Raw genomic sequence first — 144,179 nt, forward strand, 5'->3', positions numbered from 1 at the left:
AGAGTACGGTTTTCTGAACATCAAAGCGCTTTAAGGAAGGCAGCTTCCCCACGAAATCCGAATGAAATCACCCAGACAAACGCACAAACACAGGCATCCAACCGGGAGGGGGAATCAGAGGGTGGAGAGGAAAAGCCAAAGAGAAGAAGCCGATCTCTGTGAAAGGGAGGCAGCCAGCTCCAGAGAAGAGAATTGAGAAAATCGATAGGCACATACCTATACAACAGCAGTTAAGGTTCCCCATCGTGGGGACTGTTAGTCCTGTTCACCCAACCGCCAGGGGCTCGGCTCACAGAGTGACAGTTGAAATGGAACATTGGATGCGTGTCATCAGGTCACCGTGGCGATGGCTCATGACAGAACTCTGAGGGTGTCATGGAGGAAGGGGGTGGGGGAAGGGTCGATGGATGATGGGCAATTAAGGCACTTGTTGTGGTCAGCTCTGAGTGGTGGAGAGAAGTGATGAGTCCCTGAGTTGTACTGCAGAATGCAATACTGCGCTGTACGTTAACTACCTGCATTTTTGGACATTAGAAAAAGGATACTCCTGAGGGCACCTAGGAGACTGAAATGTTCATTTTCCTATCTGCTACTCTGGAAAACTCCTATTTATACGAGATTGTTTCACAAAGTCTCTCCAGGAGTTCTTGGGTGGCTCAGTGGGTTAAGTATTGGCCATCGGCTCAGGTCCTGCTCTTGGAGTCCGGGATCAATCCTAGCATCAGGCTCCCTGCTCATATGGCTCATATGTATAGACGAGAATGAGTTAGGAGTAGGTTAACTAAGTTTCTTAGGCATTAATGCTCCAATCAAGGTGTTGCTTGGGACTCCTTATCTAAGGCTTGGTTGGGTTCCCATCTGTACATATGTGGCAGAATTTATTTCTGGACAGCCGTAGGAGTCACAGTAGCTTGTTTCTTCTTTGAGGTCAGAAGAAGGGTCTCTGATATCTTACATTCCTTAAAAGACTCACATGTGGGACGCCTGGGTGGCTCAGTTGGTTAAGTGTCTGCCTTTGGCTCAGGTCATAATCCCGGGGTCCTGAGATCAAGTCCCATGTTGGGCTCCTTGCCCCTCACCCTGCTCGTGTGCTCATGCGCTCTCTCTCTCTCTCTCTCTCTCTCAAATAAATAAATAAAATATTTAAGATAAATTAATAAAAGACTCACACGATTAGGTCAGGCCCACCCAAGTAAATCTTCCTTTTAGACCAAAGTCAACTGATTAAAGGATCTCATTTATACTTGCAAAATCTGTTTTGCCGTAGAATGTATCACAATCACAGGGACTTAAGTCTCTTCCATTTAAGAGGAGTTTATGTCACGTTGTTGGATCCATTGGAGGTCATCATCTTAGATTCTGCCTATATAATTAGTGTGAGTTTATCCATTCTGTTTTCCAAGGTAGTTTTGGTTATTCTTGGCCATTCAAGTTTCTATGTAAGTCTGAGAGTAAAGTTATCAGTTTCCACAAAAATATCTGCTAAGATTTTAATTCTGATTGTCTTGAATCTATAGGCCAATTTGTGGAGAAATGAGATATTTTTGTAATATTAAGTTGTCCAAGCCATGAATATAGTGTATTCATTTACTTAGGTATTCTTTGTTCTTTGTTTTCTCAATAATACCTTATACATTTCTGGAAAATAGTCTTGTTTTTCCTAGTAACCAATTTTTAGTGTATGACATGAACATTGATTAGCTGTTTGTTTTGATAACCTGGGAATGATATGTCTCTGTTTCTTCTTGCTATATTTCCCACAGTGGTCATTTTATAAATGGGTGGTATAAAAGCTATGAACTGTATAAGACCGTCAGTTCAGTTATGGGAAGAAAATACTTGGGTATCTCCCTAGATTTATTGTAATCCATAAAAAAAAGAATGAAGAAATCTAGTATACAGCAAAATGTATATACACACTAATGTGCTGTAATTAGGTAACACGATAAATACAGCTACATTGGCAATCGTTACAGTATATAAGCCTATCAGAGTTATACAATGTAACATGCCAAATATATTCATCTGAAAAAATAAAGGTGACTTAGGAAAAATAAATAATGGAATTTAATATATTAATTGACATTGTAAGTTTACTGTTTAAAAAAAGGGTTTCCTTAAAAAAGAAAAGAAAGAAAGAAAAGGGTTTCCTAGATGGAACAGTAACCAAACATTTTGGGCACCCCGTCCTGCAGGAGTTATGTTCAGAATTATTAAATAGCATTTTCCCTGAAGACGACTGTAGCTCTTTATGTGAACATAGTCCCAGCAGTCCTTTCCTGTGTGTTCACTGACTCCTTTAACTACATTTTAAAAAGATTTTTATTCCTTTGACAGAGAGAGAGAACACATACACACAGGGGGAGAGCGAAAAGCAGACTCCCCACTGAGCAGGGAGCCTGACAAGGGGCTCGATCCCAGGACCCTGAAATCATGACTGGAGCCAAAGGCAAACAGTTAACTCCATATTTTAGAAGTGTGCATGGTTATGCTCTTGGCCCAGGTTCATAAATGATACTCTGTTATCAGTGAAATTTACCCTAATAGCAGGAATAGAACTTTTCTCCCCTCTGTAATCTCACTCTACTTTGCACCTGTTTTACTGTAGTAGGATTTCATGCTACATGGCAATTGGATGCTTCATGCTTGTGTCTGTCAGATTATATGCTCCTTGAGAACAGTGACATGGTTTTATTGGTTTTCAGATTCTCAAGGTAGCAGAGTTCTTTATGGCATGTAGGCACATGATGGGACGCCGGTAACTTATCACACTGGTGAGGAAAGTCTGCCGTGCTTTCTCCTCCAACCAAGTACAAAGGTAGGCACGCCAGAACACATTTTCTAATTGTGAATAGTGAACTCCGTAACAGTTCTTCGACAGCTTTTCCATGTCTTCCCATTGTGATTACTTAAATTTGAACACAAATGTGCTGTTTCAGGGATCCTTATCATTTGGGGATGTGACTGTGGGCTTTACCCAGGAGGAGTGGCAGCATCTGGACCCTGCTCAGAGGACCCTGTACAGGGAGGTGATGCTGGAAAACTATAGCCACCTTGTCTCAGTGGGTAAGGATTGTTTCCCATGCAGACTCCTAGTATGCACTTTCATTCTTGGTTTGACACCTGTAGAAGCTTTGTTGAGTTTAATGATATTTAAGTTTGAGATTTCAAGTATTAAGCAGAAGGATTGTTGAATCACTGTAAAGAATGAAGTGTTGTAATTGGCCCCTGAAGCTTCGTCTTCTGTCTTCTTCAAGGGCCCTGAAGCCCTTGAACTTTGCTGAATTCCCATGTTATTTCCCAATTACAGGGTGTTGCATCCCTAAACCAGAAGTGATCCTGAAGTTGGAGCAAGGAGAGCAGCCATGGATGCTAGAGGAAGAGTCCCCAAGTCAGAGCTACCCAGGTGAGATAGTATTTATTAAACAGATGGACACTAGGTGACATGGTGTGAATTGTTTTTATTCTCAGGTACTTGCTTATATGTTCATTTTCACATTTAACAAATACTGAGTACCTGCTGTGCCTCACTCAAGTTTTAGGTGCTGAAACACATGATCAAACTGAATTTGTTCTTGACCTCATGGAGCTTACATTCTGATAGGGAAAGAAAAGAAATAAAAACACATACACATACTATACACATAATATGTCATAACATACATAATACGTACACACATACACATACTATATACATAGTATGTCAACAAAATTGCAAGGAAGTTGTAAATTGAAATAATGAAATATAATACTTGAGAAAAGGAAGGCATTCAGGAAGGCATTTGGATGATATCAGCTTGAATGAAATGATTATAAAATGCACAGGTTTACATGGGAATAAGCATTTGGTTGTATGAGCAGAGGTGATATAGGGAAGACACCAGGTTGGAGATACTTACTAGGAAATTATCAACTTATGGTAGTATTTACAGTTTTTATAAAATTAGTATTTGAAGCTAAGGGATCATGTAACCACCTCTCCTCAGAAGGTAGAATGAACAAATTTGAGAGGTCTGAATGATAGCTGTCCCCTGGGACACTAATGTTTAGAAGTCATGAAAATGAGAGGACTCAGCGAAGAAGAGAGAAGGAACAGTCGGGAGATAAGGTGGAAACAGAGCATGGTGTCCTGTAGCTGAGTTAAGATGGTTTTCAAAGGCAAAATGAACTTCTTGAAGAAAAATGTATCAAGTCAGCGTTTTCTGCCTTTGTCTGCAAATCATCCAGAAGCACTAAGGGAAGTGAGTAAGACAAGCCTCATTCTATGACACTAGTGGATATCTGAAATCCCAAATCAGTGCAAGTGTACCTGCAGCAGAGCTGATGATGGATCAAGGAACCTGTGTGTTTTAGCAGGTGAGTAGAAAACAAAAGCATTTCTGATGCGCATGGGGTCTGGCAGTGCGCTTTTCATGAACAGAGCACATCCACACCTAAACTCCATGAACAACGGTGCTATGAACTAGATAGCTGAGCTCCCTTGGAGACAGTTTCGTTCTGCAAAGGAGACGTACTGAAGTGTAGAAGCACAAACCACACTTTTCAGCAGCCCTGTTTCCATGATGGTGCAAGAGAGACTGTACACGAGGGAAAACCACCTCATAGACACTAAATGTGCAGAAATAATCTTACATGCCATCTTAGCGGGTACTCCTCTGACATAGAATTTGATGCAAAAACTTACTTGGCAACGGTTGATCGGGATTTGCAGACCTTCTACAAAAGTGAGGGAAGCAAGGGGGACGGTAAGGCTGGTTAGGAGGAGGGGAAGGCTCAGGGGGGTGATTACCTCGTTGACTGTAGCTTTGTAATTAGCACATCTGATTGCTCAGACTAGCAGGATATGTTCCGAGTCTCAGTGTGAACCGCTGTGTGCCAGAGCAGCTGGTCAGAAAGGTGGAAGGGGAAAGGATGTTCTCTTTTGTCTTGTTCCTCTCTCTCAGATGAAACTGTTCTGTAGAGCTTTAACTACCTTTCTTTCCTGGATTGCATCAGACAGTTGGCCTAGGCAGATGCTGGGGAAGTCGGAGCCTCCATGGGCCCAGTTCGGCCTCTGGGCTTGTTTCTGTGAAATGAGCCCAACACTTGGTTTTCCTCAATTTGGAGCTGCAGCAGTGCCAGCCCCAGTGAACTGGCTCTGTGATGAGCAAGAGAGCAAGCTGTTCTGGAGGCTACTCCAACGAGGAAGGAAGGCACATCCTGGTTGATCTGTAAACTGAGACCAACACATGTGCTGACCACTTGTTCATAATGAGTTACCCCTCTAGCCTAAGTGATGACTCTGTTTTGTCTCTCAAGTAAACCTTTTGCAGTTTGGTCTTCCTTGAAAAGCTCTCATCCTTTTAGCCCAAGTAATGGAAAAGGAACCAGCACAAATGCATGCAAAACGATTATAAGAAAAAAGGGGTGAAAAGTATTGGGAAGAAAGCTAGTTGGTGATAGAATTGTCATCTGATCAAAGTAGTCCTAAAGTAGGTAAATTATGTGACCAAATATTAAATCCTGAGTTTCCAAAGGGTGTACTAATTGGATTAATTATCTCTGTGATACAGGTATTTAAGAAGGATATTAATAAGGGAATAGCAAACACATGGCAAGGTGTCAAACTGAGAAAGGAGAACAGAAAATATAATTACAGTAAAGAAAGCAAATTGGAAGAACCCCAAGGATGAATACATACTGGCAAAAATCTGTTCAGGGCCTGCCCGGGTGGCTCAGTCATTAAGTGTCTGCCTTCGGCTCACGTCATGATACCAGGGTCCTGGGATGATCATCGCTAGCTTCATTTTAATGCTCTTATTTGGAGCAAGTTCTTAGGTGAACTACCATCTTGCTAATTTTTTAAATTGAAATACTTCTTTTTATGAGATGACTACAGATTCCAGTGCACTTTTAAGAAACGATATATGCAAGTCCTGAGAACAGTTCACCCAGTTTTCACTAATGGTAACATTTTGCAAAACTGTTGTATAAATATCATATCCAGAAAAATATATATATATCATATCCAGGATATTGACATTGATAAAATTTTGGGGCCTAAGAAAGATCTCTCCAGTTTTTCTTCTCTTCATTTGTTTGCATACATTTAGTACAGTACAACTTTGTCACTTGTGTAGGTTTTGCGTATCTGCCCCATAGTCAAAATACTCTATAGTTCCATTATCATAAGGACCTCTACTGTTGGCCCTTTTATAACCACAGCCTCTTCACTCCTGTGCGCTCTGCCACTGTCAGTTCAAATGTTACATAGATTTGTATGTATGTCATTTTGGGATTAGTTTCTTTCCCTCGACATAACACATTGAATATTCATCTAAGTTATTGTATCAATGGTTCATTCCTTTTAGTTGTCCATTAGTGTTCCATTTTATTTATTTATTACAGAGTTTATTTTTAAGAGTCATGTATTAAAACAGAGAGATAATTTTAACCTTATTAGCTAAATGATGTCTTGAGCAAATGTATTAATTCGTGTACTTAGAACAAAAGTATTGAGGAAGAAACAAACTCTTCTCTTTTTTAAACAAAATTACTTGTTAGAGTAACATTTTTAAAATGAGATAAAATTCTTTCAATAAGCATAAGGAAATTTTGATCTAGGTATGCTATATACCTTTTTGGTACTAATGAAAATGAAGTAATGGTAAAAATACTTTGTAAATGTGTGCATCTATGTTTTTTGAAAACTGAAGAAGCATTCTGACATCTGGATAGTTTTCCTGGGCTATTTGTAGGAAATTTATGGAAAATAAGAATCAGCACACCAAAAAGTCTGATGCATTTTCGCATATCTAGTTTCTGTTCACTATGATCAGGATTATAGATAATACTGTAAAATAGACTCAGGTGCTGGTTATTAAGGCTATTTGGATTCTTTTTAATACTGAAAAGGTCACACAGATTGTGATTACTGTGTAGTGTCCAAGAACTAAGGTTTGCCATCTGTTACTCAAATACAGGAAAAAGTTAAGATAATCTAGTGATATGAGTGGTTTTGACATTTCTGTTTTTTGGAATCATCTATTAATTACAGTCTTTAAAGACTAATACCAAATTTTAAGCTTTTGCAAAAATAAAGCTTAGAGGTTATGCCAGTGTTTATATTTTTTTTTATAAAATGTGAAGATATTGGTTGAGAACTAAAGCTTATGTAATGGAAGTCTGGCTTTTAGTCATTTAGTTTTACAAGATTATTTGGATATTTAAGTGGGAACACCATGTTTTTATCTTGTGATATTAAGTTATATGAGATTTTGATAGTTTTTAGCTGTAATTTTCCTAAAAGTTGATATATAGGAATTCATTATTATGGAACTTCATCAGGGAACTGATTTAATATGTATTCCTTAAATATTTGCTTTAAATATTTTTCAGGTCCTCTGCTTTCTTGTACAACTCAGTTCTTGTCTTTCTGCTGTGAAGTGATTTTTCCCATTTAAAATTTTGCTTTTTCAAGCTACAATATATAAGTTGTTTCTGTAACATAATTCCTTTTCACACCCTCCCTCCCCCACCCCAAGAACTGGTGTTGCCAGGTTGGATAGATGTCTTTAAAATTGAATATTGGGGGACGCCTGGGTGGCTGAGTTGGTTGGACAGCTGCCTTTGGTTCGGGTCATGATCCCAGCGTCCTGGGATCGAGTCCCACATCAGGCTCCTTGCTCGGCAGGGAGCCTGCTTCTCCCTCTGCCTCTGCCTGCCACTCTGTCTGCCTGTGCTCGCTCGCGCTCCCTCTCTCTCTCTCTGATAAATAAATAAAATCTTTAAAAAAAATTAAAAAAAATTGAATATTGGGCTTAATAGGGTCTGATTAGTTTTAATCTACTTTATTTATTGATATTTTTACTGAGAAGTTTGTTATGCCAAATGATTAATATGATCAGGCATACTATTTCAGTGTAGATAGGATCTAACTTTGTGTTTAGGGCCTCTATTTTTTGTGTAAGAATCATCTTGCCAATTTAAAACTCATGTCTGATGAAAGTAGATTATTTGACAAGCATCACTTTATAGAATTTGTTTGGGTCTGAGTGGTAGGTCATGAAGAGAATGGTGCCCTTTTGGATAAACAGATAATATGTGTGTAAATTCTGTCTCTTATATTAAGTGAGGGAGCATGTATGTAGGTGAGATTTTTATCCAAATATTCAGTCTTTACCTGTTTTGTTTGCCTAATAGTATTTAAAGGGTGTGAGGTGTTATGAGCTCCTTTCCCTTGTTTTCATTTCCGTCCCTCCCGTCTAACTGTTGGTATTTGTTTTTCTGTATGTTGACCTTTTAATGTTTTTCAACAGTTTTTTGGTTGACAGAGTTATCTCCCTTTTTATCTTTCATGTTTCAGCTTAATAATTTTCGAGGTTTTTCTGTATATTCTCCTTTGCATATGAAGATTCCACAACTAATTGATTAGTAATTGTGCTTTTTTCCCCCAATGTGATAATTGGATTTATACTAAAATGATACTTGCTTTAGGAACAAGCATTTATGGGTAGCTGACTAAAACTAAAAGTACTGCCTTTTCAAACCAAGCAATGTAGACTTGCTCTCATATTTTTTAGTATATTTAAATCTGCATATTACTAAAATTTAAAATATGAATTTTGGCTAGTATTTTAGTATATGTAATTTCAGAGTTTTTTTTTTATGATCCACTTATTCAAGTGATTATAAAGTTGATATAATGATAAAAATATCCTCAAGTGAGAATATAAATCATGTTTTTCAGTATTAGAACCAAGGCAGTTTTCATAAAATCAGTAATATGATTCTTATTAATGTAGTAATAAATGCCAATATCTGTGCCTTAATATTTTAAAGTAGACCTGTATTTCTAGTTTATATTAGTATAAACCCTTCCAGGATTAAAATACAGCAGTTAGGCAAAACTATTTTTGCCACATGGGGGAAAAAAAAAAAGCAAGTCATTTCTAGATGATGTCCTGGCTTAGATATAAAATAAAGAGATTTGGGTCTGTTATATTAAAGCCAAATATAAAATGAAGCAGCCTAGCACACACTTGTTTGGAGCTTTCTTCCATTAAAATGGTTCAAATTAGCAGTGGTTTCATTGAAAGGTAAATTTGATAGAAGTAAATTTAGAAATTTTACAGTTTTAGCTTAATTAGTAGGAAACTGAAACCCCACTTGCTGGCGATACGTTTTGTATTGAGCTTTTTTCCTTCGTATTATGTATGTGTAGTAGTTTCGAACATTAGGAAATTTGTGCACGGCTGCATCTAAAAGATCAATAGAGTTGGAAATGTTGGAATCTGTTGTGTTTTTTTTTTTTAATGTAGTTTACTAGTATTGAGTAAATTTGCACTAAATATTATTAGGCCTTTGTTCTCAAACTATTGATACATCCCTTATCATCTTTTTTGTCTTACCTGTTGGAATGTCTTTCTTTCTGTGAAAGTTAGTGACCTTAAATAGCAGCCCAAACCTAGTGTTTTAGATAGTTATCTCTGGTAAATTAAAGGATGAAAAGCATGGCTTTTATAATGAAATGAACTACAGAAGTACCATAAACCTAACACTGAATATAAAGATTAGAGTGTAAAAGATACACTTTTATGTACTTTACAATAATGCTGGATTGATGTCATAATTTTAAGTTTTTTAGTTTTTCATATACTTTATTATGATTTTGCTGTAGGAAATTAGGTTAGCATTTGGCTTATAGTTCAGGTATATAATGCTGACAAGTATATCTAATGCATATTGGACTGATGATCTTTCTGAAAGTTGTTCTGTAAGTTAAAACCATATTTTATTTGATTTGTCATTGGTAGTCAATCTTGGATGTTTGTTAGTGGGAGCAGAACCATGGCAGGGAGGGGGCGGGGTTTACGTGTGTGTATTTTAACAGCAGCAGAGTTCTGAAACAGGAAATCTGCCTTATCATATTCATCCAGAGAGCTAGGAAGGAGGTAATTGTTTCTTATGCTCATTAAAACCAGTTAGTTGGGCAACTTAAATTTTAGAGGTTCACAGATGTAGGTTTGAACAGTTGTAGATACATTATTTCATAACAGCTCTGAAGAAAAATTGATTAAATTTATTGAGAGGAATAATCCCTTAGCTAATACACACAAAAATTGTACTTTGGGTTTTGGAGCATTGCTAGCATTATCAGTGACTTGATTAGATATTTTTCTGTGGTTCTGGTTTGCTTACATTTAAATAAAGTTCAGAGGGCCTTGATTGTTCCTTTAAAAAGTATTTGTTTAAAACTGTAATCTTCAATTTAAACAATAGAAGAAGTTGATTCTGTGTCAGGTATTTGTCACTGGAAATTATCATTCCCTCTTTGTTAATGTGTTTATGCTCATAATTACATTCTTAGGTATTCACAGCTTAATTTTTATCTGTCAGTGGGTATTTGTCATTTTTAAAGCTATATAGGTAGCATTTCATTGGGCTAAATATCAGGCATTGCTTACTGTGCTGTGTTAGGATTATTTCCAATTTTTCCCTTTAAAAACAGCATATTGTGACTATCTTTGCATAGTTTACATTGTTTTCTTAGTGCACATTGTTAGAGTGGGGTTTCTGGAATAAAAGGTAAAACAGTTTCATAGTTCTTTGTTACAGATTGCAGATTTTGTGCCAAATGAACCAATTTATGGTATTGCTACTAAGTAGAAGAATTACTAGCAATTCTTGATGTTACCTTTGAAGAATGTGGTATTTTCCTTCAGAAAGTAAGATCTAAGCCTGGCTCAGTTGGTAGAGCATGGGACCCTTAAACTCCGGTTTGTGAGTTCAAGCCCTGTGCTGGGCATGGAGCCTGCTTAAAACAAACGAAACTACAACAGCAACAAAAAGAACTCCACATAGTGACATCTAAACTTCTTTTCAAAGCAAAAATGTGTATAAACTCTTCAGTCAAGGCAAGTTGGTATAATGTAACAATTTTAGAGGAAGTTGTGAGGTCCTAATTGTTTGGAGGAATAGAAAGCTCCAGTAGAGCTCATAAATTACTTGGCAGTCAGTTTTCCTTTCTGGTTTGCCATTGTGGGCAGCTAATTTAGAAGTGTTAAAAGGAACCTAAAATTTATGTTAAAGTGGATTTAAGTGAATATATTGGAATTCTTTTCTTTTATAATTTGTTTATAAAAACATCATATTGAGTTGCCTTGTAATGAGACATTGAAACTAAAATTAAATAACAGGATATTTCTAGTCCATGCAACCTCAAATCATAACAGCTACTTATTACAATTCTAATAGCCCTTTACAGTTTATAGTTTTAAAGATATTTCCAGATACCGCATTTGATCCTTGAAACAACCAATAAAGAAATTACATTAGGTGTTAGGATCATCATTTTGCAGACAAAAGAAACAAAAATATTTGAGGCCCAGAGACTTAGTAACTTACCTGCAGTCATAGGCTTTTAAGTTGCAAAGCTGAGAATGGAACTTTGGTCTTCTATTTATTAAATGACACTATGCACAATGAATCATGGAACACTACATCAAAAACTAATGGTTTACTGTATGGTGACTAACATAACATAATAAAAATAAATAAACAAACGACATTATGCATGAAGTATTTTAATGCAGGCTTGGCACCTTGGGAATATTTAAACAAATGTTCCTGTGTCCTGTGCTGTTTCTGACCACTATGCTTTATTCTTAAAAATCCCCAATTTTTTTGGACCAATATTTTTAATATTTTTGTAGTTTTCTGTATTTTTTTGAGAAATATTTTTAGTATTTCTGTAGTTTAGGCTTTGGTGCTTACGCACCCTTTTCACTTTATAAAATCAGATTTTAGGCAGCATTAATTTGCTCTGCACAGGAATATTTATATGCTTTATATGTTAGGACAAATTGTTCTCAAATAATGCAATTAGCACTTTATCAACTGGAAAAATCAGCATTTCCTTTTTCTGCTTTCCTACCAATATGAATCTTCAATTTAGAAACCAGATACAAACATTTTACACATTTAATAGAGAAAAAGAATACCTAGTGAGAAATAAAAAAATCTTGCATTAAATGAGACTCCCGTATAAGTCTATGAGTGGCAGTTGTTTAAAGCATAATTTGATTAGTGAAGTTGCTAATATGGATATAACTGTGACATACATGGAAACTCTTTGTTAATTTTAAACTTGTTAAAATTTGTTAGAAAAAAAATGCAGTCCTGATGTAGATTATGAATCAGTGGCTGAATTTTTTTCCCCTCACCTGATCCTTAAGCATCTGTTGGTCGATAGCCCTGACAGAAAGCAGGGGAAAAGCTCCAGAAATTCCTGGAAAATAGAATTAAATGGTGCAGTCTTGGTATTTACTAACTAGCTTTCGATTCTTCTTGTCTCTTCTTGTTAGTCTGACTTTATTCCTTCATTCCTGCTGCCGATTCAGCTCAACGTCAGTTCCTCTTGTGAGCTAGGCAACTTCAGGTTTGCTCTTACTGCTTTTTGATCACTACCTCTGTAATCCACATGTCACTTTCTATTTGCCATCTGCGTTCCATGTATGTTACCGCTTCCAGTTAACTAGAATTTTTAAAATAACTTATATGTGATCTGTGGAAGTAATTTTTCTTAAAATAATTGTGGCAGACAAAAAGATGTTACTGGTTTGAATACTAGTACTGTATACTGGTATTTTAGTTTATAACTTGTTTGGGGATAAGTATATCTATATATTATGTTGAGTAGTACTACAAAGAAACTTCAGAAGTGCTTTATTTTTAATAATTGTACTTAAAATAAGACTGTCTATATTCAGGGACACATAAAATAAGGCTTACGGAGCTATTTTTGGTTATTCTCTATTTGAAAATTCTAGTTAAATTTGTAGTGCAAATGACATTAATTTGGGTACAAGTAAAATTTTGAGACAAGGTCAATATGAAATCTCAGCTCACATGTTTTTTTCTAAAGGCATTTTGTTAATTTGGTGTAACTTAGAATATCCTTTTAGTGTTTTAAGTCAGGATTGGATGTTAAGAACAACCAGTAAAAATTGAGTTAGCTCATATACTAGCTGCATCATTTTATAGTGTGTCAGTTCTGTTATTGGTGAAATTGACTTCTGTGGACAGGCTTTAGAACTTAATTATCATTTATTATTTTCTTTCTTGCAGTCAGCATTCTATGTTTGAGAGGGGATTGTTGCAGCACTTGAATCAAGACTCTCCAACATGATATATATGATTATCAAAACTCATCAATGAATCACTTAAGATCTTGTATTTTATTGTATGTAAATTATACCTGAATTAAAACAAAACAAACTGAGCATGTTTGCTTAGAGGTGGGGTGAAAGGTCATGTACTGAACGTCGTATGTCTGTGTCTGCAGACCTGCCATAGCAATGGTAGCTGTCCCTCTGAGGCCCGACAGAAATTCCTTCTACCTCTCTGCTTACTTCATGTAGCCACTGATAACAAGGGGAAAGCAGTCTTTTGTTTTGTTCCCTTTGTTAAATTTGGGAATATTTTACATTTGTTCTGAAGTTAAATACTTAAAAGGCAAATTGCTATAGTCAAGATTTCAAAGAGTTAAGGTTTCTATTAGACTTTGATGCTCTTAAGAAGGATTAGGTTATTCAGTAAAGAGTGTCATTGGAAAAAAAATATATCCAAATCGTTACAGTAAGCCCTAATGGTATAGGTCTGTCCCATTTGTTTAACTGATAGACAGCTATCACTATGTTCTAGTTGTTTTCCATAGGTTAATGCATTTAATCCTTATCACAACCCTATGTTATAAGTACTTTGTTTTTTTTAATGAAGGTAACACTTTCTTTTCTGTTTAATTTTTAATCCAAACTTTTATTTAAATTCCAGTTAGTTAGTATACAGTTAATTACATGCAGCTAATTTCTACACCTGGTTAATTTCTATACCTGAAATTAATATTATACTGTATGTTAACTAACTGGAATTTAAATAAAAGCTTGAATAAAAATTAAGCAGAGAAGAAAAGAAAATGTTACCTCCTACCAGTCCCATTTTACACAGGGAACTGAAGATGGGTAACTTGCAAAAGATGACTTAGTAAGTGACGCTAGAGTTCAAATCCAGGCAGCTTGGCTCTTGGAGCATATGTTCTTTTTTTTTTTTTTTTAAAGATTTTATTTATTTATTTGACAGAGATCACAAGTAGGCATAGAGGCAGGCAGAGAGAGAGAGAGGAGGAAGCAGGCTCCCTGCTGAGCAGAGTGCCCATACGGGCTCTATCCCAGGATCCTGAGATCATGACCTGAGACGAAGGCAGCGGCTTAACCCACTGAGCCACCCAGGTGCCCGGAGCATATGTTCTTGACCATGTTGCCACATTGCCTGCGAGTAGATCACTACATGGCAAAAATATTTGGCTTCCTGTAGTGATCTAGTTAGTATAATTCTTTATGCGCAGCATTTATAAGTAATAAGATGAGAATTTCATATGAAACACTCTCATTATTTGAAAGTATATCCGGTAATTGCAAGTTAACACTATTCCGTATTAGAAATATATATATATATAGTTTTCTCAGTTATTTTTATTTGGTTTAAATTGTCCAAAAAAAGTATGTCAGAAATTTTAACATTAGGAAGCAAAAAAGTCAAATTGGACATGCATTGGTATAATTCTTGTCATAAGAAATATGTGTCTTATAATTCATTACTCAGTTTTGGAAATTCCAGTGATTCTGTATTGTCTTTTAAAAGTTTTTCAGCTTTAACATTTGATTAGTAAATTCACTTTCATTTGAACCTGCTTCCTTTGAAGCTTTTATATTTTTGTTACTGATTTGGAAATATAAGGAACTCTTAATCTTTTATGAGGCAGCATGGTATAAAAAGCTGGGTTTGTACCTAACTGGTTTGAATCATAACTCAGTACTTACTGGCTGTGGAACTCAATGCAAATTACCCAGTCTTTTTGACCCTCAATTTTGTCATTCATGAAATGGAAATAATACCTTGTAGGGTTGCTAGGATTAAATGGGAATGTATTTCCTGTAGTGTGGCACATGTTCTCTGCATCTTTCTAACTTATGATGTAGGTTAAAGTCTTGGGTAAAATCTCAAACTGTGAATAAGAAAGGTGAGGATCTGTGAAAAATGAAACCTTCAGAAGACTGGATGTTTAGATTCTATGTAAAGGAAGCATTGGATTGTTGCTCTGTCAGAGACCCCCACGCCGATTCTGGCCTTTGACTCCTTATATGTCTGGTTAAATTGAACTCCCTCTCACAGGGAGTTCAAACTAAATGCAGTCTTCTGTCCTGCCTTCTCCATACAGCTCTGTGTGTTAGCCACACTGGCCTGCTTGCTGCTTCCTAATGTTGTATGTTCTGTTCCCTGCCTGAAGTGTTCTGATTGCTTGTTTGTTCTTCTGTCTACTGATGTCTGACTGACTTCTTAAGGATTTTCTAACATATCACCTATTTTGTAAAGCTTTAATTAGAATTAGCCCCTCTCTCTTTATCTCTTAAAATATTTCGGTCTTATATTTAGTAGAATATAAGTCATGTGGCACCGCTGCATGTCTGTGTGTCTATTTGTCTTTCCTGACAGAGTAGGGACTTTTCCAGTGCAGTAGTCTTTGCTTACTTAGCCTCTGCTCTCATTGCCCCTTGCACGGAATGTTCAATGTGTGTTTGAATAATTAAGTGAATGAAAGGGGGCCAACTGAGTTTACTTTAATGAGTATATAACATTCCTATTTATGTATAATTAGAGACAAATGGTTTTGTTTAAATAAGGTAACCAAGTCCTTTTCAACTTTAACTCCTTTATTAGTATTCATAGTGTAAGGATACATTGGAGTTTAGTCCTGGTTAAAATGACTGCATTTCAAGGGGCATTGTATTATTGTGCTTTTCTATAAGGCTGAAAATCATACAGTGTCTTTACTGAAATTTAGCATTCAGTTGGAAAGTTCATTAGGAGCAGTAATTACTATTACTTTGAATTAGAAATACTTTGCTGTTGCATTGCTCAGAATAATTCAACTTAAATTTTTTACTTATATCTATTTATAATTTTTTATGTAGGAATTCTGGATTGGTGGAAGCTGCCACTGCTTTGGGTCCCTACTGCTGCCTCATTTGTCTTCTGAGTGTTATTTTCTATATGTTGGTGCTCCCAAGACAGGGTTACAAAGTAAAGATTATTCACTTTCAGGAATTACTACTGCTGTAGGCTTGATTTGAGCCTCCAGTCTCTCTCTCTCTTTTTTTCTTTCTCATGAACGGACATAATACCCAAAATATTTTGATAATTGAACATAGTTCTTTGAATGAGCTATGTTTTTAGGTGGAACTACTTTCTTAGGTGAGAATAATAGATGACAGCTATTATTTGTAATGTGTGATAATCCTAGTAGTTTTGGAGTCCCCATAGTAGAAGAACACTTTGAGATTGGGGGTGAATTTATATATTCTTAAAGTGACAAAATTGCCACATAGTAAATGCTACTTAAATCTTTTTTCATTACATATTTGTGTGTATGTATGTGTATATACATATATATATTGATAGAAATTCATCATTTTTTAAAAACTAAATACAGAGCTGAATTTAAGTCATGTGGAACAAAACAATATTTTGTCATGATACTTGGTAAATAGACCTGGAGGTAATTATAAAGCAAACAGTTTTTAAAAATCTGTTGCAGAAATAGTGCAGGCATTGTATCAACAACAGAAAATAAAAAACAAAAATGAGAAAAATATATATTCCCACCTCCTAGAGATGATTACTTTTAGTACCTTAGTTTGTAATCTTTTTGTCTACATATGTCTATCTGGGTATATATGCATTCTTATTCGATTATGGCATAATGCTGTGTATTCTCTTTTGAAACCTTTTTTTTTTAGTCAGTAATGTTTGCTTTTCCATTTCAGTCATTTTTTTATCCCATATAATGCCCAGATCATTTTCAAATTTCTCTGGTTGGCTCAAAAATGTTCTTTATGGCTTGTTCGTCTAAAACAATAGCATTGTACCTATGAACTTGGCTCTTAGAATCCTTAAGTCTTTTTTTTTTTTTTATTTTAAAAAATGTTTTGGAAGATTTTTATTCATTTAATTGACAGAGAAAGGCACAGTGAGAGAGGGAACACAGCAGGTGGAGTGGGAGAGGGAGAAGCAGGCTTCCTGCTGAGCCTGATGTTTGCCTCGATCCTAGGACCCTGGGACCATGACCCGAGTGGAAGGCAGAGGCTTAACGACTGAGCCACCCAGGCACCCCAACCCTTAAGTCTTTTAAAAACAAGAGATACCCATTCCTCCCCTCCTTGCCTTTTAAAAAGACATTTGAGCAGAGACTAAGTCATATGTTTCAGACCTTTTGAATTTGTCCAGTTTATTCTCATGTCCTTTAGCTTGTTTCTCTATCTCTTGTATTTAATGTAAATTAAAATTTATATCTAAATACTTGGTTGAGTCTCAGGTTGAAGATACCTTGGATATCATAGGTGATGCTGTGTCCTTCATATTGTATCACACAGAAAGTTACAGGATCTCTGCTTAACTTCCTTGGTGATGCCCAGATTTACTACTGAAATTGGGTGGTGGCAGTCTTTTCTGCCCGCTGTTCAGTTACATTGGTCTCCTTACATCAGAAGGTATTTTGGGTGGTGTTGCTTTGGCTCTCTTAAGAAAAAAAATTTCAGTTCTTCATCATCCACTAACCTGTTGGTTTAGAACCAGTTGTTGATCCTTGCCTAAATCAATAAATTTATTAGGGTTTGCAAAATATGACTTTTAAAGTTCTATTCTTTTGTGTTTATTAACACAATGTTTTTCTGTAAAGTAGATCTTTACTGTATGAAATGGTGGTATTTGGTTGTCGTGAAATACAGCACCTTCAGGAAAAGTAGCATAAATACTTAATCTCCCTCTTTTTCTACTTTCAGAGTAGAGAAAGAACTGTTCTAACAGCCACTTCAAAAGGTGATAAATGAAAAATAGTTTGTTCTTTTTTTCCTTTGAGATTCTTTATCTAGACTCAAGTGTTTTAATTTTATTTAGGGTGTTTTAATTTACTACCATTTAAATTGTTTCTTTGATACTCAGTTTGTTAGAGCTTTAGGTCCTGGGATGTCCTTCATTTTAGCTCCTATATCTGTCTGATAGAGATCATTATCTCTTGAGTACCTTCCTTGTCTCCTGGCACAGAAAAATATCCCAGACTCATCTTGTACCTTCCTGCCACAGACCTGGCATCCATTATAGTTCCAAGTTTAGTGCCTTTTAATATATTAAATACTAGAGATGCAGTCTGGGTCCATCTAGGGATTGTTTGCTGCTAAGATTGATATGCTTTTAGGCCATTTCAGTGAAAAGACCTAGAGAACATAGATTTTTATAAACATGAGTTCATATTGATATTTCCAATTAAGGTTTTTACTTGATTTCTTGATTTTATACCTATAATCATAAATCTTAAAATCATTAGTAAAATTTCATTTTTTTGTACAATATAAAGAAGAAAGCTTGAGGATATCAATACTGATAATAGTAAAAACAAACTTGCAGAAAAAGTTTAAAATTTCTTTGTAGTTCTTTTTTTTTTAAGATTTTATTGATTTGAAAGAAAATGGGCATGAGAGAGAATATGAGCACAGGGAGAAGAGAAGCAGACTCCTCTGCTAAGCAAGGAGCCCTGTGTGGGGCTCGATTCCAGGACCCTGAGATAGATGTGTAACCAGCTGAGCCACCCAGGAGCCCTTCTTTTTAGTTCTTTTTGTTCTTACAGTGTTTCCTACCAAGAAGTACAGTAAACTTGCAGTAGCCAAATAACTCCTGTGAAATAAACTCTATCTCCTGGTTACCAATTTGATATTTAATTGGATTTGTTTGTTGCTGGTTTTAGTGTATGTTTTTCCCCTTTGCCACCCCTTCTCTATGAAGCAAACATGTTTATTGGTCTCTCAGTTATCATTTGTGTGTGTGCAAATGCACATGTGTGCTGAGAAGTTCAGATTCAGGCAAATTGTGTGTAAATCTTACTCATTTTATCCAAAAAGAAAATATTTTTTGTACAGAAGGTAGCATATTGTATATGCTATTGTGTGAGGTCTTTTTTCTTTTAATGAAAGGTTTTTATTTTTATTTTATTTTTTAAATTTTATTTATTTGAGAGAGAGAGAGATGGAGACAGATAGTGAAAGAGCATGAGCAGGGCAGAGGGAGAGGGACAAACAGAGTCCTGGTTGAGCAGAGAGCCTGATGTAGGGCTCTACCCCAGGATGCTGGGATCATGACCTGAACCACAGGCAGATGCTTAACCGACTGAGCCACCCAGGCAACCCTGTTTGTTTGTTTGTTTGTTTTTTCCCCTTAAAATATTTTTAGGTCTGTCCAATCAGTGTGTGGTAAAACTATGGATAAAACCTTTAAAAAAATAATTTTAAAAAGCTTTTAGTAACTTGATAATTATTTTCAATTGAAAATAATACCAAAATTAACTCAATAATGTGAAAGCAGCCAAAAGTGATGAAAAAAGATCTACAAAAAGGCACTGGATTTGGTGAATTTTGGATTGTACTTGAAGATCAAATGGGGTCCAGGAGTAGGTAGGTGGAGAACTTCAGGGAGGGTGTTGAAGGGAGGCTTGGGGCAGATCAGCTTGGCTGTTTTGGAAGGTCCATCTCAGAAAAATCACGAGATTAGAGAAAGGAATAATGGTACTCGGGAAGAAATGAGGTCTGCCACTATTGACAAATGCATAGAAATGTAGATTGGTTGGTATTTTTTGTTTTGTTTTGTTTTTTTAGTTTGATGCAGATTCTTTTGGAGCACAAAAGTTTGTTTTTATGCTGACTACAGTATTTAACATAAGTAAATAGAATGGCATGCTAAATGTTGATTACCTTGATGGTGAATGAGGAAAACTTTCTACCTTAGTTCAGTATTACTAAGTCACAAATACCAAGGACTTGGAAGAGATCATTGTGGTTGGCTCAACCTAATCTTGTGGAGTAGGAAATTGAAGCCTGGAAAGATGAAGTCATGTCCAGGTTATACAACGGGATGGCGGCATAAGCCAGGTCTTAAATCTGGCTTCCTAATTCTTTTTTTTTTTTTTTTTTTTTTTTTTTTATAATTTTTTATTTTTTATAAACATATATTTTTTATATACATATATTTTTATCCCCAGGTCTGTGAATCACCAGGTTTACACACTTCACAGCACTCACCAAATCACATACCCTCCCCAATGTCCATAATCCCACCCCCTTCTCCCCAACCCCCTCCCCCCGGCAACCCTCAGTTTGTTTTGTGAGATTAAGAGTCACTTATGGTTTGTCTCCCTCCCAATCCCATCTTGTTTCATTTATTCTTCTACCCACTTAAGCCTCCATGTTGCATCACCACTTCCTCATATCAGGGAGATCATATGATAGTTGTCTTTCTCTGCTTGACTTATTTCGCTAAGCATGATACGCTCTAGTTCCATCCATGTTGTTGCAAATGGCAAGATTTCATTTCTTTTGATGGCTGCATAGTATTCCATTGTGTATATATACCACATCTTCTTGATCCATTCATCTGTTGATGGACATCTAGGTTCTTTCCATAGTTTGGCTATTGTGGACATTGCTGCTATAAACATTCGGGTGCATGTGTCCCTTTGGATCACTACATTTGTATCTTTAGGGTAAATACCCAATAGTGCAATTGCTGGGTCATAGGGCAGTTCTATTTTCAACATTTTGAGGAACCTCCATGCTGTTTTCCAGAGTGGCTGCACCAGCTTGCATTCCCACCAACAGTGTAGGAGGGTTCCCCTTTCTCCGCATCCTCGCCAGCATCTGTCATTTCCTGACTTGTTGATTTTTGGCTTCCTAATTCTTAATTGTATCTACTTTTCTCTATGCTGTGGTGCCTTTTGTAACAATGAAAAATGAGAAGTTGTGTAGCTTTTTTTGTTTTTATTTTGATACTTGGTTTTTGTCCCAAGGTAACTTCAGTTCTGATTTATAGTCTATGGTTTTTGTTTTCATGTATGTGGGCCTAAATAGTGTAAATGTGGAAGTTCCTTTTTTCCTTAATTTTTATGTACTTACTTTTAATGTACTAGGTAAAGAGATTTGAAAATTATTTTGCCATATAATTATTTTGAGAATTTTTTGGGGAATTAATTTTATGTACCTGTGTTTCTTAATTACACATGATGGTTTAGAGATAAATACATTTGACATCCTTTTACTAGCATAGGTATAGTGATTTTTATAATCCGCTAATGTTTTACAACAAGTACATGTAGTTTGCATTGTTGTATATTTCAGAAGTTTCCTTAACTTAAGTACTCAGATATTTATCCCAACATTATTGCTATGGGGTTTCCCGCAGAAAGACTTGAAGGCGTATACAGGAACAATATTGATGATGTAGTAAGGTAAGAACTCTTAATTTTCTGTTGCAAATATTGATGTATTCATGCTATATTTTCATTTAGAGAAGATTTCTAAGTCTTAGAAAATGATGTGCTTTGTGATGTGAACTCTTTTTATTATGTTGGTGCTCTATAACTGCTTTTTGTTTGTTTAATGGACCTCAATGGGATACAGTTCATTTGATAAGAACTAACCTTTGACATGGTTAGGTGTATGTAATAGGATTTCCTGGATTCCTTTTAAGGCTTCTTACCAATTTAAGTCCTGGATTCAGTTACACTATGGTTTTTGTCTTTTATTTCACAATGGGGGATTAGATTTAATCCTTGAGTGTATTCACTCACTTAAATTTATTCATTCTAAGGTAGAGATAACTGATACCATGTATTTTTTACATAGAACAGTTTATAATGGAACATAAGTATACTAAACATTTGAAGAAGTAATTTGGTACAGAGGATCTGGACAGGAATTGCTGGGCAAACCAAGGCCTGACTTTGTCTCTTGCATGATTTTTTAAGTGTAATTATTATCCAGCTTGAAACCGTATTTCTCAAGACTGATTTAAATAATTTTAACACATGTATAACCTAAGAGTATGTGATCTATTTTATGAGAGAAGGAATTTGTTTCTGTTGTAGTCTTAATATATTTTCTCATTTCAAAGCAAAAATATATATGTATGAAACATCAGAAAATTTAATGGCTTTTAAAGTTTAAAATTTTGCATTATTTTTTTTTAATTTTTTTTAAAGATTTATTTATTTATTTATTTGACAGAGATAGATCACAAGTAGACAGAGAGGCAGGCAGAGAGAGAGGAAGGGAAGCAGGCTCCCTGCCAAGCAGAGAGCCCGATGTGGGGCTCGATCCCAGGACCCTGAGATCATGACCTGAGCCGAAGGCAGCGGCCCAACCCACTGAGCCACCCAGGCGCCCCTAAAATTTTGGATTATTTTGTTTATCTTCTTAGAGAAATCTCTTTCTTGGAGACTTTCAATTTAAATATTTGATTAGAATTAATGTTATCTTGAATGGGAGAGCACTTTGTAAAGCATTATGCAAATGTAGAATCCTTATATAATTGAGTATATGAATTGTCTGTGTCCTTATTATGAGCTAGCCATAAGTTGTTTTGTTAAGTGGTTAATTTTTAACAATTTGCTTTGAACCAATGTATATATTTACATTTTGCAGTATTGAGTTGTGTCCAGTTGGACTGTTGTTGTGTTTAAATTGTTCAGAATTTTAAAATCAGTATCAGTATCTACAAAATGTACAGAAAAACCAGACTACTTTTTCGTAGTTTTATTACAGTTAGAGGTACATGGGGCTGTCAGAAGTACTGTTTAAGAATTTGAAAATAGGGAAATAAATGTGTCTTCTCATGGTTGGGCAGGACACAGTTGGAAGGATGCATAATATCAGATCCACGAGAGCAATAGCCTGATATGGCTTAGTCAGTGATAATACACATCTACAGAAACACAGTGGGTGATGGAAAACAGAATGACGGGTGTAAATTTTGCATCGAGAGAGATGGAGAATCTGGAAAATGAGCAGTGCATCTCCTGAAGTGCAGGAGTGTTTATTAAGCCCCCTGAGGACCTAGATGAAATACCTTGCAGGTTGATCTCTTTTATATTACTACTATATAATTCTGTATTCAACCAAGTACTACTTAACCAGATCAGATTAGTACTCATGTGGAAAAAGAGTATGAATACTATGGATAGAGGACAAATTTTTGGGTCACTGTAAGGGCCTCCTTGTGGTGGGTTTACCTGGGGTGCTTGCTCCCTTTGCTCTCTTCTATGAATAAGTCACTGAAGCTGATTGATCATCTTTAAGTTACTGATAAAGTTCGGTTTCTGGATCAGCACATTTCATTTTCAGACCTTAGACTGATACTCTCACCAAGAAAATACTGTGCTACCAGTGCTTTGATCTTTCATCTTCCAACTTTGCAACTCCTGCCTTTAAGCCACTGAAATAAGATTCACAAATTTAATTTGTGAAATAATAACCAAAGTTGAAGTTTATTCTATCCACTTTAATGTATCTATTTTATCTAGCTTTTGTCTTTTTCAAATCTGTTATTCCTTAAAAAGATTTATGTGTTGGTTTGTTATTTAGCCAGTAGTTGCTTTAGCCAAATGTCACCCTTTGGCAAGGGTGGTAGCCTGTAAATGACGAAGAATGATCTGCTGAGTAGAATAGCTATGGCGTGCATGCCTGGCTTGTCTTGCCCTCCTGCTCCCCTCCAGTTTTGTGACTGGGGATATATATGACTATTGAGGCTTTCGTTGGCTTCATTTGCTCACTCCACTCCACTTCTTTTATGAGAAAAAGGAGGAACAGTCACCAGGAAGGTAGCTGTAGCTTTTCCCCTATGAAGTAAAATAATTTCCAAGAAGAGGATTAACTTCTCTAAGGGATTGGCTATCTCTAATACCTAAATGATTCATTTCCTTGATTGGTTCCCACAATATGGGAAATAGTAGTAATAAGCAGTAGTGATTTCTTTTTGGTTCAAAGATGATAAAGTGATAATGAAAAGCGTGTCTTTTTATCTTCTTACAAGTTTTCTCATAAATGTATTTCCATTTGGAATTTCCTTTGCCCTATCTATTTGAATTTTTACTTCTCTAAATCCATGTTTTTTTCTATGATTTTCCCCCAAACAAGAAATATTGTTCCAGGTTCAGGTTTTGTTGGTGTTGTACATCTTTGCTCTGAGTAAAAGAAACTGAAATTGCAAATGCCTTTATGCTTAAATTATGCAGTATTAAACTGTTTTGGGATATGGATTGTTATGGCAACGTGAAATTTTATACTTAAGGTACTCAAGTAACAAATATTTAACTTCTCCTTTTGAGGTTACCTCCTAGGGTTAGGAATTAATGTAAAAAAATAGAAAGTGGGGGAGAAGTGAACCAAGTTGGAATTTTTTACTATCTTAACTGCAAATGTTAGGCTTAATAATAAGAATTGACATGTCAGGACAAGGACATTTCAACAAAGGAAGATGAAGAGCTAACTCTTCCCAGATTGTTTTTTCTTCTTTTCCTCTTATTCCTACCTTCTCTTCCCCTCCTTTATTGCAATTAAGCTCTTGCTCTGACCAGCTGGTAATTTGAAACAATGTTTTATTCAGATAATTGATTATTCTTGAGTATGTGTGGCAATCTTATCCCCCTGGGCTAATATTGAAATTACCCTAATTTATATGTTATCTAGTATAAATCTAAGCAGCCTTTAACAAAATGATGCATTATGTGTTTAACCGACATAGCTTAAGAACTGTTCTGTACTTAATAAATCAGCCAAATGTAGGTTTAATAGAGGTGAACTGGCTTTCTTACTGCAGAACCTTTAATACACTACTATGCCTTGCAAATCTCCCAAGAATGAAATTCGAATATGCTGCTTTCCTTTTCCTTTTTCTTCCCCCCATTCTCCCTTCTCTCATTTCTTTTGTACTGTGTTAAAATAACATCTTTCTAAAACAGTGTTTCTTGGAGCACAATTTGGGAAGTGTTGAAAATGAAAAAAGATGCATCTAACAATATTTCCTCCTAGTCTGAAATCAGTAGGAAGTAATTTACTTCCCCTTTTATTGGAAAGATTTTAGATGCGGTTAGATTCCCATATTTGTCATAAGAGAAGGCTTAGAGCTGAGCATTCTGATACATAGTGATTAAAAAAAAAAGACTTTATCCATTGTCTTCTATACTATCAGCTTTTTTGTTCATGTGTGTGTGTGTGTGTGTGTGTGTGTGTGTGTGTGTATTTGTATATATATATATCCTCCAACTTTCCTGTTTTATACATTCTTCCCAAAGAAATTTAAAATAATCTTCTCTTAATTATATGTCGATCTCTCAATCAGCCTTTTATTTATGTATTAATGTCCGATAAAAAAGGAATTGTTTGTCTTCCCAACAATATCATTATTGGCTGTTCAGTTCCAAGAATTAAAAAGAGAGCATATAGAGGAAAGTGTCACACTAATTTAGAGGAAAGAGTATTGTTTCCATTCTCCATTTCAACAACTTTTGACTTCTCTTTTATACTGCCTTTCTTTTTCCTGCTTCCTTTTTTCTCTTTATTGTGGCAAAAATTATATAACATAAGATCAATCATTTTAAAGTGAACAATTCACTAACATTTAGTACCTTTCCAGTATTTTGTAACCACCACCTCTCTCAAGTCCCCAAACATTTTTAATACCCCAAAAAGAGAAGCCTATACCCATTGGCTGCCTCCCACTTCTTTTGTTAGTTTTATTTCCTTACAAATAGCAGATCCATGATAGATTTGACAGTGTTTATAGTATCTGCATCAATCTAGCTTTTAGGATTTTAATAATAGGTAACACTTATTTTTCATTATTTTTGTTGTATAAGCTGTTTACATGTGTCATTTTATTAAAAATCTCTACAATTAACCTGTCCCCATTTCATATATGGTTTAAAAGAAGTTAATTTCCCCAAGTGCCATAGTGGGTAAGTAGTGAGCTGAGGGTCGAGTCTAGTCTGTGAGATTCCAAAGCTGATTGTCTCAGTAGCCATATCTATCAGAGGATGAAATGTCTTACCACATACATATGTACACCAGAATATGCCTATATAGGCATATTCCAGAAAATTTATTTAGGATTTGAGTTTCCAGGTTGAAAAAAAAGCTATAAAGTGCCAAGCACAACGAATGAAAACAGGCCAATACCAGGCAGTTATTACAAAATTTCTTTAAGAATATCAGAAATAATGAGAATGTCTCAAAAGCTTTTGGGATCATTTAGGAGGGATTAGGAATATATATGTCATCTAACTTCTCATAATCTAAGAATCTAATTTAAAGATGGAAGATGGAGGACTAGCGCTTTACAAGTTCTGCATTCAGCCTAGAGTTCTGTATCCAGCCAAACCATTAGTCAAGTGCAAAAGGAGGAAGGAAAGACCTTCAAGAAGAAGAAAAAAAATATATCCACCATGCAACATTTCTTAGGAAATTCCTAGACCATGTGCCCTAACAAAATAAGAGAATAAACCATCAAAATAAAGAAAGGGGCTTTAAAATTTCGTTTTAAATTTTTCTTTTTCTTTTCTTTTTTTTTTTTTTTTAAGAGAGGGGTCAGTGAGGGGGCAGAGGGGAGAGGAAGAGTCTTAAGCCGGCTCCATGCCCAACCCAGAGACTAATGCGGTGCTCCATCTAACATCCCTGAGATCAGAACTTGAGCTGAAGAGTCAGATGTTTAACCAACTGAGCCACCCAGGTGCCACTAAACTTTACCATTTTAACCATTTCTGAGTGTATACTTCAGTGGCCTTAGGTACATTCATATTGTACAGCCTAAAACTTTTTTTTTCTCCTACCACACTGAAATGTTGTACGCATTAAATAGTAGCTCCCCCATTTTCTCTACTCTGAGCTCTTGGCAACCACTGTTCTACTTTCTGTGTCTGTGTATGTAACTATTCTGAGCACCTTATATAAGTGGAGTCATGCAATCTTTGCCTTTTTGTGACTGACTTAGCATAGCATGTGACTTTGTTTAGCATAATGTCTTCAAGTTGCACTCATGTTGTGGCCTATATTGGCCATGTTTTCTTCCCTTGTATGTATATAGCACATTCTGTTTATTCATCCATGGATGGACACTTGAGTTGCTTCTGCCTTTTGACTGTTGTAAATAATGCTGATATGAACATGGGTGTACCAGTATCTGCATCTTGCTGCTTTCAGTTCGTTTGGTTGTATACCCAGAAATGGAGTGGCTGGGTCAAATAGTGATTCTGTGTTTAATTTTTTGAGGAACTACCATATTGTTTCTCCCAGCAGCCGCATCATTTTTCATTCTCAGCAGCAAGAATAAATGTTCCAGTTTCACTACATCCTTGTCAACACTTGGTATTTTCTGAGCTTTTTTTTCCTCATTCTTTTTTTTTTTTTTTAAGATTTTATTTATTTATTTGACAGACAGAGATGACAAGTAGGCAGAGAGGCAGGCAGAGAGAGGAGGAAGCAGGTCCCCTGCAGAGCAGAGAGCCTGACATGAGGCTCGATCCCAGGACCCTGGGATCATGACCTGAGCCGAAGGCAGAGGCTTTAACCCACTGAACCACCCAGGCGCCCCACTTTTTTTTTTTTTTAATAGAGCCATCCTAATGGGTGTGAAGTGGTATCTGTAACTTGAAGAAATCACACATGTCAGCTACAGAAGCAGAGACCTGAGAAACTTCCTTCTCTCTATGAGCCTTGGTAACTGACCTCTCCTGCAAAGCCCCTTCCCCAAAAGCAAGAGGAAAAGGACGGGGCATAAAGCACCCTTATTTTATCTAGACTCTTTCTAAGATTTTTCCCATTCTTTTTACTTCTGGAGAATGATAGCTGATGATTGCTTCGTTTGCTGGGAACCAGCGCTCTAGGAAATTCGTGTTAGCCACTTGGCCACTCTCATGTACCCTGGCCCTCTGTTTTAAAAAATGAAAAAATGCCAAAAGAAGGTTTTAGAAACAGAGGTATTTAAAATGTGCACATTGGACACATCAGTACTTCTAGCGTACACACTTAGAATGACTGTAATTATCTTGAAGCAACTTACAAAGTCTAAATTTGAGGTCTATGGTCTCCCTTCTTGGAAGGCCTATTTAAGCATCTGGTTGATTCAGTCTTATATTTCTCATCACCTAATAGGAGGCCTTCCATCTCTTTCCTCTTCTGTTCCTCTTTTAAATTTGAGTCTAGACAATATAGCTCAAGTTCCAGAGGAACCAGAAAAATGACCAATGATTTTCAGTTTTGGGGACTCTAATATTGCGTATGATCTTTTTGCCACATGATCTTTTTTCTTTTCATTGAAGTATAGTCAACATATATGTTATATTAGTTTCAGGTTTATAATGTAGTGATTGGAAAAATCTAACAAGTATAACTGCCATTTTTCACCATAGAATACTCTGACTTATATTCCCTTTCATCACCATGACTTATTCATTCCATAACTAACCTGTATCTCCTGCTCCCCATCACCCATTTTTCCATTTTGTCCATAGCCATACCTGCTCCCTTTTGTATTTAAGGGTCTGTTTCTGCTTTTTGTTTGTGTTAAAATTTTTTTTTTCAGATTCTACATATAAGTGAAATCATATGGTATTTGTCTTTCTGTGACTGACTTACCTTGCTTAAGGTAATATTCTATATCCATCCATGTTGCAAATGCAAAATTTCATTCCTTTTTAATGGCTGAGGTATAGTCCATTGTTTGTGTATCAATCATCTCTTTATTCATCTGTCATTGGACACTTGGGATGCTTTCATAATTTGGACATTGTAAATAATGCTGCAGTAAACATAGGGGTATATGTATCATTTTGAATTAAAGTTTCTGTTTTCTTTGGTTATATATACTTATTAGTGGAATTACTGGATCATAAGGCAGTTCCACTTTTAATTTCCTGAGGAACCTTCGTACTGTTTTCCATAGTGGCTGCACCAATTCACATTCCCACTAACAGTACATAAGGGCTCCTTTTTTTCCACATTCTTAACCAATACTTGTTTCTTGTCTTTTGGACTCTAGACGTTTGGCAGTTGTAAGGTGGTAAGGTGGTAACCTCAGTGTGGTTTTAATTTGCACTTACATAATGATTAGTGATGTTGAACATCTTTTCATGGGCTTATTGCCCATTTGTTTATCTTTTTGGAGAAATGTTTAGCAGTTTGTGTTTTTGTTGTTGAGTTCTAGGAGTTCTTCATATATTCTGGATATTAATCCCTTATCAGATATGTGATTTGAAAATATTTTCTCCCATTCTCTTGCTTTGTTGATAGTGTTCTTGATGAACAAAAAGTTAAAAGTTTGATGCAGTACAGTACAATTTAACTATTTTTTGTTGTCTGCCTTTGGTGATGCATCCAGAAATCATTGCTAAACTGGAATTATGAAGCTTTTCTTCTGATTTCCTTTTAAGAGTTTTATAGTGTTTGGTCTTTTTTGCTTAGATCATTAATCCATTTTAAGTAATTTTTTACTATGTTTTAAGATAAGGGTCTAACTTAATGCTTTACATGTGGATATACACTTTTCCCAACACCATTTGTTGAAAAGACCATCCTTTCCCCTTTGAATGGTGTTTCCACACTTGTCAGAGAATTTTTGACCGTATATACAAGAGTTTATTTCTGGGTTCTCTATTCTAGTCATTTGGCATATATGTCTGTCTTCATGCCAGTACAACACTTTGTATCTTTATGGTAGATTTTGAAATCAGTAATTGTGAGTCTTACATCTTTGTTCCTCTGATTCAAGAGTCTTTTGGCCATGGAGGGTTTTTGAGAGTCCATATGAATTTTAATGGAATTTTCTAGTTCTGCAAAAAAAAAAAAAAAAAAAAAAATGTTTTGGGGATTTTTGAATGATATCAATCTGTACAGTTTTGTTGGATGATATTGAAATATTAACAGTATCAGATTGGGGTGTCTTTCCATTTTTTTAGGTCTTTAATTTTTTTTTTTCAACAGTGTTTTATAGTTTTCTCTGTATATCACCTCCTTAATTAAGTTCTTTCCTAGATTCTCTTTTTTGGTGTTTATCATGGACGGAATTTTCCTTTTTGGATTGTTCATTGTCAGTGTATAGAAGTACAGCTGATTTTTGCACATTAATTTTGTATGCTGCTGCTTTGCTTAGTTTGTTTATTCTGATGATTTTTTTTTTTTTTTTTTTGGTGTGGAATCTTTAAGGTACATGTAAAAACATATAGAACATGTCATCTACAAACAGAGTTAATTTTATTTCTTCCTTTTAAATATGGTTGCCTTTTTGGATAGAAGTAGCAAAACAGACTTCCTGTTTTGCTATTGACCTTAGAGGACAATTTTTGTCTTTTACCATTGCATGTCATGGTAGCTATAGGGTGTGGAGTTTTTCTTTTTAAATCGACTTTAGTTTTTGGAGCTATTTTACAATCACAGCTACATTCAATTAGAAGGCACAGAACTTTCCTGTATCCCCCCTGCCCTCACACATATATGGTCTCCTTCATTATCCTTGCCCTCTACCAGAGTGGTTTATTTGTTGTATTGATGAACCCGTACTGACATCATTATCATACAAAATCCATAATTTCCATTAGGCTTCACTCTTGGTGTTGTGTGTTGTATGAGCTTGGAAAAATTTTAATGACATGTATCCGCCATCATAGTAACACACCTAGTGGTTTCACTGCTCTAACAGTAGTCTGCAGTCTGCCTATTTGTCCCTTTCCTCCCAGCCCAGCCGCTGGCAACTGCTGATTTTTTTTTACTGTCTCCATTCTTCTGACTTTTCTATACTGTCATATAGGTGAAATCATCCAGTATGTAGCATACAAAAACTCTGGTACTATCCAATATGGCAATATATGAAAAACCCACAGCATGCAAAATGGTATGGCCACTTGGAAGACAGTTGGTAGTTTCTTAAAAAACTAAACATGCTCCATAAAATCAAGCAATTGTATCCCTTTGGGTAGTTACCCACAAGAGTTGCAAACTTATATTCACACAAGAATGGATGTCAAGTCTTTAATGCCTGGCTCCTAAATGAGGAAAAAGGGGGGAAATGAAGGGAAAAAATGGGCTCTGGATCTTTAAGTCCCCTGGAAGCCTTTTCCATCAGTGGGGATTTCAGCAGTGGTGGCCTGCTTCTGTGTGTGCAGGTGTATAATCAGAAGCAGCAGCCAATGATCAGAACACAGATCTCTGATATTTGGAGTACAAGGTCCCATAAGCTGGTGTAGGCTGTGCTAGGCATATGTGCATGGCTTCCTCTTGCTAGGTGAGGGGGTGGGCACTGGGGTGGGTAGCTGCTACCATAGTGAGAGTTGAAATTGACTGAAATTAACTGTGAACTGTGATTTACTGTCTAAGCCTTTCCCTAGAAGCTGCAAGCTTTTGAATAGACTCCAGGATTCCAAAATAGTTACACTAGTCAGATTATGCCAGTACAATTCTTGTTTAGGTGGGGAGATGGATTCCTGGTGACTCCTACTTTGCCATCTTCCCTCAACTAATTTCTTATTACAAGTTTTTTTTTATATCTTTTGGAATACGTGTTTATGTATTCCTTTGACAAAAATAATTTTAAAATGCACTTTGGCAGCTCATAGGAGTTCATAGGAATTGAGGAAAGAAAAGACTTCTAAAAACTAAAGACTGTATTCTCACAGCTGTCTTTAATGAATTCAGATTATTATATATTGAAATTATTTGAATTAAGTAAGGTACAGTGTGTCTTAGATTGTACTCATTCCACATTTTGAGAGTATTACCTCTCTGCTCTTACGTTTTTAGTCTACTTTCCAAGTTATCTGTAGTTAAATTTTCCCATTTCCCTTTGGAAAGTGCTGTTTTCTTGCTTTTTTCCGCTTTTCCATTGTATCAAATTTATAAGGCAGTGAGCCAATTGTGGGCATGAAATCCTTGGGACGAGAGAGGAGGAAGTGGGAGGGGCAGCCATGGTGAATGTTTTCCTAAGTAATATTCAAGCTCTTTGAGAGTACTTACCCTCCCCCCTTTTTAAAAATGCTGTGATAGTTTCTCTTAAATAGATTGTTTATCCTCCTGCCAGTCTCACTGTTGCGCAAAGTGCTAGATAAGAAATTGTATAGTTCACATTATTAAAGGGAGTACAAAAGTATTTTACCAACCCTTAGTCAAAAAAAAAAACAAACAAAAAAAACCCAAAACAAAAAAAACAAACAAAAGCCAAAAAACAGAACAGCTATAGGATAATAAATAAAAGAACAGAGTCAGAGTTCTGGGTTGCACATGACAGAAAGTAGCTCTAATTAAGCAGAAAAGAATTATTTGAAAAATATTAGATAGCTCATAGGTAGAGAATCAGGCTTAGAAATTTTGCAGAAGCAAAAGACCATGCCTTGCTTTGAGGGAAGCAAGGCATGGTCAAGAGGTTACAATAAGGCAGTCTCTGCTTAGGACATGGCTGCTTGAAAACTTGCTATCCCAGGTACTGCTGCCTTGACTGCATGTTGGTGACTGTGCTTATAAGCTTTCAGCACTTCTGGAGCTTTCTTTCAGTGATCTGACTCCTTTGCCCCTTGCTATCACCACCTAGGATTCAGTGTCCAGAGTAGGAGGACCTAATTGGTGTTAGACTTGCACCCATGATGAGGAAGATAAGGAAGGGAATATTTGCTTCTCACTTCTTGAAATTCTCTCCAAATTAGAATGGTTGTGGATGCTGAACAGCCTAAAGAGTACTAATACCTCCTATAAATTTCTCTTACTTCACACGTCCTATCCTCAGACTCTCTTCCCAAAGAAACCTACAATTAAAACTTTTAGGTATTCTTTAAGAAACTGTTTTCTTCTTACATCCACTTTTTAAGAGAAATAGTTGGGAACATAGTGCCTACTGTTCTGCATCTTGCTTTTTTTTTTTTTTTCATTTACCATACTTAGGAATGGAACTGATTTTGTTATTGGCTTTTATTCCATTTTATGATCGTTCCATAATAAACAGTCCCCTCCAATCCATATTAGGTTATTTCTTGTTTGTCACTATTGAAAACAGCACTCTAATAAACATTTTCTCACACATACCTTGGTGTCCTTTAACAGGTATTTACCGAAGGTAGATCCTTAGCAGTGGAGCAGTGGAGGTCTTCTCTTCTCCACAGTAGAATTTATTCTCACCAACATGCATGACAGCATCTTTCCCCCTTCAGTCTTGGCAAACAGTATTATCAAACTTAAACTTTTTGTAATTTTTTGGGTAATTTGAGTTTGATTGCATTTCTTTAATTGTGAGATTAAGCGACTTTGTGATCTTTATTAGTCATATTTTTTTTCTTTTGGTTTGTACATGTATACTGACTGACCCTATCTTCAGCATATTTAAATTTTTTTTTTCTTAATGATTTTTATGAACGCTTCAAAAATTAAGGAAGTTAGGGAGGAGGAGTCAAGATGGCGGAGAAGTAGCAGGCTGAGACTACTTCAGCAATCGGAGATCAGCTAGATAGCTTATCTAAAGATTGAAAACACCTGAAAATCCATCGGCAGATCGAAGAGAAGAAGAACAGCAATTCTGGAAACAGAAAAACAACCACTTTATGAAAGGTAGGACCGGCGGAGAAGTGAATCCAAAGCGACGGGAAGATAGACCCCGGGGGGAGGGGCCAGTTCCCGGCAAGCGGCGGAGCAACCGTGCACAAAATCAGGACTTTTACAAGTCTGTTCGCTGAGGGACATCGCTCCAGAGGCTACCCGGGGCAAAGCCCACACGGGGTCAGCGTGGCCTCAGGTCCCGCAGGGTCACAGAAGGATCGGGGGTGTCTGAATGTCGCAGAGCTTGCGGGTATTAGAACGGGAAAGCCGGCTACAGAGACAGAGCCGACAGTAAGCTCACAGCTCGGGGTGACCTTGAACCGGTCGCAGGCTCGGTGAGCTGGGAGCGCGGCCGGAGGTCAGGCAGACGGGAGTAACTGGGCGCGGTTCTCAGAGCGCGCACTGAGGAGTGCGGCCCTGGGCTCTCGGCTCCGCAGGGCCTGAGACCAGGAGGCCGCAATTTGCATTCCCGTCCTCCAGAACAAAAGCTCCTGAACGCAAACCCAAGCGGATTACTCACTCTGGCCCCAGGTAAGGGCGGTGTAATTCCGCCTGGGGCAAAGACACTCGAGAATCACTACAACAGGCCCCTCCCCCAGAAGATCAACAAGAAATCCAGCCAAGACCAAGTTCACCTACCAAGGAGTGCGGTTTCAATACAAAGGAGAGCAGCAGAATTCTAGAGGAGGATAAAGCAAAGCACGGAACTCATGGCTTTTTCCCTGTGATTTTTTTTAGTCATGCAGGTAATTTAATGTTTTTCTTTTTCATTTTTTGTTTTTTTTTTTCTTGCCTTCGGGTAAAATTTTTTTTTTAACTGTTACCTTTTTCTTTTTTAATGATTTTTTACTAGTTTATCTAATATATATATTTTTTCTTTTTTATATTTTTCTTAGGTGTTTTTTTTTTTAAATTCTTTTCTTTTTTTTTTTTCCTTCTTCCTTTTTGAACCTCTTTTTATCCCCTTTCTCCCCACTCACGATTTTGGATCTCTTCTAATTTGGTTAAAGCATATTTTCCTGGGGTTGTTGCCACCCTTTTCGTATTTTACTTGCCCCTTCATATACTCCTATCTGGACAAAATGACAAGACAGAAAAATTCAACACAAAAAAAAGAACAAGAGGCAGTACTGAAGGCTAGGGACCTAATCAATACAGACATTGGTAATATGTCAGATCTAGAGTTCAGAATGACAATTCTCAAGGTTCTAGCCGGGCTCAAAAAGGCATGGAAGATATTAGAGAAACCCTCTCGAGAGATATAAAAGCCCTTTCTGGAGAAATAAAAGAACTAAAATCTAACCAAGTTGAAATCAAAAAAGCTATTAATGAGGTGCAATCAAAAATGGAGGCTCTCACTGCTAGAGTAAATGAGACAGAAGAAGGAATTAGTGATATAGAAGACTAAATGACAGAGAATAAAGAAGCTGAGCAAAAGAGGGACAAACAGCTGCTAGACCATGAGGGGAGAATTCGAGAGATAAGTGACACCATAAGACGAAACAACATTAGAATAATTGGGATTCCAGAAGAAGAAGATAGAGAGAGGGGAGCAGAAGGTATACTAGAGAGAATTATTGGGGAGAATTTCCCCAATATGGCAAAGGGAACGAGCATCAAAATTCAGGAGGTTCAGAGAACGCCCCTCAAAATCAATAAGAATAGGCCCACACCCCGTCACCTAATAGTAAAATTTACAAGTCTCAGTGACAAAGAGAAAATCCTGAAAGCAGCCCGGGAAAAGAAGTCTGTAACATACAATGGTAAAAATATTAGATTGGCAGCTGACTTATCCACAGAGACTTCGCAGGCCAGAAAGAGCTGGCATGATATTTTCAGAGCACTAAATGAGAAAAACATGCAGCCCAGAATACTATATCCAGCTAGGCTATCATTGAAAATAGAAGGAGAGATTAAAAGCTTCCAGGACAAACAACAACTGAAAGAATTTGCAAACACCAAACCAGCTCTACAGGAAATCTTGAAAGGGGTCCTCTAAGCAAAGAGAGAGCCTACAAGTGGTAGATCAGAAAGGAACAGAGACCATATACAGTAACAGTCACCTTACAGGCAATACAATGGCCCTAAATTCATATCTCTCAATAGTTACCCTGGGCTAAATGCCCCTGTCAAAAGACACAGGGTATCAGAATGGATAAAAAAACAAAATCCATCTATATGTTGCCTCCACGAAACTCATTTTAAGCCCGAAGACACCTCCAGATTTAAAGTGAGGGGGTGGAAAAGAATTTACCATGCTAATGGACATCAGAAGAAAGCAGGGGTGGCAATCCTTATATCAGATCAATTAGATTTTAAGCCAAAGACTATAATAAGAGATGAGGAAGGACACTATATCATACTCAAAGGGTGTGTTCAACAAGAAGATTTAACAATTTTAAGTATCTATGCCCCCAACGTGGGAGCAGCCAACTATATAAGCCAATTAATAACAAAATCAAAGAAACACATCAACAATAATACAATAGTAGTAGGGGACTTTAACACTCCCCTCACTGAAATGGACAGATCATCCAAGCAAAAGATCAGCAAGGAAATAAAGGCCTTAAACGACACACTGGACCAGATGGACATCACAGATATATTCAGAAAATTTCATCCCAAAGCAACAGAATACACATTCTTCTCTAGTGCACATGGAACATTCTCCAGAAGAGATCACATCCTCGGTCCTAACTCAGGACTCAACCGGTATCAAAAGATTGGGATCATTCCCTGCATATTTTCAGACCACAATGCTGTAAAGCTAGAACTCAACCACAAAAGGAAGTTTGAAAAGAACCCAAATACATGGAGACTAAACAGCATCCTTCTAAAGAATGAATGGGTCAACCGGGAAATTAAAGAAGAATTGAAAAAATCATGGAAACAAATGATAATGAAAATACAACGGTTCAAAATCTGTGGGACACAACAAAGGCAGTCCTGAGAGGAAAATATATAGCGGTACAAGCCTTTCTCAAGGAACAAGAAAGGTCTCAGGTACACAACCTAAACCTACACCTAAAGGAGTTGGAGAAAGAACAAGAAAGAAACCCTAAGCCCAGCAGGAGAAGAGAAATCATAAAGATAAGAGCAGAAATCAATGAAATAGAAACCAAAAAAACAATAGAACAAATCAACGAAAGTAGGAGCTGGTTCTTTGAAAGAATTAATAAAATTGATAACCCCCTGGCCCGACTTAACAAAAAGAAAAGAGAAATGACCCAAATAAATAAAATCATAAATGAAAGAGGAGAGATCACATTAACACCAAAGAAATACAAACTATTATAAGAACATACTATGAGCAACTCTATGCCAATAAATTTGACAATCTGGAAGAAATGGATGCATTCCTAGAAACATTTAAACTACCACAACTGAACCAGGAAGAAATAGAAAGCCTGAACAGACCCATAACCAGTAAGGAGATTGAAACAGTCATTAAAAATCTCCAAACAAACAAAAGCCCAGGGCCAGACGGCTTCCCGGGGGAATTCTACCAAACATTTAAAGAAGAACTAATTCCTATTCTCCTAAAACTGTTCCAAAAAATAGAAATGGAAGGAAAACTTCCAAACTCATTTTATGAGGCCAGCATCACCTTGATCCCAAAACCAGACAAGGATCCCACCAAAAAAGAGAGCTATAGACCAATATCCTTGGTGAACACAGATGCGAAAATACTTAACAAAATACTAGCCAATAGGATTCAACAGTACATTAAAAAGATTATTCACCACGACCAAGTGGGATTTATTCCAGGGCTGCAAGGTTGGTTCAACATCCGCAAATCAATGTGATACAACACATCAATAAAAGTAAGAACAAGAACCATATGATACTCTCAATAGATGCTGAAAAAGCATTTGACAAAGTACAGCATCCCTTCCTGATCAAAACTCTTCAAAGTGTAGGGATAGAGGGCACATACCTCAATATCATCAAAGCCATCTATGAAAAACCCACCGCAAATATCATTCTCAATGGAGAAAAACTGAAAGCTTTTCAGCTAAGGTCAGGAACACGGCAGGGATGTCCATTACCACCACTGCTATTCAACATAGTACTAGAGGTCCTAGCCTCAGCAATCAGACAACAAAAGGAAATTAAAGGCATCCAAATCGGCAAAGAAGAAGTCAAATTATCACTCTTCGCAGATGATATGATACTATATGTGGAGAACCCAAAAGACTCCACTCCAAAACTGCTAGAACTTATACAGGAATTCAGTAAAGTGTCAGGATATAAAATCAATGCACAGAAATCAGTTGCATTTCTCTACACCAACAGCAAGACAGAAGAAAGGGAAATTAAGGAGTCAATCCCATTTACAATTGCACCCAAAACCATAAGATACCTAGGAATAAACCTAACCAACGAGACACAGAATCTATACTCAGAAAACTATAAAGTACTCATGAAAGAAATTGAGGAAGACACAAAGAAATGGAAAAATGTTCCATGCTCCTGGATTGGAAGAATAAATATTGTGAAAATGTCTATGCTACCTAAAGCAATCTACACATTTAATGCAATTCCTATCAAAGTACCATCCATCTTTTTCAAAGAAATGGAACAAATAATTCTAAAATTTATATGGGACCAGAAAAGACCTCGAATAGCTAAAGGGATATTGAAAAAGAAAGCCAACGTTGGTGGCATCACAATTCCGGATTTCAAGCTCTATTACAAAGCTGTCATCATCAAGACAGCATGGTACTGGCACAAAAACAGACCCATAGATCAATGGAACAGAATAGAGAGCCCAGAAATAGACTCTCAACTCTATGGTCAACTAATCTTCGACAAAGCAGGAAAGAATGTCCAATGGAAAAAAGACAGCCTCTTCAATAAATGGTGCTGGGAAAATTGGACAGCCACATGCAGAAAAATGAAATTGGACCATTTCCTTACACCACACACGAAAATAGACTCAAAATAGATGAAGGACCTCAATGTGCGAAAGGAATCCATTAAAATCCTTGAGGAGAACACAGGCCGCAACCTCTTCGACCTCAGCCGCAGCAACATCTTCCTTGTTACACCACCAAAGGCAAGGAAAGCAAGGGCAAAAATGAACTATTGGGATTTCATCAAGATCAAAAGCTTTTGCACAGCAAAGGAAACAGTTAACAAAATCAAAAGACAACTGACAGAATGGGAGAAGATATTTGCAAATGACATATCAGATAAAGGACTAGTGTCCAGAATCTATAAAGAACTTAGCAAACTCAACACCCAAAGAACAAATAATCCAATCAAGAAATGGGCAGAGGACATGAACAGACATTTCTGCAAAGAAGACATCCAGATGGCCAACAGACACATGAAAAAGTGCTCCATATCACTCGGCATCAGGGAAATACAAATCAAAACCACAATGCGATATCACCTCACACCAGTCAGAATGGCTAAAATCAACAAGTCAGGAAATGACAGATGCTGGCGAGGATGCGGAGAAAGGGGAACCCTCCTACACTGTTGGTGGGAATGCAAGCTGGTGCAACCTCTCTGGAAAACAGCATGGAGGTTCCTCAAAATGTTGAAAATAGAACTGCCCTATGACCCAGCAATTGCACTACTGGGTATTTACCCTAAAGATACAAACGTAGTGATCCAAAGGGGCACGTGCACCCGAATGTTTATAGCAGCAATGTCCACAATAGCCCAACTATGGAAAGAACCTAGATGTCCATCAACAGATGAATGGATCAAGAAGATGTGGTATATATACACAATGGAATACTATGCAGCCATCAAAAGAAATGAAATCTTGCCATTTGCGACAACTTGGATGGAACTAAAGCGTATCATGCTTAGCGAAGTAAGTCAAGCAGAGAAAGACAACTATCATATGATCTCCCTGATATGAGGAAGTGGTGATGCAACATGGGGGCTTAAGTGGGTACAAGAAGAATAAATGAAAGAAGATGGGATTGGGAGGGAGACAAACCATAAGTGACTCTTAATCTCACAAAACAAACAGAGGGTTGCTGGGGGGAGGGGTTTGGGAGAAGGGGGTGGGATTATGGACATTGGGGAGGTTATGTGCTTTGGTGAGTGCTGTGAAGTGTGTAAACCTGGTGATTCACAGACCTGTACCCCTGGGGATAAAAATATATGTTTATAAAAAATAAAAAATTATATATAAAAAAAAATTAAGGAAGTTAGTGGTATTCTTAAGACAATTTTATAATGCCCTGCCTTATTGGTCTTTTGAATTTTATGACTGCGAGATTCAGGTGAAGCTGTTACAGAGAGCTTGATGGATTATCTCTGTTTCAAATTATTGATTGCTAACTGTATGCTTTACTAATATGTCTAATCATGGAATGTCAAAGATTTTGTTAACAGTTTTTTGTTCAAGAATATTCTTTAAGAAATAACCTTGCTTAAATAGCAAATTGAAACCATTTTAATCCAGAAAAATGTCATGCATCCACCACTCTTGAGTTACTGAATCAGAGCAAACCTTCTCTTGGACAGAGACAATAGAAGTGAAAGGGAATTTAGTGGCTCCTAAGCCTAGCCTTGCCTTTTCTCTTTCTTTCTTTTCTTTCTTTCTTTCTTTCTTTCTTTCTTTCTTTCTTTCTGTCTTTCTTTCTGTCTTTCTTTCTGTCTTTCTTTCTTTCTTTCTTTCTTTCTTTCTGTTCTGCTTATCCTCTGGTGAAGTTACTATGACAGTCCAGGGTCTGATCCTCTACCTTCTGTGTAAGATGTAATCCTATCAGTATAGTGAATGGTACTTTCGTTCAGAAACAAATTCAAACTCATGTCATATGACTGATACAAAAATATCATAAAGACCATAACAGCAATATATTAATTTCCTTGAAAAGTCCAACTGACACAGGAATTATCCACATCTTTATGACAAGTTCAATATATTTCCATAAGGAGACCCACCAAAAATTGAAAGTATAGTGCTGCTGAATAAATGTGGAATCAAAGAAATAAGCTAGTTAAAGCAACTTCTAACAAATACATTTTGATGTCTCCATCTTTACAACAGGAATTGTCTTGCCAAAAATATCTGAGGTTCATTGGCTAAAGCCTGACCATGCTTTTTCCATGTTTCTTCTTCTTCTTCTTTTTTTTTTTTTTAGATTTTTATTTATTTATTTGATAGAGATCACAAGTAGGCAGAGAGGCAGGCAGAGAGAGAGGGGGAAGCAGGCTCCCTGCCGAGCAGTGAGCCCGATGTGGGGCTCGATCCCAGGACCCTGAGATCATGACCTGAGCTGAAGGCAGAGGCTTAAACCACTGAGCCACCCAGGCGCCCCAGCTTTTTCCATGTTTCAACAGCTAACTGATCAATCCACCCACCTGAAGGGCTTCATGTAGACTAAATCTATTCTAGACAATTAAATTCAAGCTTTATTGGAAAGCCTGAGTCATTCTCTTTCTTGAAAGTGAACTGGTATATCTGCTTGTCAATATACACTGCTACTAAAGTTTATATTATTAGAGCATTTGATCACTTTTAAATGCTTGGAGAATTGAAAAAAATTTATCTTACAAATATTTATTGAGTACCTCCTCTGTGACAACTACTACTGTATTTACAGAGTAGCACTGACAACACCAATCATAATAACAAATGCTCCTAGAAGTCTGGGAGAAACCCAGAAGCAAATCCTTTTTAAAGATATCCCATTCAGAAAAGACTACTACTCCAAAAATAGGTAAAAAAGAAAAATTCTTATCTGAAAAGAAAAAAAAATAACTACTTATTTGCTACATTTTTCTGTAGATAACTCATTATTTGGCACCCTATTTAGTTCTGCTGCATTCATGTTAAATTAAAATTTGCTCATACGGTGCCTGGGTGGCTCCGCAGGTTAAGCTATGCCTCTGCCTTCAGGCCAGGTCATGATCTCAGGGTCCTGGGATCGAGCCCTGCATCGGGCTCTCTGCTCAGCGGGGACCCTGCTTCCCCCTCTCTCTGACTGCTGCTCTGCCTGCTTGTGATCTCTCTCTCTCTCTCAAATAAATAAAAAAATAAATAAAATCTTTTTTAAAAATTAAAATTTGCTCTTAGAACTCTAATATACCTGCAGCTGCCATTGCTACTACTAAAACATGAAATTGGGTTGTTGTTTTTCTTTTTAATATGTAAGTCATCTCTGCCTTAATCCCATTAACACAGGCAAGCTCCAAACACTCTTTTCTCCTACTCATTTTTAGGTTGTCAAACTTAAGATCAGTTATACATCCAATACAAGTAAAGTATCCTGTTAAAAATGCAATCTTAACACTTGCCTGCACAGTACTGCCTTCTCCTCTATTACTTCAAGTTAAACACAAAAGCAAAACTAAGAGTTTTCTATTAAAGTCTGATCAAAGACAAGGATCCCCAGTAGGAAAGAAAATATATTCTCTCAAAAGAGGAATAGAACTAGAGGAAAAAGAAACAGCAGAGGAAGTGAGATATCAGTGAAAAAATTCAGAAAGCTATTACTATGAACTAAAAGCTGCCAAGAACTTCTCCAAAGAAGTTGTAACATTTTTCACTTTTACCAACATGGATTAGAGTTCCAATTGCTATATATCCTTGCCAACGCATTATTACCCCTTGAAGTTTTAGCTATCCCAGTAAAATTTGAAACAGGGCCTCGTTATCTTTTAATTTCCATTTCTCCAAAGATTTATTTTGGATATATTTTAATATATTTACTTATCATTTAAGCATTTTCTTTTGTAAAGTTTCTGTTCAAAATTTTTTTTGTCTTTTCTTTATGGGGTTGTCCTCTTGTGAATTTTTTAAAATCATCTTTATATTGCATTGAGTTCAAGTCCTTTGGATATATGCATTGTGAGTACTTCTTCCAAATTTCCTGTTTTTGTTTTTGTTTTTTAATTTTACTAATGGTGTCTTTCAAACAACAGAAGTTTTTAATGCTGATCAAGTCCAGCTTGTGAATTTTTTCTTACCCGGTTAACTACTTATGTACTAAGAAATCTCTGACTCGGGACGCCTGGGTGGCTCAGTTGGTTAAGCAGCTGCCTTCGGCTCAGGTCATGATCCCAGCGTCCTGGGATCGAGTCCCACATCAGGCTCCTTGCTCGGCGGGGAGCCTGCTTCTCCCTCTGCCTCTGCCTGCCATTCTGTCTGCCTGTGCTCGCTCTCTCCCCTCTCTCTGATAAATAAATAAAATCTTAAAAAAAAAAAAAAAAGAAAGAAATCTCTGAGAAAACCAAAGGTCACAAAGATTTTCTCCTCTGTTTTTATCTATTTGTTTTATAGTTTTACATGTTACTATTATACTTCTATCTACAATATCCATTTGTATGTAATATGAGATTGTTTTGTATTATCAGAAGTAATTGTCTTCATACTGATATTCAGTTGTTCCAACACCATTTGTTAATATGAGTATCCTGTCCCCAGTGAATTCTCTATCATCTTTTCTAACAACCTATGTCTGAGTTTTCCTGTAATCTCTCTTCTGTTCCATTAACCTAAATATATATACCTTTTTTTCTTTCAGTAATTATATCATATGACCCAGCAATTATTTTCATGGACATTTAACCAAAAGACATAAAAATATATGTCCACAAAAGTCTTGGCCATGAATGCTCACAGCAGCTTTGTTCATAATAGACCTAAATTTACAATAACCCAAATGCCCATCACACGTGAGTGGATAAATAAATTATATCGTAACCATATGGTGGAATACTATTCAGTAATGAAAAGAAAAAAGTCATTACTGATATAAGCAACAACCAAGGTAATTATGCAAAGACTAAGAAACCCAACCAAAAAAAGTACATACTATATAACTGCATTTATATAAAATAATAACACAGTCAAAACTTAACTACAGTGAAGAATTAGAAACTTCCCAGAATCAAGGCTGGGGGACTGACTATAGGGAGACATGAAGAAAACTTTTATGGCACTATAAATGTTCTAAATTGTGACTGTGGCGGTGTTTACATGGATGTATATACATGTCAAAACTCCCTGAACTGTACACTTAAAGTGAATATACTTTACTGTAAATAAATTATACCTCAATAAAGTTGATTTTGAAAGTAATCTGATTACAACTACCAACATGTAAAATGCAACCCATGTCAAAATATCTCAAATGTATTTTGCTTAATACCAGAGATAGAAATACAACAAGTATATCCCTTTCAGGAATGAGAACTTTTTAGAATGAAAAGCAAAATGACATTCAGAAAATTACTGTCCAGGGTGCCGGGGTGGCTCACTCATTAAGCATCTGCCTTGGGCTCAGGTCATGATCCCAGGGTCCTGGAACTGAGAGCCCTGCATCAGGCTCCCTGCTCAGCAGGAAGCCTGCTTCTCCCTCTCCCACTCCCCCTGCTTGTGTTCCCTCTCTTTCTGTGTCTTTCAATAAATAAATAATTCTTCAAAAAAAAAAAAAAAGCACTGCCCTATAGAACTTTCCTCAGTGATGAAAATGTTCTGTATCTATGCTGTCCAGCACAGAAGCCACTTTTCAAGGAAATTAATATATTGCTGTTAAGGTATAGTAACAGAATTTCTGAGGCCTATAAAGAAAGTTTATCTTGCAACCCAGATACCTCCCCCCTACCTTTATTGGAACAAGGTTATTAATTTGGTATAAGTGTGTAGAGCAGCTAGATTGAGTTTTGCATTTGTTTAATGTAATCTTGCATTCCTCACAATTGAACATTGTGTTTTATTTTGCCTGTAGAGTGCTCCACTTTATATAGCAAGGATATGTAAACCTACATAGACTATATTTCATAAAAAATACTATAAGATCAAATTTAAAATTGCTTTATAATCACTGACTTTCTTAATTGGTGTATTTAGTCCATTTACATTTAGTATAATTATTGAAATGTTTTGTTTACCATTTTTCTGTTTTTGTTTAGTTGTTCAATACTCCTTTGTTCATTCATTCATTCTTATTCTCTTTCATTCCTCTTTTCCTGTACTCATAGGGATTAATGGAATAATTTTAGGTATTCCATTTTAATTCTGTTGACTTTCTAGCTATATATATATATATTTTTTTTTTTAGAGGTTGTGCAATAAGGATTAGAAAACACACTTTTTAGTTTGTTTTAGTCCTCTTAGAGTTGATATTGTGAGCATTAAATGTAAGAACCTTATAAAAGAAGAATTTATGTCTACCTATGTATTACATCCCAGAATACAGTGTTACTTTATTTGCTTTATACACTTGTGTTTCAGAGAAAGGGAAGGAAAAAATGTTCTTTTACCTTTATTCCCATTATTCCCTTCAGCCTGAGGGGCAGGTCTGATGGCAATAAATTTTCTCTAGTTTTTTTTTATCTTTTTTTTTTTAAGATTTATTTATTTATTTGAGAGAGAGCATGGGGGGAGAGGCAAAGGGAGAAGGAGAGAGAATCTTCAGACAGACTCTGCATTGAGTGCAGAGCCCGAAGTGGGGCTTTATCTCAGGACCCTGAGATCATGACCTGAGCTGAAACCAAGAGTTGGATGCTTAACCCATTGAGCCACTCAAGTCCCATTGTCTTTCACCTGTCCTTCTGAGACTCCAGTAATACAGGTGATAAACTACTTTGTATTGTTACACAGGTCACTGACGAGCTGTTCATTTTTTCAATTTCTTGTTTCTGTTCTTCAGATTAGATAATTACTACTAATTTGTTGTCAGATTCATATTATTGTGTTCCAGCTAATATTTATGCATATCAAACTGCCTCTACACATATTTGTTATCTAAAGCATTTACTTACTTTATCTGCAAGTGCAAATTCAGTGGGTTAGGAATTCAGAATAGGCATGGTGGAATGGCTTGTTTTAGCTCCAAAATATCTGGAGTCTGGGACTCCCTGACTAGAAATGAGTTGGCAAATTGTGGCCAAATCATCTACAGGTGTTTTCTCTCACATGTCTGGTAAATGCTGGCTGTTATCTGGATCTTCAGCCTGGCTATTGGCCAGCACCCCTCTACTTGGCCTTTCCAAGTGGTCTCTCCACGTGGGTTAGTTCATGCTTCATCATATTGTGTTAACTTCCTGCCAAGAGTGAAAATCCAGAGTCCAAGGTGGAAGTGCTTGACATTTTTATTATCTAGTCTTAGGAATCACATAATACCACTTCTGCTATATTCTCTTGATTCAGGTTGTTACAAAGGTGTGCCCAAGTTCTAGGGGGAGGAACAATAGATTTTACCAGTTGATGGAAGAAGTGTTAAAGTTAGGTTGAAAAGAGAGCTATGTGAGATGGATGATGCAGTCCTTCTTGAAAAATGCAGTCTGCCACAGCTTTCTTCTGCAGTCTCCAGTCTTCTTTTAAGAGTAGACATTTCTTTCCAGATACTGAACTTTTGAGGCCTAGAATTTCTGTCTTTTATAGTTTCTGTTTCTTTGTTGAGAGTTTTCATTCTTTCACTTATTGTAGTTATCTTCCTTTGTATTCATGTATGTATTTATAATAGCTGTTTGAAGTCCATATCTGCTAATTCCAACACCTGGTTCATCTTGGAATTAGTTTCTATTGACTGCTTTTTTCTCTTGGTCATGGGTCTTATTTTTCTGCTTTGCATGTCTAATAAATTTTAATTGTTTAATGTCGTGATTGATATGTTGTATGTTGTGAAAGGTAATGTTGTAGGGAATCTGGATTGTTACTTTCTTTAAGGGTATTGAGTTTCATTTTGGCAGGCGTTTCTTCTGGTATGGTTAGGCTTGGTTTTCTTTGTTAAGGCAGGCTTCTTTCAGGTTTGTACTTTGTCTTAGGGCATGGTCCTCAATTCTAAGGTGTGGCCTTTCTGGGGGCTCAGCTGAATACCTCTTATGCTTCAATGAAGTCTCTCCATTCTGGCTGGGCCAGAACTCCTCCTCCTGGCTGTGCTATCTCTGGTGTCATCTCTATTATGCTTTCAGATCCTGCACATATGCAGCCCTACTCTTGGCCAAGGACCAAAGGTGAATTTCCACACAGACTTCTGAGGTTCTCCTATTCAATCCCTTTTCTCTGCCTTTTTGTTCTACAAACTTCAGCAGTCTTAGCACCCCCAAACTCAATCTCTGCCTTTTACCTCAGTGAGACCTTTGTTGCATCTGTTCTGTTTCACCCCTGTGTCAGAAGAGAGCCTTCACACTGAAAGTGAGGTAGTCATGGGAGTTACCTCATGTTCCTTTTTTCTGAAGGACTGTAAGCCTGTGCTTCCTTTTGTTTAGTGCCCAAAATGGTTGCCCAGTTTTAGATTTGCTTCTAGTCAGAGGATAATTCCTGTACCAGATACTCTATAATGGTTGAAAGTATATACATGCTACTGTAAGAAAACTTGCAATAGATGACCCCTTTGTATTGAAAACCAATATAAAACGATTTTAAGCACAAATTTATTTAAGGCCTGAAATTTTTACTACTGTAAAATAATTTATAATGTTCAAATTTTGCTTTTTATTGAATTTTACCCATAAATTTGTATTGATTTTTTTCCAGAAATAGCAAATGCAGTGAAAATTTTAATATCATTCTCTCTTCCTGACTGATGTTAGACATTGCTAATCATTAATGATATTCTTCCCCAGTCTCCAACCTGGATGTTGTTTTAATAGCCTTAATATTGCACACTGGTAAGCAAGCCACCACCAGCTTGATGCTTATTTACCATTTTAGTGTTTATTTCCATTTTACTAGCCCAATCAGTATTATTTTGTGGGATATATAGTTTTTATGAAAGATTTCCCTAGTAAATTGTTTACTTCTCTAGAACTGAAGAACTGAAGTGATTTTTTAAAAAAATCATGTTAAAAGGAATCATTAAGGCTATTTATTAAGTTCTCAGTACTTCCTGAGTGAAATGTAAGAAAATATAAGCTTGTGAAGCAGACATTCTTAGCACTTGTGTCTCTGATAAATAATACTTGAAATTTAAAAGAGAATAAAAAGCTGGTTTTGAATATAAGTTATAGACACCAGCTAAAATAACACAGGAAGTGTCTTGCTGAAATTAAAGGTTGAGCTTTCTATGGCTGTGCCTCTAGGAGGGATTTAAAGGTCAGTGACCAGCATTTTGACAAATTGTGTTTCGTTAATCATTGTTTTTCACTGAGATCAGATTTGCAATTTTGTGGTAGTGTATGCTAATAATTTTTTTTAAGATTTTAATTATTATTATTGGACAGAGAGAGAGACCACAAGTAGGCAGAGAGGCAGGCAGAGAGAGAGGGGGAAGCAGGCTTCCGACTGAGCAGAGAGCCCAATGCCCAGGACTCTGAGATCATTACCTGGGCTGAAGGCAGAGGCTTATTAACCCACTGAGCCACCCAGGTGCCCCTGCTAATAATTTTTTTAAAAATGTCCTCAAGACAGGCTTCGTATGAATGAAGATACCACTTAAAAAAGCTTCATGAGTCTTTTTTTTTTCAAGATTTTATTTATTTGACAGACAGAGATCACAAGTAGGCAGAGAGAGAGGAGGAAGCAAGGTTCCCGCAGAGCAGAGAGCCCTATGTGGGGCTCAGTCCCAGAATTCTGGGATCATGACCCGAGCTGAAGGCAAAGGCTTTAACCCACTGAGCCACCCAGGCACCCAATCATGAATCTTTATAAACAGGAATTGCATGAATCTCATTAAAACCATATCTGGGGGCACATGGGTGGCTCAGTCAGTTAAGCATCTGCCTTTGACTTCTGGGATTGAGCCCTGCATTGGACTTCCTGCTCAGAGGAGAGCCCTCCTTTTCCCTCTCCTCCTCCTCTGCTTGTGCTGTCAAATAAATAAATAAAAGTTTAAAATATCCCAAAAAAACCCAAACTGTTTCTCAAGGAGGACTGTTATCATGTTAAAAAAAAACCCAGGTTTCCATTTTTTTCTAATTCAAAAATAGTATATGAAAATATTTATTTTATGTAAACTAAAATATACTGTTCAAAAACAGTTGGATTTCTAAGCTCATCAGACTGACTTTCTGGAGGTAAAATAATTAATATATAACTTCGTCAATTTATACTCTTTTGGAAAATACAGTAGGACACTTTTTTTTTTTCCATTGGAAAGTAGTATATGCTTATGTTTTAACAGTTGCGGAAGTGTTGAAAGTGAATAGTGAAAACCTCCATCTCTCCCTGAAAACTTGTGATAACTGCTATGACTGTTTTGGTATTTCAGACACACTTAAGTGTGTGCAGGGCAGCCACATGTGAATCATGTTCCTTGGATTTGGGCTATAAGGTGAGTGTTTCCTTATTTATACAATATTGGTTTATATATTTGGATTCAAAACTTAACAGTCCCAGACCCAAAATGTACTAAAAGTGAATTTTTAGTCCCCGAAAATACATTTTTCACTGCTCACATTTAAATTTTAGCTTTCTTGGAGAAAATTGTATTTTGCAGATCATTCTTGCTTACTCATTTTCTCTCAAAAACAAAACAAACAAACAAAAAACCCTTGGAGGAAAAGATACGGCAGATAGCAATGAGTTATGTTTTCTGAATTTTATAGTCACTGTCCTTCAAATAATTTGTTTTTGTTTGGGTTATCCCAGTTATCCTTAGCATTTATCTAAATTTCTAAATTTCTGACCATATTAAAATGCAAACTGAGAAAAAGCTGTAGAAGTATAAAGCTTCTGGAAGAAAGCATAGAGAATATCTTTGTGAACTCTAGGGGCAGGGAAAGAGTTCTCAGAAAGGATACAAAGTTGTAAACAAAAGAAATATTTGATATATTGGATTTTTATCAGAATTTTATTTTCCTTTTTTTTTTTTTTTTTTTTTTTTTTTTTTTTTTTTTTTTTTTTTTTTTTTTTTTTTTTTTTTGGAATAATGAAAAAGCTAGTATTGGATTTTACTTTTCATGCCATAATGGCTTGGAAATACCTGGAATTGTAGAGAAGTTTTGATGGAACAAGATGCCCTCCAATGAACGAATGGATCAAGAAGATATGGTCAACACCTTTCTACTGCGCTTTCCCATAGTATGACAAGGGCCTCCATCAAAACTCCTTTTTTAAGATTCTATGTACTTATTGTTTGAGAGAGAGACTGAAAGAAAAGTGGAATGGGGGTGCAGAGAGAAAAGCAGACTTGAGCAGGGAGCCCAACATGGGACTTGCTCCCAGGACTTGGAGATCATGTCCTGAGATGAAGGCAGACACTTAGCCAACTGAGCCACCCAGGTGCCTTTTATCGGAATTTTAAATTGTTGATTATCAAAACACATTATTAAGGAAAAGAAAAGGCAAGTCCTAGATAAGGAGTAAATATTTATGTCAATACATATATGTGATAAAAGACTTTTACCCAGAATATATAAAACATCTATAAATCAATAATAAAAAGCCAGTTAATTCAATGGGGCAGGGGGGTGGTGGCTGGGGAATGAGCCAATGAGTTGAACAGACATTTTCAAAGAAGAAAATATAAAAATAGCTAATAAATAAATGGAAATATGCTTAATATCATTAGTCATCAGGAAAAGGAAGTTGAAAAACCACAGTAAGGTACCACTTTGTACCTGTTGGGAAAGCTGTGATTAAAACTGACAGCACCAAATGTTGATGGGACTATGGAGCAAATGGAACTCTTAAAATGCAGATAAGATTGTAAAATTGTATAACTGTTTTTGGAAAACTGTTTAGTAGTTTCTTATAAAGTTAAACATACACCTGCCCTATCTACCTTATGACCCAGCAACTCTACTTCTTAGTTATTACTTATTTACTCAAGGGAAATAAAAGTATGTGTCTCCAAAATTCTTGCACAAGAATATGTACTTATTCATAATAAACCCAAACTGTAAACATCCTAAATATCCGTCAAAGGAGGATGGGTAAACAGATGATGGTGTAGTCATGCAGTGGAATCATTTTCCGAATAAAAGGAATCAACTATTGATGCATGTAACATGGATAAATCTGTACAACAGTAGATTAAATGAAAGAAGCCATTTACAAAAGACTGCATCTTATATGGTCATATTTATATGAAGTTCAGGAATAAGGACAAATCTGTGGTAATATTAGCTGCCTGGGAGCTTAGTGGGGTTTGACTGCAAATAGGCATAAGGAGTTTTCTGGAATGGTGGAATATTCTGTATTTTGATTGAGTTGGTTGTACACCTATGATCTCTTTCACTGTATGTAAATTTTATCTCACTGTGAACTGAAAATCCAAAAGTACAAATTGAGAAATGTTTAGGAATTGGGAAGATAAAGAGGGTACGAGAGACAAGAGTAGAAGGGTGTGTAGCACCACTTTTTTCTGTAGTATAATCATATTTTTGAGTAGAAGTCATCTTAGCAGAATCACTGCTTCCTTGGTTAGTTGAAGAAGTAGGCTAAACTGAAGAATCCTAAAAAGTGACCCATACCTTAAATATTTAAAGAAAAGTACACCTGAAACATTAGGATGAAATTGTTCTCTGTGGTTTATTAACAACCACCACCAGAACCACAAAGTAGTAATTTTCCTTTGTTTCCCTTTGCCCCTTGGCAAGAGTTCTTAGTCTTTTTTTATGCTGTGTACCTTTTTGGCAGTCTGGTGGAGCTTATGGACCCATTCTTAGCCCTTCTTAGAGTGATTTTAAATTAGGATTACAAATATACCTGTTAAATTAATATTAGTCATTTGTTCTTGTTTTTGTTTTGCAGAAGAAAAAAGGTTAGAGATAATTGCAACCAGAGACTAGAACAACAGTAGAGAAAATCAATGATCCTCTTTACTTTTCCTTCATTAATAGAATACCACTTGTTTGCTGTGTACATGTTTTCCCAGAATGCCGATGGTAATTCTAGCTTCCCTTGTGGCTAGATTTGATAATGTGATAACTTATGATCTGTTGTTCTTAAGTAGAAATGATGAGTTCTTAAAGGAGGGGCCTATCCTTCTTTCCCTTCTCCAGTCTGCTTATACAAATATGATGGTGCACCATCATAGACCTTGCACTGCCCATCGTGTTGGCTGAGCATATGATGGAAGGGTCCTGGGTCCAGTCCTGTATGAAACAAATCTACCCAACCAGCTGTACACTACTGATCCGGGAATTTATGTGGGAGAGTAGTGTATTCGGTGTAATTAGTAGCATATTTGTTTATGAGCCCCTCCTCCCTCCACCTTCTTCTATTTCTCACAGCTAAACCTTATTCTCACTGATACAGTTACTCTAGTATTACTTTTGATGGCAGGGATAATAATTCATAAATAATTTTATCTCAGGGAAATAAGCACAATTTCAGGTACTTAATTCACGTTTTCTCAATACATTTAAATAAAAGATAATCTTGATAGGAGTGGGTATCAAGGAATGAAAACATGAAAGCATACCATTAAAAAAAAATAGTAGGGACCCAGAACCCTTAATGAAACATGGTCATGCAAGGAAAGAGCCTAGTCTGGAAACTGCTGAGTGGTTTATGGAATGAGGGCCTGACTCTGCAGAAATTAAGAGGAACCCATCTTATCATACTAAGTCCAGTAGAGAAGGTTTTGCTGGTATAGGAGAAAGTCATTGTTCTGTTCGTTTTGATTATAATAGTTCAGAAAATACTAAGAAACCAAATATGTGCTAGAATACTATAGTTAACACATTATATAAAATTTATAGTCTAATAACCTAATTCTTAAGTGTTGATAATAAGTAGTATTTTACCATTTGCAACTGTTTTAGTATGACATACAAATACAAATATATCATTTCAATTAGTGACAAAGTTATGAGTAATTATTGTGTGGCAGGATATTTCACATCCAAATGTATGAACTCTCTTTCCTCTCTACCCAACCACACACATTTTCAGCCCTCTTTGTAGTAGCTAAATTTGTAATTTTGGTTATATCAATTTTGGGTTTTATGTGATTATGACTAGATAAATGCAGTTTACCGTTAAGTACTATAACTGTTTTTTCCTGAGCATTTTATTTTCCCTGGAGGTAAAATTCTCTCTGTCTCTCTCTCTCTCTCTGTCTCTCTCAAATTCTTTAGTCTCTGTGTTTTTTTTAACTTCAGTTTATCTCTAAACTATATAAATCTCTTAACATGTTCAAGCCCATTGGGCATTAAATTGATTTTATCTTCTTTAGGAGCCTTGTGATCTACCGTGAGTTGGGTCAGTTGTTCCCTAGGTTTGCCTTATAGCTGTCTACTTCAGATGTTTCTTCACCATCATTCTGAGGATTCCCTTTTCCCCTTCTCATGAGTTGGAATCTTCAGTTCCTGGAATTGTCCTCTTTCTTGGTTTCCCACCTTGTTTTGGTGGAACACATCTTCTAGTAACTTCCTGAGAGAGAAAATGTGGACAGCAAAATTATTTGAGATTTCTCTTGTTTAAAAAATGCCTTTACTATATATTCACACTTGATTTAATGTCTCTTTTGGTATGGTATTCTAGGCTGGAAATAGTCAGAAGGTTTTTTCCTGGAAGTTGTTTTCTAGCTGCTAGTGTTGCCATTAAAAAGGGTGGTGTAATTCTGATTCCAGATATTTTTTATGAAACCTCTTTCCTCTTGGGCAGCTTATAGGATCCTACGTTCATCTTTTCAGTATTCAGAAATTTCACTGAGCTATATATGCTGTATTTGGGTCTATTTTCATCACTTTTGCTGAATTCTCATTGTATCCTTTGACTTAGGAAACTCCTGTCCTTCAGTTTGGGGTATTATTCTCGAATTATTATCTTGGATTTTTTCTCCTTGTGTTTTCTGTTCTTTTCTCTAGAACTCATAAGTTGAAACTCCTCGACTTTAAATCTTCTCATTTGTTTTCCATTTGTTTTTATTTTTATTCTGTTTATCCTGCTGTTTCCTCAGCTTATACTTTTCTAAACTCTCTCGCCTATTATCTACCTCCTAACAGTAAACAAATGTATATACATGAAGTACATACATGTGGTAAAAACACATGGCAAGTGCTTTTATTGGCTGTAATTGTTGCTCTTGTTTAGTTTTGTAATTGTTTGGAGGGAGAGGTCTTTGGTTTTGATTCTTTGGCTTATTAGCTGTATGACTTTGGGCAAGTTTTATAATTTTTTTGACTCCTATTTTCCTTGTTTGTAAAATGTGAGTAAGTTCTATCTCTCAGATGTTTGTGAGCATCAACTGAGATTATATATATGAAAATACTTAATAAACTTTGTATGGAGTTAATAGTTACTACTTGCATCTTTCAGATATGGAAAGTTTCTTTGAAAGAAAATGATGGCTGAATTTTCATGTTATTTTTAAGATTACTTGATTACACATGTCTATTTTTCTCACATCTAAATGAGCTAGATGAACTTAAGCTAAGTGCTAATGCTGCCTTTTAAATAACTTACTTAATACTCAACCTCATAATGTTAGGCTGAAGAGAGATGAAAATATTTATTCTGTGAAAAGCTCTGGCTTTACTTCAGACTGTATAAATCTGTGTAATGTAATAGTTATTTAAGAATGACATGATTATTAATTTAAACCCATGAAGGGAATATTTATTGGAATTTGTTTGTTTATTTTTCTTAAATGGTACTTGAGATTAGGAAAAATGGAATCTTTTAGGTTTTATCAATAGTATAAATGTAATTTCAAATGTTAGCTCATTTTTGTTAATGGTGGCTTTTTGTTTGTTTGTTTTGTTTTAAGGTTTTTGGATTCAAAGCATAAAAAACCATTAGAAGATATACAATCTGTAAGTATGTTTTTTATTTGTATGCTTGCAAATATCTTCTAAAATAACTATTAAGTGAAAGTTATTTCCTTGTTAGAATCAGGTAGAGTTAATGATATATTTTAACAGAATTGTGTTCCTAAAACAATTAGTCCATGACGTTTGATTAAGAGCATTGTTAGGTCATTCAGAAAGCATAGTGATGAGGTCAAAACAATGTTGGCACACATTTACTTTACTTGATCTTGTTTAAATGACTTGGCATCTAGCCCATCTTTGAGCCAGTAGCCTTGTGGTGACTTGAAGTGTAATTCACAGCAGAGCTTTTCTGTTAAAGCTTTATTAACCTCTTCCATGGATGTGTGCTTCAGAGTGGGTGTGCTTCTATTTATTCTGGTCTTTAGGTCATTCAATTGAAACAGCTTTTAGGGTATTCTCCAACTGTATATAACATAAATAAGTTACCTAAAATTGTTGAGTTGGGTGGTTTCTGTTGTTTGGGGCAGGGATGTAAGGCTTGCGCTCTTGGTACAGCTGGTTTATCTTATCTTTAACCTTTTGTTTTTCTTTTTGACTTTGTCAGTAGGGATGTGAAAAGGAAAAAAGAACAAAAGAAAAATGGGAAGAAAATATTTTGTCATTTTTGCCCTTGAAGACTATTATTCCTTCCCAAAATACTGACCCATTTTCTACCTTTTAAAAAATGGTATATGAAATGTGTTATTTTTCTCCTTGGTTTTTATTTTTCCTCTGTGATGTCTATAAATTATGCAACAGAAAAAATTTTAATCTGTAGTTACATTTTCTGATTGTCACAGTTTCTGTAGAATTTATTTCTCAAATGTAAGAGCAAGATTTTTTTCTGCCTTTGATGGGCATTTAAATCGTCACCAGAAAGGATGAGAGATTCTGTGTGCTTTGTTGGCTTATAGGATGTTGCTTTTCTATCTTTAATTTAGTGATCTATCTTGAATTGAGCAATAAGACCTCAGAAGACTTACGAGTAAAGTAGACACCATTATTGTTTCTTCTAGTGAGTTTTCATTAATTTCCTCAGATTCACAAAGAAGCAAACATTTATGCTGATTTTGCCACATATTAGACCTTGTAAAACTTGCTGGCGGTACAGAGGCGAATAAGATACCATTTCAGTCTTTGGTAGTTTTTATAATCTCAGGTGATAAGTAGACATAGTATTGCAGAAGAGGTAACTTGTATACAACAGAGCTGTGTGGAGAACAGTGGAAATAGGACTTGTATCCTCTAGGCAAGTTTTCATAAAGAAGGGCATTTTTGAGCTGGGGTGAAGGAATCCGCTGAGGCTCTCCTGGAGACCTCCAGGTGGGGCGTATGGCATTACGGGCAGAGGTTGGCATGGAAGAAGGCGGTTGGCATGGAAGAAGGTGGTTGGCATGGTGGGGTTTAGAGTATGGCAGATAATCCATTATGGTCAGATTCGGGGGTAGGGTATGGAGGGTGTGGGGTGACAGGTAACAAGGTGAAAGAAAGGTGCTGCAGAGACTTGGCGTGTAGGTGGGCCCCAGCTTACACATGATCTGTGCATAGATCTTGCTCTTGTCCTGATTAACCTCCTGTAACAACAAGCCTTGTTGCAGATGCCAGAATGCTTCAGTGGAGGAAAATAAAAACCTTTATAAAAAAGCTTTATACTTTTGAATAACTAGATTCAGAAGCTGAGTTAAAAAAAAAAAATGAAAAGAAAAGAAAAGAAAGCACAGAACAAGAAGTGTCAAGCTGCAGTCTATTAGGTGAGTCAGTGCAGGTTTAGACACTTAAGATTAGGCATTTAGAGTCCCAGAAGGAAGGTAGAAAGATACCAAAGATACCAAAAACAGATTCTGCCTTTTTCAAAATTTTATTCAAGATTATCATTATATCCAAAGAAAAGGAAGGAAATTCTTTTCATTCCTGTATTCAGTGGCTTCCTGCTTCCAAAATTTAGGACCTAGGCTTGCACTGTCAGTACTGTGGCTCACTTAACATTATTATGGCTATAGGTGGCATGGGGAGCTAGTCTGGGAACATGGCTGCCCTTTTACTTTTGTGTTTCTAAACACAGGATCCCAGAGTTAATGAACCATCTCTTTGTTAATTGAGTGTAGCTTTTGGTATATATATTTCAGCTCCCCTTCCCCAGTTCATTTGATGGAATCATAGACTTTCAGAACTGGAAAGTATCTGAAAGAGATCATTTAGTCCAACCTTCTCATTTTACACATGGGGAATCTGAGGCGTAGAGAAGTTAAGTGAGTTGAACAAGGTCACATGGGTACATATGGTAGCAGACCACCCACCGTTGAAGCCAGTCTTCCTTTCTGGTTTTGTTGTCATTTGTTTTAACCTCCCCAAATTTTACTTCAGAAGTTTCTAGAACTACCAGGTTGTAGCATGTTTTGATTTTTGATGTCACTTTTTATTCTCACTACCCCTATTTGTATTTATGGCTCTGGGTAAGTGAGTCTGGCAAGCAGCAGCTGTTTCTCTTTTCTTTCTTTTATTTTTGGGATGTTAATTCTATGTGATGTATATCTTTGCAGATATATACACTGAAAGGTCCTAAAATATTGACACTAGACATACATCTATTTAATGGTATATTAAACTTTTTATGGCAATTGTGATGTGCGGATGAAGAACAGTACTTAATATGGACTTTTTAATAATTGACTGAATCTGTTTATGTCTCTATATTATCAAGCATTCAATAAGTTATCTTAAGAAAGGACAAAATTAGCTTCATATCATTAATCAAATTTGGGTATGATGATGCTTAGTGAATTTGTTTTGGGCAGGTGTGTGTATTTCATGGTTCTATGTTCCTCTGTATACCTGTAGGCTGGTGAGGGTAAGAGGAGAAGGGAGGATGATGGGGATAGAGGCATAACACACTTCTTGCCTTTGAGGACCTTAACTGTTCACTGGATACTTGTTTTTAAGAGGGTTACTCTATTTCATTGTGTATTCTATTTGACACACAACTCTCCATCATTTGGTGATGAACCTCTACCTGTTGTTAATTTTTATCTGTTAAGGTTTCTTTTTAAGATAGTGATGTTGAAGAGAGTTAGAGACCTGCATACTTCCCTAATGCTTTGGGAAGTCTCACTTATCTGGAAGCTTTTCCTGTTAGTCTTACTCTTCCTTCACTTTCTGTCAACCCCTTCATTAGAAACTCTTGCAATGCTTCTTCATCTCTCTTGTCTCATATAAGCCAATATAAGGTGAGGATTTTAAAAAAGGTATCTTTTACATTGAATTTTGATTTTAAGTGTAAATGGTCAGATTTACCTACTACTTGTCTCAGTCAAATCCCATTTTCCATTTATGTATCTTCAGTTTTGGTTTGTTGAAGGACTTATCAACTAACATACCACACAAAAGTTATAAGGAATTGGGTATGTGCACATGCACGTGTGTGTGCACGTATGCACGGTTATTGGAGAAGGTCTTAATTAAAGAAGAGAGTCATCATTCTTATTCTAGCAACCCCTCCTCCAGATCACTTCCATTACTACAGGCCCTGGTATATGTTCTCACATACTCTTCATCCACTTCATCGATACCTGTAGAGATTTTCATAACCTTTTTATGTTTTCATGGTCGCTTTTTGTTGGTTCTATCTTTTATGCCAAATACTGCTCTAGTAGGAAGGCTGATTTTGAGTAGAATTTGTTATTGCTTTTGTTTTTGAAGCTGTTCTCTATTTTGTATTGTAAGTGGAAGAAGTATGGAGCTGTATTGGGAAAAGTTTTGACTTTTGTAACCAGAGGACCTGGGCTTGAGTTCTGGCTCTTCTAAATCTTAGCTTTCTCATATATAAGATGGAGATTATATTTTCTATTATTATATTCGTGTGACTATGAATTAAAAAACATGGAAGCTCCTTTGTAAGGTTGTGTACATGTGGTAAACATGTAGAAGTTCACTAGTTCCATTTTCCCACCATTTCTGCCTCTTAACAGTAATATTTGAGAATCAGTTTATGATGTAGTCTTAAGCAGTACTTGTCAAACCAAATGTGTGAGCTCCTGAAAAAGCAGGAGAATTTTAGAAGACTAAAGCTGTGTGAAACTAAAAATGTTGATTTTTCTGTTATGCTGCCATGAGACCAGCATCTTAGAGCTTTGTTTCCTAGCCTGCTCCTTGTCCCTCACCTTTTAAGTCCTATCTTTACATGAGTATTTATAAAATATTCTGCACTATTTACCAGACCTCTTCTTTAATCTGTATTAAAGATAGTGTAAAATGTGACTATTTTCTTGGTCAGTCTTCCACTTACCTGTCATGTTTTGCATAGGAGTGAGTATGAAATTATTTAGCAAGGGTACATAAATATGCATATGGCATTACTAAATGATTTTTTGAGCAAAACTCAATATATTATAAGTGAAAAAGGGGGAAAGCTTTGTTTTAAGTAGTAGTATGAAAGTTGATTTATTTAAGGTCTGACCATTTAGAAAATAGTGGATTCTGATTTGCTTATAATTAGTTCAGCTTTCATGTGGATTAGGATTTAAAACCATTTAAAGTAGAGGAACCATACAGATATCTTTAGGATTTCTTAAATGTGAAATACATGTCCACAATCACATATTGAAACTCTTAGGGCCAGTGTGTCTCAGCATTCAGAATCTTTCCCTTTGCAGAAAGATAACATGGAAGCATAAACTTACTAATATTACATAACACTCCTCTGGGGTCTAGGGCAAAATGGTCTTCCTACCATTTTCACTCTTTACTCTTAAGTGTATTAATTAAAGAGTGCACACTGTCATAAACTCAGATCGGATGCTGCCACAATTGAGCCTGTCATAAGTTTAACAGAAAATGTTAGATATTTCAGACTTTTGGGATTTCAGTATTGGAGAGGAAGGGATTGTACAATGACCTTGACTTGTTTTAAAACGCTAGGTTTTTATTTTAAATAATTTTTAAAAATCTCATTTGGTTAGTAGCTGTAGTTACCATGATTTTGCTGACCACAAATTCAAGTGTGGGATCCCTTTCAGAGCCTTCTTAATGTTTGTTAACACACCTGTTAACCATGAGTAAACCAGTGCATGATGACAAACATGTCACTACTATTAAAGAGACCAATTTTAGTATGCTCTAAGTAATATAGATTTAACATTTTACTACTCTGTATTTATTTTACTTCTTATTCCTTCATTACTCTGAGACTTTAATTAAAACTCATAACTGAGAGATTTTTGACAAAGATTACCTTTGTTAGAAAAGTCTGCCTTAACAATTTTTTAGTAAGTGTAGTTTTTGAGTAGATTAGTGTCATTCACTTTTTTTTTAAATTTCTTTGCCCTTATAATTTTACTATTTTAAAAATTTATCTTTTTAAATAGTACTTCAAGAAAACGATGTATGCTCAACTCTGGGGTAAAGACAGTACTGTGGCTCATTAGGTGTTTGTACACACTTGGTGAAGTCAAACATATACTCCCTCAGCATGCAGGAAGTTTCAGGGGACACGTGCAGCTGGGTGGGAGGTGTGTGCCTGAGCGGCATCACAGGTTTTGTGAGCAAGTAATGGAAGTCCTAAGTGCATAACACCTAAGATCAGTTTTCTTAATGGTAAAATGGGGATAATGACACTACCTACTTCATAGAATTGTTAGGATTGAAAGAAGTAGTTAATACAAGACAACCTGATGCCTGGTACAGTATACAAGTTCAGGAAATGTGTGTTACTGTACTTTTTTTTTTTTGCAGTGCAAAAGATAACTTTAGATCACATTTAAACTTTTCTTTTAGGTGTGCTGAAAGACATTATGATACCGCCAAATTTAACTGTAGAGGTAGGTATTAACTGCCATGTAATGTATTTCTGTTATATAACTTAAAACCAATAGACCAAATCTTCTTGTCATAGCAGTAGTGAATAAGCTCAATTATTAAGTGATGTAAATATTTATCTTAAAGATGGTCTTAGACAATTTGGAAAAATTTAATTTTACTTTTGTGTTTTAGGGAACAGTTACCATATAAACCTGCCAGTACTAGTAGGAATACTAAAATGCAGGGTTGACTGTAAGAATTAGGAAAAGTTTCTAGACAAACCATAAAATAAAGAAAGGGTTATATCTACTGTTGGAGGCATTTGGTCTAATAGTAAAGGATTATAGGAAGAGCAAAGCAGACAACGGAGTAACTCCGTGGAGCCGTGACCTCAAGGGGGCAAAAGCTTATGACAAATGTGGATAAGAGGAGCCTGACAAGTGGGAGCAGGAGCTGCTTTAAATGAGTTCTTCTCCAGGTGTAGTGAATTTTTCTGAGGTCCCACAAAAACCTTCCCTCATTGTTTGTGGAACCCCTTGAGCCATGAGAGACCTGGAGAGTGAAGAAGCTTGGCAGATGCTGCCATGATAGAAAGAGAGGGTGGAGTCCATGCGCTCCATGTTGATGTGTTTGCGGTGGATCCCTTCTGACAGTCTAGATCGGATGTTCAAACAGCTGGTTTGAGAATTCAGAAGTGCTAGTGGTGAGAGCCAGTACAGATCCACTAAGAATTTTTCCTTTTTCGTGAATTTAAGCTACTGCTTACTAGGCAAAGCGTGTTTTAGTCAACGTTTATCTAGCTTTAAATAGACGTTTAACAGTTTCCTGGCTGTTTTGTGTGCCCGTGGGGAGATGAAGATGGAATGCTGAGGCCCAGGTGAAAGCATCCCAGCAACTCCCTGTAATGGTCATTGTCGTCTCCCAGGACCACTCACCTGACACACTGAATCCGGTTCCATATTAGTGATGATATGACTGAAGATAGAAGGCATACTTCTCACATATTCAGATGACACAGAGGACCATTATGTACATTAGATGTCAGTCAGGATTTGTAAGGGTTTTAGTAGAATGGAACTGCTGAGGCAGGGACCAGTAAGAAAAAATTTAATAGTGATATAGTTGAACTCCTGTTTCTGAGCAACTTAAAAAACACAACAACAAAACCCCTCTGACTGTAAGCAAAGAGAAACTTTGGGTTTTTATAACTCATGTGAAAAGACCTGAAGCTTCATTAGATACACTTTACTACAACTGTATACGTTTTTGTAAGTAGTTTTTTTCAGCTTCTTTTGTAAATGTCTTTAAAATCACGTGTAGTATACAACACTAACATTTGCAAGACCATCTTTAAATAACACACTTAGCATTTTTATTATATGAAATATAAAAATCAGTCCTTTCCATTGTTGATTGATTGGTAATTTATATCTTCTCTGGAATATATGTTTTGTGGTGATGTAATATTATAAATATTACGACTCCTTTTGTCAGAAAACGCATTGAGAGCCCTGACAGGAAACCTGCCTACATGACATTTCATTTTGAGTTTGCCTCTCTCTCTGACATGTTGCCTTCTGCTACCTTTCCATTACAAAGTTTCCTCTTTCATTAAGTGGGGAAAATAGTGCTCAGCCTCTGTCTAGTGGGTAGGTTTAAGAATTGAGACACTAGTTTCCATTCAAATATTGGTAAATTATCAGGCAGCAAATTATTTTTCTCTAGAGTTCACTTTTTCCTTTAAACATCTATTAAGCTTATATGCAACATTTCTAAAGTTAATCTACTTTAATAAACAATTCAGGAAAGACTTTTTTTTTCCCTAATTCTGAGGTTATCCTTTTACCACAGTTGCACAGTATCCTTTTGAAGACCATAATCCACCACAGCTAGAACTTATCAAACCCTTCTGTGAAGATCTTGACCAATGGCTAAGTGAAGATGACAATCATGTTGCAGCAATTCACTGTAAAGCTGGAAAGGGATGAACCGGTGTAATGATTTGTGCATATTTATTACATCGGGGCAAATTTTTAAAGGCACAAGAGGCCCTAGATTTCTATGGGGAAGTAAGGACCAGAGACAAAAAGGTAAGTTATATTTGATGATTTTTTCTTTCTTCTTCCTTGATCTGAGCATTTATTAGAAAACAGCTTTTTAAAAAGATGGTTGGTAACCCTTCTACCGTAACTGTTGTATGAGCAAATGACTGAATCTCTCAATTTTTCTCTTCATGCTGGCATTTTCATATCATGCTAGTAAATCTTATGCATTAACTGCATGGCATATTTGGTCTTATAAAATCCTGGCAGAGCATTTAAAGAAGCAGTACGTTGAACAAAAGTAAGCTTGATATTTCTGAACCTTGCTTGAGAGTAAGATGTCTTTGGGTAATAACTTGGATGCCATTTCCTACTAAAGTATGATCCTTTATAAGTACATGAAAATTATTCTTTGATATGAATATTCACGAATATAGTTATAATTAAGATTAGTCAAAGGTTCTTCTGTTATTCAGAAGGCTAATAAAGACGATGTTGAAATTCACGGACAAACTTAATCTATGTAATATGTTTGAGGGGAGAACATAAAGTCAGGAGAAGTTTCATAATAATTTCTAAGAGATTCATTTCTTTGGATGGTAAATGTGACAAAATATGTTTATGTTTCTTACAGAGAGATTTTGTACATTTCTCTGTCTCTGAGAAGGAAAAACCCAAACCGCTCCAGATAGAGGGAGAAACTCACCTAGACAAAGAACTCTCTTGAGGGAGACATTACAACTTTATGAAGAAATTTATTCTAGTTTTAATAACATTTACAATCAGGAAGGTTCTCTTCCAGTTTAAGTTGCTTGCCTGCCTGCCTTCCTTTAATTTTTAGTGTGGGCTTTGAGCTCGTGACCCTGAGATCAAGATCTGAACTGAGGTCAGGAGTCAGACGTTTAACTGACAGAGCCATCCAGGCGCCCCTAAGCTGATTTCTTTTTAATTCAACTTCAAAACAGAAACATGATCACTTCTATTATTTTAGCTGATGATTGCATTGATTCCTGCCTCCTTTTCTCCTTCTTCATTTCTTGTTTTATTTATCTTTGTGATTTTTAAAAATTACTTCTAGAGATGCTAGAGTGTTGTGTATTGGTGATAGTTTATAAAACTGAATCTCATGTTAGTGCTTGATTTTAGTAAATATTCATTATAGTAGATTGCCTTACATTTCTTTAGAAGTTGTGTATGTCCTGAGATGATAGTAGTGGAGTGAATTCTTGAGTGGAAGGCCTGAGATGTTTACTTTGGTTCATTTTTTTCATCATCTAGAGGGAAATAATTGCTGTTACTGATTAAAAATATAAAAGGTAAATTGTTCTACACTTAAGTGAGTAAGTCCAGGGCAACACAGGGGAAAGAGACTGAATGGAAAGAAAACAATAGAGAAACAGGTCGAATCAAAGTACAGTAGCTAAAGTAGTGGTAGAAGTTTAGAGCAAGCAGGGTTGATGAGCAGTAGATACTGTATGTAGTTGTGGGAAAGAAATCAAATCAAAAGAATTTCAAATAAAAGTAGAGGAGCTGTGTATTATGGAGCCAGAACACCAGATTTAGCTCATGGCTCTTTTTTTTTTTTTTAAAGATTTTATTTATTTGACAGAGAACACAAGTAGGCAGAGAGGCAGGCAGAGAGAGAGAGAGAGAGAAGCAGGCTCTGCACTGAGCAGAGAGCCCGATGTGGGGCTCAATCCCAGGACCCTGGGATCATGACCTGGGCCGAAGGCAGAGGCTTTAACCCGCTGAGCAACCCAGGCGCCCAAAGCTCATGGCTCTTAAAGGATTTATGTGACATATGTTCTAGAAATATGATGAAAGCTATAGTCTCTCACTAAAAATGTACATGGTATACATGAACATAAAATTTTGCTTATAGTTTTTAACTACACAGATTTTTAAAATGTGGAAAATAAAAGGAGTCTTTATAAGAATTATGTCCCCTTTTATTTTTTATTCATTTATTTTTAAGATTTTATTTATTTGACAGAGAGATCACAGTAGGCAGAGAGCGGGAAGCAGGCTTCCTGCTGAGCAGAGAGCCTGATGTGGAGCTCTATCCCAGGACCCTGAGATCATGACCTGAGCCGGAGGCAGAAGCTTAACTTACTGAGCCACCCAGGTGCCCCAGTGTCCCCTTTTTAAATGGAAAAAGCAGTGGCTCTTTGAGGTTAATGACGAAATCTTAATGGTTACAGATTAATCAGAATTAAACTTTGGTTTTGCCAATAGGAAGTTTTATAAAAGGGCTGCTAGTATTTAGATTATAAATAATACATTAAAATTATGCCATTGTCTTTGACTTGACAACTTCTTTTTTTTTTTTTTTTTTTTTTAAAATTTTAAAGCAGGATTTATTTTAACTTAAAGTCCATGATTAGGTTTTGGGGATTTTCTTTTTTTTTTTTTTTATTTTTTATAAACATATATTTTTTATATACATATATTTTTATCCCCAGGTCTGTGAATCACCAGGTTTACACACTTCACAGCACTCACCAAATCACATACCCTCCCCAACTTGACAACTTCTTTGTCATCTTTTATATCCAATCAATTTTGACTATGTTTTTGGTGAAAACAAGTGCTTAAAACGCTATGTCATGAAAGAATGAAAGAGCAAATGAAATCTGTAGATCTGATTCACAGACCTGGGGATAAAAATATATGTATATAAAAAATATATGTTTATGAAATCTGTAGATTCTTTTGTCAGATGAAAGTAGGCTTGTATCAAAAAATTAAGAATTCTCTAAAATTCTCCAGAAAAATTCATGTTGCATCATTTTCTTTGCCTTGGATAATGAGATCATTTTTGGCAAGATTCTGGCATAACGCTATGTTAGGAAGGGAAGGATTATGACTTCACATTTTTAGTTTTAAGGTTAAAGAATTAAACTGTGCAAATGAGTTTGTATTTTATCCAGTTGACTGCATTTAAAATCCTGGCTGTAGAATTTTGCCTTCTGAAACTAGTGAACTTATGGGTAGAAAAGCATTTCATAATTGCTCCCATTTCTTGACAAAACCTCTTGAGAAGCCCTTGATTGAATGTCTTGGCTCTCCTGAATTTGGCAATTTTCATAGCAGTAGATTTTTCATGAAACACCCTCTTGTACAGGCTGTGATTCGAGGCTTGGCACTGCTAGAGCAGGCTACTTCCCCATCAATGGCTAGAATTTCTCCCAGGATGGAGCTAGATTCTTGTACCCCATGCACAGTGAGGAACAAGGCAGTGAGTGCCACGGTGATGTGGAGAGTGCTGTCTTTCCCCAAGCAACAAAGCCAGAAGTTTTGCCAGGTGTTAAGGTGTACTATCTGCCTAGAAAATACTGAGATTTCTTGAGGGGAAGGTTTTTTGGGGGCATTTTGAAAATGTTAATGTTCCCCCGAAATTTCCAAAGAGTACTCTAAAATAAGTATTATTCTTTGATTGTGTACCACGTGTGTACTTGATGAAAACCAGTAGCTGGCTAACCCGGTAGCTGGCTAACCCTAGAAGTCGTCATCATATACTGAAGGGAAGTGTTATTTCCAGTCCTCTCATGACCTGCTTCATAGTCTTAGGAAAAGAGTTCAGTTTTTCTGGGAGTGGACAGATTTGTTTGCTAGAGATACTGCAACAGTCTGAACTTTTCTTTTGCAAGCTACAAACATGTTTGACCATTTCTAAAGTATTTGTCTTCACCATATTGAACTACACCTTTTTTGTTTGTTTGGCATTACAACCAGCAGACTTGTAGAGTGCTTTACTCAGGATTTTGAGTTAGAGGGTAATCAAAGGTTCTTGTAGTAGTCTAACTTTTTCTGACCAAGCTGTGCTTTTACGTGTGCTCTCTTTTCCCCTCTTCCGCACACTCACCCACACACATACCTCCCCTCTGTGAGAGTTGGCTAAATGCTTATAATCATGAGAACCAGCCATGTAAGGAGCACTTGGGATAGTCTTTCACACCATACTCAGGGATACAAGTAAAACCCAAGGATGCTTAAACAGTTTAAGTTAGATCCAGGAGAAGTCTTCTTAATGAAAAAGTGAAGACATGTTTTAATTTATCATTGGGAAAATACTGTATTCCTTACCATCTGAAAATATTGTCAGTTCTCTTGCTCTGTAAAGGTGAAGAGAGACTTAGTAAACTGGCAAGGCCCAAGGGATAGTGTTGTGAAATAGGGATCAGAGTGAAAAGATAGCAAGAGAAGTGTTTATAAAAATAAAATACAGTATACTGTAGAATGTGAACACCCCTCCATTATCAGCAGAAATGCTTCAGGCACACAGCACTCTTCCCTTACGGGTTTGAATCTCCCCCAGGTGGAAGTTAACAGGCTAACAGAATGGAGTTCTGTGTGTACTGTTAAGGGTATCCTCAGTAAAATTGTTATGCTTAGCTCATACATTATATCGAGATTCAGAGTTAAGTAATTTGGCCAAAATTGATCACTTTTAGCATCTTGGAGTCAAAATAAATCATTGAGATCTGTCGTGCTTTAGTTCATGATTAATCAATATACCCAGACCATTTTTGGATGAATTAGTCACAGCTGTCATCTAAAGCAGTATCCTAAATGTGCTCCTACCTTTACTTCTGTATATATTTAAAAAGGCAAAAAGAAATTTACGAGCAGATGCTGTTAATGAAGCTCTGTTCCATTTGCACGGTTTCATTTGCATTTTATGTTGAAACAGTGTTAGAAAGTTAGATTAAATAGATAAAGATTATGGGCATAAGATTATGAGCCTTTTTTGGCAGGAATTTTTCTTACTTTAAATGATAAAACGGAGGCCCAGATATGTGAAGTGCTTTGATTAAGATGATTCGAACAGTTAATGATAGCCTTTAGAGTAAAATTTGAGTACCCTGAACGTTGTTGAATCCTGGAACTGCGAAAGAATTTTGCGGCTGTTCAGAATTAATCTCTATGGGGACAAGCTGTCCCCAAATGGGCCTATTTTGACAAGGCTCCTCAGTTTATACCCTTTTTTACTGATGCCTAGGAATTTGGTGGCCCCTGACCTAAGTACAGATAAAGGCAGCTTGAAGTTGTTAGTCTTATAAATATAATGCTGAAGGTTTCCTTTAAATCTTTGAAATTTAATTGTCTAACAATTTTCAGACATATCAGACATTTACCTAATGGTTAGGGTGCTAGTGAAATAATCTGTTTTTAGCCATTAATAAGTATAGTTTCATCATGAGAAATGAGCTAAGCTGAACATGGTAAAGCTGTTGTCATTCAACTGTGGAATTCTTCCAGGGAAGTAAGTATCTTATAGTAAATATAACTGATTATCCAGAGTAGTTTTATTCTTGAAACACCTGCTAAAAATTTATCTTCTTGCCAGTATTTCCTTTTAGGTTGAATGTTTAGATTAGTATTTTTGTAACTATGAACCATTATTATGGGAGATACATATATTTTGTCAGTTTTTCAGCTTATATAGCATTAATTTTACTAAAACTGTCTTTAATGTGACTTTGCCTGTATCCTTAATTTCAGTTGTAGGGAAACATTAAGAAGGAAGTTGTGTTCTGGTGACGTTTATATGGGAGGATATGGTTTCTTCTCTTCCCTCCTTCCTCCCCCCTCCCCCTTTTCTCCTCCCCCCCCCCCACCCCTCTTTGTTATGGAGAAAGAAGACCCAGTTGGCATGTTTTAGTGAAGAATTTGTGGACTTGGCAGGGACTCTCCTCAAACTAATCTGGTGCAGCGTTGTCATTCCCTCAGCTTCCCTCAGTGGACTTGGTGCAAATTAAATGGCAAAGCGGTGGGTGCCTGCTGACCCTACAGTGTGCCGTTGTGTTAGTGATGCCCAAATGGTGCTTGAGGCTTGAGTATTGCCAAGAATTCAAAGTACAACTGATACCTCCTCTAAAGAAACGTATTTCCCAGAGTAGGATAACTGCTTGATGGAAAGAAGAGTCCTTCTTTTATTCAATAATTGAGAAGAAACCTGTGTTACACTTCCCTAAGAGTAATTCCTTTGGAGATTTGGTCCTTTTTTTTCATGAGTGAAACAGGCTCTCAGCAGCTCCCTGTCCTGCCCCCCCCACCCCCCCGCAGGAGAGCCTGGTGCAGGTTAAATCCCAGGGCAAGTGCCTGTCTAGTCCTGTGCTTCACACTGTCTGCACTTAACACTTATGTATTGGAATGAGAATAAACTCACAGCATTTATTGTAAGCTATGAATAAGTGTTAAAGCATCCTACTAATACTGGTAAGTATGTATTTTGGAAAGAGTCCCCAAATTTCTGAATTCAGAAGCAAACTTTAGTTACATGATAAACCCATCCAGAATTTCTGCTACTCCTCTCTCTTTCTGTTGCTTTCCCCCTTCTAGAATGGTGGCAGGCCAAGTACACATTAATCTTTATTTTCTTTGATTAATCTTTTAGGAAAAAATATTTGAGCTTTTGATTTCTCTTTTTGTTTTGCTTTCAAAGCAATTATTAGAGACAAAATTCATATATATTATGATCTCTGTACATGAGTTCATTAGCTTATCTGTAATGAAGACTTAAACTTTCTAGAAATAATAAGTATTAACTTTATTCTAAGTGATCCCATGAAGAGGAAATTTTCTGGTTTCTCTGAGGAGTGAATTTTTATGTCCTGATTGTATAGTCAGCTTACTTTTTTCTAGCTACTAAATTTTTCCATATGATAACATAAAAAAATTTTCTAGTTTTCCCCTTCACTTAAACTCTAATTGTTCTCATTTTCAGTAAAAACAAAACAAAAAGAACTCCTAATACAATATTCTTATTTTTTTAACATATTAATTCTTTTGGGATAAACTGTGTTCCTCTAATACATGGTATTTAAGCCTGTCATACAATCTATACATTCATAAAATTATAAGGTTTTTATACCTTGAAGGATTTTAGCAATGATTTAGTTAAGGCCTGTTCTAATATAAATGATCAAATAAATCTGTAAAGATCAGTCTCTCCTAAGTCATTTCATCTGTCTGTGTAATGTTATTCAAAACTGTCTCCTAACCTCAAATCTAGTATTCTTTCTACAGTACTGTGTTCTTCTGTCCAAATTATACTTCTGTATTATTTTGATCCCCAAAGTAGAAATAGAAACTTAAAAAAGAAAAAAAGAAGTAGCTATATTATAACATATTAGAATTCTCTCAATATCTACTCACAGAAGCCCAATTCAAAGAGTGCTGGGGGGGAGGGGGTTTGGGAGAAGGGGGTGGGATTATGGACATTGGGGAGGGTATGTGCTTTTGTGAGTGCTGTGAAGTGTGTAAACCTGGTGATTCACAGACCTATACCCCTGGGGATAAAAATATATGTTTATAAAAAATAAAAAATTTAAAAAAAAAGTGTAAACCCAAGGAGACCTTTATATTGACTTACATAACCTTAAAAGCTCTGGCCTAGACTTAGATGCTTAATAGGTATTGGTAATCTTTCTCTCAGCTCTCTCCTTTGCTCTGTATGTGCTTTCTTTTCAGGCATTCTCCTTGCAAATAATGGCAAGGTACGACTCCTGGCGACTCTGGTGTTACATCCTGGCTACTTTAGCAACTACAGGAGGAAGAGAGCTACACTTTGAGTGAATATTCCTAGATTAGGTTCTGATTTACCTGGATTAGGGCATGTACCCATCCCTGAACTGAACATTCTGGCGAGAGGCTTGGGACATGTATCTGATGCTGAAGAATAGATCCCATCCCATCTCCATCAGACTGCAGGGGGAGTGACAGCTTTCCCAAAGGCGAAGGGGTGCTGTGCAGAGAGACCTGTACCCCTTGTCTGCTTCATACTATTCGCAGAGATCTGTGATTCGTGCAGCACTGTTGTTGATAGGTTACTCAAAAGTAGTTCCATGGAGCTGGAGCTCTGTGATACTCTAAACTTTGTGGAGGCTCTTCATAGTTGGGAAAAATAGTGCTCAAAGAGGTCACGACTTCTTTGTGTGTTCTTAGTAAAACCCAGGACATCGGAAGATGAAGTTCTAGGCTCAGAGTCACATTTAGGTTCAGGTCCAGGTTTTTTGAACAGGATAATCATGTGCCCCAGGACTGTTTTCTCACCCTTGAAATAGAGGTGACAGGGTTTGTCTTACAAAGTGTGGTGGTATTAGGGTCATATGTACAATGCCCAGCACTTAGCTTCATAACAAAACTCCTGCCACATGGCGTCATCACAATAGTAACCATTCCTAAAGAGCTATATTCCTTCCTTTGTTGAGTTACTTTCCTGTGACAACCTTTTGAGCATTCTGAAACATCCTTTTTCAAGCTTCCAGAAAACACTGTTATTTTAAAACACGACATTATTTCTGAGTTTAAAAGTGCCAGTGAAAAGTTTACTGAAGTAGAAAATTACTTTTTTGACTGAGGAATCTAGATTGTGACTTCATCTTAGAGAATATGATCTGAAGGTACTGATGCACAGAATATGAGCAAAACATTACGTAGCTTGTGTTGTGGTCTCCAGGTGGAATTCTGGCCTGGAAGTACCATGATAATATCCTAGGTTTGAAAGATGTGTTTAATCTCTACTTCTAAGTTTCTGTTCTTTAAGGGATTAATTATATACAAGAGACTTACGTAAAACAGCTCAGGTTAGAAAAATAAGCGGTTCATTAAAGATACATCAGGCAAATGTAAATTTCAAGAGCAGATGACAGGATATCATTATCAGAGTGCATTTACAACAGAATATGTAAAACTAGATCAGAAATGTCATTTTATATTAACACAGGGTGCACTCCACAATGAAGAGTTAGCAGGTATGAACTCTTACATGCTAAACATAACATCAAATACAGTAAGAAAAGCTGAAAGAAATGAAGAAAAATACTGATGGCAAAACAACAATAATAGGAATCTTTAATATACTTGAAGATCAAGAAAGTACAAGGTAAGATGTGTAGATGGATTGAATAGTATAATAAAAAATGGCCCATAAGATCTGTCTTTTTTCTTTTTTTGTCATCTACATAATAGTTAACCAAGATTGATAATTCATTAGGCCAACTACAAAGAACATCTCATCTCCAGGTAGAAATATATAAACCCCATTCCTTGATTATAATTCAGTACAGTGAGAGATTTTCTTAAATGTATAATTTTGATTTTTTCCTTGTTTTTATAGATTTTATTTATTTGTGTGTGAGAGAGAGAGTGTGCAAGAGGGTGAAGAGCAGAAGGAATCTCAAGCAGACTCTGCACTGAGCCTGGGGCCCCACGCAGGGCTCGATCTCATGACCGTGAGATATGACCTGAGTCAAAACCCAGAGTTGGGTGCTTTAACTGACTGACTGAGCCACATAGGCACCTCCAGCTAGAGATTTTTTTAAAACGTTTAATCAAGTAAAATCAACTATTTGGAAATTTAAAACTAGTTACTTAAATAATTTGGGGTCAATTATATTTGGGAAATACAAATATATTTTAGAGATTACTAAGATAATAACTAATAGAGAGAAATTAATAAAGATGAAAATATAAGTTGTGAATTAGCAAATGGTAAACCTTTTGAACTAATCATTTCAAACATTGTATGAAATTGCCAATAAAAGCAATACATCTCTTTTAAAGTTCTTTTTGAGGAGAAAGAAAGGGGAAACACAAATTATACGTTAAGTTTGAGAAAGGTGAAGAACTACACTGTGGAGGTAACTAAGAATTATTTAGGTCCCCGCTAATGAATTTGACTATTTCAATGGGAAATAAGCAATTTTCAGTGAACATCATTGCTTCAAGGTGAAATCCAAAATTTGAACAGACCATCCCCAAATGAAAATGTGTAGAAGCCCTCAACATGTACCTAATCTGAATTCTGTTTCAGGTGGTGCTATCAAACTGGAAATACTGAATAATTCTGTTACTTGAGTTGGTCTAGGTGTTAGAAGATAGGTAAAACTTCCCAGATGACTGCTTGCAGATCAATGTCCTTAATCTGGTAAAGATAGCATACTTTAAAAAGCAGCAAGTATAGCATGGGAGAAATTAAGTACTTTGGTTTGACCAAAAATAAAAGCACATTCAGGGGAGTTGTGTGAGGTAAGAGCGGAAAAGAGGTTGGGCTGTATTTTTATGTTGTTAATGGATTTATATAATCTGTGATAAGTTTTCTTATTTGGATAGTCACTGGGAAACCATTTAGCATTTCAAATTGTTAGTGTGATTCATCTGAGACTTTCATAAAGTTAATTAAAGAGTAGGTGTAAAAATAGAAGAATAGATCAATCAGAGGCTGGTATTCATTTGACTATTACAGAATTACAGGAGGTGATAGAACTAGAATGGCCACAGAAAGCTAGAACTGGTATTTTGAGAGGTATTTCACAAAGTCTGGATTTTGACTCTGAATAGATGTGTAGAAGTCTACTAAGAGTATCCTAAAGGAACTGAACCACTGGTGTGCTTTCCGTGTTGTGTGGACAGTATGTGTGTGTGTATGTCTGTCTGTCTGTCTGTCTGTGTCTCTCTGTATGTATGTACTGTGTGTAGATGCTGGGTAGTTGGCCTGGGCCTTTGCTACAGTTCTGGGATTTCCTTATTCCTCTTTTATAGCCCTGTGTAGATCACTACTCCCTCTCAGATTGTTTCCTTGACTCGAGCAGGAAGAAGATGGCAGCATCAGCAATTGACTGTAAACTCTGGAGCTGGAGTACTAGGGTGAAACTTAGTTCCATTACTTACAAGAGTTGGGACCTTACCTCGTCTATAAAATGGTGTTACTGATAATACCCACTTCATGAGTACTAAATTATACTTAATGAAAGTACTTAGAACAATACAAAGAACATTGTAACAGTTCAATAAATAGTAGCAGTGGTGGTATTAGAAGAGGTTTTGAGCTTTGAGCACTGGGGAAAATAGTAAATATCATTAATAAAAATAACAGAGGTTGGTCCTGCAAAAATAGGAAAGCTTCAGTTTTTGGATATGTTGTGTTTAAAGTGCTTCTGAAATTTCCAGGTAGAAATGCCCAGCTAAGTATTAGAAGTTCTGGACTGGGAGTTGGGAATCAGGTATGGAGAGACACAGGTTTTGGAGTTCATGTTAATTGAACTACTAAGACAGAGAGGATTGACAAAGAGGGGCTCGCTCAGATCAGATTTTCAAGGTAGGCTTACTCTTAGGGAAAGAGGTTAGGTAGTTTTCTCTTACCTAGTAAGGTTAGGACAAAACTTTCAAGAGTGTGTTCTAGGATAGAGGCAGAGAATTTTCAAAATGGCAATGAAAAATGATATAGGATGGGACTGAGAAAATAGTAGGAAATGACTGTTAGTGACACTTAAGAACTACTGACCATTAAGAAATCAGCCTTATGAAAACAGTTTCCTATGGGGTAAGGGGCAGAGGCTTACATTTGAGAGTTTATATAGAGAAGAAGGGTGACAATTTGAGAAAGATAAAAGATTTGGGGAGAGTGTGCATTTTTAGCCCATGAATGGCTTTGGATAACAGGACAAGGGTTACCCGAGCTGTTTATTAGGAGGAGACAGGTGAAACAAAGACAAATGCCAGAGAGGGAATAATTAATAGAGCACTTACCAAAATGGAATCTAGGTAAACATGCAGTCAGTTTTATAAAATATCAGATAATATGAGAAAATTTTAAGATGGGACAAGGGAATTCTGAGAGTGCCACACTAGGTGACCCAAGGTTCCCAGTAGAGTAGGAGCTACATTCATTGAGGATGATGTCTAGGACAGGATAGAAAGGTGGGTTGAACAGAGTGCTGAAATCATCACTCAGTTCAAGAAGTGTGTTTCAGAAGAATGACGTATGTAATGATAGAGATTCAGAGTCATAGGTGAGACTGAGTAAAGGCAGTAGACCTTGGGAGGAACACGACACATCTTTGCAGGCACTCCTCTAGGTCTGTGAACATCAGGGAATCGAAGAAGCAATGGTGGTCTTTTGCGATGATGGCCAGGAATGTGGTGTAAAGGCAACCCTGAAGAATGCCAACTTTAGCTGAGATTAGAATGTTTAAAAGTTACCTTTGGGAAAAAAAGGTCAAGAATACAAGTAATTTTCTTCACATTTAGAGTAGAAAAGAAGAATCGTTGGTGGTAGAGGGCGGATACTTTGGGGATATAGTTACAAACCAGTTAATTTAAATGTTCTTGGTTAATTTAAATGAAAATGGAAATATTAAAAACACATAGTTATTTTTTAATCTCTAAGAGCTTCGAAGTTCAGCCCTCTTTTCATATATGTAAAATAAATTTTTGAAGATCTTTAAAATGTTCATTTCTTAGATTTTAAAAGAATCTAAGAGATTTATCTTTATAGTCAAAATGCTATAGGTAAAACATGCACGTAAACCATTGTTTTCAGCATATGCATTCAGGAAATAATATATTTGAGGTGTTGTAAATTGCATTGTCAATTTACTATGGACGTTGTATTCATTTTATTTCAACATCTACATTACAATATGGTTCATTGTACCATTAATTAATTTTGAGTAAGTGTGCATTGTGTCCATGAGAGATGTGACTAGATAGAAGGATACACTAATGCCCCATGGTTGGTACATATTTGAGCCTTACAACTCAATTATTTCTGCTAATCTGACTGCATTGAATTTGAGCGTGCTGCTAGGTAGGAATTGCAAAGTTAAGTTACAGAAGCTGAATTATGCATAATTTGATAGTAAAAGAATTAATTAAGTTAAATTGTGCCTTTCAGTGTTTTTCTTTGAATTGTGTCAGTAATTTTGTTTAGCTCATATTTAACACACAAATTATTCGTCCATGTTTGACATCTAGTAGATTCATATGTTCTTCCTCTATCCTTTTGCCTTGCCCTTTGGTAAGAGTTATTAACTCACTATATAAAAAGCTGCATTATACATGTGCTGCTAATCACTTGCTACTTGAAAAAAAATTAAATCTTTGAAAACATTTGAATTATTCATACAAACTTATACCAAGAAGCTAAAGAGGAAGAAATCATCTATCATTGCATTGAATCCCAACAAATAACTTGACAGCTTGGTCTTCTTCTACACTCCCATTGATTTTAATTTTATTTAGTTTTTAGACTAAATCATAAATTCACATGGTTCAAAAAAGCTTCCTTCCTACCCAGCCATCGTCCATCTGCTATATTCCCCCCACCTTGCTTTGCAATTCTGTGTCTTATCTTGATAAATATGAATAAGTTGTTTACTGAAGTAACATTTAAGTAATGTAATACAATAAACCATTGTAAGTTTAAACACTTTTTATTAATAATGATTTTTAACATTAGTTTTTTATAGGAGCTTTTCACAGTAATAGTATTTTACTACTGTTTCTTTAATACAGAAAACCAAAATTCTAGTTCTTCCAAAATTATACTTCAAATGTAGATAGGATTTCTAAAACTGCTAATTAGGATTTGTGTAACATTTGTAGGTTTAGCATGCTTTTGTGTAACTACACTTAGTATTTACTCCTCATGAGAATCCCGTGAAGACAGGGTCGGTATTAATTGTCTTCATTTTCCTGAAGAAACCAATCAGAGTTGATATTTTGACCATTAGCTTTTCAATTCTAGTGTTTGCACTGCAGCCAGAATCTTAAGTCATTTGTCCTTCTTTGAAATGGCTTTTATCTATTTTTTTGACATTCTATATATTTTTTAATTGTAATGAAATCATGCTAATTTTTTGAAACAAACCTGAGAATACTAGAGTGAATACCTGTTTACCTGCCATTCTGTGTATCTGTCTTTAAATTCATATGAACGTACTTTATACTTTATTTAGAGGGAAGAAAAGCATTTATGTCCCGAGTGTTTAACAAATGGGGAGATTCAGATGCCAGTAATAACCTGAAAATATTACAAATTCTTTCTTCTCTTGAATATACTTCTAAATTTTCTGCAAGTCACTTGTAACTGTCAGACGTCTTCCTGTTACTATTTGCCTTCTGTTTCTAAGTTAAATGCCTGAATTTTCCTGAAGTTATATACATCCTAGGAAAGGAGACCTCAGCCCTCATTTATTCAGCAGCATTAATGAATTGCATGGCTGTACACACTAGATTTCTTTCCTTAGATAACTTTCTAAAAAAAATAGAACATGAATTATATATATTTAGCATTTGTAATACTTAAATTTTCTCAAACATTATGTATATCCATGGTTTCTTCTACAGAGAGATGCATGTGGCTCGAGGACATTTCCCAAGTCCCTCTGTTAGAGAATTCTTGCATACATTTATCCCAGCCACATATTCCTGTTCTTATTGGGGGTCTCAGGGCATCATTTTTTTCTGCTGCTATTTCTGTCTCTTAAAGGCACTATGCCTTTATGTGTTCTGCTGATTCTGATATGTTTTGGCCTAAAAAATAAGTAACCAAGCTTTTGAGGAGTTGTGTGTTCAATAAAAGTCCATAAATTTCCTACGTCTCGGGAGCACAGCTGTAGTGCAGGTGCCTTTGACACGTATTTTGGAAGTGCTGAGGCCTTATCTTATTGGGTTCATGGGTTGGAGCATTGTGGTGACCATTGAATAAATGAGGGGATTATGATAATTTTAAGGGAAAAGGTTATTCTGATATTTCCTTTGTACTGATGTTGCTCTGATTTACTCTTGTTGAACTAGATTTAAATATTAATCATTTAAGGTCAAATATCTAATGTATATATGGTCTTCAGTGGATACAACCCAGTAACAACGCAGTTATCGTAACAATTTAGTAAAATAACTGTAATGGAATTTTTCTTTTGAATTTGGCTTTTCTTTTTCTTTTCTTTTTTATTTTCTGTCCACCAGGGAGTAACTATTCCCAGTCAGAGGCGCTATGTATATTATTATAGCTACCTGTTAAAGAATCATCTGGATTATAGACCAGTGGCACTGCTGTTTCACAAGATGATGTTTGAAACGATTCCAATGTTCAGTGGCGGAACTTGCAGTAAGTGCTCTAAATTCTCATCCCTCCATGTACTGGAACATTTTTCTGGACATATCTAGACGTTTACATAGAAATCTAGAAAGAAATTTACCACACTTAAAATGTACGTAGGGGAATATATTTCTGAAGTATCCAAAGTAAGTAGCTCCGTTGTTCAGCTTATTGGGCTAAGGAGGCCAGCAGCCATGGGTTTTAATGCCTTAGAAGCCAAATTGTATTTATGAAAGAAACACTCTTTGCTGCATCTACCAAATGCAGCTTAAACTGTGACCAGATGACTAAAAACCCTATCCCAGTAGAGATCCAGCATTCGAGTAGCAGTGGGATTCATTAGTTCCCTGTGTGGGGGCAGGGACCAGTTCCTTCCTATCTTAGGAAGATTAGACATTGGTAGTAATGGTGACAGGGACAATAGAAAGGAAAGGAAGAAATTATAAGACATGGCGACCTGCTGAAATATGTTGAGTGAATAGGGTTGAGTCAGAGTGTGTGGAGCATTAGAGACAACCTGGGATTAAATCCAAGATCCAGTGACAGTTTTGTTAGCTCTCTCATTGCTAGATTGTATAACCTCAGGCACACTCTACTTGTCTTTATGTTTGCTTGTCAATTAAATGAAGACATTTCGAAATCTGAAAATTTCTAAGTATGTACTAAACAGAGTTCATGTCGGTGATGTCTGCCTCCCATTGATTTCTCTTGCCCTAGCCTCTGTGAGCCTCCCTCAGTGATCCTGATCCTGGTCTGCTTCTCTGCTAGTCTTGGCTGGAGTTCTTAGACTGAAAGGAGCCTTAATACTGAATACCCAGACCCAAGCAGTTAGTCAAGAGAGAATGCGTGGGTGGAAGTATTATCCAGCCCAGTAAAAGATCAGACTGTTGCTGCTATTTTTCTGTAACTGCCTTGGCAGTGATCAGTCATGTTTTCATGTTTAAGAAACATGTTTCATTTATTTAGAGAGCAGTTCTGTAGTTTGTAGATAAGCAACTACTACAGTATTTCTTTGAATACCTCTAATAATATTTCAGTGAGGTTTTGTAATTTGTTAGTGGTTGTAGTTTTTAGTTTTAAGTTTTGCTTCTTGAAAATATTTATGTAGTTAAAAAATTTCTATCTCTAAATTAACCTGTACTGAGGAAATTAATTTCTTGATAGTGTTTGTCTTTCTCAGGTACTACCACCTTCATATCTTTCCTGTGTTCTTAGAGCTGGACACCTTTATCATAGGCCACAGATTTATTAATAGAGTGTGATATAGGCTCACTGACTTGATTGCCTTAGCAAAGCACAATGGGAGCCCTAACTGATGGCTGTCGTCATCTCTGTACAGCAAAGGCCAAGCACCACAGCAGTGCTCCGTGGAGACAGGCTGTGGCTCTGCTGGTGGGGAGCGCAGCTTGGTGTGTAAACCTGTGGAATCTCTGTGTTGTACACCTGAAACTAATGGCACATTGAGTGTCAACTCTGCGTCAACACAAATAATAGAGTCTGTGATAAAAAAAAAAGTTCTAAATGCAAGGCATTAGACTGTCAGAGGTGACTGACACAGGAACTTAACACGTTCATAGAGGAGAAGGAAAAAGGAAGAAAACATTCTTGCTCTTCCTGTAGGATAAATATCAGGTGTAAGGGCCAAAAGGAGGGTTTAATTTTAGGGAGAGAATAAGAGAAAGAGAACATTCAGTTCAATAATCCACCTATCTAGTGTAATTTTTTTCATTGGCTTCTCTAGCAAAAACCTGACAGTTCTGCTCTGCCTGCAACGTTCTGATGGATTTTTGTTTTGTTCTTGTCTTTTTCCACTATTACATTTTAACTTTCAAATTACTGACTGCTGAAAACTTTTCATCTTTACTAATTTTCTCCATTTATGCCCTGTGGTTTCATACTATGTAATAAAGGTGTATTAATAGTAAACATAATTGAATGGGAGGTTATATGTATAAATTATAAATGGTGTATTCAGAAAAATAAAAGTTTTAGGGGTTGTCATATGGTTTCACAGAGGAAGTCCAGCTCTTCCTTGAATGGTAGAGAAAGTGTACCTTTTATATTGGCATTAAAACTGAAGGAAGTACTGCAGGTGTGACTTGAAGTACAATAGCAGGACATGAACTGGACCCAGAGGCATGGAGGGTGGCATGTGTGGCCCGCTGTCAGAGGAGCCTAAATGGGGATGTTAGACTGGATTTGATAGGTGCTGTTGCATCAGTGACAGGTCAAGAGGCTTAGGTTCTGTTTTAAGTCTGGCTGGGTAGGAAGTGGTGATTGCACGATGGGGAACCAGTGGTGGAAAGGAATCCAGTTACGGGACTTCTTGTGAGCCAGATGTGCTTTGCTAAGGCAGTCAAATCTCCTTTCCCTTTTATATTTAAATATTTTGTCAGTTTTGATTCTGGCCATATGAATAATTCCCAAAAGAGGGGAGAAGGGAAAACGAATCTCACTGAGACTTGGGAGACATGAATGTTTTTTGTTTTTAAACATGTTTTGGTCAGGTTAAGGTGAGCTGTTTATATGAAGATCCTCAGTGGGTTCTTGAAAGTGGGTTTGAATCTTAGGTGAGAGCTAGATCTGGTTTTTTGGGAGCATCAGGCAGCAGGCATAGTAACTAATTAGCCTTCTGTGTAAATATGGTATTGGGCTAGAGGTTGGGAAGGCTTAGGGAAACAGAGTGGGAGGAGTGTGAGACCTGGTGAGTTGGGAGTTTGGGTTCAGGGGAAAGGTTGGGACCCTTGAGGAAAACGAAGTAGTTTCTGCAAAGTTGTCAGGGGTCAGCAGCTGTTTTCTTACTGAATTATTGTCCTAATATTCCTAAATAAAGGAAAAGTTACTATACTCTTCACATCTGAAAGGGTTAAAACATTAGTAAAAGATGAGCAGTGTGATTTTCTGTCAGTAGGCATATGTCAAAACAGTTTAATCCTGATTTTTGTTGACCAGGTATTGACTTGTCATTTCTTTAGAACACAGTCAGTTGTATCAAAGAGAAAGTACTTGACTTGTGTCTTAGAAGTCAGCAGAACTGCACTGATGTTGGACTTCTGATAAGTTAGCTCTTGAAGATCTAAGATGGGGAATTCGTATTGTAAATGAACTGATTTTCTGTAGTGATTTAAGGAAAACTTTTAAACTTAGGTTTTGGGGTAGATTCTAAGTGACGCTGATTTGTAATTAGTTTATGAATGGATTACACAGTTTTAGAATTCCTGAAGATGCACATTTTAGATGTAGTGTAATTGAAATCTGGCTTCTACTGTTAATACACTTTTTAAAGTCCTAAAAAGAGGATTATCACATTCTGAACTAGTGGAGTCTTAATAAGATTACAAGGCATTTCATCCTGGCTGATTTTTATCATAGCTTTGGAATCATACCTTTTTGTTTGCTTTTTCAAGCTAGAGTTTCTAATGAAATTTTCAGAATCACATAGTCTTGTAAAAGGCTTGCTGTACTTTGAACCTTTAGTCAAGGAAGTGAAAATTATAGACAGATTGTTGGTAATGTTTCCCCTTTTTGGAGTGCCCTTTTTCTTGTTAAATGGCTCACATTCATATTAGAAAAACCCAACAGGCTGTTATCAGACCTTCTGTTTATTATGTGAGTGCTGGTGCTGCTCTAGATACACACGGATAAGCCCATACGTGTTTACTGATGGGAACGTGCATCTAGCTTGGATGCGCCTTTTGCCTTTTTCTCACTTGTTGGTCACATTGATAAACAACGTGATACTTCTTTCTGCATCTCTAACGATGATGCCTTTTAGCGTTAAGGATTTTATGCCAGTTTTTATATATGTGCATATTTTATATATAAATATATATGAAATACACATGAAATTTTTCATGTACTTTTTGCAAGCTTATGATTTTACTTCTTGATGGTCTTGGCATATTTCCTTCAAGACCCACTTACTCGTAAGGTTAATCACTAAAACATATAATCCTTTCCTTTATTTTAAAACAGACAGGGACCAAAGCCAAAATACTTGTTAATGAAAGTGGAATGTGTTTTGGAGTGAGGGGGGTTTTGCTACAGTTCCCGCTTGAGTCTTGTATTTCTTTGCCGACATTTCCAATCTCTGTCTTCCTGTTTCTCATGATGATGGCTTTATATCCCTTTAAGAAATTAAATGTGAGCTATAGGTAAAATAAATGATAGTTAATATTTTTATAAATAGAGTCTTGTGTTTATGGAATTTATTATAACTTTGTTACAGAATGTATTCTCATGCGTCTTATGAACATGTAATGATTTGTGTTTTGTGGGTTTTATTACATGGTAGAGACATTAAAATACTGCAGCAAATATCTGTTTTTAAAGTTACTTTTCATGCAGTTCATAGATGTGCCAGAAGATTATTTTTGCATCTTAATTATAAATCTAATTTATATTAGATTTTTAACATTTTAATGTTAAAGTTTTGCTGCTCTTATAGTTCCAGAAGTCTACTGTTGGGATTTAGTATTTGTGAACTAGAACCAGTAAATAGAACTTTATGCTGAAGGTTAAAATTAGGGAAACTTTTGTACTGGCTATATTTTCTGACCTTTTTAAAAAATATTGATGTGTTTTAGATCTGGGCTACAGATGCCGAATTACTATTCTGTGTGTATTGCTAATATTAACCATTGAAATGGTTTTTGACAGTTTGACATTTGAAGGCATTTCCTGTGGAATGATGCCTATTTAACCATGCAGATCCTCAGTTTGTGGTCTGCCAGCTAAAGGTGAAGATCTATTCCTCCAATTCAGGACCCACACGATGGGAAGACAAGTTCATATACGTTGAGTTTCCTCAGCCTTTGCCTGTGTGTGGTGACATCAAAGTAGAGTTCTTCCCCAAGCAGAACAAGATGCTAAAAAAGGTTTGCCCTTTACTTTTATTGGGAAGAATATCCAAAATCATACTTTGAAGAGTAACCTCAGATATTTTGCTTAAAATATTTGGTTAGGTAGATAAAAAAAAAAAATAAAATAAAGTCATACTGATTTAAACTCTGGAAAAAAAAAAAAAAAAGCATTGGGATCGTTCTTAGACTTCTTGAAAATCCAATCTATAATTCCTGCCTTGTTGAGTTCCACAAATACAAATGGCAAAACTCTGAAAAAAAAAAAATTTGGTTAGGCAGAAATCATTCTGTAAGGAGAGATTACAGGATAATATTTTGTGACTGACCATTCGTTGAATTAATTATAATTGGTTTTCTGTTAGATCTACGCATGGTTTGCTTAATATAGCACTGATGAGCCATTATATTGGTAAAAAAAAAAATCTTACTAGAGGAAAAGTCCTTGTGTCATTGTAATTTGAAATGAATTTTCTTTAAGTTGGGTTGTGCAGAGAAATTTTATAAAAATATTAAAGATTGCATACCCCATTAAATCAGTTACCATCTTTTTAGACAGGATGATCTGTTACCAAGAAAAAGTTAACAAGGGGCCAGGGGCCATGGGTTTATAAAAAAAAAATTGTCTATATGTATAAATAAGATCTGTTCCATGGTCTTGTGTAATGGCACAAAACACTTTCCCCCCATTTTGGTTTATTTTTTGTGACACTATGTCATTTTATATTTGGCTTTCTCAAATTTATTGAATATTTCGAATTTTAGTTAGAGTGATAAGTATACAAAAGAAGTAATAACGAGTGAAAAAGTGTGATATTAAGTATACAGATTCAGAAAGTTAGTGGGGTTTGCTTCTTACTGAGCCATAGTTAGGGAATTCAAGAGCTCATTCTTAAAACCGTCTTGGTTTAAGATGTGAAGTGTGAACATTTGAGATGAGTGCGCCTAAGGTGCAACATTTTGGGGTATAATGAAAAAAGATTCTAGCTTTGTATGTTGTTACTGCCTCATTAAACATACCACATAGTGTATTGCCATTCTTTAGACATTCTCAGTAATAGAACTGATTTAGTTTTCCTGATATTTAGGTAAAAAAAAAAAAAAAAAGGAAGTTTTATTTATTATTAAAACTTTAAACTCTACCTTGATTTATCTAAAGAAATACAATTTCCTATACCCAGAAGCCATATAGCTGGGAAATGACAAAATGTTAAACTGTTTTTTTTTTTCACTAGAAACCCATTTCCTACCTATTCTGTATAAGTGAAAGTTAAATATATCTTGATAACTTTGGGAAATAATTTTTCTGTAGTCCAGGAAGCATTAGCAGGTGTTTAAAATTATCTTTTCCCTTCTGCTCATTGTAAGACTGGCACACACAAAATTTTATTTATTTATTTATTTTAATTATTTATTTAAAATGGGCTTCACACCCAGTATGGGGCTTGAACTCATGACCCTGAGATCAAGAGTCACAAGCTCTACCAAATGTGACAGCCAGGTGCCCCTAAAATTTTATATTTTACTTTTAAAAATAGGCACCTGCATCACTCTGTCCCTATACCTTTAGGAATGTGTAAGTCCTTATTTTCAGTTGTCTGTATGTTACTTTAATACATACAAATTTGAAGATTAGATTAATATTTGTAGTAAATCTGGGATTACTTTACATATATTTATTTGCATTTTATGTGATTTTGCTTACCTATTATAAATGTTGATGTGATTTAAACAAAAATAGATTTAATCATTATCTATACAGAATCCACATTTTTTAAGATTTAAATATTACTAGCTTGTGTTTTTCTGACTCTAAGTTAAATATATGTACTGTTGTTACTAACTTAGTGACTTTGCTAAAATAATTGAAATTAACAAAATTTTTTTTAAAGACTTAACATATGAGGGATGCCTGGGTGCCTCAGAGGGTTAAAGCCTCTGCCTTCGGCTCAGGTCATGATCTCAGGATCCTGGGATCAAGTCCCACATCAGGCTCTCTGCTCAGCAGGGTGTCTGCTCTTCCTCCTCCCCCCACCCCTGCCTACTTCTCTGCCTACTTATGATCTCTGTCGAATAAATAAATAAAATATTTTTTAAAAAAAGACTTACATATGAGATTGCTAGGTACTGTTAAAAGATAAAAAGAATGTTAAACGAAAGATACTTGAAGGTCTTACATCTTTGTGGGAAAATAGCAAAACTATTAGAATAATAGTTCTAATAGGTAAATTAGAATAAAAGATTTGATGGCAGTTCAAGGCACCAGATAAGATGTCATAAAGCTGCATATCATTAACTGTCACATGGGCCATGTCAGCCAAATTCCAGTCATGAAGAGAGAGAGAGAACATTTTCTGTGTTGGTCATGAAAGGGCTGACGTGATGAACTTCTGATTGATATGTTCTTTTGATTAACAGGACCTTGTATTATTTTTAAGAAGTAATTTTTAAAAAATAGGCATTTTATAACCTAAAAAAGTCAAAATGACTTGTCTTCCTTCCCTCATATTCTGAGGTTTTTCAGGCCTACACATTGTAGTGTAAGAAACTGGAGCCACTTAGTGTTTGCATTGCTTCTGAAGTAGAAATGTGTCTGCCTTGCTTCTTTGGGAAGTTGTACGGACATTTCAAGAACTTTTGTTAAAGTAAATTTTCTAATGGATAACTTTTTTTTTTTTTTAAGATTTTATGTATTTATTTGGGAGAGAAAGAAGGATTTGGGGCGTGAGTTGTAGAGGGAGAACCAGACCCCACTGAGCAGAGAGCCTGATGCGGGACTTGAGCCCAGGACCCTAGGATCATGACCTGAGCCGAAGGCAGACACGTAACTGACTGAACCACCCAGGTGACCCTGTAATGGATAGCTTGTTGAAATAGGCCATAAACCCATTTCTGATTATTTAATACACACATACATACAAACTCAAACATTTTTTAAGGCTAACATTAGACAAGAAAGGAAATACTTTACCTAAGCTTTTAAAACAAAAGTAAGTTATCTCAGAACCTGTGGAGTTACATTTTTGTCTAAAATTTGAGAAAATAATAAACATACGTGAATTAGAGCAACAGATAACCAGTAGCTTGCCAAATATTAGTCTGTACGTTTGTCTTTATTCAGACTACCAAATGACGTGTCACCTATTTTATTGACTTCTTGGGATGAGTATTAAATATAGGTGATATATTTTCTTTAAAAAAATTTAATGTCTTTTTTTTTTTTTTAAAGGACAAAATGTTTCACTTTTGGGTAAACACATTCTTCATACCAGAACCAGAGGAAACCTCAGAAAAAGTAGAAAATGGAAGTCTCTGTGATCAAGAAATTGATAGTATTTGCAGTATAGAACGTGCTGATGATGACAAGGAATATCTAGTACTCACTCTAACAAAAAATGATCTTGACAAAGCAAACAAAGACAAGGCCAACCGATACTTTTCTCCAAATTTTAAGGGAAGTTAAAAACATTTCGAGGAATTAGTGGGTGACTCTGCATGTGTGTGTCTGTGTTAAGTATATTGCTGGTAAAGGACTTGTGTGACTGAGGTTTAAATCAAATTAAGTATTAATTAGAAGCAATATTTAGGTATCAGTAATGTGAGTTTCTAATATGGATGCACACGAAATTTTAAAAAGCTGCCTCCCCCACCACCCCGGCCCTTCTTCGTTGTTGTTTGGTGAAATATGGGGCAGGGGTTGGGAAGGGGAATTCAGTTTATGGGACATGAAATAGGAATGAGGGAAGAAAGAAGTTAAAGGGAATTCAGTCATTTGGGAATGATTCGTATGGAATGTTCTTTATTTTTTAATTTTTTATAAACATGTATTTTTATCCCAGGGGTACAGGTCTGAATCAGCACTCACCAAAGCACATACCCTCCCCAGTGTCCATAACCCCACCCCCCCTTCTCCCAACCCCCCTGCCCCCAGCAACCCTCAGTTTGATTTGTGAGATTAAGAGTCACTTATGGTTTGTCTCCCTCCCAATCCCATCTTGTTTCATTGATTCTTCTCCTACCCACTTAAGCCCCCATGTTGCATCACCACTTCCTCATATCAGGGATATCATATGATAGTTGTCTTTCTCCGCTTGACTTATTACGCTAAGCATGATACGCTCTAGTTCCATCCATGTTGTCACAAATGGCAAGATTTCATTTCTTTTGATGGCTGCATAGTATTTCGTATGGAATGTTCTTAACTGTTCCTACTTTTGTCCCCTTCCAGTTTATTCTCAACTCCTCAGAGTGATCTTGAAATAGATAGATTGTTAAAATTGATATGGTGTTATCACTCCTGTTTATACTTTTTAAAGACCTTGTGGTTTTTTGATATGACCTACAAGGACCTACATAATTCAGCCCAGGATTACCTCCCACATGAGCTCTAGCCACATTCTGCTCCCGCTCCAAGATTCACCCAATCTGCTCTCTCTTCAGTTCTTCCAAATGCTAAGCTCCTTCTGCCTCCAGTCTTTTCAGTTCTTTTTCTCTCCCTGAGGACCTCCCCACCTTCCATCTTTCCCCTGCTGTTCCCACATTTGGCTACCCTTCCGTGTGGTAGCCTTTGCTTCAGTCTTGTTGGTCTGAAAGGCCTCTTGTCAAGCTCTTGTGTTACTCCCTTTCTAAAGCTCTACTGTCTCATATTGTGGAATTATTTGGGTCCTTACTTATATCTATATGTGATGTGTGTGCGTATTTTTAGTCCTGTGTGTTGATAAGAATTTTCCAGGTTAAAAAATCTGATTTGTCAATATTTCCAAATGGTAGTTTGCCCTTTTTCCCTTCCCCTTTCCTGTTCCTCCTTCTACCTGATTTTCCTCCTTCCTTTCACCATACCCTTCTTTCTCTTTCAAAAAAATTTTCTTATTTTGCCTCATTCCATTTTTATAATATGCAGCAAGCCTACCCATAGTTGATAAGTATAAGAATATTGTGAGCAATCCTAAAAATAAATGGGAGGCTACATATTTTAAGTGAAAATAAATCCAATATTAAACGCCTTTAAATTTTAGACTTCTTTTAAGTGATTAGAAGGGTCTTTGAGAATTCACAGGTTTCCATCGACCATGTCTGCGTTTTCCTTAATTATTAGCTTTTATGGTGTGACTTCCTCTGGTTTTATTGTTTTAATATTAAATATTTTTTAATATTAAAAGAATATATATTTGTGATTACAAATTAAAACTCTTTCAGTTATCAGTAAACAGATATAATGCTGTAAGTGTTTATGAACAAATGAGCAGAGGTGGCATAAAGCACGATCTTGGTGTGTTTTTTAGCCCAGTAGTTAAGAGGAGACCTCTCTAGCAGGTGACCTTTTATCAGAGGCCCACATGGAATGAGTGAGCAGTACAAACATCTGGGATGGGAGGGAAGGGCAGATACAACAGCCCTGAGACAGAATGATTTTCCCATGTTTGAGGAGCAGTAGACAAGCAGCCATTTTGACTAAAGCACATTGGTCTGACTGTGAAGACATTGGTGTGTTTCCAGCACAGGAAGGATGTCATCTGAATTTTGTCTTTAAAATGTAGACTGGAGAGGAGGCAAGGACAGAGCTGGAAGATGAAGTGAGAAGCTGCCACCGTGGTTTAATGTAGCTGAGAGGTGGTGGCTGCAGGGACTAGCGTGGTAGCAGTGGGCACACTGAGAAGCTGTCAGAGGAGGTAGAGATGGCATCGTGTGGGTGGACCCAAAAGGGTTTGCTGATGGAGCGGATGTTGGATGTAAGAGGAGGAGAAGTGAGGATGACTTTTAGGTAGTGGGTCGGGGGTAGGTTGTAGATCAAACAGAAAGAGCAAGGGTCTTCCTGGCGGATCTGATGGAAGCCTCAGATCCACTGCCTTCTGGGCCTCTGCTTCCTCTCTGGGGAGATGGAAATCCCTGCCTCGCTGAGTTGTTGGACGGCTCTCCAGCACTGCTGTGATGGCCCTTTGTCCACTGTCAGATCACTGTCTGATGTTCTTAACCTTCAGGGCTGACGGGATCCCAAACATCGCTGCTAGTCAGTGTTTTTATAATGTAGTACTTGTTTAGTGTTATTTGTGTCAGAAAATACACTGAGGCTCAGAGTGGTAGTAAGTGCAACATTCTTTTGGATCTCAGCTATTTGTACATTGAAGTTTATTGAAAAGACACTTTTTAAATGACCAACGAACTTCAGTCTCAGTGCTTTTTTTTTCAGTAGAATTATTTAGTTAATGCTTACAGCTTATGCTTATTATGTTAGTACATCCCAGTGTATCTTTTCAGTGTATAACAAGAAAAGATTGGAAATCTGAAGCAGATGGTCATTTACAAGATAGCTGCCTTTTCAAGATCCTGTTTGTCATTGCATTTTTAAAAAACAAATCTGTTAAAATATGTATCTCTACTAAGTCATTTAAGATTAGTCAGATTTATGGATTTTCCACTTAAACTCTGTCTTTTTTCTCTAGGTGAAACTGTACTTCACGAAAACAGTTAGAGGAGCCGTCAAATCCCGAGGCTAGCAGTTCAACTTCTGTAACACCAGATGTTAGTGACAATGAACCTGATCATTATAGATATTCTGACACCACTGACTCTGATCCAGAGAATGAACCATTTGATGAAGATCAGCATACACAAATTACAAAAGTCTGAATTTTTTTTTAATCAAGAGGGATAAAACACCATGAAAACAAACTTGAATAAACTGAAATTGGTCCTTTTTTTTTTTTTAATGGCAATAGGACATTGTGTCAGATTACCAGTTATAGGAACAATTCTCTTTTCCTGACCAATCTTGTTTTACCCTATACATCCACAGGGTTTTGACACTTGTTGTCCAGTTGAAAAAAGGTTGTGTAGCTGTGTCATGTATATACCTTTTTGTGTCAAAAGGACATTTAAAATTCAATTAGGATAAATAAAGATGGCACTTTCCCATTTTATTCCAGTTTTATAAAAAGTGGAGACAGACTGATGTGTATACGTAGGAATTTCTCATTTTGTGTTCTGTCACCAACTGAAGTGGCTCAAGAGTTTTGTGATAACACAGGTTCACATCCTACCCCTTTGCACTTGTGGCAACAGATAAGTTTGCAGTTGGCTAAGAGGAGTTTCTCCAGGGTTTTGCTACATTATAATGCATGTATTCAGGTTAGGGGAATGGAGGGAGTGCTCAGAAAGGGATATCTGTTAGCTGGACTCTGGACCATATACCATCTCCAGCTACTTCACGCACCTTTCTTTGGCATGCTACAGTTATTAATCTGGATGTTTGAGGAACTGGCCGCTGTCACTGTTTGTTGTTTTGTGCATTTTATTTTTTTTTAAGCATATTGGTGCTAGAAAAGGCAGCTAGAGAGAGTGACTCTGTATTGGGGTACAGGAATGAACCTTCCACAACTTGTTAAGAATCCACAAATGAAGGGATATAAAAATAATGTGGTCATAGATAAGAAACACAGCAACAATGACTTAACCATATAAGTGTGGAGGCTATCAACAAAGAATGGGCTTGAAACATTATAAAAATCGACAATGATCTATTAAAATACATTTTCTGAATTGTAACGACTGCTCCATCTCCTGTGTAATCAAGGCCAGTGCAAAAAGTCAGATGCTATTAGTCCCTACATCAGTCAACCACGTACACTTACTTTATTAGTTTTCAATCATATACCTGCTGTGGATGCTTCATGTGCTGCCTGCAAGCTTCTTTTTTCTCATTGAATATAAAATATTTTGTAATGCTGCACAGGAAATTTCAATTTGAGATTCTACAGTAAGCGTTTTTTTCTTTAAAGATTTATGATGCACTTATTCAATCCAATAGCTGTCAGCCGTTCCGCCCTTTTGACCTTACACATTCTATTACAATGAGTTTTGCAGTTTTGCACATTTTTTAAATGTCATTAACTGTTAGGGAATTTTACTTGAATACTGAATACATATAATGTTTATATTTAAAAGAACATTATTTGTGTTAAAAAGGAAATTAGAGTTGCAGTAAATTTTCAACACTGCACAAATAATAAGGCATTTACTTTTTCAGTAGAAATTGTCCCACATAACGCTTTTATCAATTTTTTATTGAAAGAATAGTTCTTGGGTTTTTTTTGTTGTTTGTTTGTTTTTAAATGTGCAGTGTTGAATCATTTCTTCATAGTGCTAGACTTAGGACTAGGGCTTCAATTTCACTTCTTAAATATCATATATTTGATATGCCCAGACTGCATATGATTCTAAGCAGAGTACAACTACTATTGTAAAGCTAATGTGAAGATACTATTTAAAAAGAAGTTTTTTTCCCCCAGAAATTTGGTGTCTTTCAAATTGTACCTTAACCTTGGAACATTTAAATATCCAGCCAATTTATTTCTTAATGGTGTAAAATCTAATTTTTAATAACTTATTGGTGCTGAAATTGTTCACTAGCTGTGGTCTGACCTAGTTAATTTACAAATACAGATTGCATAGGACCTACTAGAGCAGCATTTATAGAGTTTGATGGTTAAATAGATAAGGCAGAACTTCATCTAAAATATTCTTAGTAAATAATGTTGACATGTTTTCCATACCTCATCAGTTTCATTCAACAAATAAAATTTTTACATTTTTAACAAAGCTCTTAGGATTTACACATTTGTATTTAAACATTGATATATAGAGAGAATTGACTGACTGCTCAAGTTAAATTGGTGAAGTTAGAAGACAGCTATTCCTAAGATCTCAGCATTGAAATTTATATGCCACCTTATCTTTCATAAAAGCTGAAAATTGACTAGGGTTGCTAGGGGGAGGGGGTTTGGGAGAAGGGGGTGGGATTATGGACATTGGGGAGGGTATGTGCTTTGGTGAGTGCCGTGAAGTGTGTAAACCTGGTGATTCACAGACCTGTACCCCTGGGGATAAAAATATATGTTTATAAAAAATAAAAAATTAATAAAAAAAATAAAATAAAATGAAAATCCACTCTTCATGTTTTGATGATAGTTATTAATACTGTTATTTGTTACAGTTTTGGGCACAGTATATTAAAACATAACTTGTGTTGTTCCAATATGTAACATGGAGGGCCAAGTCATCAATAATGACATTACAATGGGCTTTTGCACTGTTATTATTTTTCCTTTGGAATGTGAAGGTCTGAATGAGGGTTTTGATTTTGAATGTTTCAATGTTTTTGAAAAGCCTTCCTTACATTTTATGGTGTAGTCATTGGAAATGGAAAAATGGCATCATATATATATATATATATATATTATACATACTACTCTCCTTTATTTCAGTTATTACCATCCCCATAGAATTTGACAAGAATTGCTATGACTGAAAGGTTTTTGAGTCCTAATTAAAACTTTATTTATGACAGTATTCATAATTAGCCTGAAATGCATTCTGTAGGTAATCTCTTTGAGTTTCTGGAATGTTTTCTTACTTAGACTTTTTGGATGTGCAGCCGCTTACATGTCTGAAGTTACTTGAAGGCATCACTTTTAAGAAAGCTTATAGAGTTGGGCTCTGTGCCATCCCAAGTCCTCTGTAGCTCCTCGCAAACTTTTTTTTTTTTTGCCATAATTATTACAGGGCAGTTGGATACCTAGCATCCCCGTTCTTTGCTGTGGCACAGGTTATAAACTTAAGTGGAGTTTACCGGCAGCATCAAATGTTTCAGCTTTAAAAAATAAAAAGTAGGGTACAAGTTCCATGTTTAGTTCTAGAAAATGTGGGCAATATGTTCATAATGATGGCCGTGGTCGCCACAAAGTGCCTAGTGTACCTTTACATACTGTTCATGTGTCATGCATGCAGACGGAAGGGGTGGGGCTGTGCATGGAAGTGGGGGCTCTAACCGCAGTGTCTGGCAGAGCTGCCTTCCACCCTGCCGGCTCAGCAGTTCAGTCTGTTTTCCTAGAGCATATATATACTCAACATTTCAGTCTGTTAAACAGCCTTACTGCGATTCAGCCTCTTCAGATACTCTCGTGCTGTGCAGCCGTGGTTCTGTGTATAAATGCTATGCACTGAGGATACACAAACACATAATGACGTGTGCAGGATAACGCCTCATACCAATCAGATGTCCGTTTGTTACTGTGTTTGTTAACAACCCTTTATCTCTTAGTGTTATAAACTCCACTTAAAACTGATTAAAGTCTCATTCTTGTCACTGTGTTGGGTGTTTTATTAAATGAGAGTACTGGTCGTTTGAATTGTTTAAATCATTTGAATTGAGGTTTAAAATAAAAGGCAGCCAGATGTGGTTCTCTGTAACACCACCACCCACCCCTCCGCCCCGTGTTCTTCAAAGCCTGCGGTTATGAAAACATGGGCCTTTGTCAGCTTAAGGGTAGAGTGTCCCAACTACTCATGTTTAATAAGAGACGTGCCTTTTTTTAGGGCCGCAGCCAACACTTAATAAGTTGTTTCAGGCACATGAAATAACATTCTAGTCCTGAAAAAGTTTGAGTCTTGAAAAATTGTCTTTTTCCCCCCACTTAGCCAGATATCTGAAGGAAAATCTCCCCGCATGGATTTGATACTTCGGATTTAAACATGGTGACTTTCCCATCCTTTGTATACTGCCATCAACATACAGGAAGCCTCATCTACTCATCATGACTTGTGCCATTTGAATATTGATAGTCCTGAGTAGTCTGAAAGACTCCGTGTGCTTGAATTAATCTTGTGATTTCTAATCTTAGTCAAAGTTTAAAGACAGGTGTATCCTCCTTTCGTCGGAGCACAGTAAGATCTAGTAGGTGACGGTGTAGCTTGTAGGGATGTTGGGAGAAGTAAAGCAGACCGTGTATGGAACAGTGAGACTTCATGTCCTTTCAGGTTTATATTTTGTTGTGTGGCTTTTAAAAAACAGTAAGTGTGAATAATGTATAATCATCTAAAAAAGTATGCAAAGTGTGTGGTTGTGTATGCACTTCCATTTGGTATTGTGAGGGTTACCATCCTGGAGTTTTAAGTACTGGGTTTCATAAGAGGATCTTGGCAATGTCTGAGATGTAGGAGCATTGTTCTTGCGTGTTGTCCACACTGTCTCTTGCGTTCGTGGGATTCAGTGAATGCCACCACCATTTCTACTGAGAAGTAAAAACCACCCGTGTTTACCTGCAGGCTCCCAGAGGCAGATAAAACATCAAGCCCTTAAATCTCCGGAATTTGTTGCTGATGTCCAACTCCTTTTGTTCTTTAATTCCTGCCAGATAACAAGCCACGCATCTTGATGACTGAAGTCTAGGATTTGATGGGCCATGCTATTAACGAGCACAGAGAGAAAAGTTTCTGAATGGAGATGGATAGCATCAGTCCAAACGGGTATAAGGACAGTATTTTAAAACTTTTAAAGGTGGAATGTTAGAGACCGGTTTTTCTGTAAAATTGTAGAGCCATGGGAAACCTAACGACTAAGTTGCTTATCGGTTTTTTGTTTTGTTTTTTGATTTTGGTTTTGGAGCAAGTCTATTCTCTTGTAACCATGATCTTGCTCTTTTCTCCATCCTTCAAGGAGCTTCCTTCTTACAAGTGTATTAGAATGTTGCTATCCACTCTTGGCAAATTCCTATTGGCCAGTGACTGAATATTGTAGATCTGTCTCCTCAAAAACCATTTTAAACGTGCATTTTGGGATTGCTTGTTAAGTGGTTAAACAGAAGCTATGAGACACCATGCAATACTTCATTTCACTATTGCCTTTCCACATCCTGCGAGGTTTGAGGAGAAGGATGAGCTTTTCAGTTTGTATAGTTCCCAAACAGGTGTTCAATTTGGTCTGAATTGATTTGACACCTGCCCACCTGCTACTGCTTATTTATCAGTCAATTGTTTTGAAATCTGTGCTTGTGTGACTTCCAGCATCTCAAAGAGACAGTATTTCATGCGTGGTTCGCCTTCAGCTCTGGAATTTACCATGTTTAATATAATGGGGGGCTTCTAACAAAACATGCAGCTCTTCTTTGGTAGTTATTTGAGGATTTTGGTGAAAAAAATTCGGCGGCAGGGCAACACATAACTTAGAAATGTATTGATTGACATTTAAAGAATATTTTTACATGAATGAGTGAAGTCGGCTGCCATCTTTGAGCATTACCAGGTTATAAAATAAAGCTGTGTATTTTTAAACGAAGTGTTTAACAAGGATTTATATTTTTTTTCATTCTTTTAATTAAATATGATTTATGTCTCTTGTTGCATGTGGTTTCTCATCTGTTCTTGAAAGAGTCAGAGGTTTTGTTTGGAATGGAACAAGGCTCCAGTGTTGCAGATTGTCAACTGTTCACCGCAGCGAAATTCTGAAAATGTTCCTGTGTGGCTTCCTGTATTAGCCTGTAATTCACTGGCATCAGTTGATGTGCACCTTCGGGATTTTTCTCCCCACTCTATACAGCTGTCCACATGATATCTTATGTTGACAAATGCCTTTCAGTTTGTACTTTCATCTCTCACTAAACTGCCCTACTGGGAAGTTTTATAAATGTGCGTTGGGTGGGTGGGTGGATGCCTTAAATTTTGGAGTGCTGGAGTCCAACTTCAGGGTTTCAAATAGTTTGATTCAGGCAAATAGTTCTCCATGAAATCTCACAGTTCACTGTAATGAAAGTAATGTCAGCCTTGGACGACTTTGACATAGAGGAATGACTCTTGGATATTAATGAATTTGTTAGTAGCATCTTGATGTGTGCATTAATGAATTGCTTTCAGGCCTGTGCATTTAACCAAAGTTGGGGCACTGGAAATGTCTATATCATGTTCCATTTGGCTACCGATGGACATAAAAACATAAATGCTTTCCTATGGAGAGTATTTTTTTCTTTAAAAAGAAAGTTATTTTGAGTATTTGGTTTTGAATTTTTTTTATACAAGTACTTGAAAACCTTAGGCTGCTCGAATCTTTCCCAAGGAAGTTTCTACACAGTTCTACCTCAGAAAACCTGAAGATACAGATTTGAAACTCGTAGGAGTCCTATGATAAGTCACCTACCTGGAGACCAAAACACAGATCAGAAAGGCAGGAAGTTGAAGTGGGAAGAGAAGGAAAAGGGAAGACAAGAGGGCTCGGGGAGCTCCTGCTATCCCTTAGTACTGGAGGGCAGCGAGGGAAACGCTGTGCCAGCCCCGCGGCGGCAGATGCTTGCCAGGTTTTACCTACCCTTCAAGGTGGGTGGTTTCACCTCAGTTTATGCACAAAACCTGAAAGAGTATTCGAATTGCCCAGGCCTCACAACTAGTAAGGAGGGAACGGAACTGGAGCCCACTGGAACTATGCTTCTTGACCACACTAGGACACTAGGCCCCCTCGTACACATAATCAAGTTTACAACACAAACAACGAATGCATAAACAATCAGTAATGGAATCCTGCCAATATCCTTTATCGCGGGCAGAAGAAAAGCCCATTTTATTACAAGCCTTGAGTCCTGCAAAATGAATGAAGAAGAGAAATGTCTAACAGGTGTTCGTACCATGAAAGAGAACTCCGCATCCTTGCAAGGTTCTTGATAGGTACGATGGTGAGGGGTTGACACATGTTTTTACAGCAAGATCCAGAACGAGAGCAAGATGGGCCAGTTTGGCCTTAAATTTGTTGAATAAACTTGTACCTTACTTGTGGTTGAACTTAGAGATGCACTGTGGTTTAAAGTAATTCGTTCTCCATTAAGCTGGTCGACCAGCGGCCTGTCAGGTGTATGCCGCGTGCTTAGCATGTCCACTTGGAATGATGGTGCTCTAGAGCTCAGCTGCTGCTTATAGCAGCGAACAGAGTTGAGCAGAAGGAAGAGAGAGTACAACAGCTTGTTGCGGGAACAAACTTAGCCGTTTTGGAAACTATAAGAAGAGAAAGGCTAGAGCACAGTGAGTGGCGTGGAAAGCAGGGGAAGGTAAAATTTGGAGAAGTAGATGCGGGAACTTCTGATTCCAACCAAGGTGGAGTAGAACCACTCAAGGCCATTTCTGCTGTGGTTGTCAAAAACTGGACCAAATGCAAAGAAGCAAATACCTAAGAATTCTGAGAAGGAAACACAAGCAGACAGACCGGGAAGGAGGCTTAAGATTCGGAGAAGCACCCTATATGAGGATGATTTGCTTTTATTTTTTTCTTTCTTTTGTCTTACAGCTTTGTGGCAGGGGTCCATCCCACTTGAGGGCTGTGCAGCCATGGAGACACGGGCGGCTGAAACTCTAGGAGAAATCCACCTGTTAGCCAGAGGAAACCAGGAAAAGTGTCTCCTGTTGGCCAGAGAGTGTGGGTTAAGGGAAGGAGGAAAATCCCGAACGGGGAGAGCTGGGATGGGGGACCCTCTCATTGTGTATACGAACTTCTCCAAGTCCTGAGCTCAGTCCGGAGCGGGCGTGCTCAAGACAGACCTAAAGAACCATAGCACAGTCTACAAAAAAATGAAAATGAGATGGGAACCACCACTAACAGAAGGTGATAGAGAATTTGTGGTCTGAGCCTGACTGTGTTGATTACTTGCTTAAACAAACAAACAAACAAACCGGTAAATAAAATGTTTTTCAGAAAATGTACCCAAAGGATACAACCCAGTATCCAAAATTGCTTAAGAAGGAAGAACCAGGATAATGTAACCCATTTCCAAGGAAAAAGTCCATCAAGAGATGCCAGCCACGAGGTAACCCAGATGTTGGAATTATCAGACATAAAAGCAACTATTACAATTATGCTCCATGAGGTGAAGATAAACACACTTGAAAGAAAGATAGAAGTTCTCAGCAGAGAACCAAATTATAAAAAGAACCACATGGAAATTTTATGGCCAAAGATACAATATCCGAAATTAGAAATAAAAACCACTAGATGGACAATAGAAAAAATGGAAATGACGGGAAAGAATCAGCACACTTGAAAGTAAATTAATAAGTGTCCAATTTTAATGATGACCCTAAGTTCTTTAAGGTGGATGAGGCTTTGAAAAATAAACTGTATCAGACTGTAATTAGCTACAGGGATCCTTGATAAGATATTAACCTAAGTACATTCATGTGGCTCCTTGAGATACATATGAAGAAGTTCCTGCTGTTTGTTAATTACGTTGAATAAGGAATTAGCATTATCATAGGTCCAACTGTGATGATTATGCAAACTTTCTGTGACAGTATTTTTTTTCGGGCTTAATAGGTAAAAACATGTCACATATGCATTGGGGAGGGTATGTGCTTTGGTGAGTGCTGTGAAGTGTGTAAACCTGGCGATTCATAGACCTGTACCCCTGGGGATAAAAATATATGTTTATAATAAATAAAAAATTAAAAAAAAAACAAAAACCATAAAAACATGTCACATATGTTCTGCAACTTACAATGTCTGAGCTCAAGCATGCGTTGACGAAGAATGTTCCCTAATTGGGTCCATTAAGTTATGTACCTGCAGCAAAAGCAATTTCGAAACCTAAGAGAGTCATCACTAGATAATTGCCAAGCTCATCATCAGAGTCAGTGCCTGATAAATTGCTTTGCTCGCCTGCTCATGTTACTCTTTGCTTTTTAAAAAAATTTTTAATTTATTTTTAATTTTTGAAAAGATTTTATTTATTTATTTGAGAGAGAGACAGTGAGTGAGAGCATGAGAGGGTAAAAGGTCAGAGGGAGAAGCAGACTCCCCATGGAGCTGGGAGCCCAATGTGGGGATTCGACCCCAGGATTCTAGGATCATGACCCGAGTTGAAGACACTTGCTTAACCAAGTGAGCCACCCAGGCCCCCTCATGTTAACTCTTTGAATCAGCGTTTGTAATAGGGCCTTTTCCCAATTGTGGATGTGATTACAGAGATGTCACATGAAAATCGACCTGTCTCATAGGCCCAATACATGCTTTCCAATCTCATAACAGAAAAAAAAAATTACAATGTTTAATGCTGCTAATACTTAGCAATCTGTTACGCGACATCATTAAGGCGAGTCTGGAGGAAATGGGACTGGTATTATGTTTGGAAAAATAACTTCCTGATGAAGGAAGACAATTTCAAGGCTTTAGAATATCTCTCATCGTTACATTAGTGCCATATTATTTTTTTTAACTTTTTTTTTAAGATTTTATTTATTTATTTGACAGACAGAGATCACAAGTAGGCAGAGAGGCAGGCAGAGAGAGAGAGAGGGAAGCAGGCTCCCTGCTGAGCAGAGAGCCCGATGCGGGACTCGATCCCAGGACCCTGAGATCATGACCTGAGCGGAAGGCAGCGGCTTAACCCACTGAGCCACCCAGGCGCCCCTAGTGCCATATTATTTTTAAAAAGCAGTGTGAATTCTTGTAATAGTGATAATTCTGGATTTAAGAGTTTAACAAGTGTTACCATTTAATTCCTGTAAGATAGGAAGCACAGGGGCGCCTGGGTGGCTCAGTGGGTTAAACTCTGCCTTCAGCTCAGGTCATGATTCCAGGGTCCTAGGATCAAGTCCCACATCAGACTCTGCTCAGCAGGGAGCCTGCTTCCCCCTCTCTCTCTGCCTGCCTCTCTGCCTACTTGTGATCTCTGTCTGTCAAATAAATAAATAAAATCTTAAAAAAAAAAAAGATAGGAAGCACAATTATATCCATCTTATGTGTGAGGAATCAAGGGAGGCTGACATTCGATAACTGGTCAGCACAGAAAAACTGGTAAGTAGTGGAACCAGGATTTGAGTTCCCCTCTATCTGGTTCCTGAGCCTAGACCACTAGCTACTGTGTTACATAGTTACTTCCTATAACAACCAAATGAGAATCTTTATTATTTTTTTTTCTTTAAAGGTCACAGTTGTCAAGTTGAAATGAGTAGGACAGCCGGGTAAGCAGTGGTTTTCACATGTTTTGGTCTCAGGATTCTTTCAGACTCTTAAAATTTATTGAGGACCTTGAAAAGCTTTGCATGTGTAGGTTATTTTTACCTACAGATATTTTACCCTATTGGAAATTAAATCTGAGACATTATTACCTGAGAAATATTTACTAATTAAAAATAACAACAAACTTATTACATGTTAACATAAATAACGTTTTTAGTGAAGATAATTATGCTTTCCAAAACAAAACTTTAGCAATTAAGGGTGGCTTTAAAAAAAATTCTATATCTATTAATACTTGGCTTAATAGAAAACAGCTGGATTTTTATATATGCTTCTGCATTTCATCAGTTGTGAGATGTTGTTTTGGTTGTAGCACATGAAGAAAATATGGCCTCTGTACCAGATACTTGGTTAGAAAGGGAGAAGTTTCTTAAGAGCCTTTTTAGATGATTGTAGGTATTCTTGATACTATCAAACTCAAGTTGTACTTTTTGAAAAGTTCACTGCAGTGTGGGATTGGGACCCCTCAGTGAACCTTTTGTACTGAACCTTTTGTTTGATTTGAACCTGTTAGTATATCTTGTTCTTCTTCTTCTTTTTTTTTAAGATTTTATTTATTTTTTTGACAAAGACACAGAATAAGCGTGAGTGAGCACAAGCGAAGGGAGAGGCACGCAGAGAGGGAAGGAGAAGCAGGCTCTCTGCAGAGCAGGGAGCCCAAGCAGGACTTTATGTGGGACTTGATCCCAGGACCCTGAGGTCATGACCCGAGCTGAAGGCAGATGCTTAACTGCCTGAGTGACCCAGGCACTCCTATCTTATTCTCTGAATGGTCTTTTACTCATTTATAATTCTGTAACATTATGAATGGATTATTTAGAAAATATTGGCTCACTGATTTGTGTAGTATTCCAAATATTGACACCCTTCACTGTAAACATAAAAAAAAAAAAAAATCACGTTTGCTAACACAACCCTGAGCTCATTAGAAAAGTCTTTAAATACTGGGAAGCTGTCAAGTTCAAAGTGGCAGATATAAGTTTTTAAAAATACTAATGTTTACTTAAAAGCTTGAATTTTATCCCTGACGGCAAATACCATTCGTCATTCTCCTTAAAGGGTCTCGATATCCCACTGGGGCCATCGGCCACGCTTTGAGGGTCACTGGTGAAGATCTTTGATTGGGGAGAAGTAAAGAAGAGAACATTCATCTAAAGGTCCTAACAAATTAATTTCCAGGGTGCTGAAGAAACATGAAAATGGTCTCAAAATCACTAGCCGTAATCTGTGATAAATTAGGAGAAGTGGGAGAGAGTTCAGACATGCAGGAATGAGAAAAGATTGCCTTCACTCTCCCAGGGGATGTATTCTGGCCAACTCTGATTCCCAGAAAAAGACTATATGATATCCCATAGCAGGTAACTTCAGAACCCTACAGAATAACTCATGGGAGGTCATCTTAAGTTTTGTTTTCCTGCACAATCACCTGACAAGTGCTTCACGTGGCATACGTATACCCTGTAGTATTTTAATAACTACGAAGAGACAGTTGAAGGATAATTTGTATGGCTACTGCTTGTACAAACTGAACCAAGCTCATTTGATTAGACACCGTTTATAGAGTACCCGCCATATGCAAAATGCCGTGGTAGGGAAATGGCAGACGGGAGGGGCACAGAGAAAAGAATTGGCCTTGAGATAGGAAAATACCGAGGGTATTATCCAGTATAAAATCTGTGAATGCCACCTAATGAGAGGAAGTAGCATGGCCTTACGGGAACATCATAGCATGAGGAGTTAGAATATTTGAAAATGTGCTCATCCTGGTTTCTGCCAACTCAGTAGACGCCCTTGGGCAAGTGACGTCAAGTCTTGACCGGTGTTCCATGTCTGTAACATGAGAGGTTAAGGTCCCTGGAAGAAATGGAGTTGTGGTCTCTCAGTTTACAGAGCATCACCAAGAGGGACTTTGGAGAAGACAGTTTGCTGTCCTAGCTCTGTGCTGCCCTTTACTAAAGCCACTAGTCACATTGTGGCTATTGAGCACTTGAACTAGGACAAGTCCAAACTGAGATGTGCTCTAAGTGTAAGTGACACAACAGATTTTGAAGACTTAGTATGAAAAATAGAATGTAAAATATCTCATCGGTAGTTTTTTGTAATGGGAATTACTGGTTAAAAAGATAAGTTTTAGATACATGGGTTTATATGAAAATATTATTAATTTCATCTATATTTTAAAAAAAATATATGGTTCCTAGAGAATTTAAAATTACAGATATGGCTTAGATTAGAAAGTGGACAGTGCTGTCCGAGCTAACAGTTTCCAACCAAAGAATAGTAACTTGAAGAAGAACCTAACTTTACTTTTAACTGTTCTTTCTGAGGTTTGCAGACAGAGCGTGGGTCCCAGTTTTGACCAGAGGGCCTCCTGGAAGACTCCGTTTGGTCTCTGTTGTGTTCTCAGTCTGCACTTTGAGGAATGCTAGGGCCCCACGAGCTCTCCTCCCATGATTTGTCCGCAGTAGGCGAGGGTCAGGCCCCAAAGGGACGGCTGCTATGGGACACAGGGGACTTTCTCTCCCCTTCTTAATTCAAGCAGCAGACTGTTCAGCATGCACTGACTGAATGAAGTAATGAGCATACGAAATTTGTGTGCATTTTTGTTTAAGGTTCAGGCTTTGGACCGGCTCGGGCCACCGGGCTGATTCTTGGTGTCACCGTTCACCAGCCCTGTGACCTGCCTCCCCCTCGCAGAGCCTCCGGCTCTTCAGTCTGAAGCAGGAGAGCTGCGTGTTCCACCATGTTTTGAAGAAGCTTCCGGGTCACCCTCGGTCCAGGCCTCCCGGCGATCTGAGTCCTCGCAGTGTGAGTAGGGGGAAGTGTGTGTCCGCCCTGACCCGCAGGAGTCTGCCACTGAGGGCTGGGCCATGAGCAGAGGGGCTTCTCCTCATCCAGAGCTCCCTGGCAAACGCGGCCTCCTCCTGGGTCTGGCTCTCTCCTGCTCCACAAACCTTCTCTGCCTGCGCTTTCTGTCCCTCCCACTTCCCCTGTTCTCCCTCAGCCCTACCCGGGCCTTTTCCTAAATAAATAAAGACTCTCAACTTCCTGCCCTTCTATCATCAACCCACACTCTCCCTCTTTCAATCTGCTTCCTTGTGATGCAAAAGGAAAAACCCTCTTCCTCTTGTGTAAGGCCAGCTTTTTTACTGCGCTCCTTGTCCTCCCTTTCTTGGGACCTAGGTCATGTCTTCTTGAATTATCTCTTTTTCATCTCATTTTTGACATTTTAATCTCCTTTGGGTCGTTTCTTAGAGCCTATTAGATATCCTTTTCTTCCCCCTCTTTTTTTTTTTTTTTTTTTTTTTTTTTAGTAAAAGGAGAAAAAGAAAACCTTTATCTTGCATTCTACTTACATAGCACTCTCTTTATTTTGTATTAATTTTTTTATTTCTTTAAATCTATTTTTTGTTGATGTAGAGTTGACACACTGTGACGTTACTTTCAAGTACACAACATAGTGATTTGACGTCTCTATACTGATGCTATGCTCACCACACGTGTCACTACCATCTGTCACCACAGAATGCTATTACAATATCAGTGGCTATATTTCCTACGCTCTGCCTCATATTCCCATGACTTACTCATTCCATGACTAGAAGCTGTCTCCCACCTCCCTTCACCCATTTTGCCCATTCCCCATCCCCCTTTTCTCTCTTTTTAAAAATCAAGTTAAAAAAGAAGAATCTACCCTTGTTTTGACTTCCTCATATCTCACTCACTCACTTTTCTATTTCTAGTACTTACCATATTAATTGAGTTACAAAGGCACGTTCAAGAATCACCTGTAGAATAATACACCGATTTAGAACTACTCCGGACCTCACGCAATCATCAATCAAGTCAAAGGTAAGAATAGACAGATGTTCAGATATTTAGGGATTCCGAATTTTTATCACCTATACAACCTTTCCTGGAAAGGTATGGGAGAATGTGTCCTGGGAAAATGCGGAAGTAAACCAAGAAAGAGGAAGACATGGGATCTGGGAAAGGGGAGGGAGAACAGCAAAAGGAAGTCCTAAAAATAGAACGACAGAGCAGGCCTAGAGGAAAACCAGTCCAGACTGAAACAGAAACGTCGAGTCCTCAGGGAGGCCTCAGGTCTCCAGGAGTGGAACCAGTGTTTTTGGAGTGCAGGCAAAAAGTTATCAGGAGGTAGGTGACACAGATGCTGGAGAATCTTGGAAAAAGCATGTAAGAGTATTAGATAGAGGTATACTGAAATTCAAGCACATGCAACACAAATCTCCTGGTAACTGCTGATCTACTCTGGGTCTCAATAGATTTGTACAGCGGACATTTCGTATTAACGAAACCATGTAATACGTGTTTTTTGTGTGTGTGTGTGTGTGTGTGTGTGACTGGCTTCTTTCACTTAGTGTGACGTTTGCAAGTTTCATCCATGTGATATCTCACCCCTTTCTGTGGCTGAATACTATTCCATTGTTTGGATATACCACTTTTCATTTGCATTAGAATCTTAAACTCTCTTGTTAACAATATGTTATTGAATGAACAGGGGACCAGGTGGTGTGATCTAGTATACATTACAACACAAGTCCTTGTTGTGTTGTGAATTTGAAAAGGTCTATTTTTAACACGTTTTCTGAGAATATTTAGATATGAATTAAGAACATGTAGGGGAATCAAGAAATCATGCCAGCTGCCACAGAACTTTTGGCAAGGATGGTAACTTATGTATACATTTCTGAAGCTCTTCTCAGAATTGGAAATGGCCAAGAGACATTAAAGAAATAAAAACAAAATACCCCTAACTAATTTGTTTTGAAACCAGGGAATGATGCCAACCACATTTCAAAGAATTTCAAAATTCAAAGAATTTCTATTAAGTACAGAGCAGTGGGACCAGACGGAAGTGACAGAGAGAGAAGGAAATCCTAAAGCCCTATCAGCACCCCTTAAGTTAAAGTGATCAAAGTTGAGAATGAGGATGGGATATGTGGCTAAAATAAGAACATGACACATGGCTTACGGTAATGAAAAGCAAATTGGGGATTTTCTCTGATCCATCTTCTCAGTAACTCAGGGTTTCACATGGAGGCAGATAAGGACTTTCCCAAACAGAGTGGTATTAACGTCTACTTTCTTCTCTAGAGGATGGAGGGCTGTTTCATGTGAGCGGATGTATCAAGAGTGGTTACCAAGCCAACAGCAAACTGATGTGGAGAATTGCCTTCCTACAACAGAGAATGAAATATGGAAGTCAACCAACAAAGACAAATTAGCCCAGTGCAGTGGGACCCGGGGGCAGACTCTGGCCTCAGTTCTTTCCAGTCTTCTGTAGACTTCTTTTGGAATGGTTTTGAGAACACAAGTCAGCTCTCCAGCTGGATCTACTCATCTCTCTTTCTGTGCTTTTACCCATGGTGCCCTCATCCATTCACATGATGTGAGGCACCTTCCGTAACCCGAGGACTCCCAAATTTATATTTCTATCCAAGATTTCCCTTCAAAGTCCCAAGCTTGTCTATTTTTCAAATGGCATCACAATTGTGTCCCAAACCCGACTCCTGATTCTCACCCTTAAACCTGTTTCTCTGCTGAGAGTGTGGCATTATCCACTCCATTGCTTGAACCTAAAGCCTAGCAATTTCTTCCTCTTATTTAATGAAACCCTCTATGCCACATTTGATCCAGTTCACTTAATCCAAAATTCCAATTCCAAAAATACATCTTGAATCCTTTTGCCAATATCTGAACTACTGTGACTTCTCATTCGGATCACTTACTTTGCATCCTAACAGACTTGTTTTCCACCTTGTGCTTCCCAGGAGCAGCCACGGTAGATCTAAAGTCTCAGTCAGACCATGCACTCCTTTCCTTGAACATCTTAGTAACTTCTTATAGCATCTCCGAGAACATCCAAGCCTGGGAGTGACCTGGTTTTGTCCATCTCTTTCACTTTAGATTCTGTAGAATGATTAGGACAGAGAAGAGCAAGAGCGTTCCCAGCCTCAGGGCATTTGCACCTGCTGTGCTTCATACCTGCCTAGTTCACACCTATCCTTTCTTTATCTGGATTGCTCATTTTCATCTTCCAAGTCTCATCTTAACTGTCACTTCCCAGGAGGTCTAGCGCATCACCCAGTGAAAGGCAGACTCCTCCCCATTTGGTATTCTCTCTTGAAGGACTCCCTTCTTTTTCTTTAATAGCTTGCCCCAGTTCATACTGGATATTTGGTTTCTTGCTTGTTTATAGTCTCATTCACAGCAGGGAATGGGACTGGAAGCCACTCCTAGGATTTTTTTTTTCCCTTTCACCATTTTCCTTCTGGTGCCTGACATGTGGAGATCTTCTACTAATATATTTTTCAATTAAGTGAATGACTTAAAAAATAAGCAAACATCAATAGAACAAGACAGAAATGAGATAGATGAAAAAATTCTGCCGCAGAGAGAATTAGAGGATCGCCATAACTTTTGAAACCAGGGGATGAAACCATTTCAGGAAAGAGGGAAATCCCAGGGAGCATTCGCTTAATGCTTTCAGGGCACTGGGAGAAATCATGAATTCTTACAGAAGAGCTAAAATGTGTTATGGTAAGACAACAAAATGGGAGAGAAAGGGAAATGCAAGGGGATGGTAGGACCGTGGCAGAAACTGCAACAGCATTGGAAACAACAAGGAGCAATGTCACCGCTGCAGAGAATAAGGTCAGTTCAGTGAAAGGCGAGTGTAAGGCGCTCTGAGAACACAGAGGAAAAGGACAACGAGAACAGAGAACTGGAAGGAACATCCCGGACCTGCAATGGGTAGACAAAAAAGAAAGGTGCAATGTGGATAAATGGAAGTCCTGACAGGGAGAGAGGAAAGGGAGCAAGGCTGCTTCTGAACTCAAGAAAGGTCCAGATACGCCCGTGCATGAATTCACGACAAAATTAACAGCACCTGGAAACAGCTTGGTGACTTTTTTGAATTCAGGCTTACGGAATTACTTACTTACACTTTGCCGAGCAGAGTCCTACTTGTGATGGGAACATGAGCTTTGGGTGGGCAGGGGTCTATGCACAGTAGGTACTCAATACATATATGCCAGTTTTAACATAAAAAGTTATATACTCGTGTAAAAATCAGCAATGGGAGGAAGGATTGCAGTCTTTTTGCTGACATACACAAGCTTCAGTAAAATTACTATAATAAAATTATATGCACTGGACAACAAAATATATACTACAAACTCTACTTGTAATCTGTGAACAGAAGAATCAAACCAACAGTGGAAAGAAACCTTAGCATAATTCCTTTGAGTTTTTACCTAATCAGAGAGACAAAAGTATCTGTGATTATAGATAAATTGAGTAATATAAATAATACTTAAAAACATGTAACAAATTTTATTCTTTATAAAAAAAGAAGTCTTCTTTTTTTAAAGTTCCTGGAACACTAAATGACAAATCTTTAGTTAAAAATAACTCATGTGCATAATATAATTTTATTTTTAAAATTCTGCATGCATGTATACAAATATATTTTTCTGGGTAAAAATAATGCAAGATGGAGACAGCAGTAGGAAAAGTATTTTCTCTGGGTGGTGGGATTTCTTTTTTGGGGAGCATTCCAGTTTTTAAAATTATTTTTATTTAAATTCTAGTTAGTTAACATACAGTGCAGTGCTGGTTTCAGGAGTAGAATTCAGTGGTTCATCACTTACCTACCGCACCCAGTGCTCATCACAACTCGTGTCCTCCCTCAGACCCATCTGGGGGGTGAGATTTCTAATTATTAAACATTTTCCTTTTACTTTTATGAAATTTCTATCCTTTCTACAGTGAAGTTGTATTACTTGGATAATTAAAAAAGCAAAGGGGGGAAGCTAGCCAGCTGATACTCACATGAAATATTATTAGTAAAGAGATGGTCCGTCCCAAGAGAGGGGTAGCCAGGAAGACAGAGGAGACGTGCGTACAGACAACAAAACCTTCGGTGGGGCTTGGGAAGCTTTACTAAAGTGTAAGAATTGAGATAAATCCAAGCCAAAACGTTCTATATGGAAAAGGCTGCCAAGGGTGCCAGCGCCCATCGCAGGCAGAAGGTTTTCCCAAGCACAGCATCCCATAAGGTAAAGAACAGAAACAGAAATAATCTCAAAGGAATATGGATATTAAAATAAACATAACCTTGGAAGGACTATGTGATGCTGCTGCTGGTTTGGGGAAGTGAAGAAGACTTCCGTCCTCTGGGAGTGGTAAGAGACAGGGCAGCATAGTAAAAAGATCTCTGTAGCATTAGACGTTCTTGTATGTGAGGGCAGGGTCTGCCCCTCAGATCTAGTAACCTGATTACTGAGGTTACTAGGTTACTAGGTTACCTCAGACTAATAACCTGATTACTGAGACGTCTCTGATGCTCAGTTTTCTCATCTATAAAATGGGGATAAGGTTACTTACTTTGGATGCTTGGTATATTGAATTATCCAAAGAAAGTCTGTGAACACATGTGGAAAAACATATCTGTATGCGTGTATAAGTACATATATATATATATATATATATATATATATATATATACATATGTACATAGTATCAGGCACAAGTGAACCTGGGGTTGGTTAGGAAAGAAATGGGGCTGGATCTTGAGGAATTAATTCGGTCTGTACATGTGGAGCACGAAACACAACAGGCAGAGGGGCACAGAGTACTTGTGTCTACCTTCACAGAGCTGACACACGGCACCTTACAGGGAAGCCAAAATCTGGATCATGGATCCGCAGGCGGGAGGGAGACAGATAACAAACCCCTCCCTCCTGCATTACGAGGGAGGCTGGGAAAAGCCAGAGGAGAAAAATAACAAACCGTCCACAGAGAATTATTCGATTTTATTCGATCAACAATGATCACAGCCTCATTTTTCTTCTCCCGATCATCCAAGCCCATTACTGGGGAGGGCAATGCAGGCGCGGAGAATCGAGAAGGTGGGGCTGGGAAGCTGGTAAAAACCCCAAACGTTCCTGTGTTTATTTCTGCCTGCTTGTCCGGGACCAGTGTTTCACAAAAGGAGTGAGAAATGAGTAACCACATGCTGGGCAAGATGTTCCTGAGAATGTCAGGAAGCTTGTTTGTCAACCTTAATTGACAACCGATGTTTCAGGACAAAGTGTGATTCTCATAATTTAATGGGACAGCATTGCTACTTAATGCCAGAGGGGGCAAGAGCGACTATAGGGCCAAAGCCTGTAGAGAGGAGAAATACGGACAAAATAATCCCCTTTTTGTTTTAGGAAAATGTAAAGTGGTGCCCCAGGGATTGTTGGCAAATATTATCATCTTTGAAAGCTACTACTTAACACAAATTCAGGGAAACCAGAGACTTCTGGGTAGTGTTAATCACAAGGAAAGAATGCCCTATTCTGTGGCTGCAACTTTTTAATGGAATACTGGTTGATTTTGAGTGAAGAAGGCCAGGGGTCAGGGTCAGTTTGGGAGAATTTCCTGCCTGTTTCTCTCAAGGCGCCTCTGCAAGACGCTTCTTTCTTGGCCGTCTTGAAAAGTTTCCTGGGATCACCCACATGTGGGAGCCACCCATACCTCTAGGGGCAGGGCTCCCCTTTTTCTCTACATGGCTTAACTGAGGGTAGAGCTCAATAGCTCTGTGTGGACCTCTGTGTGCTGCGATGGCTTCTGAAGATCTTTTCTGCGTCAGTTCCTAATGAAGAGTTCTGTGGTAGGAAAGGGCAGGGTGGGGACTGGGGCAGAAGGGTGCTTCCAAAGAGAGGGCCAGACTTGGAGGGCTCAACGTTTCTATTAGAGTCAAGGAATGATAAACAGCAATTTGGGGTTCAAGCATCGGTGGAGGGCAGGTGTGCAGGGGATGAAGCTGGGAAGAGTTTGGGACCTCCTAGCGCTTAGGGAGAGGAGCTGGCCCCAGCTAGGATGGAGAGAGTGCCCCTAGAAGTCCCCTCCTGGATCTGTACCGGTGCAAATATGGTGGAAGGGGGAGCCTGAGGAGAGGGAGGTCAGTTAGGAGAAGGAGAGAGTGAGGGGGAAGGGCAGGACTTGCCAGGGTGGAGCACACAGAGAGGAGGGGGACCCAGCGACATCAAGAACGTGGAATGGATAGGATTTGGTGATTTCAGTGCAAATGATGAAGGAAGATGAGGCAAGCCCCATTGGATGCCGGTGGTGCTCTTTACCCAACAGGAGCAGGGAACTTCTTATTTACTTCTCTGATATTTTCTCTGTACGCTGATGCTTATTTTTGGCTGCTAGTGGAATCTGAAACGGAGAAAGCTAAAGATGGCTGACTGGTTGCTGCCCCATTGCTGACAGGAAGAGAGTAGATAGAACAGCCACTGCTTTCCCTGTGAGCCAGCTTTGTTCCTGGGGGAAAGACACGTATCCCAGCACGGAATCACGAGATCACCTGGCAGCTGTGGACTGGAGGTGGGTCCAGATGCCAAGGGGCTGAAGGGGGAGCCCACCTCTACCTCTGCCTGGGTGGACGTGGAAGTTGGGCATTTGTGAGGGCTTCCAAGAGGAAGCGACTCTTGAACTGAGGCTTGAGGGATACGTGGGAGTTCTGTGGGTGGAAAAGTGAGATGAGAAGTGGGTAAAGACATCGCATATGAGAGAACATGGCAAAGTCGGGCGATGGCAAATGGCGCAGTCTGGCCGAAGGCTCGTGTGAGCAGAGGGAAAGTGTGAAATGAAGCTAAGAAGGAAATCAGGGGCAGAGCAGGAAGGGCCTTGAGGCAATGACAGGAAGTTACAGTCTTTGCCTTGTAGCTGATGGGGAGACGTTGGGGAGCTTTGAGGAGAATTACAGATGCCATTCTCTCGCCCACTCATGCACTCACCAGACGTTACTCAAGTTCCATGTTGGACCACTCTGGCAGCAGAGTGAAGGGGGGGGGGACAAAGAAAAGATGTTTAGCGGAGAACACCAGCTGTTTTCCCAAATGTACATCTTCTGCCGGGATACGCAGCTAGATGACAGTTCTCTGTCTTTCTTGCTGCTAGGTGTGGCCATGTGCCCTTATGCCAGTCTACGCCATGTGTGCAGAAGGGAGTTGTGCTGCATCCTGGCAAGGGCCTTTGAGACCTCTCCTGTGCTAGGCTTTATGCTTTTCTTCCTACCGGCCAACTGAGTTGAGACCTTGGAAACCAAGTCTGAAAGATCCTGGTGCTGCCATGAACACAGGCCTCCCTACTCTCCAGAATCGCAACCTGGACTGTTATGCGAGTCAGAAATAAACATTTATTATGTTGAGTCATTGTGTGTTTGGATCTATTCCCATAGCTTAGCTACCCTAAGCGTACACAGTTGGTGTGAAGAAAATGGAGGTCTCAGCTAGGGCCATGATGGTTTTCAGATTTGAGGATGGTCCCACCACTTCTGGTTGTCTTTTCTGTGGTTTGGAAGGAAGCCCCAGGCTTAAGCAGGAGGGATCCTAAGATGGATCCAAGAGCTGGAGGCCATCTCCTGCCATCGCTCGTGGAAGTTACTAAGTGCTGTGTGTGCCACTGTTTCTTGTTAGTGAGAAGGCAGGAGAACGTGTTGCTGAAGTCATTTTGGTGGTGTCTAAGGCAATTCCTTCCAGGACTCCTTCCCCATTTGCTTCGGCACGTTCAAAGAACTTTCTGGCTCTGCCTTGACTTGTCCCCGACCACTGAGCTCTTAGTGACTCTCCTCGTTCTTCCAGATGTTGACACGCATGGGCACCGTCTACATAACACATTCAAGCTTTTCTCAGCTTACAAGTCAAGTCGCTCGTGCCACGCAGCCCCTCCTCTAGCTACAGCGCTCTCTGTTCTCCCTCATCTCCCATGTTGGGAGCCAGGACTCTTTTCCAGCGAGCCCTCCAGAGCTGTTCCACACAAGCCTACCAGCTTAACTCTTTCTTTGCCAAACCCCGTGGATATTACCCAGTCCTTATCCCTGGTGACCTTGAAGGTCTCCCCTCAGCTTCCCTGACTGCAAACTCTAAACCTTAGTAGGAGCGTGACTCCAATAACCCAATAATAGAATACATAAATATTCATGTATATGTATGTACATTTACACAGGAATATACAAAACGGCCAAGGAAATGTTAACACTGCTTGTGAACTATTAATCACGTATAAGCACGTATTGATGGAGCCAAGGCCCCCCTCCCAGTCTTCGTATTTCTCCAATCTGTGTGGAGGGTCTTGCGTTCTCTTTTACTCTTCATAGAGTTTTTCTCTGGTGTATGTTTCTTTCTCCTAGTTTCTTGTGCTTGTTGGGTTTATCCCTGTTGTCCTAAAAATCTGGCAGTCATCTGCGTTCGGTCTATCACCTTGATCCAATTCCAATACCACTCCTGCTGTACTTAACGAAAAAAAAAATTATGTCTATTTTAGATCTTTCTGACCTATTCCAGTCTCTTTTTTGGACTGATAATTTTTATTAATTGCTTTGTTTTTTTTTTTTTTAGGTCAATAGCGATATTAGATACAGACCACAATTTTAGCTCCTTCCCCAAAGCTCCCTCTCGCTTTTCTTTTCGTTGTCTTTTTTCATTGACTAGAAATTCCAGATTGCATTAGACATGGTAAGAGAGGACATCTTTATCTTATTTTTGGTGTTAGTGGGACTCATTTTTTTCACCATGTATATCATATTAGCTGCTGGCTGTACGTAGGCATTCTTTATCTTGTTTGGGTTCTATCTCTTTGTTCCTTCTCTTTCTAGGTTACTGAACAATTTAAAAAAAAAGTGTTGATGTCGTATTTTTATCCAATTCCTTTTGACCTTCATGCAGAAGTGAGTTTCTCCCCATTTAACTTAATCAAATAAATACATTTCCTAATGGAGAGAGGTCATCTGTTACACTGGTCTTCTTGCTTTGTGTCCAACTGTCACTGCAGAGTAGTATGAAAACAAGACCCTGAGTGACAAGTGACAGGACATCCCCCGCCCATGAGGAGGGCAAGATGGATAGACTGCGGTCTGATTTTCTAGTTGTCGTTGTTGTGTTTTTTTTCCAGTCACAACACGTTTTCATTACCCTCTGAGAGCAGAAGCCCGCCCCACAGAGAACAGGAGTCTGATCAGGCAGCTTCCAGGCCAGGATCTTAGGGCCCTGTTGCAGCCATGGAACAAGACAGAGCCACCTGGGGAACAGGATAGAAGCTATCTCTCTGGCTCTTCACCAACCACATAACCAGGTGTAGACATGGCATGTTTTCTCCTCATCAGCTCAACATGCCCGGAAGGGAGGCAGGGGCCGAGGTAACGAGGACCTTCTACTGTTACTTCTCGCCTTCTCCCCCTTTTCTGAGTAGGGGCTTTGATTCTGCACTAGTTCATATCTAACAAGTGCCCTTAATCCTAAACCTTAGGACTAAGCCTCAGGAGTTCCAACAGCGATGAGCAAATCCTTCTCTTATGAGCGGTAGTTGGCAAAGGCGGCCAATTATCTCAGGTGTTCACAATTATTTCCTGGACCTTTCCCACAGAGTAGACCCTAATGAGTTATATGGGAGGGAGACTCTCCTTTTTTTTAAAGAAAGAATTCAGCAGTCATGGAAGTTGAGCCATCTTTCCATGAGTGTGTGATCCTAAATCCTGTCTTAATATTTAACTGTAAAGTAAGGCAAATAGCTTAAAACATTTTAAGGTCCTAGTGAGGAGCCCAGTAGGCTAGGTTATCAAACTGTGGAAGAGGCTTCCCAGTGTGCTCGCTACCCCAAACAGACGTGGTGAGGGGAGAACTGGGAGCTCTGCCACCCTCACCCCCTCCAGCATCTTTCGCATTGGACCCTGGAGCTCCTGGTGGGCTCTAATCCCTGCCTGGCTAGAAGGAAAAACTTCTCCTCTTGAGTGGTCACACCTACCACGTGACTGATTGCTACGAAGACCGCCCCCTCGCACTAACACAGAACAGGCCAGGTGGGAGCCTTGATTAGGCTGCTCAGGGACCGTGCACAGGGTTTTCGGCAAGGTAGAATGGGCGCTGAGAGGTCCAGCCAGTCAGGAAATGGACATGAAGATCCCAGGTCAAGTGAGACCAAGAGAGGAGGGCAAGGGGATCAGGTGAGAAGCAAGAGAGGACTTAAAAAGCCAAGGGCAGGTGAACATCATGAGGGAGGAAAGACTGTGAGGGAACAAGACAGACAGCGGAGAACAAGAAGGAAGGAACAGGTGTGCTGAGTAATGTGGGTGAGTCTAAGAAAATAATGGCCTAGGTTCTAGAAGTTTCCAGGCTGTGGTTCTCGGGAGGCACCCAGGTGTGCTTTTCCTTCTTGTTCTTGGATTTCTGTGACAGTCCTATGGATTCTCAAATGACTGACCTGTGTATGTTAGCTTGCGTGTTCTCACAGCCAGAAGACCCAGCCCTAGACCCTGAACATAAGAGAACCTCCTTTTGTAGGCGGTGGAACCGCGAAACTCTGTCTTTCCGCTCATCCTGTTTTTCCTAATTCTCCCACCTCACGGGAATCCCACAGGGACAAAGCATGGCTGGGAATGTCTGGAGCTTGAGGATTTGAAGGTCACCAGCAGGACTGAGAGCTCGCTCTTCACACTCATGTCCACGAGGCTGGAAATCTTCTATCCCTGCAAGGAGGGCTCATTGAATATTCTCAAGTTGCGAATGATTATCTACCAACAGTGCTGGGGAGCCAGTCTCCTTCCGTCCTACTTGTACCCCTCAAACTGGCCAGGAAAGTCCCCCGATTCTCAGTCCCATTCCTTGGAAACAAAAGAGCAAAAGAACAAAAGATGAGATTTCACTCAGCATAATCTCTTTGAGTCCTGTCCATGTTGCTACAAAAGTTGGGTATTCATCCTTTCTGATGGAGGCATAATACTCCACAGTGTATATGGACCACATTTTCCTTATCCATTCATCTGTTGAAGGGCTCGAAGAGATTATGCTGAGTGAAATAAGTCAAGCAGAGAGAGTCAATTAGCACTTGAGAGATTGACAATTGACAAAGAGAGTCAATTTCACTTATTTGTGGAGCATAACAAATAGCATGGAGGACATGGGGAGATAGACAGGAGAAGGGAGTTGGGGTAAATTGGAAGGGGAGGTGAACACTGAGAGACTATGGACTCTGAAAAACAATCTGGGGGTTTTGAAGGGGCGGGGGGTGGGAGGTTGGGGTATCAAGTGGTGGGTATTATAGAGGGCACGGATTGCATGGAGCACTGAGTGTGGTGCAAAAATAATGAATACTGTTATGCTGAAAATAAATTAATTAATTTTTTTTAAAGGTGAGAATTAAGGGATGGGCATATCAGGAGAAGATTTCCGATTGTGGCTCCGAGGAGAAAAGAGGGCCTGAATGTGATTTGAGTCAGCATGGAGAACTTTCTGTATGCCCTAGGATTCCCACAGAGGCTCACCCCGCACCCCGCTTGCTGACCTTAGGACCCATTTCACGGAGCAGCTCTTCTCAGATTGGGGCTCAAGGGTGGAGAGAAATTAGAGGGGCATGCCCAAGAAGAAAGGCATTCCCTGTGGAGAAAGAAGCACGGCAGAGGGTGCGGGGAGGGTCAGCATGCTATCTAGACGGAGAACTAAGGACAAGAAGGTAAACTGAGGCTCAATCCTGCCGTGCTCTGTGGGTGGGAAAAGTGGACATCAGAGTTACAGGAATAGGAGAGGGATGTATCAGAGGCCCTGGGGAAGGGCTCGGCTTCGTAAGGACTGGAGTGAAGATGATGGGGGAGGAGAGGCCCTTCTTGAATCACTTTAAAAACCTGCAGAGACTCAACTGACAGGTTTACCAACAGATGTAAACATACTCTGTCTCAGTTAGGGGTAGGCTCAGAAAGACACACCGAGATCATAGCTAAATTAGACCGAATGGTTCATGTCTGCACTGGGGGAATGGTCTATGTCGCTAACATGTATGTCACTAAATCCTTGGATGTGCTTGTAATTTATATGAAAATGTTAAACAAAAACAAAAACAAAAAAACCCCAAACACCCCCGCCTCCCAAAACCAAAAAACAACAAAACCAACCCTGTCTCCCTTTTTTTTTTTTTTTTCCTAAGAGAGTTTAAGCTATCCTATGGTCTCTAGCCTTGGATTTTTAATTCATGGCAATGATTTTCAAATCAGTGAAACATTTCCTGCATATTATCAATTTCTGACTACAAATTAGAAAAATGCAAACCCTCTGTCTTAGCACCTGGCATCTCTGAGAAGACATTCTTTTCACAATGACATTTGAAGGCTTTCTGGATGTGACCGATGGGACAGTCATTCTGAGTGAATTTAGAGATTTTAATTACTGTTGTATTTAATTGCAAGTGGGTGCTGTGGGAAAAAAAAAAAAAAAGCTGTCAACAAAGGAAGTAATTATTCCAAAGCATTACATCTGCTCCCCGTTCTCTGTCAAAAATTTCTCACTAAAAATGTGTTTCTTTAAACGTAACTCAAAGCAGCTGATGAAATGTAAGACTATGGAAAGTTTCAAATCCCAGAGCAAATGCTGGGGACTTGACTCAGTGGCAAAAGACCTCCCCACCGTCCCTCGTATCCCTTCCCGGGGCTTCCTATGTAAGTTCGGATGCCTGCCCTTTTGTTTCCAAAGCTCAGTATTTTCCACTTAAACACTTCCTTTTCATAATACTTCTGGTGTCTCTGGAGTGTTATTACTGTTTGATTTTTCCCTTTTAATAATGACTCTGACTGTGGTGCCTTTTTTTTTTTTTTAAGAGAGTGGACAGAGCAACACTAAAGCTACAGACAACTGTCCAGACAGGAGGTAATCCCGAAAACCCTCCTAGGATGCCTGCGTCAACAGCCAAGGCCAGCATGTGGAAGGTAGCCTTTCCCAAGATCATTCCTCAGCGTCCTCTAGCCTGCTGGGAACCGCAAAGACACACACCATCCATAAGGCCCTGGGGACCTAATAGATGAGCAGAAGACGAGGTCAAAACCCAGAGTTAGACCGACCCTTTCTGGAAGACAAAGAGGCAGCCGCCTTATCAGTGAATTTAATGAGCACCTATTTGTGTGTGTTAACTTTGCCAAATGCAGAAACCCCTGTCTCCAGGGTGTTTATGATATATTGATGAGACAAGGTGCATACAGACCAAAATGATTTAATTACCATCTCCCCAGGCAGAGGCTCCTAGATGATCTTCCTCGGTGGAATGTCTCTTGTTCTTCCCCATTGGAGAACATCGTGATTTTCCTCTTTTCTCCCCCCACATTCAGGACCCTTTTCTACAGATGGAATTGTACATTTATCGGCTTACCTGTTTCTTGTCTGTCTTCCCGTGCAGAGCTGAGCTGTACGAACAATAAGGCGGGGGCTGTGTTCATTTTGCTGTTGCTCTATATCCAGAAGCTAACACGGTGCCTGCAACATAGTAAGTGCTCAATAAATGTTTCTTGAAGGAATGAGCAAATGAATGAGTGAGTGAACAAAGGAAAGAGAAGCTTGGCTGGGGAAAGTCTTCTAGGCCAGGAGAACATGTCGCAGACCCAGCTAGAAAGGAAGCTGGTTGAAGCCCCTTTTGACAAGGATAAGCCACTTTCCTCCCCAGAAATGACTCCAAATGGCAGGTGGGTGGGTATCTCTATTCCTAGAGGGGCCTCCTAACTGAGGACCTTGTGGAAATAATAAAGGAATCCAACAAGGGTGACAGAGATGCCATTGAGAAAAGAACCACACATATTTTATTCTATATTAACACAATCATTATATAACCAGGGGTAGAATTTTGATGACAGCCACCATCCCTTCCTCCCTGAGGGGCTACACAGAGCTGTTGCCCAGTGTGGCTTGGGGAGCTGTTTCTGTTCTGGCTTGATCTAGATTTCTCTTCTCCCAGCCTCTGCTGACCTCCTTCTGAGTCTGACATGGGTCCTTAACCTACTCTGCCTGCTTGGGAATCCATTACTTCCTTGTTTTGGGGTCTTTATTACTATTTGCAGAGAAGGGGTCTTTATTACTATTTGCAGAATATTCTCAGTCTCTGAAAATGTGATTGCTCAAATTTCACTTTAAAGACAGTCTGTATCAGCTGATATTTATAGGAGTTTTACCTCCCTCTGCTCTAGGCTGCAGAAAGCCTCCTGCTGGGAGTTGAATGATGACTATCCCTTCTTCAGTTCTGTCTATAGTAACTCCCACAGGGTGCTCAGATATGTCCCATGCACTTTTGTTTTGTTTTAGCTTAGCTTTAGGTCAGGCTAGTGTTTGGCTAGAAAATGAAAGATGGGTTTTACGTCGCTTTTCTGCTAGGCTCCTAGCAAGCCACTTGTGGTTGTGCGTGTGTTACTCTTTGGGAACTTAAATCTAGGAGGACTTGGAGCTCTCAAAATAATTGGCTTTTAGCAAGTGAATTCTTTCTTTAACTTTTCTTGCAAAGACACAGTATGGACCATTATGTCAATCCAATAAACTGTGAGGGTGTGGAACAATGGGGGAAAAAAAACACTGAATTGTGTGTCTGGGGGCCAGAGTCCAGCCTCGGTTTGGGCCCCAATGAACTGTGTGGCCTTGGACTGGTGCTCATTTTTAAACTGCTATCAGCTCAAGCAAAACCTGAGTCAGAGCAGCTTTTGAAACTGGCCATGATCCATTGTTTGCAAAAAAAATTTTTAATATCCATGCATCAAATGGGAAAGAACTAGTAGAAAGCTTATAAGAATAGCACTGAAAACTGCTATCATCAGCAAGGAAAAGAAGTGAGGATGAGAAAAATATCCATTTTTTTTTCATTTCACAAAAGAATCCCGGCTTATCGTTTTCCCCCTTCTCAGCAGCAGCCTTAAAACGTGAGTTAACGAAAGCAAACAATTCCGTGCTAATATATTTTTTTAAGATTTTATTTATTTATTTGACAGAGAGAGATCACAAGTAGGCAGAGAGGCAGGCAGAGAGAGATAGAGAGAGAGTGAGGAGGAAGAAGACTCCCTGCCAAGCAGAGAACCCGATGCGGAACTCGATCCCAGGACCCTGAGATCATAACCTGAGCCGAAGGCAGCGGCTTAACCCACTGAGCCACCCAGGCATCCCCGAGCTAATATTTTGTTGTCTTTAAAGTTATAGCGGCATCAGATGATTTTATAGCCCACTGGGGCCAGAAGATTCACTGGGAAGCAGAGTGTACCTACATGAGCAAGTTGTACTATATAAAGTGGCAAGTGATCTCAGACAATTACAGAAACCTTCCTGTCTCAGTTGGTACCCTGGAGACAGCCAATAATGCTGGCATACACTGCTAAAACTGTCAGCAATAAGACGTGAGGAAAACCCAAACCAGAACTTTTAACAAATTATGAGGTTGTGGAAAAGAGCAGAAACGTCTTGGTAATGACTTACATTAACAATACAGCTACCTCCTCGAGCTCCCCGAGACAAAAAACACTAACAGCTAGGGGCTGAAAGGAAAACATGTGCACGTTACAAGGAAATGAAGATCAGAGAAACGGACTTTGCATGGGGGTGTGGTGGTTGCCAAGCTAAATGCAGAAGAGCCACGGTTCCGCTGATGCGAAAAGAGTCAACCACGACACAGGGAAGGCGGCCGAGTGGGCTTATCTCATGCACAGGCCACAGTGACTAAAGGTGGTTCAGGTGGAAATCGCTGGGTTTAAACCACCAGCAGTAGTGATGGGGGCTATAGCTCGGTCTCCTCATCCGTCAAGTATGGCCAATGGCTTCTGTAAAGAAAGCATTTTGGGGGCACCTGGATGGCTCCGTGAGTTAAGGCCTCTGCCTTTGGCTCAGGTTACGATCTCAAGGTCCTGGGATCAAGCCCCACTTTGGGCTCTCTGCTCCATGGGGAGCCTCCTTCCCCCTCTCTCTCTGCCTGCCTCTCTGCCTACTTGTGATCTCTGTCAAATAAATAAATAAAATCTTTAAAAAAAAAAAAAAGCACTTTGAAGAGTGCCTCGTGACTGAACACTCTGGAAATGTTCGCTGTTACTACTCTCATTTCTACTGCCACTGCTAGGAATGAGCCTCGTCAAACCAAACCAGACTCTTTTATTCCCCCCAAAACATGGATAAAACCAGAAAGTAGTATCGGATACTGGCAAACGACTTCAAGAGTTGGTTAGGCACAAGTCTCTATGTTCCCACATTGTTGGTTTATTTGTTTTATTACTGATTTATACAACAAATATTCATCGAGCCCTGTCCTGGGGCAAGGCTCCATGGCCTAGGATTCTGACAATGAATAAGATATAGTCTCTGACCCCGAAGAGCTCACAACCTGGCTGGTGGAGAGCAGACAGAGCAGACATTCTGAGGAGTTACATTTCAGGTAAGGGAGGGTACAGTGGGAGGACAGAGAAGAAGGAAGCCAGAGGGAGGAAGCCTTGATCCAGACTGTCTGGGGTATGGGAGGAGAGTGGGGGTGGGCCACGGTCAGGCGGCATTCCCTAGTGATGTCTGGACAAAAATGTGAGGTGTCACTGTTTCAGTTAGAATGGAGACGGCCAATCAGATTGAGGGTAACAGCCAGAACACCTTGAATTCCCTACCACCACTGACAAAGAACTCAAAGTGTGCTTTTTAAGTCAATGCCTACCTTTGTTCTTTCTTCCAATTAATAGAATGGAATCTTTATGGGCCATGATTTTATATTATCTCCTCTTGCAAAGGAAATGCTACTTTTATTTATTATTTATTATTTTTTGAGAGAGAGGGAGAGTGAGCTTGCAAGTGGGGCAGGTGGGGGAGGAGGGGACGGGTAGAGGGAGAGGGAGAGAATCTTAAGCGGGCTCAGCACAGAGCCTGACCTGGCTCTCGATCTCACAATCTCACCACCTTGAGCCAAAATCAAGAATTGGACGCTTAGGGCACCTGGGTGGCTCAGTGGGTTAAAGCCTCTGCCTTCGGCTCAGGTCATGATCCCAGGGTCCTGGGATCGAGCCCTGCATCTGGCTCTCTGCTCAGTAGGGAGCCTGCTTCCCCTCTCTCTGCTTGCTTCTCCGCCTACTTTTAAACTGTCTGTCAAATTAAAAAAAAAAAAAGTCTTTAAAAGAGTTGGACGCTTAACTGACTAAGCACCCCATAGAGGAAACAGTACTTTTCACGCTAACAGCATACATTTATAAAGGGTAACTTGCCACCATCACACTATGTAAGGTCCGTCTGGATGCATGAAGTCCTGTGGGGCCTTGGGCTGACCAAGACTGACCACTACTAAGGTTGTACAGACTCCAGGTCCTAGGGCAGAGCTACTCCGGGCCCCGGTGTGTGCAACTGCGTTTCTGTTACACCACAGCCGGGCAGGAGGTAGATGCGATGGCTGTGGCATCCTTTGTCAGAGGGAGAGGAAAGAGGTGGGGAAAAGGAACTCACTGTGAGCAGATAGAAGGCCAATGAGGCTACAGGTGAGGTTTTGTGAGAAATCCAAGACTGCCCTGCTGAGTACGCCATTGGGGGAGCGACATAAGCCAGAGAAAGGTGCCAGTCCCTCACCTCAGAAGAAGTCCTGGACACCAAGACACAGAAATCAAGATTTTTTTTCTAATCCTGAAATTGACCACTGTTGATTTTAACATGCAGTAGGACAGAGAGACGTTTTCGAAAGCCCTGGAGAAACTGTCGGTGAAAGCGTTCACATAGGGAATGCGCTTCCTGTTGTTCAATGCAGCTGTCTTCTTGTGGAACTCCCCTTTGAAAAATGAACAACAGACTTGAGGATCTTCAAAGAACAGAGTTCTGCTCCACCCTAGCTCTGCACATCTGAAAAACGGGAAAGAACATTTTCTGTCCTTTTTATTGAGTCGTGACCCTCAAAATGCATTTCCTTAATTCAAAGAGTCCCTCTAACATTTGGTAGTTTAAACAATTGGTTTAAAATATGTGAATAACTAGGCTTCATTTGTTGGGAATCAAGACCACTTGGAGAAAAAATAGAGAAAGATGCAAAGAATGTCTGAGAATTGTGGGTATTTCATTCCTTTTAAAAACCACACTTCACTTGCTCAATGAAAAAGAAAAAAAAACAAAACCTTTTATTTTTAAAGCTTCTTTCAAGCTGAAACTGTCTATGTCCAAGCTGTAGCCTAGAGCAAAATTTTACAGCTGAGTAACAAACCTCTTAAAACAGGGATTTATAATGGAAATGCTATCCGAGAGTTAATTACAGTGGGCTCCAGAAGGGTGTAATTTTTTCATCAGTTCGGAGAGAATGCCAACCTGGTGTGACCATATTTACCCCAAACCTCAGACTCCATTAATTCATTCCACTGGGCTATACAGCAAAAGCCAGTGTCCAGGTCCCTCTTTTTTTTTTTTTTTTCCCACTTTATAGCCCTAGTTTGTCTAAAAGGTTTCGGAAAAAGAAAAGTTCTTTTAAGAGAGGCCAGTATCAATAACAGAGGTTTTAAATTAGGACAGCCGAAGACCAAGAACGAAGTCCTGCCTGTTCTTAAGGGAAGAAACACAAACACACTCTTACTAAAAACAAAGTTTAAAAACCTGAAACCTTAATTATCTTTAGACTTCTCTTTGGACTTTGACAGGGTAAGGTTTTCATTCCTAGGAGGTCTGTTTTCTGAAAGTGCACCTGCTGCCTTATTGATGACTAAAGGAGTTAGCCTGTGACCAAGGGGACTGGGTGACACCAGGACCAAAGAGCAGAATTACCAGGGGGGATTTAAAAAAATAGATCTGCCTGAGTTCTAACGCTAGAGATTTAGATCCAACAGCCTGGGGGTGGCCAAGAGATTGAAAAGTTCCCTTGTGGATTTTAACAGGGGGCCAAGACTCAGAATCAGAGCTCTGTCCCTTCTACAAAAAGTGGGGACCATGGACCAGCAGTGCCCGTATCATCTGGAAAGGCAGAATCTCGGGCCATGCCCTATTAGAACCGGTATTTTAGCAGGACAATTGGGGGATTTCCCCAGGGCATTAAAGTTTGAGAATCAGGGCCCTACACTACAGCTATTGCAAACAACCTGCTGATAGTCTCAGACTCAGTCTTAGAGGAGTTCCAGTATACCCACCGAAAATATGATCTGCCCGATGTTCCTTGCAATAAATACAGATAGGGAGTATTCCTTCACCCGATCAGAGTTGGAGAACAAAAGGATGGTACTGATGAGATGGGTGTCCCTAAAGCTTTCTGGGCTCTGGATCCAGGACACATGCAGAGTTGGAAAGTGGGACGACGGGAGGGGGAGGGAGACAGTGGTTGAAATGAGTGATGATTCATCCATGTTCATAATGGAGCAGCCATTAAATATTTTGAAAATCATCTCTGTTTTTCTGTTTTGGCACACCCCAGTGTGTTTCTTGTCATCACCTGAATCATGCTAGGCTCTTTCCATCAAAGGTCCTAGCCCTAGGCTCTACTTCCCCCTGGACACTCTTCTCCACATCTTTGCACAGCCAGCGACTTCTTGGCATAAATAACCCAGCTTGTCACTTGGGCAGCAAAACCCTCCTTGGCTACAAGCTAGCGTAACCACCCAGAATTTTATAACATCATCTTCCTTTTAATTCCCTCCATAGCACTTATTCCATCTTGTTTCTTGGTTTTCTTTTTTTTTTTTAAATATTTTATTTATTTATTTGAGAGACAGAGATCACAAGGAGGCAGAGAGGCAGACAGAGAGAGGAGGAAGCAGGCTCCCTGCTGAGCAGAGAGCCCGATGCGGGGCTTGATCCCAAGACCCTGGGATCACGACCTGAGCCGAAGGCAGAGGCTTTAAACCACTGAGCCACCCAGGCACCCCAAACCAGAGCTTTATAAGATCAAAATTAGGGACAAGCTAAATGCCTAACAATAGAGGAATATACTCTACTCATAGAGTATAGTTCATTCAAATAAGCAAGAATAAACTATTGGCATTACTTCAAAATAAAAAACTGCACAGCAAAGGAAATGATCAATGAAATGAAAAGGCAACCTACTGAATGGAAGAAGATATTTGCATATCACCTATCGGATAAAGGGTTATTATCCAAAATATATAAAGAACTTATACAACTCAACACTCTCAAAAATAATCCAGTTAAAAATGGATAAAATACATAAACAGCCACTTCTCCAAACATCCAGATGGCCAAAAGACACATGAAAGGATGCTCAACATCACTGATCATCATGGAAATGCAAATCAAAACTACAATGAGATAGCACCTCACCCCTGTCAGAACGGCTGAAATAAAAAACCCAAGACATGAGTGTTGGTGAGAATGTAGAGAAAAGGGAACCATTGCACACTGTTGGTGGGTGGGAATGTAAACTGGGCACCCACTGTGGAAAACAGTATGGAGGCTCCTCAAAAAGTTAAAAATAGGGATGCCTAGGCGGCTGAGTTAGTTAAGCGTCTGCCTTTGACTCAGGTCATGATCTTGAGGTCCTGGGATGGAGCCCCGAGTAGAGCTCACTGCTCAGCAGGGAGTCTGCTTCTTCCTCTCCCTCGGCCCTTGCCCCTGCTTATGCACACACATACTCTCTCTCTCTCTCAAATAAATAAAATATTTTTTTTAAAAGTTAAAAAAAAAAAAAAAACTACCTCATGATCCAGTAATTGCACTACTGGGTATTTACCTAAAAAATACAAAATCACTAATTCAAAAGGGTATATGCACTCTTAAGTTTATTGCAACATTGTTTACAATAGCCAAATTATGGAAATGATCCCCGTGTCCATCACTAGATGAAGACATAAAGAAGATGTGGTATATGGAATGGAATATTACTCAGTCATAAAAAAGAGCTAAATCTTGCCATTTGCAACAACATGGATGGATCCAGAGGGTATAATGCTAGGTGAAGTAAGTCGGTCAGAGAAAGACAAAGACCACATAATTTCATTTCTTTGTGGAATTTAAGAAACAAAACAAATGAGCAAAGTAAAAAGAGAGAGAGAGAGAGAAAGGTAAACCAAGAAATAGGCTCTTAACTACAGAGAACACACTGTTGAGCACCAGAGGGGAGGTTGGTGGGGGATGGGGGAAATATGATATGGGGATTAAGGAGTGTACTTGTGATGGGCCCCAGCTGACATATGGAAGCACTGAATCCTTATATTGTACCCTCAGAACTAACACTACACTGTATGTTAACTATACTAGACTTTAAAATAAAATTTGAAAAGCAAATAGATCTACTTCATTCATAAAATGGAACATGAAGCAGCTCTAAAAGTTCATGTTTCTGAAGAATAGTATCAATGGGAAATAAATGGTCATAATATATATTAACTTAAAAAGTATAATATGAGAAGGAATATATGGTGTGAACACGTAACACATGTTTGTATGAAACAGGAAGGAGCTCCAACCAGAGTACAGGAAGAGAATAAGGCCACATATAAAGACATCTTCCATTTTGCCATCTTTTCCCTCCTCTCTTTTCCAAGGTGCAACTAATTTTCCCAACTCAGATATTGGTGATTCATGCCATCTGGGCCATCACAGAGCTCAGTACCCTGGCCACAGTGTCCAACTTATGACCAAGGTCAACCGATCGGGGTTTCTTATGCCCCTCTCCATAGTCACTGCCTGGGCATGTGGGCTCAGGTGGTACTCGAAGGTACAAATACTGGGACAATAAACTGGAACTCTTGATTTGTTTTTGAATGAAGAGATGAGAAAACAGTTGTGGCTAGTGCCCAGGTTCCTGCCATGAGGTGGGGAACAACAGTCACCTTCCATCCCGCGGGCTGCCCAGGGAGGGACGGTCAACTTGTGTAAGAGTTAGACAATCACAATATCACAGAAATCCAGAACAAGGAGAGGATGCGACACGTGTTTGTTAAATTTAGTTCAACAACAGTACTTTTCTTTTTCTTCTCTTCTTTGAAAAAGCCTGCTAGCACCAAGGTCTCTGAGGTCTGCTGGTATGATCTGGTCTTAGGACCCAGAAAAGAAATGCTGCTCTAAGGAAATAATGGATCAGGCCATGGACCATGACTTACTTCTTTGTGCTTTGTTTCATTTACTAGATATTTTTACAGCTAAAAATTACTCTTAATATATATGTTGAACATAGCTTTTACACAATATGCATAGACATATATGTATGGCTTACAAGATGGTAACATGCAAATGATTTCATGATTTTTCCTCTTTAGGCTTAATAATGTGCCATAAGCATCCTTCCGTGCCAGCACACAGGGCTCTATGACTCTGTCGTAATCACTCTTTGCTACCCTCCTGTGAACTGACGGGTACAGTCATACCTATCTTGGCCACGTGACCTCATTTCACCGCTAGGTGTCTCAGTGTTTGTCTAAGTGGGGTTAACTGACAGAGGATTTGCTATAAATGAAAGTGAAATACTGTAAGTAAAACCCTTAGCACAGTGCTCAAACAGAATGGGCTCAGTAATTGGAGTTCTATCACTATTTCTCCTATGGAATTCTTACTCCATTAATATTGTCATCAGTGGATAGCTGAGTTATTTCCGATTTCCGATTCAACAAACAAGACCGCAACACACAGTTTACCCTTGTGTGATTTTTAAAGACTAAACTCCAAAAAGCGAGACTGCTGGGCACAGTATATACCACACGCATACAAAGAGAAACGTGACAGCATACACACACGTATACACAGCATATACACAGCATGACCCCAGGACTTCGGTACACAAAGACACCCTTATGAAGAAGAATATTTCAGGGGCTCAGAGGTTATCTCTTGGGAGCTGGCCAAGGGCTAGTCCTAAAGACACATTTCTTTGGCAAGTGTGGGGTCTGAACGACACAGGCCTGCTGAGTTAACCCTTTTCTGCCCCCGGGGAGATGCATGAGCCAAGACAGAGAGGTGGAAATGCACAACCCACACTTAGGGACAAGAGTGCAAACCAGTAGCATTAAAGGGAAGGAGAGGAGCGAGAGGTCAAGTGGAAAAGTAGCTTCGCCCAAACCATGAAGAGGAACCATGGAGAGGTTCAACGCACAGAAGCACGGGGATGAGGATAACGCACGTGGGAGTGGTTTTAAAGATAAGCTGGAGGGAAGATTCTGGAGCCTGGGGACCCTGCCAACACCCCGTGGGACAAGATGGCCTGAAGCAGTGGGAATGGAGAGGGCCTGTGCAGGAGACTGTGAAAAGCAGCCAACTTTCAAAGTCACTGAAAATGGGGACAAAGCTGAGGGGCTAGAATCCTAGAGCCCTCTAGGATCGTAAGCCCATGTGGTCAAAAGTAACAGCCTCCCGATACCAACAGACGTGCCAGGAGAGCCTGCGGATCCATTCACCAACTGTTTATCAAGGGCCTACCAAGTGCCGAATGAACCATCATCCAAGTTTGGTTCATGAGCCCCCCTCCGTCCCCTGAGGAGCTTGTCGACAAAGCCAATTACACCCCCCAAGAGCTACCAAATCCAAGTCTCTAGTGCAGGGCTTGGAAATCGGCATTTTTTACAAGCTCCCCAGATATTCTCACCACTAAAGTTTGAGATTCTCTGTTCTCTCTGGTGCCCAGAAAGTCATTTACACTGGGAATACACTGGGAATTTAAATATATCTCAAGTTGTGAAAAGAGGGAGGAAAAAACTATAGAAACCAATAGATACAGGGTTGTTTTTGTTTTTGTTTTTGTTTTTGTTTTTCTTCCTCCTTTTTCCCAATTCAGGATGGGAGTCTCCATGGTAGGCATGGAGTAAGGCTAAAACTACGACATTTTTCTGGGTGGCTACATGTGTGTGTGTGTGTGTGTGTGTGTGTGTGTGTGTGTGTGTGTGGCCTTTCTGTTAGGAAAGGATGGCTAAAATCTGCAGATGATGAGGATGTCCAAGTGCATGGCCCTGTGTGCGATCTGATGAGGCCGAAGCTCTTTTAACCAAGAATGACAAGGTCTTTGCCCAGCACAACCCAAGACTGCTACAAAAAATACATGACATATATTTTGGAAATGAGCACATTAAAAGATGCCTTTATATATGGAGAAAGCAGAGAATTTTATTTAAGTTTGGGCAGCCCTTTAGAACGTTCATGAACGTTTTTAAAAGCAAAGTTCCAGAGGAAGCAAACGTTGCTAGTGACAGCCCAGAGCTCAGGACATAAGCCGAATGAAATAAAAAATCCAAGGATTTTTTGTTTTTGGTTTCCTCTCCTAACCTCTTCACCTGGCTTTCGCCTCCCCCTCCCGCATCCTTCTCCTTCCCTATAGGAGTCCTTTCCCCTCCTGGCCGACAGTGGAGAAGCAGCATGTTCCAGAATACGCAGCTCTCTTAATCTAATACAGCGTTGATGGTTTCTTTCATTAAGTTTCAGCATCCTTCTGGAAATCTGGCAAATACTATGATACATGCTATCTCCGTTAAATGTATTAAAAGAACATTCAATCAGGAAATTAGTTAACTATTCTCTAAATAAATTATATTTGAGATGCTACATATAAAATATGATAATTCAGAGAGTAAATCAAATTATACATAATATTTTAATGTTCTGTTGAAGAGAGTGAACAGGGCATAAGCTTTAGGGCCAGACAGAGATCAGTTTGATTTATGGCTCTAGATTCGGGGAAGTTATTTAGATTTTCCGAATCCATTATTAGATTCTCATCCATTACCATTGTTTCCGAGCCGGGCATTATCGGCATTTGAGGCAGGATAATCTTTTGTCCCATGAGGTGGTCCTCAGCATTTCTCACCGTGGTCCTCCTCCTTTTTCTAGCTACTAGATCCCAGGAGCATTCTCAGCTCTCACCTTGAGATACCCGAATACCGTTACAAACCTGCAAACGCCCCCCCCCCCCCGCCCCGGGAAGGCGGTGATGCTCCCAGCTAAAAGCAGGTGCATTAAATGAATAATAATAATGCCTCTCCAAGCTGGAAAAATTTTCCTGGCACTTTGGGGTAAACAAAGAGGTAGCTTAATCCCAGCCCGGTCCACAGGGGCTGCTGTGCAGAGCAAGCTGCTTCATCTAAACATCCCACCGGTAACACTGCAGTAGGAGTAAGACCTGAGGGTTGTAGTAAGAATGCAATGAAGCATCACGCGCTAAGCACCTGGCAGCCAGGCTGGTGCAGTCAAGTCAGTCGCGTGGGTGCTGTCCAGATGGGAAAGCCAGATGCCGGAGACGAAGGACAGCGGAGGTGGCCAGGAAATCAGTTACCTTGTTTGAGACGTTTTGCAAAAACAGGGAAGTGGGAAGTAAAGAGTTACTAGACAGTGTCGAGTTGTCAGTTTCTCTCCCACGCCCCTCCCCTCCCTGAAAACACTGTGTGTACTTGACGCGCTCTCTTGAAGGCCTTGGGCCGGGATGGTGGGGAAAATAAGGCTGAGTTTCAGGAGGATGTAAAGGGCCGCGAGGTGGCGAGAGAGGATGAGGATGCCAGCTGGGCACACAGGGAGGAGAGCTCACCAGCATTCTATGCGGCTTTTCCAAACTCCAGGCTGCGCTTACGTGTTCGCGGACCATGTCCAATGTCCCCGAGATTTTCACCTGCTCTGCACTCTATTAACACCCGGCAACAAGAGAGACAGCCAGCACTCATCAGAGCTGCTTAAACGAGATGAAGCTCAAGAAAAAGGAAACTGGAACGGATAATGTGCTAGCTAAAGGAGAGGCTGGATCCACCGGGAAGGGAAGTTATCTCCTCCCTACAACCTTCTGCTCCCGTTAGACCTTGGCCTCAGAACGCTGATATCCAACAGGGTTCAAGGACCAGTTTTATGTTTGTTTTTTTAAAGCACATTTTCGATGACTTTTTTTTTTTTTTTTTAACCCTCAGTTGCCCTATCATTTTCCCTCTACCTTCTTTGAGTGGCACGAAAAAAACCTTTTGTATCTGATTCATTCCAGGATCCGTTCATTTCCTAATCTCACTTTCCTTTGCCAAGAAGTATTTTCCAACACAATTATTGCCAAGTCATCCCTCACATAATCTGCCGAGGCCCTTCCCACATTCTCTGGGATGATTCAGAAATCATAGGAGAAATGCAGTCCCTGGCTTCTAGGAGCTGGGACTTTGTCTCTTTTTGATCAACTGGTCAGTTTTGTTTGTTTGTTTGTTTGTTTGTTTGTTTTTAAGGATTTGCTCCCTCTTTAGAGCCTTCACCATTTATTTTTCTTATTTCTGTATTCTTTTTTTTTTTAATTTTAATAAATTTTTTTATGTTTTATAAACATATATTTTTATCCCCAGGGGTACAGGTCTGTGAATCACCAGGTTTACACACTTCACAGCACTCACCAAAACACATACCCTCCCCAATGTCCATAATACCACCCCCTTCTCCCAAACCCCCTCCCCCCAACAACCCTCAGTTTGTTTTGTGAGATTAAGAGTCACTTATGGTTTGTCTCCCTCCCAATCCCATCTTCTTTCATTTATTCTTCTCGTACCCACTTAAGCCCCCATGTTGCATCACCACTTCCTCATATCAGGGAGATCATATGATAGTTGTCTTTCTCCGCCTGACTTATTTCGCTAAGCATGATACGCTCTAGTTCCATCCATGTTGTCGCAAATGGCAAGATTTCATTTCTTTTGATGGCTGCATAGTATTCCATTGTGTATATATACCACATCTTCTTGATCCATTCATCTGTTGATGGACATCTAGGTTCTTTCCATAGTTTGGCTATTGTGGACATTGCTGCTATAAACATTCGAGTACACGTGCCCCTTTGGATCACTACGTTTGTATCTTTAGGGTAAATGCCCAATAGTGCAATTGCTGGGTCATAGGGCAGTTCTATTTTCAACATTTTGAGGAACCTCCATGCTGTTTTCCAGAGAGGTTGCACCAGCTTGCATTCCCACCAACAGTGTAGGAGGGTTCCCCTTTCTCCGCATCCTCGCCAGCATCTGTCATTTCCTGACTTGTTGATTTTAGCCATTCTGACTGGTGTGAGGTGATATCGCATTGTGGTTTTGACTTGTATTTCCCTGATGCCGAGTGATATGGAGCACTTTTTCATGTGTCTGTTGGCCATCCGGATGTCTTCTTTGCAGAAATGTCTGCTCATATCCTCTGCCCATTTCTTGATTGGATTATTTGTTCTTTGGGTGTTGAGTTTGCTAAGTTCTTTATAGATTCTGGACACTAGTCCTTTATCTGATATGTCGTTTGCAAATATCTTCTCCCATTCTGTCAGTTGTCTTTTGATTTTGTTAACTGTTTCCTTTGCTGTGCAAAAGCTTTTGATCTTGATGAAATCCCAATAGTTCATTTTTGCCCTTGCTTCCCTTGCCTTTGGCGTTGTTCCTAGGAAAATGTTGCTGCGGCTGAGGTCAAAGAGGTTGCTGCCTGTGTTCTCCTCAAGGATTTTGATGGATTCCTTTCTCACATTGAGGTCCTTCATCCATTTTGAGTCTATTTTTGTGTGTGGTGTAAGGAAATGGTCCAATTTCATTTTTCTGCATGTGGCTGTCCAATTTTCCCAGCACCATTTATTGAAGAGGCTGTCTTTTTTCCACTGGACATTCTTTCCTGCTTTGTCGAAGATTAGTTGACCATAGAGTTGAGAGTCTATTTCTGGGCTCTCTATTCTGTTCCATTGATCTATGGGTCTGTTTTTGTGCCAGTACCATGCTGTCTTGATGATGACAGCTTTGTAATAGAGCTTGAAATCCGGAATTGTGATGCCACCAACGTTGGCTTTCTTTTTCAATATCCCTTTGGCTATTCGAGGTCTTTTCTGGTTCCATATAAATTTTAGAATTATTTGTTCCATTTCTTTGATAAAGATGGATGGTACTTTGATAGGAATTGCATTAAATGTGTAGATTGCTTTAGGTAGCATAGACATTTTCACAATATTTATTCTTCCAATCCAGGAGCATGGAACATTTTTCCATTTCTTTGTGTCTTCCTCAATTTCTTTCATGAGTACTTTATAGTTTTCTGAGTATAGATTCTGTGTCTCTTTGGTTAGGTTTATTCCTAGGTATCTTATGGTTTTGGGTGCAATTGTAAATGGGATTGACTCCTTAATTTCCCTTTCTTCTGTCTTGCTGTTGGTGTAGAGAAATGCAACTGATTTCTGTGCATTGATTTTATATCCTGACACTTTACTGAATTCCTGTATAAGTTCTAGCAGTTTTGGAGTGGAGTCTTTTGGGTTTTCCACATATAGTATCATATCATCTGCGAAGAGTGATAATTTGACTTCTTCTTTGCCGATTTGGATGCCTTTAATTTCCTTTTGTTGTCTGATTGCTGAGGCTAGGACCTCTAGTACTATGTTGAATAGCAGTGGTGATAATGGACATCCCTGCCGTGTTCCTGACCTTAGCGGAAAAGCTTTCAGTTTTTCTACATTGAGAATGATATTTGCGGTGGGTTTTTCATAGATGGCTTTGATGATATTGAGGTATGTGCCCTCTATCCCTACACTTTGAAGAGTTTTGATCAGGAAGGGATGCTGTACTTTGTCAAATGCTTTTTCAGCATCTATTGAGAGTATCATATGGTTCTTGTTCTTACTTTTATTGATGTGTTGTATCACATTGACTGATTTGCGGATGTTGAACCAACCTTGCAGCCCTGGAATAAATCCCACTTGGTCGTGGTGAATAATCTTTTTAATGTACTGTTGAATCCTATTGGCTAGTATTTTGTTGAGTATTTTCGCATCTGTTGTTCATCAAGGATATTGGTCTATAGCTCTCTTTTTTGGTGGGATCCTTGTCTGGTTTTGGGATCAAGGTGATCTGGCCTCATGAAATGAGTTTGGAAGTTTTCCTTCCATTTCTATTTTTTGGAACAGTTTTAGGAGAATAGGAATTAGTTCTTCTTTAAATGTTTGGTAGAATTCCCCCGGGAAGCCGTCTGGCCCTGGGCTTTTGTTTGTTTGGAGATTTTTAATGACTGTGTCAATCTCCTTACTGGTTATGGGTCTGTTCAGGCTTTCTATTTCTTCCTGGTTCAGTTGTGGTAATTTATATGTGTCTAGGAATGCATCCATTTCTTCCATATTGTCAAATTTGTTGGCATAGAGTTGCTCATAGTATGTTCTTATAATAGTTTGTATTTCTTTGGTGTTAGTTGTGATCTCTCCGCTTTCATTCATGATTTTATTTATTTGGGTCCTTTCTCTTTGCTTTTTGATAAGTCTGGCCAGGGGTTTATCAATCTTATTAATTCTTTCAAAGAACAAGCTCCTAGTTTCGTTGATTTGTTCTATTGTGTTTTTTTTGGTTTTTATTTCATTGATTTCTGCTCTGATCTTTATGATTTCTCTTCTCCTGCTGGGCTTAGGGTTTCTTTCTTGTTCTTTCTCCAGCTCCTTTAGGTGTAGGGTTAGGTTGTGTACCTGAGACCTTTCTTGTTTCTTGAGAAAGGCTTGTACCACTATGTATTTTCCTCACAGGACTGCCTTTGTCGTGTCCCACAGATTTTGAACCGTTGTATTTTCATTATCATTTGTTTCCATGATTTTTTTCAATTCTTCTTTAGTTTCCCGGTTGACCCATTCATTCTTCAGAAGGATGCTGTTTAGTCTCCATGTATTTGGGTTTTTTCCAAACTTCCTCTTGTGGTTGAGTTCTAGCTTCAGAGCATTGTGGTCTGAAAATATGCAGGGAATGAACCCAATCTTTTGATACCGGTTGAGTCCTGATTTAGGACCGAGGATGTGATCTATTCTGGAGAATGTTCCATGTGCACTAGAGAAGAATGTGTATTCTGTTGCTTTGGGATGAAATGTTCTGAATATATCTGTGCTGTCCATCTGGTCCAGTGTGTTGTTTAAGGCCTTTGTTTGCTTGTTGATCTTTTGCTTGGATGATCTGTCCATTTTAGTGAGGGGAGTGTTAAAGTCCCCTACTATTATTGTATTATTGTTGATGTGTTTCTTTGATTTTGTTATTAATTGGTTTATATAGTTGGCTGCTCCCACGTTGGGGGCATAAATATTTAAAATCTTTAGATCTTCTTGTTGGACAGGCCCTTTGAGTATGATATAGTGTCCTTCCTCATCTCTTATTATAGTCTTTGGCTTAAAATCTAATTGATCTGATATAAGGATTGCCACTCCTTCTTTCTTCTGATGTCCTTAGCACGGTAAATTCTTTTCCACCCCCTCACTTTAAATCTGGAGGTATCTTTGGGCTTAAAATGAGTTTCGTGGAGGCAACATATAGATGGGTTTTGTTTTTTTAATTCATTCTGATACCCTGTGTCTTTTGACAGGGGCATTTAGTCCATTAACATTCAGGGTAACTATTGAGAGATATGAATTTAGTGCCATTGTATTGCCTGTAAGGTGACTGTTACTGTATATTGTCTCTGTTCCTTACTGATCTACCACTTGAAGGCTCTCTCTTTGCTTAGAGGACCCCTTTCAAGATTTCCTGTAGAGCTGGTTTGGTGTTTGCAAATTCTTTCTCTTTTTGTTTGTCCTGGAAGCTTTTAATATCTCCCTCTATTTTCAATGATAGCCTAGCTGGATATAGTATTCCTGGCTGCATGTTTTTCTCGTTTAGTGCTCTGAAAATATCATGCCAGCTCTTTCTGGACTGCCAGGTCTCTGTGGATAAGTCAGCTGCCAATCTAATATTTTTACCATTGTATGTTACAGACTTCTTTTCCCAGGCTGCTTTCAGGATTTTCTCTTTGTCACTAAGACTTGTAATTTTTACTATTAGTTGATGGGGTGTGGGCCTATTCTTATTGATTTTGTGGGGCGTTCTCTGAACCTCCTGAATTTTGATGCTCGTTCCCTTTGCCATATTGGGGAAATTCTCCCCAATAATTCTCTCCAGTATACCTTCTGCTCCCCTCTCTCTTTCTTCTTCTGTAATCCCAATTATTCTAATGTTGTTTCGTCTTATGGTGTCACTTATCTCTCGGATTCTCCCCTCGTGGTCCAGTAGCTGTTTGTCCCTCTTTTGCTCAGCTTCTTTATTCTCTGTCATTTGGTCTTCTATATCGCTAATTCTTTCTTCTGCCTCATTTATCCTAGCACTGAGAGCCTCCATTTTTGATTGCACCTCATTAATAGCTTTTTTGATTTCAACTTGGTTAGATTTTAGTTCTTTTATTTCTCCAGAAAGGGCTTTTATATCTCTCGAGAGGGTTTCTCTAATATCTTCCATGCCTTTTTTGAGCCCAGCTAGAACTTTGAGAATTGCCATTCTGAACTCTAGGTCTGACATATTACCAATATCTGTATTGATTAGGTCCCTAGCCTTCGGTACTGCCTCTTGTTCTTTTTTTTTTGTGGTGAATTTTTCTGCCTTGTCATTTTGTCCAGATAAGAGTATAGGAAGGAGAAAATAAAATACTAAAAGGGTAGCACTAACCCCAGGAAAATATGCTTTAACCAAATCAGAAGAGATCCCAAATCGTGAGGGGGGAGAAAGGGGATAAAAAGAGGTTCAAAAAGAAAGAAAGGAAAAAAGAAAGAAAAAAAAATTAAAATAAAGAAAACGAATAAAGAAAAATATAAAAAGATAAATATATATATGAGATAAACTAGTTAAAAAACGTTAAAAAAGAAAAGGGTAAAAGTTAAAAAAAAGTTAGCAGAAGAAAAGAAAAAAAATGAAAAAGAAAAAAATTAAATTAACTGCAAGACTAAAAAAATCACAGGGAGAAAGCCATGAGTTCCGTGCTTTGCTTTCTCCTCCTCTGGAATTCCGCTGCTCTCCTTGGTATTGAAACCGCACTCCTTGGTAGGTGAACTTGGTCTTGGCTGGATTTCTTGTTGATCTTCTGGGGGAAGGGCCTGATGTAGTTATTCTCAAGTGTCTTTGCCCCAGGTGGAATTGCACCGCCCTGACCAGGGGCCGGGCTGAGTAATCCGCTCAGGTTTGCTTTCAGGAGCTTTTGTTCCCTGAGCGCTTTCCGTAGAGTTCCAGAGGACGGGAATACAAATGGCAGCCTCCTGGTCTCTGGCCTGGAGGAGCCGAGAGCCAGGGCCCCACTCCTCAGTGCGCCTTCAGAGAACAGCACCCAGTTACTCCCGTCTGCCTGACCTCCGGTCACGCTCGGAGCTCACTGAGCCTGTGACCAGTTCAAGGTAACACCGAGCTGTGAGCTTACTGTCGGCTCTGCCTCTGTAGCCGGCTTTTCCATTCCAATACCTGCAAGCTCTGAGACATTCAGACACCCCCAATCCTTCTGTGATCCTGCGGGACCTGGGGCCACGCCTACCCCGCGTGGCTTCGCCCCGGTTTAGTCTCTGGAGCCATGTCCTTCAGCGGAACAGACTTTTAAAAGCCTGATTTTGTGCTCCATTGCTCCGCAGCTTGCCGGGAGCCGGCCCCTCCCCCCGGGGTCTATCTTCCCGTCGCTTTGGATTTACTTCTCCGCCAGTCCTACCTTTCAGAAAGTGGTTGTTTTTCTGTTTCCAGAATGTTCTCTTCTTCTCTTCGATCTGCCGATGGATTTGCAGGTGTTTGCAATCTTTAGATAAGCTATCTAGCTGATCTCCTGCTAGCTGAAGTAGTCTCAGACTGCTACTCCTCTGCCATCTTGACTCCTCCCCCCAGGAATGCTTACTCTTATTGGTTCATGTTCAGGAACACAGTCAAGGATCACCTCCAAGACCCTTGGCGATGTAGTGTGGTTGAGGAGAATTCCTGCCAGAAGTCCTAAGACATTTGAGAAAGTAAATTATATAACATCTTTTCTTTCAGAAGATAAAATTAAAAGTTAAAGACAAAATTGAAATAATTCATGCATGCTTTAAAAATAGGAAGATATTTTTTCAAGTGTTTAGAATAAAAACAAAACACATTTGGCCATACCACAAAGATACTACTAACAAAGTAATTTCTTTCTTTCTAGTTTTGTCTCATGCCACACTTTAGTAAAATTCATAATACTTCTTGACTACTCTTCCTCTGCTCTTGTTGTTCTTATTTCTCTTCCTTCTCCTGTTCTTTCTTTTAATTCTTAAATACTTAGGATTGATCTAATTTTAATTTCTTCTCATTTAAAGCTATTCTTGGAGGGTAGCCTGGGTGGCTCAGTTGTTGAGTTTCAGCTCAGGTCTTTTACTTTTGGGTCCTGGGATCCTGCTCAGAGTTTGTCTCTGTGCTCAGCAGGGCGTCCGTTTGAATATTCTCTGCCTCTTCCCAACATGCCCCCCCCACACTCTCTCTAATACAAATTCCTTAAAAAGAGATGAAAAATAAGAAAAACCTGAAAAAAATAAAGGCTACAAAACAAAAATACAAAGAGTGCTACTTAATGTTTTCCCTAAGCTCTGAAGCTTTGCAGCCCTCTATTATCAGTAAACTTGAGAGGAGTGAGTTTTTTGTGATGGTCTTCTAGGGAAGGGATCCCTTGCCCTGATCCTCAAGTGTACTTCAACTAGCGCAGAAGCAGCTCTCCTCAGCAGCAGAAACAGGCCTCCATGTAAGCAGCTCTGGATTCCAGTATACGATGCTGTTTTACTCCCTGAAGGCTTGCAGTGTCAACGAGTGAGATGAGTATCACTGCACCTGGCTTTCTACCCAGGAAATGAAAATTTGCACCCCAGTCCTTCAGTGAGAAGGAAAAAACAAAAAACAAAACAAAAAAACCAATCTGAACCACCCAGTCAGAACCAACTCCTATTTCTATGGATTCTTGTGGCACAGACCCACACCATACCTGTGGTGTGCTGGAGGTCTTGCCATGGTTCTGTTTTTTGCTGGACCCCTCTCAGGAAAGTGAACGCCCTACCATGCTGTGATTCAGAGTATAGGGCTACACATCAGAAAGCCAGGATGTAGCTCCGTGGTTTTCAGCCATTTTCCCCCAACTGATGTCTGGAAACTCTGAAGCCTTCGGACCCCACCTGTTCTTCTTGTGACCCCTAGGACCCTGAGATCATACTGTCACACCTGGGATTCCACCCAGCTTCGCCACTTGAACACTTTTTAAGCCAGGAGTGTCCCCCACAGTAGTAGACTCCTAAGTGTTTCAATCACACACTTCGTTGCCGTAGGCATCTCCAGATAGGTGCCTCCCCTCTGCTGTATCCACAGCCGTATCATCTGCACAACTTATTCACACCCACGCTACTCGAGCTCTGAACCTGCCACAGGTACCACAGTGGGAGCCAGAGGTAGCTCTGAGGTGGTTCAGGATCTTCTTCTGGGGCTGCTGCTGTAGGTCCAAGAAGAGAAAAGTATCATCCCCATGACTGACTTTTTGTGTGCCTCCTAAATAAAAGAAACTTTTCCCACCATTCAGTGTTCCCTGAGTCCATGAAGCAATCCCTGCAAGGTCTCCTCTGATGGCAGGACATGGGCACAGGGATCTGAGAGTACTCACTACTCCCGGAATACCAGTCGATGGAGGCTTGCTCTGTGGGGCCTAAGCTGTTCTCTCCAAAGGTCTATATCAGAAACACCTGTTCTCCTCATCTCAGCATCTCTCTAGTTCCCCTCCTTCTGCTCCTCCCCCTCCTGCTTGTGCTCTTTTCCCTCTAATAAAGAAATAAAATCCTAAAAAAATAAATACATGATTGAGTGTAAAAGTGTACATTTAGGCCTTCAAGACCTGGATGGAAACACCCTCCTGTGTGTTTTTCTCTGTCATCTTTCCTCTTGTGTTGATGGCATCAGAGGTGCATCACAGCCCAGGGAAGTGAAAATGCCCATGGTGGAGGGACTCCATGTTCCTGAAAGACCACATAAAGGATTTCAGTCTCCTAATCTGAAAAGTCCCTCAGCACTGTCGTGGGGGGAAATCTGTGGCAAGCTACCAAATTGAGGGAGTTACTTGATAATTTAGCATAATGTAACATACCTACAACATGTTGAAATCACCAAGTAAACTTCAATAGTTATCAGCCTAAAACCTTTAAAAATGACCAAAGAGGCACCTGGATTTCTCAGTCAGTAGGATACTTGATCTCAGGGTTAGGAGTTTGAGCCCCACATCAGGCATAGTTAATTTAAAAAACAAAAGAAAAGAAAACAAAAGGACTTACACATGGCCAAAATGAATGAGGCTCAAAGAATGGAGCTGGTCGGTATCAGGATGATCCTGTCTCCAGTTCATTCAGCCACTGGGCTCTGCCCACTCAGATGGTGCCCGTGCTTATCAGCCAACCAGGTTCTCCTTCTACGAGCTCAGGGTCTAGAGGAGAAGATGGAGAAACAAGAAACAAAAATGTGAATGAAAAGAGCAATTGCGTGTTGTAGCTGTCCTTTTAACCATTGCCGGTTCTCTAATGTTTGCTCTTCCAGAGTAAGGACACTTTTTTCTTTAGATGTCCATGACTTATAGAAATTTAAAAATATTTATTTATAAATAAAGCATTCAACTATTCTCTGAAAAAAAAAAAAAAGTAAAGAAAAGAGCAATTGCTCCATAGGAAAAGAGCAAGGGACTACAACTAAGTCCTGAGCTCCACCAGGTGAGGGGTATGACAAGGCTATGCTGAGATGACATTGAGAAGTCCTGTGGTAAGAAAGGAAGGAGACAGCCCTGCATGAATCTGAGTGTAGTTAGTCTTGCAGAGGGCACCATGCAGCAGAGGATTGGAGGCAGAATTTGATGTTCCCAGAGGGGAGGTTAAAAAGGAGGCCAGGGTGGACAGAGGAAGCTGAGGAAGAGAGCAGAGATGGAGGGTAGGAGGGCCACGGCCCAGGGCAGTTTGAGAGTATCAGTGCACTTCTCCCAGTGCTGTGTGACCACATTTCCCCACACTCAGTGTCTGAACCCACAAACACTGTCTCTCGGTCTCAGGGGGTCAGTAACCAGCAGTGCTCAGCTGGGTGGGGCTTTTGACAACACCAAGAGAGGACCTGCTTCACTGAGAACCTGACTCACTTAGGGGCACTGGCCAGATACAGCCCATCTCAAAGACCTGAGTTCTCTCTGTTGTTGACCCACAGTGCTAGGCCACGTGCATATGTCTGTGCTTGTACTCCAGTGTGAGGATCTGAGAGAGAACACGTGTCGGAGTCAACATGTGGCTAAGCAATGGGCTTTTAAAAATAAATCTCCACAGGGCCTTTGGGTCATGTTGCCATGTTCTGTGGAATGGAAGTGAATCACTAAATTCAGACCACACTCAGGGGAGGCGGTTGCAAAAAGATGTATACAGAGGAGTTGGGGAACCAGTAGAGCCCCTGCAGGGAGAAGGTGATGATTCCTGCAGAATCCATGCCTTGCCCAGAATCAGGCTCGTAGGAAGGATTACTAGGCATGAACCCAGCTCTTTGAGCTTCCTCAAAGGTGGGGTCCTGGATGTACTTAGTCATTCACTGGGGGCTCTGGAAAAGGTTGTCTAGAAGGAAGTGGCTGTAGACATGGAAATGGTATTGGGCTGAGGGTGATCATTGATGTCCTACATAGGAGACATCTCTCCATGTTCTTGTATGAGGAGGACCCCAGGTCATGGCAACTCAGTGAATGTACACCTATCAGCATCACACCATTTGGAAAGGAGGTAATGGCTTTCCTCACAGGACAGGCAGTCTCTAGGGGTAAGGGTGGTTTCTGACCATCAAGGGCCAAGGCTCCAGTCCCTTCTTTAGGGTTTGCATTGAAAATTAGAAGCCTAAGGTCTTGGGAAGCTATTGCCCACCCCTCTGTAAGTGGGGCTGTCACCTTCTGGGACTCCAGAATGTGAGCACTGATGATGAACACTTGCATGCACACAGGAGTGAGTGTGCATGTGCACACAAAAACACACAAACCAGTCGGGACTGTGGGGTGGGATCTGACTAGAAGCAGATTCAAAGAAGTTGATAAGAGGAAGGAAGTTTGGTTGGAGACATTTCCTACATGTGACACTACTCCTCTAACATCATAGACATTATCCAATCTATGCTTGTGGATATCTGGTAGAAGGGCTTTTTAGAATCATCTGTATTTTACAGAGAAGACCATTCCAAAATGTAACTGGAATCTAATTCCAGTTAGAGTCAAAACCAGGTAAGAATAGAGACTTGTGCCTGAAACCAAGTGCGTTTCCAAGCTGAGGCCCTGGCCGCACCCAGATCTTCCCTGGGGGCCTGTGGAGAGGGATGTGTTGTTGTCACTGTTTACAGATGTGGCCTTGCATGCAGAAAGCGTATGAGGAGATGGCAGACCAGAGCACTGTTTGTGTAGGTGCCAAACAAAGAGTGGACTCCAGTAGGGGAGCCCAGGCAGTGATGTCACTTCCTTGAGCAGAGACCCCAACAGAACCTGGTACCCCTGCAACCAGGCAACCACATTCTAGTGTAGTCCAGTATCAGAGTTACTTGGCTGGAGACATCTGATATGGAAAGATGTTCTCTTGCTTCTTGCCTACTTCCCGGGGCTCTGGCTCCCAGAAACCCCAGGGGAATGGCGTCTTACATGCTGGGGACTTTGGCTCAAACCTCGACCCCAATGCCTCAGGGCATTTGGCAGGAGGGGCTATAAGGTACTTAATACTGAGCAGACTAGGCGATGCCCACCTCTCTGAACCATCCAAGGGCAGCCCCATTCCTTCTTCTTAAGCTTTAGGGAAAGAGGGCTATGTGTGGTTTCCCGCCCGTGGCCTGGGGCACGTTGAGCACAGTGGATGCCATGGTGGTCCCTTCTTGTTCACACCGATGTCATGGTGGGCAGGGTGGAAAGAGGATTCCTGAGGTGACTGTTACCTGTGCCAGAGCACACCCAAGGCCCTGAAGCTGTGCCACGTTTCTCTCTCCTTGGTGGAGGTGTGTGCGTACTGGGGTGTGGTGTGTCTGGAATAGAGTTCCTGAGATCTGAAGACCAACAAAGCCATCCAGACAGGGCTCTGAGGCCTCCTGCCTGGCTGCCGGGCACTGCCTCTGTAGAGCTCCACAACGGAGATGAGGCAGAAGCTGAATGATGAGATCCCCTGCTCTACCTCCTTGAAGGACTAGAAGGTGCCCCACACTGCCAACAGAATCCAGTGCTGGCTCAGGGTGAGTGCACTTGAGTGCAGGTGCTAGGGAGAACTGACCCCCAGGGCACTGATGCAGCACAAAAGGCCCCACTTCCTAGAAGCCAGCCTGAGCTCCTAGAGCCCTGTACTCCCATGAATATGCATCCCATCTCTTCCCCAAACTTGCCCTCATGGTCCTGCCCATGCCTTGGATAGAAGCAGAGTCACTGTAGGAATAGAGACTTATTAAAGAGACTTTCAACCATGTCCCATCCCATTTATCTAGAATCCTTTTGCACTGTGCTATGGATTTTCCTAAATCGTGCTCCCAGATGTCCCCATTGGCCCAACAGTCCTTCCCCAAATTCTGCAAGTCTTGCAAATGATCATGGTGAGTTGGGAGACTTTTATCCAAAGGGATCTCTGGCCCATGGTACTATGTCTCTTGCTCTGCCCTTTTGTTTTGATGGGACACATCTGTGGGCCCCCTCCCAGGGTCAGGAAGAGAGACATCACTGCACTGCACCCCATTCCTGAAGGCCAGTCATTTATCACAGCCATTGAGCCCTTTACTGATGCAGGACTTTGATGTGATCCCCTTCTGTCACCAACACACAGTACTGCATCCTACATCCTCCATGTCTTAATATTCTAAGCTCGCTCACCTAAAACATCTCTGTGTTCTCGTCTCTAAAATGGGATATGTTATCAGAAATCATAGGATCCATGCCATTCATGCAGAGAGGTTCTATCAATACTCAGCTCACAAAGTTACCTGAGATACTATCAAGTTCAGACATCATTTCCTTCAATTCCTTTAATAGATGACAAGAACTTTTTTTTTTTTCTTTTTCCTTAAAGGTTAACTAATTGATTGGTCGATTGATGGATTTGAGAGAGAGGCAGGGGGAGATTGGGGAGAAGCAGAGGGAGAGACAGAATCCTCAAGCAGACACTGCACCATGTACACAGCCCTATGAGGAGCTCAGTCTCAGGACATTGAGACCATGACCTGGACCAAAACCAAGAGCCTTACGTTTAACCCAATGAAACACTGAGTCACCTTATTCTTTTTAGGACTGTGGGCCCTCTTGTCCCACCTCTTGCCACAAGTCACTGAGATCTGGGGGTTCAGTCTACCCTCCAATCCCCAACTCTCCTGGTGGCTATAGCACTGACTCATGTCTCCCCTGATTCACTTCATGGTAAAAATGGATCAAACAGGAAGGGAAATGAGACCTCCGTGCTAGGGACCAACCGGGCCAACACGCTGGAGACAGAAATAAAACACCTGGTGCCTGCCTCCCTAAGAAGAGATCTTAAGTATGTCTACATATTCCTGAGTACACACCGAGCCTTTGCCGCCACCCAAGATGTGCTTGACCTCTTATTTGCAAGATGAGCATTCTGCCCCTAACTGCCAAGTGTGATTGGGCCAATGCCTGGTTGTGAGACTTTGGCATGTCCCCAAACTTCACAAAGCCTCAATTTGCTCCTACCTGGGGCAGAGTTATTACAGGGACTCAGTGGGGTCTTGTGGGGAAAGTACACCTGGGTGTCGGCTCCTGTGGAAAAGTCTGCTAGGGGGCCTGTGGTCAGGAAATTTTAGCATTCTCCTGCTACTCATGATGAAACCACTGCCTCATCCTTCACTATCACTATGGTCTTGTGCTGGGCTGTTTTGCCATTTAAAGGGAGATCTGAGACTCCATCTGGGGATCGTGGGTGTGAGTAAGGGTCCAGGCCCACTCACATATCTGTGATGGCTTGTTGGGGCCCCTTCATTCATCAAGCATTGAGGAAGCTCCACTCTGTAGAGGCATTTATCTAGGAGCTGAATGGGATCCCTACAGAGAACAGGCAGCACCCCAGGGCTACAGAGTAGTTGGGGGTCAGATGATGAGATGTAGCATCCACAGGACATTTCATGTGGTGTCCCCTGGCCTCCTCTAGATATGGGTGCATTTTCTCCAGCTATGATGAGGTTGGCGGGGCCCAGGAGAAGCAGAATATATGAGTGAGCTTTAGCTGATAAAGGAGGGCCTTCCCTCTCCACCGAGCAAGCTAGGTACTGTAAATTAGAGGGGCTGCTGGACCTTCAACCACACATCTGTTATTCGTGCTTTAGGGTAAATGTCTGAGAGCTTCTTCTGGAAAATGGGAAGTTGTCCTGGGGAGATGTGGTTGGTATGTGAGCACTGTGGGAGAGCATAGGGGAATGGAGGACATCTTGAACCCCTAAGAGGGTCATTCTCCATCCCTGCCCTCTCCTGGCCCTATCTCTACCCCAATTCCGGGACCCTGAACTGAGGATTTAGGAACCATCACACAGCATTCTGTTGGAACCTGGACACTGGGTTCTCAGATGATTCTCAGGAGACCCAGTGAGCGCTAAGGGAGCAGACATCCCACACTCTGTGGGATATTAGTGTCAGTGGAAGGAGACCCACTCATAGCACCTAGTGAATAAGGCAGCAAATGCGTACAGGAGGTAACATTTGAGGCATTTGGGAGGGTCCTGGGAAGGCCTGGCTAGAGACAAAGTCCCTTAGTTCCCTCCTTGGTTGGATCTTCACAGAGCAGTGGCGTGTGCAGTGAGGGTAATTAGGAGGCCAGACCCCACCCTTCCTCGGCACCTGCAGTTGAATTTAAGTGGCAAGTGGGCAAGGAGACAACAGGGGAGCTGGACACACTCCTTGAGCTAAGGACAGAAATGGTCACACCGTTAATCAGGGACTCCCACTCACAGTGCCTTTTTGCCAGCCTGCTGTCTGTGACCAGGCCTGTCTTAGGCAGGACTGCCAGATCACAGGTGGACCAGGACTAGGACTGGACTCTGAAAGGAACTGGAAACCCAGGGGCCCAGTTTCCCACAGGGGTTCCCTGGGATATTGGTTAGGATGGGTGCCCTGTCCTCTGACTTCTCTGCCTACCTGTCTGTCCCTAGGGCACTCTATTCCATCTTGAGCACATGGCTAGAACCATATCTTGGGGATCTTTTCCAGCCCCCAGAATTACCCAGCCTGAATATGCTGCTGGCATACCTGGGGCTTAATATGCCAGGCTCAGACCTGGAGTGTCATGTCCAGCTTCTGCTCTCACAGCTGCAACAGCTTGAGACCACAGAGCCAGAGCCTGGGGGTGAGGAGGGCTGGGGGTGGCTCATGTGAGCCTAAGAAGGAGACAGTGTGGGCTACAGGTTGGGCCAAGTGGAGCGAGTAGTCTCAGATCCCTGTCCCCATGGGCTTCAGTTGGGGAGACCTTCCAGGAATTGGGTCTTGAACGCAGACCACACTGAGTGGTGGGAAAAGTTTCTTTTATTACAAGGCAAAAGGGAAGTCGGTCATGCTGATGATACTTTCTTTTCTTGGAGCTACAGCACCAGCCCCAGAGCAAGGTCCTGATCCACCTCAGGAGCTCGTCCCAGAACCTGCTCTGGCACCTGCTGCATCTTTGGAGCCTGAGCTGGCTCACCCCATTGCTGCTGCTGTGGCTTACCTGTCAGGAAAAGCAGTGACAGCACTTGCCTTGTTGGGACCAGTGCAGGTGGTAGACAGGGCTCTAATTCACTCTCCTGAGATGGAAGAGCCATCAACCCCTTTGCCTGACCTGGAGGTCCAGCAGGGTCCTGCCCCTGCTCCTGGGGTTCCTGAAGAGCATAAACCACCATCTGCCTCAGTGGAGCAACCAGCCTTAAACCCTGAGCATTAGCTGGTGAAGGCTGCAGCCCCAAACAATGCCCTCCCCTCCCCTGTCATTGCCTTCTTTATAATATTTGTGTTTTGTATACAACTGTGTAATGCCTTAATAGATTTTGTTCATTAAATAAGTAGAATTTGAGTTTACATAAAGTTTTACTCACATATTTTTCAATGGGATATCGAGGTCTCATTAGGTACATTCAGAGTTTGGCACAACCACTTACTTCTACAACATTTCTATCAGAGACACCTGTGCTACTAATCACTCACTGCTCATTCCCTCACCCCAGTCCCTTAAACCACT

General features: G+C 39.0%; 1 protein-coding gene and 3 long non-coding RNA genes across 6 annotated transcripts; 3 read left to right on the top strand and 1 right to left on the bottom strand.

Annotated features, from left to right (window-relative positions):
- Positions 1-370: 370 nt before the first annotated feature.
- LOC131829020 (phosphatidylinositol 3,4,5-trisphosphate 3-phosphatase and dual-specificity protein phosphatase PTEN-like) lies at positions 371-86,545 on the top strand. Its single transcript, XM_059170353.1, is given in 10 exon segments — positions 371-502; positions 2,706-2,818; positions 2,940-3,066; positions 3,311-3,406; positions 21,319-21,364; positions 59,871-59,914; positions 61,746-61,984; positions 76,694-76,835; positions 81,537-81,703; positions 84,915-86,545. Coding segments are annotated over 8 exon segments (1,002 nt in total). The 5' UTR covers positions 371-502; positions 2,706-2,818; positions 2,940-3,032; the 3' UTR covers positions 85,149-86,545.
- A 7,733-nt stretch (positions 86,546-94,278) lies between these two features.
- On the top strand, positions 94,279-104,959 carry LOC131829028 (uncharacterized). Its single transcript, XR_009352681.1, has 3 exons — positions 94,279-96,300; positions 101,123-102,362; positions 103,629-104,959. It is a non-coding gene; the product is annotated as an uncharacterized LOC131829028 (long non-coding RNA).
- On the bottom strand, positions 102,164-128,110 carry LOC131829027 (uncharacterized). 3 transcript variants are annotated; one of them, XR_009352680.1, is made up of 4 exons: positions 127,758-128,110; positions 115,716-115,819; positions 103,507-103,711; positions 102,164-102,298 (listed from the first exon to the last, which is right to left on the bottom strand). It is a non-coding gene; the product is annotated as an uncharacterized LOC131829027 (long non-coding RNA). The 3 variants fall into 3 exon arrangements; XR_009352679.1 differs by lacking the exons at positions 102,164-102,298; positions 103,507-103,711 and adding exons at positions 109,938-110,818; positions 114,626-114,768; XR_009352678.1 differs by lacking the exon at positions 102,164-102,298 and having other exon boundaries at positions 103,503-103,711.
- On the top strand, positions 107,039-109,744 carry LOC131829029 (uncharacterized). Its single transcript, XR_009352682.1, has 2 exons — positions 107,039-108,914; positions 109,491-109,744. It is a non-coding gene; the product is annotated as an uncharacterized LOC131829029 (long non-coding RNA).
- Positions 128,111-144,179: the final 16,069 nt, after the last annotated feature.

Source organism: Mustela lutreola, chromosome 4, assembly GCF_030435805.1.
Source record: "Mustela lutreola isolate mMusLut2 chromosome 4, mMusLut2.pri, whole genome shotgun sequence".
Classification (NCBI taxonomy): Eukaryota; Metazoa; Chordata; class Mammalia; order Carnivora; family Mustelidae; genus Mustela; species Mustela lutreola.